General features: G+C 43.2%; 5 protein-coding genes across 6 annotated transcripts; 3 read left to right on the top strand and 2 right to left on the bottom strand.

The window, feature by feature from the left end:
* The first annotated feature begins 27,714 nt into the window (after nt 1–27,714).
* unc5b (unc-5 netrin receptor B) lies at nt 27,715–111,550 on the top strand. Its single transcript, XM_073482330.1, has 18 exons — nt 27,715–27,830; nt 59,012–59,178; nt 94,131–94,361; nt 94,668–94,811; nt 96,081–96,184; nt 98,679–98,859; nt 99,054–99,221; nt 99,651–99,815; nt 103,251–103,283; nt 106,305–106,499; nt 106,868–107,233; nt 107,341–107,428; nt 107,834–108,008; nt 108,094–108,333; nt 109,327–109,476; nt 110,022–110,186; nt 110,283–110,461; nt 111,385–111,550. The coding sequence occupies exons 1-18, from the start codon at nt 27,715–27,717 to the stop codon at nt 111,548–111,550; spliced, it is 3,033 nt and encodes a 1,010-aa protein (XP_073338431.1).
* Nucleotides 111,551–116,250: 4,700 nt separating this feature from the next.
* Nucleotides 116,251–122,770, top strand: slc29a3 (solute carrier family 29 member 3). Its single transcript, XM_073482442.1, has 7 exons — nt 116,251–116,347; nt 117,195–117,308; nt 117,410–117,825; nt 118,510–118,592; nt 118,868–119,094; nt 120,252–120,414; nt 121,335–122,770. The coding sequence occupies exons 3-7, from the start codon at nt 117,502–117,504 to the stop codon at nt 121,963–121,965; spliced, it is 1,428 nt and encodes a 475-aa protein (XP_073338543.1). The 5' UTR covers nt 116,251–116,347; nt 117,195–117,308; nt 117,410–117,501; the 3' UTR covers nt 121,966–122,770.
* An 813-nt stretch (nt 122,771–123,583) lies between these two features.
* Nucleotides 123,584–132,505, bottom strand: psap (prosaposin). The gene is made up of 14 exons (XM_073481635.1): nt 132,397–132,505; nt 128,977–129,110; nt 128,722–128,796; nt 128,487–128,612; nt 127,617–127,826; nt 127,372–127,515; nt 127,102–127,158; nt 125,899–126,066; nt 125,684–125,776; nt 125,408–125,591; nt 124,954–125,117; nt 124,787–124,867; nt 124,508–124,615; nt 123,584–124,354 (listed from the first exon to the last, which is right to left on the bottom strand). Exons 1-14 carry the CDS (start codon nt 132,428–132,430, stop codon nt 124,319–124,321), a joined length of 1,614 nt encoding a protein of 537 aa, XP_073337736.1. The 5' UTR covers nt 132,431–132,505; the 3' UTR covers nt 123,584–124,318.
* Nucleotides 132,506–133,611: 1,106 nt separating this feature from the next.
* Nucleotides 133,612–135,650, bottom strand: mrps6 (mitochondrial ribosomal protein S6). The gene is made up of 2 exons (XM_073482079.1): nt 135,203–135,650; nt 133,612–133,729 (listed from the first exon to the last, which is right to left on the bottom strand). The coding sequence occupies exon 1, from the start codon at nt 135,539–135,541 to the stop codon at nt 135,209–135,211; it is 333 nt and encodes a 110-aa protein (XP_073338180.1). The 5' UTR covers nt 135,542–135,650; the 3' UTR covers nt 133,612–133,729; nt 135,203–135,208.
* Nucleotides 135,651–136,047: 397 nt separating this feature from the next.
* Nucleotides 136,048–143,614, top strand: nolc1 (nucleolar and coiled-body phosphoprotein 1). Of its 2 annotated transcripts, none has more exons than XM_073482296.1 (14): nt 136,048–136,206; nt 136,552–136,607; nt 137,213–137,376; nt 137,497–137,609; nt 137,716–137,824; nt 137,949–138,067; nt 138,223–138,334; nt 139,599–139,736; nt 139,811–139,900; nt 139,999–140,355; nt 140,491–141,897; nt 142,050–142,177; nt 142,343–142,426; nt 142,530–143,614. In XM_073482296.1, exons 1-14 carry the CDS (start codon nt 136,096–136,098, stop codon nt 142,686–142,688), a joined length of 3,147 nt encoding a protein of 1,048 aa, XP_073338397.1. In that variant the 5' UTR covers nt 136,048–136,095; the 3' UTR covers nt 142,689–143,614. The 2 variants fall into 2 exon arrangements, with proteins under 2 accessions (XP_073338397.1, XP_073338396.1); XM_073482295.1 differs by having other exon boundaries at nt 137,494–137,609.
* Nucleotides 143,615–144,179: the final 565 nt, after the last annotated feature.

Genomic DNA, 144,179 nt, shown 5'->3' with positions numbered 1-144,179 from the left:
CCCCTCAGGACTTTTTAAACAAATATAGTATCCACCTTGGAGGACGGATTTATTCATCCTCCAAACATCATTTTTTGTTTGAACAACTATCCTAAGTTGCACTGCCCAGTTTCATATATAAATTTGACAAATCATATTGCCAGGATTCTAATTAATTTTTGAAAAATAATCCTTTAGCCGTTGTTGATGTTGACAATATTTGAGGCATGCATTATCTCGCAACAGCACAACCACACAAACACACACACAAAGTTATCTGTTTCTCTTGAACTTTACTTGAGTATTTCCATTTTATGCTTCTTAATACATTTACTAGTGCAATTCAGAGGGAAATATTCTACTTTTTACTCCACTATCTGTATTTAATAACTTTTTACCTTATTAAACAAAAACTACTGAACAGATTTCCATGAGACTTGGATGGAGGATGGGTCTGGGCTCGGAACAGACCCCATTAACTTTCGGTGTGGATCTGGATAACAGGACCTCTTACTTTCTTTAGCATTCTTGTTTTAATAGTGTGTTTGTAAGTAAATGATAATGTATTACTATGGATAATGACCTACACTTTGTTGATCCCTTGGTGAAATTCACAAGCTACCCAGTAGGATACATTTAAATTCAAATAAAACCTTTACTAGCTGCAACATTAAAGTAATGTACATGTCAATAATTATTTTTAATAGTATAAGATGTTTTATTCTGAGATTAGCTGTTATGATTAGCTGCATAATGACTCATTTTACTTTTCATACTTTAAGGATATTTTTTTTTCTTGGTAAATAAGTAAAATTTTGGATGTAGGACTTTTATCTTTACACTCTGGTTTTACCACTTTTACTTAAGTAATAGATCTGAGTACTTCTTCCATCTCTGACAGTGTATGTGCTGCACATGTAGCAGAATAGATGCATTGTGTTGTGTTAGGTATATACACTGTTAATCAAAAACAGCAACACCTTAAATTGCATTTCTTGTAAAATCTCGAGTCTTGTAGGCAAATATGTGATTATTAGAATTAGAAAACATAAGGAAGGAATAGATTTAAGATCAAATGTGTATTTATTTTACTGGAAGCATCAGGCACCTGTAGCAGACAACAATTGATGTGACCACTGTCCATGTGTTGTTAAAGCAAAGGATTTACTAGGTGACCTCTGCAGTGTAACTACCTTTAATAAAGCACTAATGAAGAGCCCCATTAAGAACTGAAAGCATCCCAATCAATAGACCCACACATTTAGGTCTTTGGTGAAAGACTCAGTAGTCATCACGGGGGGCCAGTGACAGCTCAGCAGTGAAAAGGCGAGCTATTTATACTCCGAGGAAAGAAAGTATTGTCTTACAGAGAAACTGCCAACAAACCTAAACACTGCAGCTTAGGCTATCAAGAGGTACCTGGAAACTGGGGCGGACTCAGATCAGAAAAGGTCTTTCAGATTTACTGTATGTTAACAAGACTGAAGAGGCCATAGTGATCATGGAGAGTGACCTCAGGATGGCTACAAAACAGGTCATCACTTTCAAAAGGTTCTTCCTCTGGGGGTCATGAATGTGCTCAGTGATATTCAAGGAAATTCACCCAGTGAAAGTTGGTATTTCTGATGATGACGGTTGAGAAAATGTCCACAAATGTCCAAGTAAATTGGGTTATGACTTGTTGAGAATTCTTTATCTAATATGTTGGATGGATGGACAGACCAAAACAATTAAGAATACCCGGCATGGACAAACCAACCAACCAGTCAACTGAATATCCAACAACACCTTCCATCTTCCAAAATCATGTGGATAATACTTGGAACAATTGTAAACCAAATACACAGGATGCTGTCTGCTGAGTGGGCCTCATTTAAGTGATCAATATCCAGGCCATTTCCATATGCCATAAAATAGACAGTCTTTCGTTCACTTATTGTGACGGCCTTCTGTCTGCAGACTGACCTGCTCTCTGTCTCTGGCTGCACTCCATTTTTAACTGGAAAGCCACTTAAATGGAGAGCAGGTGTCAGCCACTGTCAGCTGATAATCAGACAGGAGCAGGTGGTAGAAATGCTGTAAACTACTGCAAAGTGTCAGTGACACCACAGAAAATTTCCAGTTTGGATTCAGACACTTAAAGTCATGTGAAATATGTGTTTAGTTTGTACCTGTGGTATTTTGTTCACTTACCAAATAGAGTATGAACTTGAGCATGGTTTCCTGACCCGAACTTGCCGTGACTCATCGAGACCCAAGGCAAGACCGCAACAGGCCAGGCCAGGACAACATTTTGAAATTATGTCTGGGTTTTGGTTGGGTTCAGTCCCATCATAGATATATTTATATTCTTTGTGCATAGACAATGCCTGGACAGGCAAGTTGTAACCATGGTAATAACTGAGTGACAGGGTAAGGGTGCAGGGTGCATCAGGCTGGAGTTGGGTTTGGATGCAAAAAAACAGGGTTCAGACAGAACAGTGCGCTCGGGGTGCGCGTGGACCCCATAATGAGATAGACACCTTCATCAAGTGATGTGACCCCAACTTTCTCAGTCTTAATGTCACCAAACCACAGGAGACGGTCCTTGACTCACGGCAAGTGACAGACCGAAATACTTAGATGTCACCGTAGAAATCTCCTATGATAACCTCTGCTGAAGACCACAGCAGAGACTTTACTTTCGCAGGCAGTTGAGGCTGTACAGAGTGAGCAGCCAGATCATGCAGATGTTCTGCCAGGTGATCATAGAGAGCACGATCAGATACATATAACAGTCTAGTCTGGCAACCTAACAGTGCAACTGAAAAGCAAAAAAGCAAAACAGCTATGGAGGTAATAGGACAGATAGAAAATGAGCTCATACAGAGCCTGTAAGGCAGACAGTCATGCCAACAAGTAACAAAAAACTTGCAGAATACCAACATCCCTTATTCAGTGAACAAAACCTTCCTGAAGGAGACTCTGTGCACCAAAGTACAAATCAAACTTGTGGTTTAGCCCTCAGCTAACTTGAATATTATTTAATCCTCTACACTTTCTAAATGTTACTGGGCTGAATGGATCAAATTCTAAATAATAGTGAAATAGGTCATTTCAATCAGGAGCAACAAGTGAATGATGTCAAGATAATGTATATTACAGCAGACCATATGTGATAATAGAGAACTGTCCTGAGCCGCGGCAAGAAAAATCCCCCCGTGGAGTCCTGACGCTGGTGGTGGCTGATGAAATAATGAAGTGGGTCAATCTGCAAAGACTGAGCGGTGATGGTAAGGTGGAGGAGGCAGCAAAACAGCAGCATGACTGAACTAAAGGCAGAGAAAGATTCTTATATTTGTATATATATTTTTAAGCATTTCATTTCAACACAATGAAGAAAACAAAGAAGAAGAAATAAAAAACATCAAGCAAACAAAAAATGAGCAAGTAGACATAACAGAGTCACACATGTACATGTCAACCCATAAAATGACTAAATTGTACACAAGTGGATTGATGGTCAGAGACAGAGACTATGTGACCAAAACAAAATAAGGTAATGGAAGGTCCAAGACAAAAGCCAGAGAGGTGAAATCCAGACATGTTGAAGCACAGGAAAATAAAATATGGCGCAGTGGAAAGCAGTCTGATACGATTAGCTCCCAGGTCCCCAGATCTTGCAAAACTTTAATCGGGCAGTGGACAAAGTACACTGAATTCTTTGAAGGTACAAACAAGATTAACTATTTTTAAAGCAAAGAGGAGAAACTTGTTTCCACTCTCTCAGAATAACCCTTTTTGCTATAACCATACCAAATACGAGGGCTGGTTGAGAGAGTCATATTTGAAAAGACAGCAGGAAGATGATAGGCTAACAATATATAGCTGTTCTATTGGATAGACGTGACCAGCTGATGTGAACATCTGATAATCCAATCAAAAGCCCCAGGTAATGAGAATTGCCTTCCTGACTGAAATGTCGCTAGAGCTTCATTTTTATCCACAATTTTATAGCCACTTCTACGGAAGCCCTAAAAGGCCATGGGTCAAACAAATGATTTACTTTGTTTTTATTTGCTTTCTTGAGATCAGGAGTTATTGTAAGTCATTGTCACGTGATAACAGCTGTTGTTTTCCCGAGATAATGAGATTTGTCCAGAAATATTGGAAGTAATAATATGTTGGACCCATGGCTGTTTAGGGCCTCTGTACACTTCTTTCACAATGTAGGCTTCTGAGAAAAAAAGTCGTTTTGGGCCCCTGTGCATCTCGTCATGTTGTACTTACATGTTTAAACTGGCTTGGTGCCTCCTGGAGGCTTGTGTTTATGTTGATGTTATATCAAGCGGCACTAACTAGCTAACAAACACTTATAAGCTGAAATGAACCAAAGAAGTAAAAACAATGGCAGCAATCACTCTGCTATTCATGGCGACTACTAAAATAAGTTCAGCTGTACACAAACGTGTAAATTAATGCCTACAGTGTATTGTTTATGACTTTCCGAATCACACAAATAAGTGTCAGTGATGACTGACACCTTCCTGTAACAAATGAACAGCTTCCTCACCTCTGACACTTAAATGCACATGTTAATGGTCTCGACATGAAAAGCGATATGTCACCAGATGTGCAAGTTAGTTATTTATCAGTACACGTCTAGAGCACGGTACTCCTCTTGGAGACAACACACCACTCTGGAGTCACTTATCTGCTTACTTGTTTATCGCAGATTATATTAAGCGACTGGAGGTGCTGTAATGTAAAGGGCTGGATTTAAAAAGTCCTGTAAGTCTGAGAGGGTCGACAACAAAACGAGACCTCTGTGTCCTTATTAGAATAAAGCAAGGACTGCTAATGCATCAGATTAAAGAAACCATTGGAGCCTGCAAATGCTCAGGGATTTAGGGCACACGCTGAACTTTACTCTGCAAAAACACATTATACCCTTTGCAAACAAACAGCGTAACAACATCATTCACATCAGCCTCTCCCACAGGATTTTCTCTGGTAATTCTTTCATCTCTTTATTGGACTTTTACATCCGAGCAACTTCATTCGCTGTGTAAAAAGGGATGTGAAAAGCAATATGGCTCATGCTCATGCAGCTTACCTTGCCGCTACCTTTTTCCACAATAAAACATTACTCAGACTAAGAGCAGCTTAGAGAAATTAAATCACCATGTGTCCTGACAGCTCAATAGATTTGCGTCTCCACTTGGATACACAAGAAGACACGATTAATCCTCTTGTGTTTGGGCGCAGCACAGAACTCTAAATCACAGTAATTACTATCATCTATGCCAATTTGCACGTGACAATAGAAATCAAAAAAAAAAAACGAAACAAGTCAGGCAATTACACAGGAGAATTTCCCATCATGCACACGTCTTTTATAATTTGTTGCATAGGCTTGTGTTTGAGCCAGGCCCGACTGCTGTCTGTGGTATGTTGAGGTTCGTGTTCGTGTGTTTGTTTCTCGTGTGTGTGTGGTCAGTCACCCTCTCAGTGTCAGCGCTGTAGTCATTCTGGCTACAGGCATCCTGTCGCTGCGGTGGATTTACTGGCAACATGCCCCCCTCCCTGCCCGGCCAGCTCTTTAATTACCCTGGCCTATTGATCGTCTCAGAGACACGGCACTCTGGAGCTGAAGCTGGGCCTGCACCAGTTAATGACTGATTATTCCACCCTGGGCCCTTGGGAGCAGGCAGCCAGCGAGGGGACAGAGGGAGCCTGAGAGCACCGGGCCTGTTCTGCTCTGCAGCAGCATTCGCACTTTTCACCGGCTCACCTGATTGCAGAAGTGGCTCAAAATAGCATTACTTCTCGCTCTGCCAGCTTGAGGATTTTTCCAAAAAGGATAAACTTGAGAAAGTTTGGCTGCAACAATTATTTTCATTGTGAATATTTTCTCTATTTATCAATTAGTTGTTTGGTCTTTAAAAAATGTTGATTAATATTTCCCAAAGCTCAAAATTATTACATGCTGTCCACAACCCAAAGACACTCTGTCATAAAGGAGTAAAAAGACAGAGAATATTCACATTTAAGAAGCTGGAATCAGATAATTCTGAATGTTTTCCTTAAAAAACATATTATTTTGTCCAAATAGTTGGCAATTAATTTAAAAATTGGATATCTACAATCGTAACAATTTGGTTAGGAATTGTGTTAACTCTTCATTACTTCCCAAGTGAGGTAGGACACATTAGTTTCTCCAAAGAAGTTTATCAAATTTCACCTCGAGTAGCCTCCAATTTTCAATTTGTTTTTACTTAAAATGGAGACTTTTTGCCCCTTAAGCATTTCCAAGTGGTGCTGCAGTCGCAAAGACAATCAGAACACTTCCTTTCTTCTCAGAGTTGTAACTACCAACAAGAAAAGACAAAATGTGATTTTATTTATTCATTTAGTCTAAAATGAGACATGAAAGCAGATAGAAATGGTGCCCAGCTTCCAGCCTGGCTACATATCAGTCTTACCAGCCTTCATTTTCCTGGGAGATTTTGTTCCCAGTGGCAGACAAAATAAAATAATGAAAGTGAGGTTAAAAGGGAACCAATCTACAGTAAATGCCAGTGGTGTCATTAATGTATAGCCATTACATTGTGCAATTAACATTTACTTCAGGATGACACCTCAAGGCCAAGAACTTGTCTATTGCCAGTTGAAATGCCTCAGTAAAATCATCACAACCTTGTCTTAATAGCATGTATGTTTAATGGTATACGTCATAGTGAGTGGAATAAGAATTATTCTGGTAAATATGTGAGAGATAAGAAAACAAATCAACACTTTCTGTTGCTGCAACCCTACAGGGAAACAAATTAAGCAGGAAAACAAGGAACCGAATGATGACAGGCAAGCATGTGAGAGGAAGAAGAGGGGGTCGTGAGACAGCGAGGTGTTGTTGTAAATGTAAAGAGTCCTTCGAGGCTGTAATGTTAATTTATTTTTTACCGATAATCATCTCACACTGTGTTCACACTCCAACACCTTCATCATACTTGTCTTTCAGCTCAATGTACAGAGTTGAACAGAATGCATTTTAAATCAGAGCGAGTCCTAATCAGTGGCATCTTTAATGCTCAGCACTATTAGAAGCCTTTACTTTATGTTCACTTACTACACTTATTTCCTCGGCTCGACGTGGCCTGTCAGCTCGGTGTCTCCGGAAATGGGATCGAGTTGGAGTGTTGAAATGAAAAGGATTGGAGAATTCCTGGTTCTCTTTAATGAGGATTGATGATGAGTAGTGTATGGGACCCCCTGTCGTTATTTGAATGATGTCTTCACAGGAGACAGCTGAATGACATATGACTGACAGAACGGACCAGATAGTCCCTCCGTTTTGCTCTCTGCCTTGTCCTCTATTTCATATCCAGCTCTTTTTCCCCCTCTGAGGCCAACAGCCATTTTTATTCAACAAAAAAATGGCTCAACTCCTTTTCCCCCTCTGAGAGATCACCTGAGGGGAAATAGGGTATGAGGAGTGATTTTTACCCATCACTCCTCTGGGACTGACACATGAGTCTAAAAGATGAAGGGATGAGTGCTGGATATGTCAAAGAAGAAGAGAGAGAAAGTAACATACTGGAGTTAGAGGGATCAGCCAGTGAGCAGACCTGATCCCGTTCTCTATGACCACAACCACCAATAAAATACCAGACTTGAATTCTTAAAATCTAAAATACTTTTACTTACCTGGTCAAAAAACTACCAAACTTTAAATTCTGTGTATCTTTCCGTATACCGGTAGCACCGTCTACACTGGTGTTCTGCAGGCGGCTGTAATTTCTGCCGTACATTTTGATTTATAGTTGCGAGTCGGATTTCACCCATTGATAGCACTGCTGCAACATTAGACGCATGTATTGTATATGATTGTAAATGCCCTGTTGTGCTTTAATTGTATTCCCTGTAGTAGCTGTTTTCACTCTTTCATTTACTTTGTGATAAGGAGCGTCAGCAGGCTACACACACAGACTATACTGTACATGTCACCTTGTCACATTACTGAATGTCAGACTGCCACCATGCAATCACTGTGTTTACTTTCATTTATTCATAGCTGGCTTTGCTAGAATATGTGTTCCTGAAGAAGACAAGACTTCTGAATCTTTTGTCGACTGATGTTTTCTTCACTCTCAAAAATCGCTACTGTCAACACAAACATGAAGGAGAAAGCACAAGGTTAGCAGATGGACCAGGTAGTCTGGCGGAAGTGCGGATCTCTATAATAAGCTAATGAATTGATCACATGTAGCTTTTTATGTGTTCCTGGATAAGCAGACTTTGCTTATTTTTGTCACAATGAAGTTCAAAGGACCTAAGATTTGTGGGATGATCTGCCCGGAGGAGTTTCAGTGTGTGTGACTGTGTGTGTCTGCTCATCTCTGAGGAACAAACAGGCCTACGTAAAAACACAATCATAAACAGCAGTGACACTATTTCTAATAGATTATCAGTGTGTTTTCTTGCCTGATAAATAGAATATATGTGGAGTCAGCCGTGGAGCTCCACTCTGGAGCGCAATGCGCTGTGTCTGAGCCCAATTTGTTAACATTGACTTTGGTGCGCCTCGCAATGCTTACGCCTCAGTCGCTCGATATGGCGAGGACAGCAAAGAGTATCAGCAGGTTGCCAAAGGGTAAAATGTACAAACCCGGCCAGATGTACGATAATATTTGTACGATAGTTTTGTCCTCCGCATGATCAATAATGTCAAACGTCGTATGATGTAAAATAATTTGACCATTTCGTGATGCTTACATTAGCAGTTGGTGTTAGTTTACGCTATCCTGGTTCAATTAATTTCCTGGCATGATGAGGACAGCAAAATATGGATCCTACGTCTCACGACCTCTTTCAAGCCAATCATGCTTGGCGCAGGTTCTGATGATGAAAGCGAATGGTGAGCATGGCTGCTCAAATTGAGTTGTTTTGCTGCAACTCTGAGCAGTGCAGTCACTGCTCTGGAACATGTGTCTTCAACAACGATGATACGCTAACACGTGCTAAGTGAGACTGGGGCTATAACAGCCAGTTTCAACTACAGCATAAATATACATACCTGGTAACAGACAAACAGTGCTGTCACTGAGCTTTCCTGGACCATTTACCATCAATGATGGTATTAGAGATATAGAAACCACACACACACAGCTTAGTTTTTGGCTAACATAGCTTGCAGCATAGCCTACACCTACGCAGACAAGATATAATGAATATATAATATACAGGTGATTTAGACTGGGAGGAACGTATGGTGGGTCATTCCCTTAAAGGCAACAACATACATATTTAAAGTGACAGAACACACACATCAGGTACAGCAGCAAGTGGAAGCATTAATAACCAAAGATAAGGATAATTCATATTCAGTTCAACTTTAACACCCTTACTGGTCAACCCATCAAAAGGTTAACACAACTTGACGGACTTATAATTTAAATTCTCCAGTCTGCCTGCGTGACTCTCGACTGTGAGACACCGGCGCACAGAAACCAGCAAGACATCATCAAGTTACTGATCATGATCTCTTGCTGAGAGGCAACAGTACAGCCATATGTAAGAGGCCACAATGATGGTCTCCTGGGGTCTGGACACCATGAAGATGTCAAACTTAACCCAGGTCAGCGGGTGCAGGGAGCCAGATCACTGAAATTGTTCCCAGCATGTGTGAAGTCAGGGTGGACAGTCGTGGACGTCCAACCACGCTATCTATCTCGAAAAACAGTTTCAAGCAAAGTCAAGTTAACATTTATCGATGTATCCGACTTAATGTTGTAATGGTCGCCTTTTGGTCGCCTTGAGGCATCGCTGCTTTATTGCGGTGATTGTTCTGTTGATTCCAGGCCGGAAAAATGATGCAAATCGCCCTTTGAGTGCAAGTATGAACATCTGAATGTTCATTTGGCCGGCTAGTCGCTGACTTTGCTGCTCTGGTTTCGTTGCACCTCTGCTTGTCTGTGACTAAGAAGCAAAAGCAAAGCAGGCATAGCAGCCCGGCAGCACAAACAAAAGGAGAGCTTTTTGCAAACACATGCATATGATTAATGTTCCCACACATATCATCCATCCCTGCCTGCTGCCGCTGTATGCTATATTACCAAAAAAACCAAGGCCTCACAAGATGGAGCATTCTGTAGAAGGAAATACATCTTTGTGAGTCGTACCAGGGAGAATATTATTACGGTAAAGAATTAACAAGCTTTAACAATTACCTCAACACTCAAAAGATTCAACAACTTTTTCATTTAGCCAAAATGCGTAAGGCTATGAAGTTCTTTTTCATCAGCCAGCACAGTTTGTTACCAGAGCGTTTGCTTGCGAATTATGTGATAAGCAAACAGTGGTTTGCTGCGCTGTTAATTGTTGATTACAAGATATACACTGCTGTGTTAATACAGTTTGTTTGCTCCCATGTCTATGAATTTGTAATTATTGTGCACTATTCCTAATCATCATTAGCCACAAACAACAATACAGATTAAATAATTGGCTGTCTAATCTCGCTTTTCTCCTCTTTTTCTCCGACTTTCTGTTCCAATTCCTCTCGTTTATCCTCACTCGCTCTCAGCTCTTCGCCTCCTGATTGTATTAAATATTCATCAGAACAATTCATCTACAACCAGTTCAGTCAACTAATTTAGATGTTTATCCCAAACAACCCCTTGAACATGGTGGTAACAGCGTCATTTAGCTGTAAGAGCAGAGGGAATAAAAGAGTCGCTGAATTAAACAAGCTGCAGAACAACTTGTCATGATATATTAGGCTGAGTGACTCGGAAAATAGATTTGCAAGCATAGAAAAAGTGTCATGCTGGGTTATTTCTTTACCAACCTGTAATCCATCTGACAGGTATATGAAGTAAGAACAGAAAACTTAATTGTTGTGTGTGTAGATCTGACATAAATCAGGCGTAAGTGTGACATTCTGCACATACTGGAGAAAATAGATTTAAATTGAATGTAAGAATAAATCCAAGAGCAGACTTAATCATTGTCACTGAATAATTAAAACAGAATAGATAAGGTACACAAAGGCACATACAGAAACTTCAAAACAAAATGACTTAATTTAGAAAATGACAGTGGAATGATGGTTTGACTAACAATGCCAATAAAATAATAAAAGTAACTTGATTAATGTGAAATAGCCACTCAAGATAAAAAACAGTTTAAAGGAGAAGAATGTTTTTTTTCTGAAAGAAATATTAATCAGCTTTTTTATGCTTAAACAAACTAAACGAACAAACTCTTTTCATTTCATGACTCAATAAACAAACTGACCTTAAAGGACAAAACAATTTTTATTCTGTTTTACCTTTCTAGCTTCAAACAGTGTTCTGGGGACCTTATTTTCCTCTGAGAACAGCTTGTTTATTCAGTTATGGAAATAATAAATATTTCTGAGTTTGTATTATTACCTCATTAATATTGTAAACATTAAAATTCTGAGTTTTATTTATTTATTCTCTAAAAATCACGTAGTGCCCCTTTAACCGATGGGGGCTCTATTTTTAGCTCTCACTTGAAAACAATCCACTATGTTACATTTTTGCAGTGTACGTCTCCGTGCCTTCCTCTCCCCCCTCCCTCTGTGATTCACAATGACCCGTGGGGGAACCGACAGAGACAGTCGGTGCAGATGGATGGACTTTTAACAATGGTGTGTGTCTGCGGTCTGAGGAGTGATGTGCAGCTTGACAGTGTGTGCAGACGACCTTACTGTGGCTAACTGGACCGGCCTGGGTCACAATAGGCCTATATGTCAGCGCTCACTGACAGCTGTCAGCGCGGAGCCTTGTTGTGTAACCAGGGATGAAAGGTAGAAATACTGCTTTACTTAAGTACTTTGTTGTTTGTTGTTGCTGATTTTTCCTGGATTTGTGTCAATTGCCACTTTTAGTGTAGAATCAAAAATCTATTTTTCGATATTCACTTTGACAGCCTTCCTTCAGTTATTCCTCCAATTTTTAGAAAGACACTTTCTTTATTTACACAATAAAGAGAACAAGCATAGTACAATATGTGCCACCTGTGCACATTTAGTCCCTGGCTGGTCGGACAAATTCTATTCCTGTACTGCTGGCATCAAAATGGCAACCACTAGTGGATTCAAAACGTGTCTGTACTGACCCTGACTGAGTCAGAGAGCTCATGAACAAAAGTCTTGTTCATGAGAGCATTCAGTCAAACTACTATCAAGACTCATGAAAACGTTCTTATTTTTACACGTATGGAGATACACGTTTTAGTCACAGATTAACTTTGTTTCTTCTTCTACAGTAAACAATTGACAAGAAAAAGATATAAACACTTATCTATTTTAATCAATACAAAGGAAGTAATTTTCTGCAGAGGCGTCCGAAAGGGCTGAGAGATTACACAACAGATGTTACATACCTTTGTCACAATTTAAATCCATTCCACAATTTCCATACACCACGTCACTACAAGCTCAAGAGTGTGGCTTTTACAATACGTGTGGGCTGTGTAATATATGAGCTTGCATTGAAGGATTTAAGTTGATTCATGAAGGACAATCGCATTTTCAGAGCGGCAGGTATGAATATTTAAATCGCCCAGAATTATAGCAACGCCATCGCCATAGAGTAGCTCTTCAATTTCCCTTGTTTTCTATCTCCCTCTTCAATGTCAAGTGTCACATAAAGGCAAAACATGCCTTAAAAAAAAAACACAGTGTAATGTGATATCATCATACCCTCTTTGGACTTAAAGAGAGCAGCTGGGTACTTTCTTTACACCACAATGGTTTATATTGCAGTAGAATATTACACAGAAATGATATAGGGATAATATATAGATTAAAGATGAGGATACATACAGTAGCTTAGATGGAATAATAGAAATACCACACCAACTAAATGATTGTTGGAAGAGGTAGAGTCATATTACAGTAAGCTGGATGCCACTTGGCACTACCTGCTACAAGAAGAAGCTGAATAACCAGTTAATTAAAAAGAGATTTACAGCTGCTCAATAATTACCAGCCACGACAGCGTCGGCTGGTAATGTTTTAAACATGTGAGTCTGTGTGTGTGTGTGTGTGTGTGTGTCATCATGACAAAATGTGCTCCTGGTGACAGTACTGGGAGCTGTTTTGACTTTTCTTTGCAGGTATTTATTTATCTGTCGCGTGTGACCACATTTTGTCAACACGATAGCGTCACAGTTGTACAATATGCAGTAACGAAACTTTACAGGTGTGTAGTTGAGATACAAATGAAGGCTGAATTCAATGGTGGGTGTGGTCTGTCCCAGGAGCAATCATGTAATAATGTTGTAATGACTACTGAGTAGTGATCAGTTGATGGGTGTCGCAGCTGGTGTGATCCCACTGCAATATGCTCTCTAGTTTAATGTCAAGGAAAACTGTCTTGTCAACATAATGCCAAACATGTTCGAACTGTGTCAGAAGAGAAAAGAAATTGTGGGCACAGCATGAAACTCTCCAACAAAGGTAGACAGACATCTAATAAGATAGCTGCGTAACACTGCAGCCTCAAATATCACCACAGTATTGAGTAAACAACACTGTGACGTTGCGAGTCTTACAAAGCTGGTATTGCTGCCGATGCTGCTGTTAGAAAGCACACTGTATCCAAGGTTTGCAAATACAGGTATATAACCCGCGGTAGACTTGGACCCTGAGCAACACTGAGAAACAATAACATCTAATGAGTCATGTTTCATCCTCTTCAGATTCTGAGGAAAGCTAAACGATGCTTTCAACCCACAATGTCTGTTGCCGACTGTTAAACATGGCAGCAGAGCTTTAATGGTAGGGCCGCCATCTACAGGGGATCATTAGGTCTGATGATTGCTTTGCATGATTGCATAACAGCCAAGGAATATGAAGCTATTTTACAGAAGCAAGTGCACCCTGTGGTGCAAAAGCTGCTCCCTTGAGATGTTCCCATCCACCAAGATGGTAACGCCGCGATGCATGCTGCTAAATAAATTAGAAAGTGGTTTCATGAACACCAGGAAGAAGTCACACATCTTTTAATTTAAAAGATCTCAATATCATTGGACCTTTGGGGTTTCATTTTTCAAGAACATAGAGTGAGAAGTAGATTATGATCCTGTCGTTCTTGTAGAATGATTTAATATTGCACTGCACAGAGTTTAGGACGCGGAAAGACAGAACTTCAACAGGGTTTTAAGATGTGCTGAGGGCTAGCTGCTCTCCTTAAATGCACAATATGTAATTTTTGCTGGTAGGTAACTCTCAATCGAGAAAAAAAAAACCCACAATACATTTGCTGAGATTAGCTCAAGAAGAGAGTGGGGTGTAGAGCCAGACCTTCTGGAGGAATAAACACCCGGAGTCATGTCTGATCCAAGGTGTTGACCGAGGGGAGGAGAGCTCAGAGATTACTTTTTAACTTTTTGGATTAAAAATCATCACTCCTGTTTATCAACCTGACTGCAGCAGCCATCTGCAGAGGTGACCTCTATTGTCAGCTGTTTATGTTATGAAATGTTGACTGCTAACTGGAGCTGGAGGGGAAATATACTTTACTTCTTGAACCCTAACATTACAGAGGAGAGAGGGGAAAAGAAGAGAGAGAAACGGAGTCTCTGCTGAGTTGACCTGAATTCAAACACACATCCTAGGTGGTGTTGCTTGCCAGATTACTGCTAATGTTCAGTAAGTAATCTGGCTGTTTGGGGCGAATAAACACGACCAAAATATATTTGATGCGATCCAGGGACACAAATGTCCATGGATGAGATAATGTTTTGTTAAGTTTTATTCAAGTTACATTTAGTCTTGTTCACCAAATTCCTCCCCCACTCTGTCTTTTTTACTGGAAGTTAGAGTAACCAAATGAAACACATTTCTACCAGTGTGATTCGAATAAGAGGTGCAGCAATATGGAAAATCCACATGCGTTTTTCCACATGACAACTATGCACACCGGGTCCAGAACGAATTATCTGCGGCACCGTGTTCCATTTGCATCTCCGTCCTCCCCTCGCTTGTGGAAATGTTAGTAATAAGTACACTTCACGATCAGATTTGGTGATTTAAGTTCGGTGAGTGAGGCCCAATGAGTAAAGCCCCTTTCTGTGATCAACACATTATGTAATCGAGTCAATATCAGCTGCAGTACCATCTTACAATCTTCATTGTGTCCCAGCTGCTGGTTGTTGAGGCAGGCCTGGGGTTTGTCATACAGTATTGGATGCTGTGAGACCAAACTGATGAGATTCTCTCCCATTTTGATCTTGACATCAGCTGAAGCAAAGGATTTCATTAGTCAACATGTATTTCTGCAGGCAGAAATCTGAAGATTCCCCCCCCCCCCCCCCCCCAAATGGATGCTCCGCAGCGGTGTGGATACAGAAATCTGTGTTTGGTGTGAAAAGGCTTTTAACTTTTCTCTGGGTTTGAATCAAGTACACAAATAACCAAAATGTAAATAACTTTTAGACATTTGTAAAGCAGAAATCTTCCATATTATATCTTTCAAAGGTACTGTACTTTTTAATACTGCGTGGTGTTTTCAACCCCATATGTCAGACGCATGTTGCAAGTTTTAGTCTGTTTTTGAGTGATGGCAGCTTATTCCACAAACAGTCTTCCTATGCTCCCACGGTCTGCATCTGCCCCCGGAGTCTAAATATGAGTAGGTACCTGTCTACTATAGGTGCATGATTTATGATAGTGAAGTCTCATTTGTGCTCTCTATGCAGAACAGGTGCGCTTTGTTTGTAGCTCTATACTTCCCTGGACTTGTCACTTGGCAGTTCTATTCTTTCCCTTATTTTCCATTAAGCCGCCACTCTGCGTACAGAAAGCTGTGAGTCACCGAGCCGATTCATATATCTGTCTCTCCGTGGGGAAGGGCTCGGGGTTATTACGAGCAAGGGCTCTCCAGTTTCATCTTCCACCTGTGAGTGTTACTCTAATCTCAAATACCTCTTTGCTTTAATTTTATTTTACCGACACTATTCAGTCAAACAGACAAATGTTTAAAGGCGATTAAAATCATTTAACGAATGTGAAAGCTAAATATATGTCTCACATCAGCAAGAACTTTATTCTCCAGCTGTTTCCATTTGAAAGGGAATTATGTGTAAAAATCCATCCGACCAATGAGGAGTCTGAACCAGAAGGTCTTACTGCTGCTATCAATCACTTCTAGCCAGATGTCCTGGGGGCTGGAGCTATAGGAGGAATAAGAGGTGTCATTGTTTGTATTTTTTTATACCTTTTCTGACCGACAGCTGCTTTAGTAACCATTTAATAATCATAATTATACTAATTATTTCTATTTTGAAGACAGACAATTCACAGTTTCTGTTGTTGTCATCAAAACCCACAAAGAAGGGCCGAAACCAAAATGTTTTGGTCCTTTTCTCAATATTTTCCAGCTTCCCTATGCTGCCTGTGACTCTCAGCCTTGAGTTTGTTCCTACTGAAGACCTAAATCATTTTTTGGGGACTATTTTCAGCCGCAAAATAACACACGGTTGGTGCTCTAGTGAGGTTGGTGTGTGTGGGACTGAGTCCAAATAAACTACAGTGCACAGTTTTATTATATTAAATTATTCAAGGTGCACTATGTAGTTTTGGAAAAGAAATTAAAACAAAGAATTTTAATATTTACAAAATTAATGAGCTCATAATACAAGCTCAGAAATATTTAGCTTTTCCATAACGGAATAAACAAGCTGTTCTCAGAGGAAAATAAGGTCCCCAGAAGACCGTTTGAAGCTAGAAAGATGGCAGGGTCCGCCACAAATATATATAAAGTAAAACAGTATGAAATTGTGTTGTCCTTTAAGATCAGTTTGTTTATTGAGTTTCATGAAAACAAAGAGAGGCATTAAAAAAAATCAGTCAATGAAGCTCTCTCTCTTCTCATTAAACTTTCTTCCCTGAAACTACATAGTGCACCTTTAAATGACCATCATATATATTCTACAGGGTTGTATGCCTATCCAAGGCACCCAGAGGTGAATTTGCACAGTAACAAACTCCTGAATCGAAAAATGTTGAGTCAAAATCCAGCAGGGTTCTTTTTTTCCCGTCAGCGTTGTGGTAATTGTTACTAAACAGAGAATGCCACCACAGCACTGCCGTCCAGGCACCAGAGGCTGCTCTGAAATATGGGGCTGCTTTTTGGAGGTCTAGGCTGCTGTACGTTGCAGGGGGCGTGGGCTCCACCATGGCAGCATTGCCTCTTAACAGGAACTTATCATGTTCAGACAAAGTGCTGCTGACAGGCAGTTCAGGGTTTAGCAGCAGCCTTGCTGTGCCAGGTCTCCCCTGGGGTATTTCATCAATGCCTCCCATAGGGACACCCAGCGCCACACAGCCGATCCCGTACTCTAATGATGCCACACACTGCTCTCTGATTGGTTGCAAAGGAGGCTGAGGTGAGCTTGCCAAGGTCCAGGACTGAGCAGCGTGGGCGCGGTATAGGGTTCGGAGGGGGGTGATGTTGGGAGTGGGCATAATTAGACTGTTGGGAGCCATGGTGATAATGGCCATGCTCAGAGAAAGGGAGCACAGGGAAAGCACTTTAATTGAGATATAAAAGACTTGGTTCCAAGGGCACATCGCAGGAAAAGAGACGCCAGCTACAAACGCTTGCTCAGTGTAAATACTAAACAATGACGCACGGCCCTTTGGTCTGCGTTCGGAACACTAGTGTTTACAAGACAGTATGCAATTAATTCCTAATTGATGTTAACAACAATGCTCGCTTTCTTAATGTTTCAACAGAAGGAGGAAGAAACAAACAAACCAGGATTCATCTGAGACTGTTTGCATAGGCACATTAGCATGACTTCTTAATCAGAGGATTGTTACCAATTGTGCATGACCACATGCTCAAAAGCTGCTCTGGATTTGACTGAGAAAGTCATCAAAGTGTGTGGTGTACAGTACGAGCCAATCACAGCGCAAATCACTACTGTAGGTGTGTTGCGGTGGCAGGTGGGCTGTGCCTGGGACCGTGGGCGGGGTGGGGCACAAAGGACGATGCACGTTCCTCCTCCGTGAGGCATGACATGATGGAGGACACCTCAGGCAGGTACATGTGCAAGTTCAGTCAATCTGTAATTCAAAATACATCCAAATCAAATGATTTTGCAAATACTAATGACAAATATTTGCTTGTTTAGCTTGATATTTTTGCATTTGTCCTCAGGCTGAGTGAAAGAATCATTACTTTGTCCCTGTTTAGCATTTTCAGCCAGAGCGGCTTTGTTTTTCTGCATTTGCATACAAATATTGTCTTGTCCTGCCTGGGCACAACTTTTAGTAATCAAAGCCTAATATTACTTAATTCCTGAACTCTAATGTATTCCAGCTGACTTAATTTGGATATCAAAACAAAGCAGACGAACGCAGCTGTATATAGTTTACACTGACAGAAATTTACATTTTGTTTAGATACAAACATAGAGGTTTGGTACATCTCCAAGCTAATATTACAAGATCAAATCGGGTCTGTATTCTGTGTTTTTTCCTGGGCGCACACACACACGCATAACTCCTCTGAAACACAAGCCCTTTTAAACACGCATTAACACATGCAATCACAAGCTCCCTCTTCCTCTTTCACACTCACATGCACAAACACTTACCCTCACTTTTCTCTGAGTCACTTTGGTTCAAGACTGCTGTTGTTCCATTGATTGAACAAGGCCATCAATAGCTTTCAAATACAGCTACCTGTCTGAAGAGGAGCTATGGAGCATGAACAGCGGCACCTCAAAAGATTTCCTGCTAATACTCTCTTTCCCCAGGTACCTAAGGCGCCCTGCTATTATTTCCAGCCTTTTGCCGCCGGCGATTTCTCTCTGTTCTGAGGTGAGAGGGCTTTGTCGCCGCACGAACCCAGAGCAACCAAGACACCTCACAAAGTCAAGGTAGAAATGTTTCCATGGTACCCCGCTCAAGGTCATCTGGACAACAATATAAATTGAGCCCTCCTGGGACTGAACCTCCTTTGACACCTCCGCTTACGAGTCCCATTTTGCCACCAGTGCTCTCTCACATCTCTGCTCTACCTCCCCACACGCCACACACAACAACAGGAGTCCAGGGTTGACTAGATGGATTTTTCCCTGTGCTCCAGTGGGATCTGGCTGAGTAGAAGAGTTGGCACCTGCAGGGGAAGGGGAATGGGAGGGGGTTGGTGGTGGGCAGAGTAGTCTGAAGCTTGAAGGAGAATGGAGCAGCTTGGCAGCGGTGGCTGCACGGGTCTCCCAGGTTTGGTCTAATGGCCCCACTTGGCCCAACCTACTGCTGGTGGTCAGATGGCCTGCTCGGATACGAGGCGACAAGGCCAGGGGCACGCTTTCACATTCACTTCAGCCTTTCTTTGTCAAAGACTCTCAATGACTTTCCAAAAATAGACAAGTGGGAATTCAACAGAGGGGGAGCAGAGTGTGCAATTGAGGGAAAAGGGGTGAAATAAAAGCCAGCCTTAAGTGCGGAGGTGCAAAGGAGCAGCATATGTTGTTTTAATGCTCTCATTACAAGCCCCCTTTTCTCTCCCCAATGCCCTCAGAAGGGCCCTTCAATTTACAACAGTCTCCAAAATGACAAAGAGGCCTGCTTTTGTGTGAGCATTTACCTACAACACTTTCAACAGCAGCATCGGTGACCGCCGTTGTGGCCCAGGATGCAGAATGAAACAAAAGGAGATAAGCAGCAGGGCATTCTTAAGCCAGTCAGATGAAGCAAAAAAGCTAATGCCACGTCTCAAACTGTGCTTTTTAACATTGCATTCGAGACATCTGATGTTGGTTAATACGTTTGCCTGGCAGGCAGTGTTTATCTCAATGTGGCAGACCGGTGTTCAAGATGAAGACATTACCCTTGCAACAACCACTGCCTGGCTGCCCCCTCCTCTGCCTCCGGACTCCCAGTCCCCCATCGGTCCTGCATCCCTGGAGTACCAGGCTGATAATTGTTAGAATTCCCAGCAGGCAGTGGCGCTGGATTAATCTAGTGTAGATGTAATCCTCATGCCCTATCTGGTACCGAAAGGCCCTCACTGCACCTGCAGCACCCAGGAGCTTTTGCAGGGAGAAAGCTTTCAAGTATGACCGGAATGTGGATCCACTTTGTGCGTACGTGTGTTAAGAGAAAGAGAGGAAAATATGGTGATAAATGTAGTCATAATAGGAAAGAGAGGCGCTGGTGATATGTGGAATTGCTGGAAATGAGGATACATATTTTGCCTAAGGATATGGAAGATGGGATGTGACCTGCGTTAGCTCCATATTCCTGGTGGCCCGGAGCCAAGCCTCCCCAGGCTGTGCCCTAAGGGCTGGATAAATGTTGGCTTTTGTGGGCTCACTGGATAGGATTATTTAGGCTATCACCAGATAATGAATGACTTGTTAGAATGGCTGCACTTTTTCCTAATCTATGTCAAATATTCTGCACTTTTTGTGCGCGTGTTCCAGTGCAGGACCCAAAACTGTGTGGATAAATTGACTGCTGTCATGGAAATCCCAACCGGCTTCACTTGGATACACATGCATACACAGTCACCTCAATCGGCGTGTCTGTTTTCTTCTGCAGTCACATGCAGTTAGCGTTAACAAGCGTGAGGGAACACATCTCCGCTCCCCTTAAGCTCATTGTACAACAGCACAAGAGATTCTATTTAAATGGCCGGGCTTTCACAGGCCGCAATTTGCTATCTGTTACAACCTGTTTTTCTTGTTGACCTTCAAATCTCCTGTGGAGACCCTGCACCGTCATTGTGTCAGTGTGGGCAGGCATTAGTTGGACTCTTTCCTGGATCCTGCTTTTCTAATGAGGGATATCAGCACTTTGGCACAGCTTACTGGCAGCGTGCATAAAAATGGATGGGGATGGGGTGCAGCTCAACAGAACTGTCCCACAGTCTTGGTCCAAGAAAATGTTGCCCAGAAGGATTGGGTTGCATTATCAAATTTTAAAATATGCCCATTATTTTCCCAGTTATATTTAATCCAAAAGCACCTTCGGGATTCTGGTTATTTGTAGATAATAGGGGCCACATTGTTTGCAGAGAGGTATTTTTTCCAATGTCACGGTATGCTGTAGGTATCATTTTCTGTTCATTTTTTTTCTCCCCCTGTGTCAGTCAGTCATTTTCACAAATAGCCTCTCTTGGTTTTGGACATCATCACGCCTAGAATAGAGGTACCTTTACGTGGACATTCGCTGACATTGTTCACGCTGAATCTTAAGAAAGAAAACACTAACGCTTACCTCCTCCACAGAAAAGATACACAAGGATAATGCACCCGTGGGGGGTATTTTCAGGGGTGCTAGAGACTCATTATCTTGTCACGTATCATAAAAACGACAGCAAAGGCAGTCATCAGGGGGCCTCTGTGAGTGCGTGTCCACACTCCCCTGGCTCTTCCTTGGCGGCAGCCTCCCTCCACACGCATAGAGAGAGGGCTGCAGCCGCACACCTTGGTGAGCAGTATCGATTGTCTACAGGCCATCTTCTGCTGAGAGGTCTCATTCTGTCCGTCATACTCCCACACAGACGAGGTGCACACACACACACACAAACAAACCTGCACATATGTACGCACAGTCAAACACACACGCACGCACTTAACTTAGACAACATATGCCACCCTGGAGGGCTCTGCTGTCTGACATCTCGCTCAACGGGTGCTCAATTAAAGTGTGAAAGTGTGGCATTAATGCCTTAAACCATTAACAACACCCGCTTCTGTCAGTGAGGGATCACTCTGCAAACCCCCGCTCTCTGTCCTGCATGACTTTGTGACTTTCTAGCAGGCCTCTCTGGTGCACAATCTTTGTCAACACTGAGCCGGGAGGCTGTAAAACACTGTGGCTTTACTGTTCCCTGCCACTCAGAGCGAGCGCAAAATATCCCCGTTAAATAGGAAAGAATGGAGATGACCAAAAGTTTACCACCCATTTATTCTCACTCTCATTTCACTGGTCATGGGTCTGTGCATATGCGTGGAGGTGCTCTCGACTAATGACAACTGAATCACTGGGAATATTTCTTTTATTAAATCCTCATTTCATCATTGAGCTTCCTTGCAGTCTTCAGTGTAACCTCTCAAATTAAAGGTTTTACTGCTTTTGTGGCCTCATAATTTCAAAGCACGTCGTGCTGAATAAGTATGAAACGCACACACCGCTCCTCTTGTTTGATATACTTATATCCTGCCAGGTGATTTGCATTTCTCTAATGCGTGCTGACTAAAGCAGGCAAAGGAAAGAAATTAACACCTTTTCTGAACTGCCATACAAAGGTACAACATAAACATGTGCATGCAGATCCAATCACATGTGGGGGGAAAAGTGTTAATTGATCAACCTGCCAGGCAATTATTGTCGGTTGACCTCATAACCAAAATGTGTTTCTGATTATCATGCTTCAGAGGCTCTGTTGTCAAGGAAGCCGTGTTTTAAACTGTTTAGACAGCACCTTCCACAGGCCACAGGGGACTGTTCTCAATCAGGCGAGAATGTAATCTAAGCTAGAAACTAATGAAAAATGAATATTTCTTTTTATGCTTTTGAATAGGATTTTGAATATGATAACAGAATTCTAATTACATAAAACTCAGGGAATGAAAAGATAATTTGCGTGTAACCAGATCATTTGCCTCGCGGACCACGGACCTCTCCAGGACTCAAAGATATCATATCCAGATTCTAATGCAGAACATTTCCCCAACTGGGAACTGATTATTGAATTTTTCACAAGTCTGTGTAAATGTCTAAACAACGGCATGATAAAAGTGAATGAGATACGACTCAATCAAGAAATGAAACCGACGGCTCTGTCTTTATACTTTCAGACGTAATTTACTTCCCGTGTAAATGTTTTTTTTTTCTTTTTTTCTGGGGTGGTGGCTCCACAGCATGAGCAGAAATGTCAGCAACCAGACAGGCAGGGGTTGAGCTTTGTGAGATGAAGATAGCTCCGGCATAATGTGTGTGCGGTGTGTGTTGGGGGGGTTACAGTGTGTTTGTCCAGGAGATTATTATCCACACATGCACACCGCCCAGGGATAAACACAGCCATGACAGCTCTCTAATAATGTTTCACCTTTATCAGGACGCACAAATGTGCACTTTGTGTCCGTTTGCTTTCCGGAGCACAAGTCGTACCACAAACGAAGACAAACATCAAGTGGTGCAGTAAATTGGAAATTCTTTTTTTTTTTTTTTTTGCCCCGTATCTAAATCCTTTGAATTCTCCAGGTCCCCAAAGTAATTAGAGTCTCAGGCGAGTGGGGCTCATAGGGGTGCCCAGAGTCCCTCTACTCAAATAGAGGGAATGCCCTACGCCTGGCCATAAGAAAATGATGTCCCAACCCTTCTCCATCAATTACCCCCTCACAACTCAAATTTACATTAGGCGCTGGCAAAAATGTGCAGTCCTGCACTTGCTGCAGGCGTTCGACAAACTCAACAAAACGCATGGTTGTATATTTTAAGATTAACCTCACTTTGCAGATATTTCCTATAAGCAATATGCTGGTGATAAGCCTCATACAGCTGTAGGCTCAGTGACTGGAAGGACGGCAGCCACAACCAGGATGCCCACAGGGCAAGCGTTATCTGCCGGACAGTAGGCGGGTGTTTAACAGGACCCCCGATAGCCTGTCCCCACCTGGCCCGAGGCACAGTATCAAACTCGCTGTCAAAGAAAGATGAAGTCAACACAGGCAGTCTGGCTCAGGTTAATAGCACTAAAAGTGAGGGTCAGGACTTCTATTATGGACTAGTGCCTTATCAAACTCAAACCAGTCACCTGTCAATCACCTGACTTACCTGCGATCCATCCGGCCGAGTCTTCAATTAATAATGACACGTGCGTACAAAGGAACACTGTATCTGTGAAGTGCAGCCGGTCATTTTTCACTCTTATACAGATGCAGCGGTGCAGTGCAAAGCTGACAGATGAAATGGACAAATGTCTGTCAGCGAGAGAAGTCTGAGCAAAAAATACGCAATACAAATAATACAGGTAGAAGTAATGAGTTTTCCCTTTGTTTTTAACCACCATTTCATGTTTCTCAGGAGTCATTGTTCTCCGCTCGGCCCTCAGCCACTTCACCCCTCCCTTCATCCCCTTGTTTCTCCACAGATCCCCCTGTTATTAACTCATTGTCGCTTCTCTTACACCCTCTTATTATCCCCTGCTGCTTTTCTTTCTATAAGCAAAAGCTCAATGTACATTCAAGTGGACCACAAGCATATTTGCTTTCTTCCACCTCTTTCATCCCTCCTCCATTCTCTTCACCCTGCCCTCACTCTTTCCCCTCTTTGTTCTTGTTTTCAATTCTTTTCTGGCCCCATCCCTCTTTTCCCATTTTTCCTGTCAATGGACTGATTTCTTTTTATCCAGGAGCGCGGCAGATTAACAGATATTGTATCATGGCCAAGACAGGCAAAGCCCCTCTCTGTCCCTGACATCTAATTAATGGTAATCCTTTAATCTGCTGCTTGTAGTGCAGACCCCTTGGTCGCTGTCCCATTTGCAGCAACAGACGCGAGTCTGAAGAAGGGACAGAGACAGAGTGAGGAGAGAGTGGGTTTGCTCACTCAGCAGGTCGAACCGCTGGGCCGCTTTGGACAAAGACATATGAAACACAATGAGGAACAATGTCTTCCTCATTTCTAGGGATTACACATATTTCATTTGTACTGTATAGCAACCTGTAGTTGTATAAGAAGAGAGAAATTTTATCAAGTATATCATGCTACACCGAGGCTGGGCAACTCCCGTTAATCATTGCCATCTCCTGGTTTCCTCCCAGGCTCACATTCGCCTGTATTTCTCCCGATTTATGACTATTGTTCACACTTTTTCTCCTTTTAGTAATCAAGACCTGTTCCTGGCACTGTACAATGGGTAGACTACTGACGCACAGAAAAATGGAGAAGAGAAAGAAATACTCAAATTTCTGATGTCCTGAAGAGAAGAATTCCCATTTCTTACGGAAAGTTTTAAAAGAAAGGGGTATGCATTTTATATAATGTGCCGCATCGATCTTTCTGCTAATCACGGGGGTCCCAGCCAGTCAATCATCATCCAGAGGCTGTAGGGCAGTGGCGTGCACAGACTCTCTAAGGGACAGAGACAAAAAAAATGATGAATTAATTAATGCAAAGTGATGAATTTGACTTTAAGCTAGAGATTCGTGCAAGTTCACGCCAGAGGGGCGAATTTTTCTGCATTGTGTTCTGACAGTGAAAAGTAAAATTAAAATGATATAACATTAAATTGCCTTTGTCGTGTACTTTTTCTTTCAAAGTCACCAGAATGCAGGAAACTACATCTTAGCCCCTGCTTTGGTTTCGAAACCCTCTGTATTTTTGAGGTCTCAAGGTATGGATACACAAAATATGTCTTGATATTTTGAAATCTAATCAAAGGCAATAAATATTAACAATGGGTATAAAAATCTAATATCACAATATTTTTGACCAAATTCCTCGACATTTTAGGGATGACTATGTGTACTTTCACAAAATGTTAAAGGTGCAATATGTAAGAATTGGCCACCTGTCGAATTCACACTCCAAACAAACAGGGGGCAGCGTATCACCAGAGAAACTGCTAACTGCTTCTTACAGTGGCTGCCCTTAGCTAGTTAGCTCAGTTAGCTGCGATCCCATCGGCTGACTCTGCCCAGACTGGACGCTCAGAGCACCATGGGAGTGTTGTGTTTACAATGCTAGCTGGTTAGCATGCTAACTTCAGTAGATATCTCTGCAACACAATACAAGAACACAAATTTTGTTGATAATTTTTGTTAATTTTTGAATGTTTTTAACCAAAATTCTTAATATTGCACCTTTAAACAGTGAGAGTTTTTATAAATAATCATCAGAAATGTGGAAATAATAACTAAGTGGGTAAAGGCAAATATTAGAACAAGTAGAACAGTAGGTAAGACAATTAAATCACTTTCCTGTAGTGCAGCCTTTAAAACTATCCAAAATCTAAGATGATATATACACTCATATCACAATAATGATATCAATATGTTGACCAGCCCAATGCATATATGGACACACTCGCTTATACTTAGTATTGGTGACATACATTTTGCGCATACACATGCATACTAACATGCACAAGCAAACTGTGCTGAGCCTAATCCCCATCATTTGCTGTGCCGAGATGACATCTGTATTTACGGCATCAACCTTGCGCTGTAGACACAGATGTAATTAACAACAGGGGCGCGGGAAGCAAATCCTCCCATCTTAATTAACTTAATTAATAGATATAAATAATCACCTTCAGCCTGTCTTCATTTGTTAAGCAATAAAACCGGGTATTAAAACCTCATCTTGGTTCTGTCATAAACAATATGCAGCCTCTCTCTCTGACAGTGACACCACAGATGGTGTTTGGATGTCATCTAACGAATTTGTAGCGTCGCCCTAATGCCGCGGCGCTGTCTTGGACTCCCAAAAAGGATGCTGAATGTCCTAACAGCCAAGTTCATTTGACAAACTTATGTATAACCAGACTGCAATGAGTAATCGGGGCAGCAAAGTCTCTTACCAAAATAAATATATAACACTTGCACCATCTGCATTGTATTATTCATGTGCTGAGCAGACAGGGCAAACCCCTCCAAGATGGAACGCAGTTTTCAGTTTCTGGGGTACGCTCATTAACAGCCAGGTTTGATTAATCAATTAACACCAAAAGTTAATGATCAGTAAGGGAACAGCTTCTTGTATTAATGCCAAGTCTGAGCATAGTGTCTTTTACTGGCAGAGCTACAAAGGTGGTGGACCGCGTCCAAGGGCAAACACAGAAAGGACAGTAGCACCTTCTCCACACATGCCGCAGCTATTTCCCTAACAAATACACACACTCACACACACACACGCACAGATGTAATGACGAGTCAGTTGGTGTGTTATTGCACAAACACACATGCACGACAGGCATGCTTGCACACATACACACACAGCAACAGAGAGGGTTAAGATACCCGCAGACACAGGCTGTGATTAATGCATCAGACTGGGGGCCCTGCTGTAGTAGGTGTCTGTGTCTTAATCACTCTCTCAGTGTGTTTCATTAGCTCCTGATGCTCTCTGATGAATGGACTAACCCTGGGTGTCCCGGCGTCTGGTGGTGCTGTCACCCAACAGAGTTCACTTCAGGAGGCGCCGATCGATGCTTACCCCTCCAAAACACACACCTTGACCCCCCTTCTCCCCCTGCAGAGAGCCCCTGCCACAGATTGGCAGGTGTGTCTGTCAGCCCGTTAAAGATATGATGCTTATGAGCACAGCCTGCTCCTGAATTCATTAACCTACATTTGAAGGATAATTCAGGCACCAGTCGCAGGCCATATGCGCTTTGATTGCTGGATTCATTCCCACCGTTGGGATTTAGTGCGAGGCGATGGGCAGTTTAATAACACATGCAGATGGCCGGTGGTGTTTCTTCATTCTTACTACTACTCTCTTATCCTCATCTCATCAGGGACTGCTGAACTTATGCTGCACTCTTAAGTTGCTCCATCTGTAATATACTGTAAATCCCTACAAAACACCACGTCTTAGATTCCTGCCCATTATGTTGTTATGTAATAGGATTTAAACTTGATGTGCATAATGTGTTAAGGTAGTGGTTTTGAGGGCGGAGATGTGTGTATTTCCACCTGAGAATGCTGCATCCTTGTATAACATCTTCATTCTTTCTCTGCTTGATAGTAAACATGGCACCTGAGGACTGTAGGGGCTGCGTCAGCCGAAACACATACGGACCTGACGGCGATGCTCCAGCAGAAGAGATCTGCTGTATCCTCAGCTGCCAAATGACTTTTCAAATCAGGTAAAAAGACAGAGGGAGATGTCGATCTGTTGCCATTTCATTCAAAACCGCCTTCATTATCTGAATATATGCAGCGTCAGGATATGTTGTGGGCTATTACCTCCTGTTCTAAATGCTGTTGCAGAGATTGTTGCTGAGGCAGGCAGTGCAGTGTCGGGGCTTGGCGTTGGCACATGGGCAGTAGAGTTTGCCAACTCGCTCTCTGTTATCGCTCTCTCAGGGCATCATGGGGATGTGAGCAACCAGAGCAGGGATAGAGAAGAGGGGACGCCGCCAGCTGGGGCTACGGGAGGCTGTTTGGACCCTGTGCGCCATCCAGCTCTGCCCTCGTCCCCTCCAATCAGAATAGAGCATGGCCTTACATCCTGCCATCCTCCATTACTCTGGCTGGAACAAAATTCAGACAAATAGTAAACAATTCTGTCTTTGGCTCATGACATGAATTAGAACTAATACTGTGTGAAAATTGCAGCCCAGTCGGCAGAATAAAATGTTGGCAGGTAATGTTTCTGTAAACCACTGATATGTTCACATTTGTATGTAACATCCTTGACATTTGACATTTTTAAAACTAGTGTCATATCACGTTAAAATTACATGTTTATGACCTGACTGTTGGAGGAGGGGACGGTGGTGAGTAGGGATGCTCCGATCAGGGTTTTTTGCCCCCGATACGAGTCCGAGTCCTTTGATTTTTGAGTATCTGCCGATACCGAGTCCCGATCCGATACTCTTATAATACATTTAAAAAATTAAAAAGATCGAAGAAAACTATCCAAGGTGTCCCTTATTTTTTATTATATTTTACCACCCCTCGATATCCCAAATTTACATATCTGACAGTTTGCAACTGCATCGTTCTCGTCACTCACTTTAAAATACTTCCACACAGCAGACATGGTGCGCCACAACTCGCCACTCCGCTTCAAAACAAACTGGCGTGCTGGTCTTCTGCGCATGCGCATGTCGTAAACGGTGGTAGTAAATACTCATTTTATTTTTTTTATTTTGAATCACCAATAGCCCATATATCAACAATCTAATACAAATAATGACTAAATAAATATATATAAAACCGATCTCTGATCGGGTCGTAACGTCCGAGTCCCGATCGAGTCTTCAGTGGCGTGATCGGCCCCGATTTCCGAGTCACGTGATCGGATCGGTACAACCCTAGTGGTGAGTTAAGCTCAAAGGCTGCCAGGCCAGTGACCACAGTTCAAGGCTGCGTTTCAACATTTGTAAGCGCGACACCACTGGATATTTTCTAGATTTCCAGCTGCGTTTGTGGCAACGAAACCAGGAGTTTTCAACACGACTTTGTGACATCTCCTGCCGTATTTGTGGCGACCAAAACAGGCATTTTTAGCCAAAACATGCTCTTTTCCTAACCCTAAACAATTGGTTTTTGTGCCTAAACCAAACCAGACCATAAGCACTGCATTTTGCAACAGAAAATTAAAAAAATTAACCTAAAGAAAAGTACAGTTGCAACATAAAGAAAAGTAGTTTCAAGATATAGTACATACATGATACATAAACATTTGCTGAAATGTACACCACCAACATTTATTCTGGTGATGGGTTTGGAAAACTGGTGTGATAAGTTAGCTTAAAACTTAAAGGCAAATTATTTGATTGCTGTCATGTCCTCTTGACCTCTGCCGGGACATCCTTTAATAATCCTCATAATCTGATGTATTTGATGTATTTATCAGTATTCTTGTTGAGTCAGTGGTTAAACAAGCTGTTCTGGCATCTGTCATGGTTTGGGTTTTGGTTTGGTTTTCCTGTTTAATTTTGTAGCTTATATCCCCATGTGTTGTGTGTTACTTTCCAATTCTTGTCTTTGTCTGTTTTCCCGCCCTTATTTCCCGCCCACCTGTATCCCGGTAGTTAATCACTCCTGTATATTTTCTGGTTCGTCTGTGTTTCTTGGTCCTGTCTTCCCCTTGTGTTTAACCTGCTTCTATCTGCTGCCTGTGTGTCCTGCGTCTGTTCTCCGGTGCTTGTGTGTTGCCTGTGTTCCTGATTTGTTCCCCATGGCTTTCCAGTTTGTCTTCAGTTTTTTAATTACCTTTCAGTTTTTTTGGACTTTACTTTGCCTGCCTTTTTGGTGCTTGGAATTTGGATTTTGAACTTTGGATTTCAGCTTTATTTTAGTAAAGTACTTTCAGTTTTTCAACCTTCTTGTCTGTGTGTTTTGCAGTTGGGTCCCTTGTGACAAACTCTGACAGCATCAAGACATTTGGTCACATCCTGTATCTCACATTACTGGATCGTACTTACTTGTCTCGATGTTAGCCAGTGTGCTCTTTAAAGGAAAACTTCTATAAATCCCAACCTGAACCCTATTTTTTCCATATTTTTATGTCTCAGTGAGTAATGGGGACAACGATTTTATAAAAAGGCCCCACATTATCCAACATTATTGGTCCATTATTATGGAACGGATCCCTACAGAGAGACCTTTTTGTTGAAGAGTAAGATCCATTTTGTTTTACCAGAAACAGCCGCTATTGCTCTTTCCAAAGCCACCAGACTCCATTTACAGAAACAATAACTTTATCCTTGTCAAACTTTATTCAAACTTGCCTACAATCAACAATTCTTGTTGGGTTGATTAAACCCTTAATTCACTGAGGTGTGAAAATAAGAGAGAGGAGTGAGAGGGAGGTCAGACATCAGAGAAGCACTGGGGAAAGAAAGCGTGTACAGCCAGAATATTTTCACACCTAACGTGGTAAATTAATTGTTACTAATTAATACCAAAGTTCATTGCTAATGAAAGATGTTGTAACTCTTTCTCTACCTCTCTCCCTAGTCTCTTTTCACTCCGGTTTCTCTGTGCTGGACCATCAGCCGTCCTGGGACCTCTGACTCTCCCCCCTGACTTGGTCCCTCATTTCAGATGTTTGGATCGTCCTTCAGGTGATTCAGCCTCTCCTCTCTCTCTTTCTCTCTCCCTTGTGTGCATGTTGACCTTGTTTCTCTCTCCTACTCGGTGTTTGTTTCTTTTCTCCTAGCTGTGTCGTTGGTGTGCTTGAGTTTTTGTTCTTGTATGTCTTTTTCCAGGCCTCCATGGTAGAGAGGTTGTTTCACTCAGCACTGTTTGGCAACATCTGAAGTTACCTGACATCCTCCTAGATCCATATTCTTAGTATATCTATAATTTTGTTATTCTGATTGTTAAGTTTTTCTTATCCAACTCGAGAATCTAGGCAAGGAGGGGATAGAGGGGATCATATGCTGTACAGATTGTGAAACCCCCTAAAGCAAAATTTGTGATTTGTGATCTCGGACTTCACAAAAAGACTGACTTGACTTGAGTTGCCCAGCGCGACACAGAAGATAGACACAGTTGGAGATAGCAGGGGATCATAGAACATTTAGCAAGATATTTTTCTCAGGAGCCGATGGGGAGCAAAACATTAAATGCTAACGTTGTTCCTTTATCTTAATATGTTGCATCTGTCTTTCACTTCATCTGTCTTTTCACAAAAATAAAATGCATGCATGAGCCGGATCAAGCAAGATCTTTGCTACATAAGGTGATGGCGCTCATACTGCCTTTGTCCACAGGGGGCGCCAGAATCAACAACAGAAGGATGGAGTGATGTGGAGTTTTTGACCATTGGTGCTGCAATGGAGCAAAAATGGGTCCAAGTTTGGTTCACCAATAGACCTTTCACATTATTCCACTGATCCAGCAATGGGCAAATGTAGTGAATAAGAGAAAAGTGTTCTCTAGTAAATAATGACGTAAACCTGTTGGTTTCAAAATGTTCAAAATAATCAGCTTTAAAAAAAATTCTAAAATAAGAAAATGCACTTCATTTGTTTCCCAGAGCTACAGGACACACACAGTGACCTTTGAACGACTTTTGTTTGTTTTTCTTAAAACCCAGTTATGATGTTGAACATACTTTAGGTCTTTATGAGATCGACACACACATTCCAATTGTAGAGTCATGGCAACAAACAGGCTTGCAATTTTTTGAACACTGAAAGACTATTATTTGTAATGCGAATGATAATTTTGAAATGTCCAGAGCTTGCATTCATGGCTGGTTTTGGTTCTGTTCTTATTTTACTTTTGTGGGAAACTATCAATTTTGAAACTGACAACAATAATTATGTCAGACAAATGAATGCAATTGATTTAATGAATGAAACAACAAATAAACAGTAATCTAGTTTTTGAGACAGAGCGATCAAGAGATAGAAGTGTTGTATGTTAGAGTTATAATCATGTACTCCACCACCTCCATATGTCTCCATCCTCTCATCTCCCCCCATGCATTTCAAGTTCTCCCCATCCTCTCACCTCATTTACTTCCTCCTTCGCTCCCTCCCCTGCTGTACGCTCTCTCTTCCTCTTGGAGTCTTACCAATCCCTCTTGTTGTTTCACACCAGACTGTGTTGAAAAGACTAAAAATATATGTGTTTGGTCCTGGCCGTCCCAAAAGGCAACTTTATAGAGAACAAAGGAGAGAGCAGGGCAGCTCAAATAACTCATGAAGAGAGAGAGGATGCTGCTCTTGGGGCTCTGTTGCCCCACTGAAGAACATTATTACTGGATTATTGATTTACAGCACAAAATGGATGGAACATAAGTAGCGTTAAGCTCATTAATCCCTCTCCCGCCTCTTTTATGAAAATGGACTTGTTATCAGTGATTATTCTAATGGATTGTTATGATCGAACACTTACTGCGCTGTACGCCTGCTGCCTTAGCAAGAGCACAGAGTGCGGGGACGGCAGAGGTGAGGTATGGGGACGTGCAGATAGAAGCAGAGAGGCATAGAAGGAGAGAGGTATCTGCTGAAATGAATACACAGAAGTAAAAAGCTGGAAACACAGACAGTGGAATTGCTGACATTCCGGTGACATTTGGTGCGTCAGTGGCATTTCGCAAGACATACGAGCAGGTAGCTCAGATCACATCACTCCTAGCATGGGATGGGACCTCACACCCTCACCCATTAACATACCGAAAATGACTTTTTACACCAGGCGTACTGTTTGCACAACAAAATGATCTTCATTATCTCTTGTTTTGATATGACGTTTCCTCTTACGAAGCTCCATGAGTAGTTTAATTTACAGTAATGAAAACTGTAACCTCAATCTTTGTCTTCCTCACCCTCCTTTCCTCCCTCTCTCCCCTCTCTCCCGGCTCCATGTACATCCATCAGGGAGTGCTCCAGTGGAGCGCGGCGGGCCCGACGATTGTCCTCATAAATTGTGTGTGTGTCGGGGTGCAGAGGGGCTAAGTGAGCAGTAAATAACAAAGGGTCCTGCCGACGTCCGCTCGCCATCGCCACGTTTCCGGCCACGCAAGATTACCCAGGATGCCCCTGGAGGGGTGTCTTCTTCCTGCGTGTGATGAATGGACAAGAGGAGGGAGAAACACACCTTCCCCCACCCCGGCGTCTGACAGAGAAAAGGTGAGGTCCAGGAACCCTGCCGATTTAAATTGATGAGTGTCTTTATTTCGGCGTAAAAAAAGAAAGGAGCTGTTTGTCTCCCTCCTTCTGTAATAACAGATCTCTCGGCAGATATCTTTAACTGCCTCCATTCTTCACTGTCACTCCCTTTTCTCTCTATCCCGCTCACTTTCTCTTGCTCTCTTATGCCCTTTTCGATTTTTCCTCTCCTGCCTATTCTCTGTCTCTCTATTGACTGTGCATTCATAACCGCCCCTGGTCACTTATTTCTGCTCCCTGTACTTTTTCTGTGTACCCACACTATTTTCCATTCCAGCTCCCTCCTATGATGCTCCCCTTAACTTCTCCTGCCATAATGGTCCAAAAGGCTATCAACAGCGCCATCAAACCTGAGACTGCCACTCACTTTTTCTTTTCTTATTCGCCATCCATGCTTCTATACATAAAACCCACTTTTTCCACCTTTGATCGAAGCAACAGAATCTCGGGTTGCACTTTGTGTGCTTCTGTTCCCACACATTATCACAAAGCTATATTTTATCTCAAGTAATAACACTTTATTCAGGTACATCTGTAACCGCCAGCTGACTTTTTCTGGCGCCTGATTCTTTTGTGACTTTTTGCCTCGCCTTGCATTTTCCTCTGTGCTCCAGCGTGCTGTACCGTACTCACCTTGATGCTCAACATCACCCCATCCATCTATCTTGGTCGCCCATTCCTCCCGCGCTCCCCTTTTTCTCCCCCATTTGCCAGATTTACACCTGGCAAACTAAGAAATCTTCTTCAACAACACCTGCTTTTGTCTTTTAATTTCCCATTTTCCCTGCTAATACTGATCGTGACAGGTTTATTGTACGTTCTGTGACTTTGGTGCAGCTGCTCCGTTTAGCTGGATGACGTGAAACAAAAAAAGTTAATGTTAGGTTTCGAGATAGTGGGGTTTGATGAGAGCAGTGCAATGAATGTCTCTGCCTCTCAGCCTGAGGACTTTTCTCTCCGAACGTTGACAGCCGTAAGAAAGCAGATGAATAGCTTCAAAATGGGATGTTCAGCCTGTTTTCCAAGATATTCTTAACATAGCTTATATAAGGGATAAGTTAGGTAGACCCGTTAAATAGCGCCTTCCCTCTTTCTGTTTTTGTATGGGGAGAGAACATCATGTCAAACTGAACGCCTGAAACATTAAACTGTCAAATTTTGGCATTGAGTTTGACAGGATGTTCTGAGAAGAGAAAGAATGGCAGTTATCAAGGCATGTGGCCAACTCGATGAGAATTATTTGCCTCTCTCCCACACCTACTTTGCCATGTGATACTGTAAGAAATCAAAATAATGAGAGATATTGCTTACTCCCAAGCCATGAGACGGGGATAACATATCTATAGATTTCTATATAAGCACTACATATTGCATATGGATCGATAAAGTATTTAATAGTTTGACGTGTAACCTTTTTAAGAATATCGATTTGCGCAGTGTTCTGCATGAGGGCTCAATTTGGAGCATATCGACTGTGGTGTTGTTGTGATATGGCGAGGGAGGGCCTCGGGCTCCAGGCAGACGCTCTCAACGCCACAGTTATTGACCCTCTTGACCTTCTCCCTACAAAGACAATATAGGCTTGTCTATACTGGTCGCACTATGTTGTATCAACACCGCAGTCACAGAAACAGAACCAGTCAGTCTACACTTATGAGAACCAAGAATACTTTAAATGTTTCCACTCATAACAACTCATATAGTGTTCCCAGTAGAGCTGTGTATCCAATCTCAGTACTTTTTGAATGTTGAATGAACACGAGTTCAGTTTAAAGGGTCAAATTTAGTGCAATCACAGTGAGTAAATGTGTCAATTAAATCACTTAGTCTGATTAAATTAGAGTAATGCAGACTTACACATAAACCTTATGAGTTTATTCAGTTGTGTATATATAGAGTTAATGGGAACTTCTTCATTAACATAACATTGAGAAAGAAAGAAACAATGGGAAGTGATGAAACAGAGGATGGCTCATGTCGACGGGAGCAGCAGAAGACTGGGTGAGAGGCCAAAGAGGTCGGGGTGTTTGCCAGCAAAACTACCGTTTATAAACCACCAACAACAGGCATTACCAGGGCTAATGTTTGAGACATTAAACAGTGTGAGTTGAGCATAGAGAACCCAACCGACAAAGCCAGCAATCAGACGGAGTAGGGCAGGTCTTGCGAGGACATGAGTGGGATCCATAATAACGCCTCCAGTAGGTCTGTTCACTCCAAGATAAGCTAACTGGTGGCTGTTTTACATGAGCTTGATATTTGCCATCAAGGCATGACACGATGGATCTTCTTACGTAGGTCTAACCATCAGGAAGAAAGCTTGAATGTTTTTTAAAAAAAACAGGTTTAATGTATATATCATGTTCTCCAGTGGAATGAATTGCTGTTTTTTCTTTTTTCATAATTTAAGCTACTTAAGAAGGGATCAGGGTTTAAGAGTTTACAGGGAGGCTGACTGATTAACCCTGCTTCCAGTCTTTATGCCAAGGAAAGCCAGTCATCACTTCTCATGGTTCAGCCTTCACTTTTAATTGACATATGTTAAAGTGGTATCAGTTTTCTTATATAACCCTTTGGCAAGACATATACAACATGTAAAACTATTTAATTCAACAAGCCTTTATTTTTAAGACTAGATTATATGAATATATGTGTGTGTGTGTGTGTGTGTGTGTGTGTGTGTGTGTGTGTGTGTGTGTGTGTGTGTGTGTGTGTTTGTGTGTGTGTGCGTGTATGATTATTATATGAAATGGAAAATTGATGAGATGTCTTGAACAATTTGAAAATAAATCTCTGTGTGGTTGAATAGTGCTTGTCCACACAACATAAGGTTGTAATAATGTTCCCACCAAGAGGTCTTTGTGGTTGAAAGGAAGCATTTCTACTTTCATATCACCAGCGTACCCTGTCTGAACCGTACAGCTGTGAAACCACATAACAATTAGTTTCAAGAGATGACCTGCTGGATAAGAAGGGATCAGTGAGCAATATCACATCTCTCCAACTCTCTCACCCCCTCTCCCCCAGTCTCACTCTCTGCCTGTCAGCCTTCATTTCCCCCCTCCGCCCTCTCTCTGCTGACTTGGGCATCGGCGCAGAGGGTAAGCTCGCCTCCCTCGGCTTGAGGTGACCCCTCACGGACCCTATTGACATCACACACACCCTTAGTGGCCAATATACACTGCCTAAATGAACTCTACCTCTCCCCCTCAGCCACCGTCGTTGCCTGAGCCCACTGCTGGGTGAATTAGATTGCAGGCTTTTTAATACAGCTCTTAATGGTTTATAAATTGCAGGTAATGATTCCTCCTTTCCTCTCTCTTGCGGTGCTTTTTATGGCCCCTCGGCTCTCCAAGGGAGTGGGTGGGATTTAATATATGGTGGAGGAGGCAGAATGAGGAGGTGAAACTAGCCCTGCTCGGCTTTGTGCCTGCCCTTAACGCTTCCCCTGGCTACAGAGAAGGGAGTGTCGGAAATAATGCTGGACACTGATGTTATCTAGCTGTAGCATATAACTGCCGGGACATGACAGAAGCGCATGACGAAATGGTCACCAGAGAAGTGCATCTAATCCGGAGTTATGTTTGTTGGAAGGCAGCGAGCATGATGTTGGGAGAGGCTGCACCATAGGGAAAGACAAAAATATGCACATCCCAACCAGGTGCAGAGCCAAAGTATGAACAAGGAAGGAGGCGCTCATTAGCTCACTAGCACCCAATGTAAAGGTGAATGTATTTTTAAACTTTGCCAGCTGTTTAAAGGGTCAGTTCACCTCAGAATAAAAAAATCATACTTTTCCTCCTGCCTACAGTGCTACTCATTCATCTACATTGTTTTGGTGTGAGTTGCCGAGTTTTGAAGATATCGGTCATAGAGATGTCTGCCTTCTCTCCAGTATAATGGAACTAGATGGCACTGGCACTGACAGACAACAGACCCTGTTATGAATAGTTTCATGTAGGAACTATTTTCTTTCTACCAACCTACACCTGCCACATGTATCACCAGAGGGAAACGTGCATCCACTCATGGTCGAGAGGCTAGCTAACTAAGTGTCAAATGAGTGCCATCTCGTTATATAGTTATATTCAACAGACAGCAGACATCTCTACAGTCAATATCTCCAACACTCTGCAACTCACAGTAAAACGATCTAGATAGAACTAGCACTACACATGAGGAGAAGAATATATATTTTCTTTTCTGGGGGTGAACTGTCCCTTTAAGCCTGAATGAAGTCATCCAATTGCACAAACTCATCTGTCGTTGTGTGCCTTCTCTTCACTGATGCGACCAGCAAACCTGAACTCCCTCTTTTGCTGAGATGGGACAGTGGACACGCTCTTTACTGTCTTTCCCACATTTTTCTTTGCGGTTCAATATCTTTTCTATTGCAGCATTTGAAAGGTCACTGTGTACTGTTGGTATTGCTGTGACTCCAGAGGAATGATGGCATATGCACCTAAAACTTGTGCAGTCGCAGAGACATGAAACATAAAACAGCAATGCAAAACACAGTGATCACAGCGCGCTCAGTTGTGTTACATTTATATTAATAAAATATGTATCACGTTTATTAAAACAGACAGCTTCTTCTAATTGTACATTCATCCCAACAGTTCTTTTCTTTGATAGCCAACACAATGCCTCCCAAACTGTCTAGAGACTGGTAATTAGAGCAGTGTGGGAGGTTTTCACTTCCTAATGCAGCACAATATGAACAGCGGCCAGCATAAACCCAGTGCCTTACATGATGGCTCGTTGGCACTTAGTGAAATTCCAATTAACTGACCCAAATGTCTGCAGGGAGTATTTGTCTCAGACTGTGGTGAGAATGCAATTATTGTTTCCATCTTGTGCTTGTGTAGTGACCAGCCCACTCCACAGAATAAAATGTTGGCATTGTAGGTTTCTGCAATGTGAAATTTGATTGTTCCATATGTATCAACATATTTGGAAGCATGAAAACCACCAGATAGTTTTTATGGGACATCAGGAGATTCTCCAGCCTTGTGTGCGGAAGCCAAAACGTGATATTTGGTAACTCTAAAGACTTGCTCTTGTGAATGCCTGCCAGTGACTCCCATGTCAGACCGGCACAGTTTTGTTGGGTTTAGTTAAGAAAACTACTTGGTTAGGTTTAGGTAAGAAAACTAGATAACTAGGTTACTTAAGTTATTTAAGTTACGAATGTATGTGACTTCAGTTACAATATGTAGGTGATATCATATAGGTGATGTTTACTACATTATTCAGTTAAAATAACTTTTGGTGTCACACTGGACATGAACAGCGGTCTCCTGGGTGAAAGTCCTGTGCTTGTTTAATCCAACTATCCAACTCTGACCACCTCCCTACATGGACTTGATTACTCTTTACACTGCTTTGCCTGACTTCCTCCTTTGCTAACTTAACAACTATAGCCACTAGAGGTCACCGCCTAACAAGAAACATACATATGAGTTGTCATAAGCTGCTTACACAGTCAATCTTTATGGTGGTCTTCTGATGAGGATGGCCTTACCATAAAACAACATAACATTGAAAATTGAACATAACACAATGTAAAGTTTCAACATATCCCTGGTTTGCAGAAACATACATTGCCAACATTTATTCCGTTGATTGCGTTGAGCATCTTGCATTTGTAAAGCTAGTTTCATAAAGCTTTACCTTTCACTTCTCCACTCTGCCACTGTGGAAGTGTGATATTTGGCTCGTTATGTGCTTCCAATGGTTCACTGGACAGCAGAAGGGAGGGAGCACAATAGAGGAACCATTTACATTGTGTGCAGTGAAGTCCTTAAAGTAGCAAGACTCAGCTAGACTCCCAGTTACACTGCATTGTCATAGTCAAGTGCATCATAGGTAATAATGACTTGTACCTACCTAAAAGTGTGTGAGGATCAAGGCCCCATGGTTTGTGGTGGAAAAATACCTGGCACCAAACTCATCCAACTGAGAACAGGTGGAGACGCGAGGCTCTGAAACTGCCCCTCGCTGTGCTTTAGAGAACAGTTCAAACAATTTAGTTTGTCAAAGAGGGACTCCTGGCCTACTTTCCCCAGCTTTCTGTGAATCTGCAGCTATTCTAGCATCCTCCAGACCTTTGCTGAGCTGTGAACATCTCCAGAGACAGAAATTTGTCTACATAAATAAATACCTCCGTGTTTGAATACCCTGCTGGTTGGCTGATCAGGTTTAGAAGAACATGCACTGAATGTGAGTCTCATTCTTCGACTGTTGGTACCACTTGGCAGAAATGTGCAAAAATAAAAGGGGGGTAGAGGAAGAGGAGCGAGATAAAGCAATGGCAAAATGAGTATGTGGTTCATAGAAAAGGTTAAGGAAAATAAGAAACACATACAGGTGCACACAGAGAGGGAAAGAAGCACGAAGAGATGAGGAGTGGCGAAAGAAAATGCTGATCCATGGTCCCTGTCTGGGAAGGCAAAAACAGAGCATTGATTCTGCAAGATCCACAAATGAAAAATCCATGGGGGTAAGGAGCTCTTCGGCCCTGCGGCAGAGACAGGGCACCAGCGGTCAGGCTCTCGTATCGCAACTGACACGGAGCCCGGGCCTCTCGCTTGGTGGTACTGGGCAGTGCTGGATCAGCTGGACGGGGGCCAAAATCAACCCAACCAGCAGGGAGCTCACTGAGAACAAGATATAAAGGAGAACATTGAGGAAAGAAATAAGAAAGAGTCTTTTTGTTGGAATAAAATGATCACATCATAGAAAAAAACACAACTACAGCCACAAAGAGAGTATTCCTGTTTTGGTTGCCTGGCACTTTAATCGCATTAATCCCTTACGGTGCATCTGACTGTTGAGCCTAAAATGGAGAAAAAAAACACGGTCACTCTGTATACCTGTAAAGAGCAGATAAAGAGGCCCTGCGTCTCTATCTGTGGTTCCATTTGAACTCCCTCTGTTTAACCAGGGGATGGGATTCGGTCTGGGGGAGGGAGGTCCTTTTTTTCTCATTACCACCCTCTGTCAGTACATGTACACACCACAGAGCACTAATCTGCACCCCTGATATGCTAATCTATCTGTCTCCCCCCCCCCCCCTCACTCCTTTTAGATGGCAGCCACACCTAAATGCAGAGAGGGGAAGGCGAGAGGAAGTCATTAAAGCGTGCCCTGCAGGAGCCTGCCTGGGCCGTGGCTGGATGAGATGGGACGGCGGCAGCAGCTCTTTGGGTGTGGGTCTCCAGGGAGCAGTAGATCGGTTTAGTCACTGGCTCTACTCTGCTTCCCCCTGGGGTAGTCCCGGTCCCCAGCAGACAGGATAGCAATCAGACATGCAGGGTGTGGAGCAGAAAATATTGTAGTTCCACTGGTGGCGGCGGGAGTATGCATGTATGTGTGTGTGTTTGTGTGTGTGCATGCATGTGCATTTGGGAGATTAAAGGTGACAGTCGTCGCTTTGCTTAGACCTGCTCACCTGCCACAATCTGTCAGTAACCGAGGCTGCTCGATGAAGCGTACCGCACCTGTCATCGGTGAGTGTGCGCGTGCACGTCGCGCGCCTTCTGTCATTTCACCTGCGTTTGTGTATTGACAGATACATATTCTCAAAAGAGGCACTCGTGGTGTTCCTGTGCAGCTTTCAGGGGAGCACAATCCTCCATCCGGTGTGCTCATTTTACTACAGCAAAAGCAATCATTTCAGAATTATCATTTCAATTGATGTTGTGTTTCGTAGCACTTCAGAACCTACAGATTAAGCAGAAAAAACACTTTCTGACTGGCTGTGTGTGCATGTCTTTGCGTTTGTGCACACAAATAGGGACGTTTGTATTCACATTTATGTGGGAGAGAGAACAATTGATGATATTGTTTGCCGCATTCTTTTGTCCCCAACTTCAAAAAACTGCAGATTAACATAATTCAAAAATATATAAATATATCTATCATTTGTGTTTGAGTGAGAGAGAGTGAGAAAAGGAAAAGGAAGGAAAATACAGACGGACGGACGGCATTTCTCTGCCTGAAGCACCTTAACTGATCATATATGTCTCCTATCAAAAGCTATGAGCTGTTTAATAGTTTGAATATAACCTCTTCATTTGTCACAGGCAATAATCACATTGTAACTCAGCTTTAATGGCCATGTGCAAAACCATAATGTGAAATCATACTGATTACTGTGTGTGCATGTGTGCGTGCATGCGTAGGTGGGTGGGATTCTGCGAGACAAGGATCTCTGCACATCCCTTATTAAAGTTGGTTATTATGACAACTCAGTTTTTGACACATATTAAAGACTGTATCTCATCTTTAAAGGCCCTCCGTGTTTCTAGGCACTTTTTTTTTCTGGAACAAAGCTACTGATTCTGACAATCTTAATCTAAGAGAGGATCCTGGGAGGTTAAAAAATTGCAGTCGTGAAGACAAAAAGAAAAAACAAAAACTTTTCAGATGGAAGCTATGCAATACATTCTAATGAGCTAACAGGAGATGAGTGTTGCATTTATATGCCCACTGCATTCACAGCCGTACCTCATAACTGCATTCGTTGTAAATAAATATGAGCAATCAGCTAAGAACGGCAATAAAGGGGCCATAAAGAGCTGCAAACAGTGAGATGGGAGGAAATTGCATTTCTGCACAGACGGACAGACGAAATGGCAGACAGACATAGAGAGACGAAGGCAGATAAAAATACAAAAGAGCTACAATCTTTTTCTTTGCCCTCCATATCTAAATAATGGGTGGAAGGTCGGGGAGAAATAAAAAGTTGATGGTCTTTAGACCATCTGAGCACAACTCCGATAACAAAGAGCCAACAACAGGCAGCAGCAACGGTCCTGGAAACAGAGAAAAAGGGAGTCAGAGAGAGGTTAAAAAGAAGTGTTGTATCCTCAGCTCCCTCAGCCCTGCGGCGTGGGGTCACCTCAGAGACTGGAGACTGAATTACCCAGCAGCCCCGGCTGCTCGCAGGATCAGGCGGACAAGGGGAGAGGACGAGGGGAGTTAATGAAGGGAAGAGACAGTTCAGGTCCCCCAAGGGCCTCCAGGCACCTGCCTGGCAAGCTCCCACCGCCCAACCTGCTCTGATTGGCTAATTATCAACGTGGATTTAGCCTAGAGTCGAATCACTGATTGATTGGAGTGTTTTAAATCTGCTTCTCCTTCCTATCTCACTCTGTCTTTGTGGAAACTCTCGGTCGCTGTGGGGACGGCACAGCAGCAGCAGCAGCAGCAGCAGCAGCAGCAGCAGCAGCAGCAGCGGGCGACCAGTTCCTCTGCACACTGTGGACACACGGCCTCAGCAGCAGTGATTTCGTCTCTCAGTGGACATGTAATTCATTAGTAAAGTGCTCAGAAAGAAATTATTTGAATCTTCAGATAATTACTAATTACAGCCTGTTAAGTGACAGAACATTTTTCAAATGGGAACGAGGGGAGAGAGGCCGCGATCTCCCTCATATTGGGTCAACATAATTCCAGTAATAGATGCTATTTTGCCAAGACCACGGAGGATGTGGAGGTGTGATTAAATAAGTGTTGCCATGTTTGCTTATATTCATTCATCAGCGATTAAGTAGCTCGTGGTCCAGGAGGAATCTGGTTCATTAGACTTTACATTAAAATCCAAAGGGACTGAATGCCGTGCAGCTTATGACTGTTAGTATTAGTCGTTTTTCTGTCCCACAGAACTTGGATTCAGCTTACTCACTCTCGCCGATGTGGCTCACAGCTTTTTTCTCCTCCTTTAGAATTAAAAGTCATTAACTCCTACAACATAAGCTGACATAGTTAATATCAAAGCAGACTGGAAAAGGCGCAAAATAGAAGTTTAAATTGGGTTCCTTGCTGGATATTCATGGCATATTCAATTACGCTGCTATGTGGGAGTGTGCAAGAAAAGCTTCCCTTTTGTTTCCTTATCTGCCTCCAGTTCAAACTGAGTGCATGAGACGTACTCTGCTGAAAAGAGCAAGAGATGAAGAAGAAGCCGAGCGAAAACAGGCTGAGCACATGTTGCACGTAGCACAAGTAGGTACGTCTCCCTATTTTTCCGCCAGTCAGATCAGTCAGAAATCTGTTCTCTCTGCACATAAGGAGTGCAGGCGCTGGGTGTTTCTCACAGTGGGATGGAAACGCTTTGCCTGTACCAAACCCCAACTGAGATCTTCACTGGGAATCCTGAATCCCAACCTACATTCAGGAGGAGGAGGAGAACGGAGCGAGGCCTCCTAAGAGAGCAGATTTAACTCCATGGTTACAGTCCGCACAACTGTTCAGGATGTCTCCCTCTATTTTGCTGCAGTGCATCCTGGGACCGGACATCTATAGCAGTCCCGGGAAGCCCCCAGGGAGGCTGGGGGATTAGCGCTGGCCTATCTCTTCAGAGCTGGGAATTAATTAAGTAATTATGAAAGCCAGGCAGGGGGGGATGAAATATGCATGAGCCCTGATTGGGACGTTTGTGATTGTGTAATCTAATTTCAACCGGCGGACCGTCCCTGCCAGCCAGGTAGAACACTTCCCACACACACACACACACACACATATGCATGCACACACACAACAATAAAACATAACCAAAGATCACCCTCACTGTTTGGCAGAGTGGGTATTTTGAGTATCTCATTATGTTAATTAAAATGAGGTAATCAGTGTGGATTAATCACCATAGTAATGAGGATTGAACAGCAGATTATGTCTTCTTACCTAATCCACATAATTGTATTTGTGGAAGCACGAGTGTAATGTGCTCGCATCGAATTAATGATTAAAATGATTGATTAAGCACGTGTTTCACTTTTTGGAGTGTGGAAAGCGGATTTTTGCTTTTGTCTCAAACATCGTCTCTGTTGTTGGTGTTTGTGGATCTCACCGGGGGTTTTCTGTGTCTCTGCTGTTTCTGCACTACTCACTATTGATGGACTTAAAGGCCTGCTCGCAGCAAAGAGCTCCTGTTCTCCTGAAAAATACTTCCTGTAGAGGACTCGAACAAGAGTCGATACCAGTGTAGCCATGAGATATCCCACAAGAAAAGACTGTCACATTCTCAATACACGAGTGCAGTGCAACCATTGGGTCTTAAGCGTAACCACAAATGTGCACATGATGTAAACACACATGCACACAAGGCACGACCAGGCTCCCATTTCCTCTCAATCACCTGCAAGGCTATCGACCCAGGTGCATCCTCCTTCCTTTCATTTATTTTGCTTTTTTTTCATGTATTGATCAGTACATCGGTGGATGTCACAAAAGTGCTGGAATATCATGTTCTAGGTTTGTGTCCTTCTGCATCCATCTACCTCTCTCCTGGGCTTTAATAGGCTCACATTAAAGCTTAACATTCAGTGTAACAACACAGTCGTTAATATGCTTTAATTAAAAGAAAAGGGGAGGCTATTCATATAAATGTGAAGCTAACAACCTAAAAAAAAGGAGGGGAAATGAGCGAAAGCCGGAGCTTTTTATGTTTCACTATATGCTCTAGTTCACTGGAGCACTGCAGTGGGAACCTCCAGTATTTAAACTGGTCCCCAGTGTTTGAACTCGAACTCTGCTCAGAAAGCAGAACATAAAGCAGAAAGATGAGAGGATAGAGACAGAGAGTGGAGCAGAGATGAAAGGCTGCGGTGTGCCTTCCAAAGGGAATGTGGGAGCCCGGGAGCACGCTTGCTCACAGTGTCTGATTGTTCCTTTGTCTCTTTTAGTCGCAGAAGGAGCTGTTTTAAAAGCCTTCGACACATGAAACGTGACGATGCTGCCCTACACATCGCAGGATTACTTCCTTATAGACATCTTTGAATCTTGCGAGATGGCTCAACAAAGGAGGTCAGAAATCACAGAGATGGAGTTTTTGTCCAACTAACACCCAGCGCCTTGTGATGCTTCAAATAACAATCATGTAGAAAATGAGAGGAGCAGGTGTGTCTCCAGCATCAGATGTCCACCTTTTCAACCCCTGCCTGCTCCTTGTAAGCAGGTGCGATACTTGCTCATTAATTCCATCTCGGGTTGTGACCCACCTTACAGAGCAGTGGTGCCGTATTTGTTCTCCTGTCTGTCGCCTATACTGTGTCATTGGAGTTGATTTTTTTTCCCCATTTGCGCCGAAAAAAGACACCAAAGCGAACTCAAAAGATCAATTTTCTTTCATTTTAGTGAGATAATATATCCAATCATCCTATATATCCTCTTCCTCTCTTTGTGATTCTCCCCACGAGGCATGAGAAGTGGCTCATATGTCACGCTTTTATTTTGGTGCCCATTTGATATATTCTGCACCTACTGGTTTAATCCCTTTTGTGTGAACACCTACTGTACTTTGGTGCTCCTTTGTCATTGACATCAGCTACTGTAAAACAAAAGCTCTAAACATTGTGATATTTCAGTGAAATCACTGGTACAATAGGTTTAAAGGAAAAGTTCACCCAAAAATGAAAATTCAGTCATTATCTTCTCACCCACAAGCTGATGGAAAGTCAGGGGAAGTTTTGTAATCAACAAAACATTTCTCAATCTTCACAGCAAAACAGTGTTGGAGCAAATAATGTTTTTTCAAATCAATTTGGGATCTTGGGGCTATTAAAGACCTGGATTATGATGAAATGAGCTGTATGGCGCCATGTTTTTTGTTTTGTAGTCCCCATCTACTTAATTTGTTTAGAAGAATGCTGCAACGCTGTTTTTCTGTGAAGCTCCAGAAATGTTTTGTTGACTAAGAAACTTCACCCAACTTTCCGGCAGCATGACGGGGGCGTAGATAATGACTGATGTTTTAATTTTTGGGTGAACTTATCCTTTAAGTAAAACTGAAAAACTCTGTATCCATGTTTTTTTTTTCCCCCTCTGGCTTTTTAAAACTTATCATCACAACAATATGACCTTATTCTCAAAGCACAAGCTCTGGTTCCTGGTTTGAGGCTTCTGCGGATTCAACTGACTGCTTTGCATGGATTTGACTGAGGGAACTACAGATGGATTTGCATCCCTCCCAAAGAAAAAGCACCTCAACTGCCTGAGCACAAAGGTCAGAGACAAAAACTCATACACTGAAACAAGATAAACTCATGATTGTTTTCCCAGCCTCTGGTTACTCAAACAACCTGCCAATAATATTGATGATCCCCATTTACAAACATCCAATGCAATTTCTGGAAAGGCCACTGTGTTTCCAGTGGTCTTATGATTACGGAGAACTTCTATTCAAAGCTAAGGAATCTATATTTAATCATTTATTTAATAACAAACACAAGGTGTATTATCATTGTTGAGATGCATTAGTCATTAGAACTGGAAAAACTAATACTATTTCCCATCTAACTAATTTCCGTCCCTTTCCCTCCTCCTCCTCCTCCTCACCCCTCTCCCCGTCTCCCCCTCCATGCCACTGCTGGCTCCCACCTCCAGAAATGAGGTGATATCAGTATGATGGGAGACCGTGTCCGGGCAAACAATGCACGCCCACACCTGAGCTTTTTATAGGCTAATAAGATGACTGCTGCCTGGCTGTACTGCAGGGTCAGCTCCTGTGTTATCCATTATTACCTATTATTATCAACTTGATTGGCCATCTAGTCAGACAGCTAATAATGGTGTCCATTCAGCTCGCGTGAGGAATGTGGAAAAATTGTCACTCTGCTCTATTGGCCTTTCCCTGTCTTTGCAGCTTGACAGGTAAATTGTTATATTAAATCATTTTGACTGGCTGATGTTGTGCTGTTGGCCACGATGTCACCCTGCAGAGTTGTGTTGCATCATGGGATAACACAGAGTCTTTGTCAAGACTTGCCGCACATGTGGTGAATCAAACAATTCTCTAAAAAAAACATATTAACAAACCATCGCTGTGATATTTGAGCAGAGGCACCATTTCCTGTTTTCGCACCAGGTCTTACAGTGTGAGCACTGCTGTTGTTTTGTTTCGCACAGCTGCTGAAACAACATACTGTATGTGTCAGGCAAACTTCAATCGTGTCAGAAATAGCTTTATGAATCTGAATGTTATTGAACCAGAAATGTAGTGAGGCAGTCCTTGTTTCTGCTATACTGAAAATGTTTTAAGTCGTGACAGCTGTGTATGTCAAATCAAATTACAATTAAAAATCTCACACTTCTAAATATTGAGCAGTTAGTATGCAACCCGATCGCCAGAATGAATATTGGCAAAGTACAGATACGTTTCTGCAACCCACAGATATGTTGGAACTTTACATTTTTTTAAGTTTGCAACTTTTTCTGTTTCTCTTTACTTTCAATTTTCAATTTCTTGTTGTGACAATGCTGTGCTCTTGGTCTGTGTAGGTTTAGGCACAAAAAAACACCTGGTCAGAGTTAGGAAAATTAGTTTTGGTTACAGATGTCCCACATCAAAATATATTCAGTTTTGTCGCCACAAACACAACTTGGAATGTCCCTTTAAAAATCTCTTTAAAAATATTTGATTTTGTTGCCACAAATAGAACTGGAAATGTCCTGATATCCCATCAAAACGGGTTTGTTTTTTTGCCAAAAAAACAACTCTGAAAATGTCAGTGTCAGTACTGTTGCCACAAACACGTCTGGATATGTCCTGACAGCCGTCAAAAATAATCGGTTCTGACACAAAAACATGGCTGGAACTGCTCGAGATCTCATCAAAGTATATTCAGTTTTGTGGCCACAAACACAGCTGGAACTGTCCTGCCCTCTAATTAAAAATATCCAGAGGTTTCACACCTAAAGATATTGAAACAGCGTCTCATACAGCAGACACTGGCTTGCTCCCGACAGGAAAGTCAGCTGTTATACATATAATGTGAACGTGATATGACACATAATGTACAGATGTCAATACGGTACATGTGACACAAATTTTAACATATTTGTAGTTTGCAGAAATGTGAACAGCCAACATTTGATCCTGGCGACCCGGCTGCATCTGTACGGTCACTATATTCTGCTCGGTCTCAATAACAATAATCTGTTTGTGCAATTATGTTAATTACAAATAACACACATATCAAGCTGACACAGTTATTTTGTTTTAGGGGAATGTCTTGCCTCGGTCTCCACCCTTTCTCGGTGGCAAGCAGAAGTGCAGTGGTGGCAACTCTTGAGTATTATTTCCATCCAGATCTGTCAGCGTTTCCCACCAGATCAAGGCTGTGATTAATAAAATGGGCCTCCTGCCCCCCTCCAGCCTATTCTCACCTTCTCCCTTTATGCTGCCTTTGCAGCACATGGTTGTCTCCTAGTGTCTGCACCTCTGTCAGTTTCTCCCCCTTATTCTCATTCTCTCCTTCCAGATATCGCTGTGGCTCCCTATTCAGCCTGCCCACCTGCATGAATAGAGAATTTCTTTCTTTCGCTCCCCTCGTCGCTTCTCTCTCTTTTACCGCCTCTCTGGAGCTCGTGGTAAATGATGCATGGTGGACTCACAGCCGCTGAGCAATCATTAGTGAGGTGGCACAGGTGAACAGGAGCGATGGATGATGAAGATAGGAAGGGATGGAGGGAGTAACAGAGGACAGCAAAAGTCATGTTTCCACCCTGAGGCGTTTCCCTACATCGTCACAAAACTAGAAGTTGTTTGTGTAAAACGCTCGTCGGTGGCATTTCTTATGCCAGTGGTCATTAATCTAGACACATAAACACACACACGTACACACGCATGTCCATACAGAAGCCATAATGTTGCTCTCACAGATACAGTGTCCTAAAGCCCTTTGCTACAATAAAAAACAAGTCTGGGCTGGACTAGCATAGCCAATGTGCTGAGCAGCCAATATTATGAAGTGAACATAATGCTCCCCTCATGAAATATCATCACTCAACAATGCCCTGATGGCGCTCATCATAAACAAAATTTGGGTTTATAGTTCATATCAGGACTAATAAACCGAGAGATTACCTGACAAAGGCCCACAGTGGGTAAGAAACTCCCACATGTGAAGCTTACTGGAGGCGAGATTCAGCACACGGGATGTGTTCCCTCCCCCCTTCAATCCATCAACTCTCTGTATAATGTTTGATATAAAATGACATTGTGGTTTCCAATAGCTGACAATTTGATTGTCAGCTTCATAGCTGCAAGTGTCTCTGCTTCCAACAGATGTTATGTTTAATTAGCGCTCACACCCACTCCTCACTGCAGCTCCGAGTCTCACCACCTCACAGCACTTTCATTTACTCGCATCTCTCCCCCTTCCTGCCTCGAACAACCCACAGTGTACAAACACTTACAGTATACCAAACACCTTTTCTTCACTTTGGTGTGTCTCAATAAACGGTAATGATGTGTAACATAAGACACAACAGATCTCATCTGTAGCTGTGAGATCAGGGGAGGAAAATTGCTGAGTACATTTACTCAATTACTGTACTTGAGTACAGTTTTGAGGTACTTGAGTGTTTCCATTATCTGCTCCTTAATAGACCCACCATTTATTTGATTTTACAGCTTAGAATTCTTACAGAAGAAGAAGAAGAATCTGAAGAATGATGTTACTGTTGATGTGCTGTGTTTAACAGATATCCACTGAAGTTAGCATGCTAACCAGCTAGCTGAAGATAGCAGCAGTTAGCAGGTACTCTGATGACATGCTGCCCCTCTTTGTTGGGAGTAGGAATTCAAGGTGGCCCGCTCTTACATATTGCGCTTTTAATAAATGGTTTAAAAAGCCTTTCATTGTTTGTTAACAGTGAAATAACTATCAATCTAGGATTAATTAACTATAAATGTACCATTTATTAACGATGGCTACTATAAGGTGCATGTGCATACCTAAATTCTTCATCAAGCATGATAAGCGTATGAGCTGAATGCAAATAAGACTATTTAGATGCTATTTTAGGAGCATAAATATCCTGGTATCTGACTGGATCTGTCTCCACCCTTAAACCTCCAGATACAGTTTATCACTCCGCCCTAAGATTCATTACTGGTGACAGTTATTCTACTCACCATTGGATCTTATATGAAAAGGTTGGGTGGGTGGTCTATCTATCTATCTATCTATCTATTTATTTATTTATTTATTTATTTATTTATATATTTATAAAGCCCGTCTTTATAAAGTCATAATTTTGGTCCACTGAGGTGATCAGCTAACACAAACATTTTGGAAAATATTACAACACGCATTAAGACATAACACATTTGAACCTATGTCAGTTAAAATTCACAGTATGAAATTTGGTTGAGGGTCTCGCAAACAAAACAAAGCAAAAGGTGTTAATAGCGTGGGATCATGGGAGTGTTGTCTTTGTTGTCATACAACCACCACTGTTGATGAAAACCCACCTACAGTAAGTGACTTAGGCAGAAATGTTCATGGGGACGAGGTCGTTCTGTTTACCGACTTCCTTTGTTAGTACACAACTCAACAAAATAAAACAAAGGTACAGTTGTTTTTACATTTTAATGCAGAAATGTTCCATATTATATCTTTAAAATCATTATTTCAAACTACTCTGCTCTTGAATGTAACTGTTTTTAACTGTCATTTGTTTTCCTGTTAATCTTTTTTTAAGCGCTCTCTTGTCATCATTGAAAATGAGGGGATGCCTTCAAAGGTTTTTGGAGAGTGAAATAAAGGTTGAATGAATGAAATCACAACACCTAGTTCAAAATGACACCTGAATTTCTCAACTTTTTTGGCTAATGAACCTTTATCACACCTTACAGAAGCATACTCGTTTGTTAGCAGCCCATTTCCCCTCTACACTTCTCACATGGTCTCATTAAAATAATTGTTCGGGGCCAAAGAGGCAAAACTCTCTCATCTACTACAAAAAAGGCTAAAACTTGAGAGAAAAGTCTGAAAAGATGAATCCAAACTCTTCTATTCCACATTAATTATGTCACAATCCCCTCAGATCAATCCTGTGATTTTTGGCGGGGGCACGTTTAACTGATAATACTGTACTTTTATCTGTAATGTATTTTTACAATATGGTGATACTTTTGCTTCAGTAAAGGATCTGAGTACTCCTTCTACAACTTGATGAAACACAGCTGAGTCCAGTGATTCATTCTTCTCAACGTGCATCACTCACTTCCTACTGTGCACGTTATAACCCTTATCTTAACAGAGTGGAGATATGGAACAGGTGTAATCTCCTGGGGGGCTGGTCTCTCTCTTTCTACACTCTCACCCAAGTATTCAGCTCAGACGACCAGCGTGTGGCTGTTTACTAATGATGTCTGTGTACGGCTGAGAGGAGCGTTCAATCTGACCGTGGCCATTAGAGAATAAGATGAGCATTAAGCTTCCTATCTTTCCTGAATATCAACAAATACAATTTGGGCTTGGAGGTAAATCCAACAGAGCAATCGTATCGGCTACAGTGTGATGTTTGTGGCTGATGAATATGAGGACGAGGGAACTGGTCTACATTTAAATCAGCTCTCCTAAGTTTAAGTAAACTTGATAAAAAGTTTAAAATTCATTCGGCAGTAACAGCATTGACCTTATGAAAACCTTTCAGTTTGTTTGTAAAGGTGCTGTTTCTCTACAATGTGGTTGAGTTAGATGTATTAAAACCAGCTTGCAGACAGATTCTCTCATTTTGCACATTGTTCTGTGCCCTTTAATTTTATTAACGTTTTTACCCCCAGAAGCAGAGAGAGAGCAGAGTTTCTAGGGCAACAATCACTGTAATTGTCCGAAGTCTGACACATGCAATCTGCTAAAAGCCCTGAAGCCCAGAGGCCCAGGTGTACCGAGGGATTACAACGGTGGAGGACAGGTGAAGTCAACGCTCACTGACAGGCACACACACACACACACACACACATTCTGTTTTACCCTCAAACACACACACACACACGCAATCTCACACCAACGACAGGCGTGCAGACACACCGAAAAAAAACACTCGACATAACCAATCTGCACAAGGTCAAGTCATCATGCACATCTGAATACTGGACGGTTTTTACCTAATTGTTCACAGGCTGAACAAAACTCACAACCGCTTGTCCCTGAAAAATAGATGATACAAAAAGTATTTTCTGAGCAGTCAACAGTGAGTTTTCACAGGGAGAGAAATAAGTTTCAGTGAGAAATGGTCGTGTTTAGGTCTGTAGATAACATAAGCAGGAGTGGAAGAAGTATTTAGAGTCTGTACTTCAGTAAAAACAGAAAATATCTCAGTGTGAAAATACAGCAACCTCAAGTGAAAGTGTGAAAGTATTATCATGCATTAAAATCTACTTAAAGAATGTAAAACAAAAGTACTCATTGTGTAATACTGGATTATTGTTTATTGATTATTGTGACAAATGCATATGATCCTATGTTTTGTATCTAAAATATTACAGTTTTTTTTATAAGTGGTAACTCCCATTTTCAGTATTTTCAGTTCACTTTTCACAACCGTCTTCACACAGTCAGCACAACAGAAGTCACTGTGGATTAAACTGTGCTGCTTTGACACAAAACAAAAAGTTTGAAATTCAAATTTATATTTACCTAAAATGACACAAAATTGCTTTAATTGCATTTTGCCACATTTTGCTGCACCTACACCTAAAAAAAATAGAAAAAGAAAAAGAAATGCATGGATTTCTAATTGGAACCAACTTTATTCTCTCTATTTTTATGCCTCTGTGCCAACGACAGCTGTGACCGGAGGCATTATGTTTTCTGGTTGTCTGTAGTTCGTCCGTGAACACGATGTCTCAGAAATGCGTTGAGGGAACGTCTTCAAAGTCGGCACAAACTGGGGCACCGCAGTAGCTCAGGTGATGGAGCATGTGCCCCATGCGCACAGGCTGTTAACACATTTTTGGCCATTACTCAGCAGTTCCTATGAAAATCAGGCTTGGGGAGTAATAGAATACATGTAACGGGCTTACGCAATTAGGACACAGTAAAAAAGGTACGTGTATTCTGGTAAAGTTACAGAAAAAAGGGGACTACTAACAGGATTACAGTTTTAAAATAAAGATTGAGATACGACCCAAACCCGATTGACACTTGGATCACTCACTACATTTTTTTTTACAGGTCATTAGTTACTTTATCGGAATCCATTTTAAAAGTAACAATCTCAACCCTGATGATCATTATGACAACATTTTACACACACTGTAATCTAATAGGATAAAATGATTAAGGGATGACATTTTATATCCAAAAGGTCAAGGGTAGCCTTCACTGCGACATCATAATAATCTGCCCTGGGACAGCAATATAACTGCTGCGTGGAGGCATGCAACCATGAGGCAGTCCTTCTAGTATTTAAAAAAGTTTATTCTCAAATATTTATGCATTGTTTAGGTTGCATTAGTGCAGTGAGATTAACTGTTGTGCTAACATGCATGTTGGTAGAAACAACTGTGTAGACAGTGTATAGAAATGTGTCGTCAATTGTAAAAACTGCAATCTGGAAAACAACTTTAGGTCGTCGTATAAATTAAGTGGAGTAAAATATGACAAAAATGGAAATAATTAAGTACAAGTAACTCAAAAATGTAACTTAAGTGCAGTGCTTGAGTAAGTGTAGTAACAACAACACAAGGATACTTTTGGAGCAGCAATAAGGAGGTTTCAGGAAGTTGGAGGAAACTTCTCATGCTTGGGCACATTCAACCAAAACTTTCCGTACACCTTCAGAAAAAACTGAGACAGTATGATCTTTTTTGTGTGTGTGCGTGTGAGATTTGGGTGACCTAAAAGACAATATGAGAGGACACCACTCTGAACTACTGCAAGACTCATCTGTGAACATCCCGCAAGCCAAACTCTAACGACGGGTAGTATTCATTTTTCCACAACTGATGTTTTCCTGGTCAGCAGAAACCCTGCAGATTGGCCGCTTTATTTTGCTTTATTCACTGCTACCACAATCTATTAAACAAGTTCTCCTCTGGCCTGCAAGAAATAATTAGTCTACTGGATAGGTCAACTTAATCATTCCTGAAAATAATATTCAATTATCTCCACAGCAACTTCTAGAGCATGTCTCCTATTTTTAGACCCCCTCTGTTTTACAGAGATAGGCAGTTTGATCCTTTTTATGTCAAGCCTGCAACACAAAGCAACGGAGAGTCAGCGGTGCTAAACAGTCCTCGGCGGATAACCTATTATGCCTTAATAATAGCCCAGGCTTTCTCTTTGTCTCTTCGGCTGTATGGTGCTCTGCATATGAGTTCCATCCCACTCGATTATGGCTCTCCTCTCCCCGAGTTTCCCATTGGGTGCCCTTGACTCATATCCTCAATTAGTCTTAGCAAAGGGCAGGACACAATAATAACTTAAGGCAAGTTGAACATCATGTGTAATAATTGTGGATATTTGTTAGAGAGAGAGAAGGAAAAGAGGGCAAATAGTGTCGAGCTTACAAAGTGTTAACATCCTGCATGATCTTATCAAGGTGTCACCAAAGTCAGTCACGCAAACACTGTTGAATGAGATCTTCACTTCAAAGAATCCCCGCTAAGTGACGAGATTTGAAGAAGATTGTGGATAATGTCATAAGTATATGCTCATTATGCCGAGCACAGAGCTATTATATGAAAGAAACCGACCAGTGAAAACTGAAACACAATCAGACACAACGGCATGCACAGACATGTAAACAGAAAACGCATTTGCAGCTCCACGAGGCAAATCTGTCTCAAACACAACCTGCGAACTCCATTTCACGCATAACCTCTCTCGCTCACTCCGTCTCCGCCTGTGTCTCCCTCTCTCCGTCCACGTCCTGTCGCTCTGTCCCTACCTCTCTCGCCCTCGCTCTCTCACCAGTCACAATAAAGACTTAGAGAATAAATAAATAATCCAGAGTGTATTCTCTGCTCCAGGAGACAGCATAATTGTCATCGGAGGAGGGAGGCACTGGGAGTCATCACTTGTCCAGGCGAATTATAACCTTTGAAGTTGGATTTGAGCAAAGTACAGCAATGCTGTTCTGTTGCCAGATACTGTCACATCTTAGAGGAGGGCCTCGCTGTAGGCTGAGTTGCGTGTGTGCTTACATACAGGCTCACTGTCTGCCTCACCCCCCCTGCCTAAAACGCTGGGCTTGGCTCTGTTTTACTATTATTTCATCTTGAGCATTCTGCAACACAGTGTAGTCTCAATGCACAAGTCACGCAAGGATAAACCTTCCCCTCACTGACCGTCAATGTGAGTCAGCAGCAGAAGGAATGAATGTCGGACTATGAGCCAGAGAGTGACACTGCCCATAGAGAGAAATGTTGGACAAAGGCAGCAAGTAGGGCTGGGCGATATGGCATCAAAATAATACATGATATATATCTCCATATTTTGAAATCTTCTCAATAGCACCTCATAAATGCGAGGACCGGGTGACAAAATCAAATAAGCCCTATTTGCATGGGACTAGCATTACCAGTGGATCTCTAGTAATCTATAAAGCAAGGAATCTCTGTCTGTCTGTCTGTCTGTCTGTTATTCGCATATCTCAAGAACTGTCAATCTGATCTACTTCACGCTCGGCAGGTATGTCATTGAGGACCCGAGCAAGTGCAGTGTGGAATTTGGTAAAATTTGGACGCATGACATTGGCTTAAGAGCTCTGGTAACACTTTGCAGCGAGACTAAAGGGTTAAACCAGTCTGGATGAGTGGGGAGATGCGGGCAACACAGGTTTTCTATTCCTCAGTGTGAGCTGGAGTTGAGATTTTAGGTGATTATGCTAGCTTACGTTAGCCTCAAGGGCTAGCGTGTTTAGCACCATCAGCTCCTGCAGGACGCCTCTCTCATTGGTTATTGTGGTCTGTCTTGAAAGGTTACGATGTTATCGTCCAGATATTGAATCATAAATATCATTAATACTGTATATTTAATGGGGCAGCCCCGATGAGTCTTTGAGCTGTTCAGGAGGCATAAGACTGGCTCTGTAAACACTCACATTACCGGATAATCTGTGCAGCATGTTTTGAGCGACACTGCACTAGTTTGTAATAATTGTTGAGGTTGTCTGTGATTTTAACCCCATGCAAATCTGCCATGTCCGTAAAGTTCTGACACAAATTATCTCCCCCATTTCGGCAAACACTGAGGTCGTGTGATAAATTCTAGTCCTTTCAAATGAGCATAGCAATGATTTTGGGTCAATTTTATTTAAACATCTGTTTTCTGTCATCAGACGACTAAACACATAAAATATGTTGAGCAGCATTCAACAGCTGCTATATTGACATGAGAGGGTTAGGAGCAACAAAAGGTTGTCATATTCAAGTACAGCCACAGAACATCTGTTACTGGATCTAAATGAGCTGCAAATGTGTATTTATGCTTATAACACATGCAGAGAGTGGGTCGAACAACTTTAGACTATTTCATTAAAGTGGCTGCTGAAGAACAGATGCGGCTTTTCTGAAATGTTGATGTTACGCGGAGCCTTGAAATCATATCCAAGGTTTATCGTCAGTAAATGAAAGTAAAATACAGACTTTGCTTATCCAATGCGAATGCGCCACAAGATACACAGATGTGGGGAGTAACTTCTAAATCACATCAGGCCCCCTTGGTAATACAAGTCCCGTGTGATAGGGCAAGTACACAAGAACAAGAACAGTCTGGTAAATTCAGGAAATTACTTCACTTTACTGTAATGCAGCCTTTAAAACCAGGAAAAGAACACACATATCACGATATAACAAAATCCAGAGTCTAAGATGATTCACAGTCTCATGTCACGATAAAGGTATAGTATTCATATATATAAATTGTGTTTTTATACTCTTTACCACCTAATCGTGATAAATTAAAGGTGCGATTTGTAATAATTTTAGTTTAAAACATCAAATAAGTTAACTGAAATTATCAACAGAAAATAAAGTAATAACAGTTTTGACGTATCAAAGACGTCTATGTACTGTGTCGGTCTGTAAACTCTGGCTAGCTGCAGGGCTAACTGAGCTAACAAGCTAAGTCATACTATATACTATTGCACCTTTAAAGGAGACTTGTTCCTTGGCCTACATTCCCTGGATCTCTACCGGAGGGATGAACACCATTCTTCCCACTGATTTTCCCTCATTGGGTGTTTGGACGACGGCAGTGGAGAGCGCTGTCTGACACGTTGTTCCCAAATCTCCCATAGGTGTTTCGACTGGGTTGACAGTGTTGTCAGCGAAGGCCGTAATGCATGACTCACACACCATTTTCATCCTCAGTGAGCCATTCCACTGAGCGGAAGCATTTATGTTCCCTTTCATTTATTCAGGTCTCTCCCTTTAATTTGTCGGCCATTTGTGCATCATATGTCGAGATAATGAGTGCATTTTGCCGTTCCAGAAATAAAAAAAATTGTGCAGGCATCCTTCAAAGTGCACATAAGTGACACATGCGCAGCTTCCAGAAGAATCAACAACAGTGACATCTTCGCAGTAAAGTGAGGAGGAAGGGGAGCACCTGAAGAAACTCTGAGAGGATGCCACTGTTGTAAATGACAAGTGCAAAGATTTAGCCAGTATTAAAAAAAAAATAAGAAGCTGGATTCAAATGTTAAAAATAACCAGCTCCTTCATCCTTGCACCCTGGGTTGTCCCTCACGAATCAGACACCATGAGCACCACCCCATTCACTCTGATAATGAAGAGTCCTGCTGGAGATCCAGTCAGGTGTCGTCCTCATTGGCTCGTTTATGAAAGGGTGCTCTCTTGTGGCCACCGGGAGTAAAATGTGACCCGGAGAAGCGGGAGGGCTGGATTGACAGGCAATAATATGCTCTCATAAAGCAAGACCGCTGCTGCTGCTGCTGCTGCTGCTGCTGCTGGACTTCTGTTCCTGGACTCCAGAGATAGCTCTCCACAGATTAGTCATATTGGGGGAGGGAGGGGCGCAGAGATAGGGGATTGTCTAAGTTATTGCATTTAAAAATAGATAGATAGATAGATAGATAGATAGATAGATAGATAGATAGATAGATAGATAGATAGATAGAAGAAAGTCACTAACTCATCCTCACTTGTCTGCAGTGAGACCTTCTGAATCCACAGCGGTGCCGCGCGCCCTCGGTCCGGGTTTTCTTTCTCTCCCCTCCCATCTATTTCCTCCTCGCTTGCCACTAGTTTACCTTCACTTGTTCAGCCTTCACTCTGAGAAGAGGAGGAGGGTGGTATATGATTGGCCAGGCGGGGGACTGGTAGTCCGGAGGCTGCTCCAGCGTTCATCCCCGTGTTCTTGTTTACACCTTGCGGACGCGGACGAGAGAAGACACCCAGGGGCCCCCAGAGCAGACTCCGGAGTCCAGTCTGCAGCGGACGCGGCTATCCTGACAGCATCTCCACCCTGTGGTACTTTTATTTTTTTATTTTTTTTGTTACGGTCACAAACCAAGTTTTCCTTTGCTGGGAATCGGACTCTCGTGTAATTTCTTCAGAGCAGTAATGCGTCCAACTTTTTGGTGACTTTGTGGCGCCTCTGCCAGCCTGTCAGTCAGCGGGGTTCAAGTGCGGCTGGAAATGAAACCCACCAGGAATAGCGCCGACAGATTGTTCCTTCACATTCACAGGGTGTGATACATCCACGGACCTCTTCAAAGTTTGATCACGGACGGAAATTACACCCTTTCGGTCTCTTCTGTGACGCTCACGAGCTGCTCGGTGATGGATGTGTTTTGAGCGTTGCAGTCACTTTGCGTCAACAGTGAAGAAGAAAAAGAAGAAGAGTGAACTGTTTGCCAAAACACCCAGCAGTAGTCACTGGACTCTTCGATCGCGTTTCTCTCATTCTTGAGAGATATTTCAGGGGTGAAGACTTTGTTGGACAAGCGCCAACACGCTGTGTGGACAACAAGGGACGTTTCGCGACGGCGGAGCCGGAAAAGATGCGCTCTGTTCGGATGCAGCGTGACCAAGGTGTCGCTCCTCTGGTTCTTCTCCTCCTGGTCGGGGGATGTGTCGTCTCCGGCACTGGTGAGTAGAAATTTGCGCTCACGAGAAATACACATGCATTTACAGAAACACTCTCACGTTGTTTATTTTGAACACATCAGAAAATATTCCGACTTTTACTAAAAGCGTCCAGCCTCAGAGACACCATCACATCTTAACTTTTGCTCAAATTTAAAATAGATGTCTTGGGTTCCACATTACACCTATAAGGGTGCAGGGGGGGTCTGGGGTCGCCTGCTGACCAGCACATTTCTTTACCCACAGCAAACTCTTCAACCTCTCAGTACACCAGAGCTCAGAGCTCTCTTTTCTTCTTGGAGCGGAAAAATCAAACTCCCCCGGTGCGCAGGGAGTAATTAAGGTTTTGCTCCATGCCTCCTCGGCCTCTCCAAGAAGAAAAAGAAAAAAGAAAAAACCCTGTGAAAAGTAAGACAGAGCACTTGGAGTGCTCCAGGGGATGAGATTCTTTTAATTCTTTTTTCTCAGTCTGAATCCAGTGACACTTGTTTTAAACTTGGATGCTTTTGAAACAGGCTCAGTTGATCACAAACCTTTTCTACCTTTCTAATCATTATTTTATTAGACAAAGTATTCCACAGTGTGAACTCAGCGGGCTTTGATCAGCAGATTGCCTGGAGTTAATGCCGTCAAAGACTGCAGCAGCTCTCATGGAGATGAAACCACTTGGTGCACACACAGATCGGGTCAGTGTAGGTGAGCTGATGGGACAGGACTCGGACACCAAGGCGAGGCTGCCCATCTCCAGTGTTAGATTAATGATTTCTCTCAGTGTGGCCTCGTGTTTTTTTTTTTTCCTCCCCTCCCTGTTGCCAGATCAGATTGAAACACAGGGCAGAAATCTGAGGGTTTAGTGGATTGTGGATTAAGCTCAGTTTACAGTTGGGGAAAAAAAAAAAAGAACAATGCGGACAACAACAAGCACAAGCTCTGCTAGAGGAACACTCCAAGAAACACATCTGGGTCTATCTGGTGAAGAAGTCCATTTTATTTTGTACTTAATGACATGGAGGCCCAATGACTGTCTGTCCAGGTCTGTGGCCATTTCCTTAAGAAGCCCTTCGCCTCTCAAGGTCCTTGTGTGTGTATTATTCCTTGAACAGGCGGAGCAGAAAAGCAGCTTACGTTTATTAAAAATTGTGGCCCATTCTGAAATCCTTGCATGAGAAATGAGAAAGGTTGATATTAAGAGTTGAGGATTGCGGCGAGGTCCTGTTCAGGGGGAGCAGAGTTGTGGGGGGGGGGCACACACCAGGGGACAATGGCTCTGTGTGCCCCAGTAAAGTTTCTGTCTCCTACAGAGCAAGGCAGAGATATATTTAGGGAATGCATGATGGGACGGACAGATTGCATTTATCTTCCCTCCCCATTGTGTGTGTACCTTTCCTCCGCCGCCCGCCTCCTCCTCAGATCCCTCCTGTCTCCCTCTCTGCCTGCATTGTGGATGTGCTGAGCTCACATTTCTGCTACGGTGCTCCTCTTTCTGTGTTGACATACACATTAATTACCCAGACTGCCAGGAACACTTGTCTGGAGTAACTATCCTGCTGTCCACTTTTCTGCGTGTGATTATTAATGACTTCATCGGAATTAGAGAAACGACATACGGGAAATGTGTTTGTCACATCAGGATTAAATGGAGAAGTGCCCAGTAAGCCTTGAGGGAGGAAGGAGGAGGAGGGGAGTCTGGAGACCAGTGTCCAGACTGGGAGGAGAGCGAGGGTGGCGAGGGTAGGGCGAAGGAGCAGTGGAGTGTTCAGAGTTAGAGAGCGTAGCATGTCAGACACTCCCATGGAGGGCCGGATGAATAGTGACACTCTCGGAGGATGTGCCGTCTCGTTTGTGTTTGGTGTGGGAATCCTCGGCTGCAACAAGGAGAGGACTCACATTCTTTAATATTATATGAGCTAGTAAAAAGGTCTCGGTCAGAGGAGCTCTGTAATTTTCCCACCAGCTATATGTATGAATTTTAGATGCACAGAAAGAAAGGAATGTGACAACGAAGCTCACCTCAAACAAACACCAAAGTGAATTTGGCTTCAAAGACGCTCAACAGATTGAGATGTCAGATTAGATTAAAGTGTCTCTGAAACATGTAGTCATAACAAAAGTGCTGCCAGGCTGTTGCATCTGCAGAGATTTGGACAGGTGGTTGGGCATCGTGATAAATAAACAGACCGACAGCTCTCTTTAGGCCAGGCCACGGGCCAGACTAGTTCCTCAGGCGAGTCCTGCTGGCAGACCAGACCAGGCCACATTCTGTCCCGGAGCAGTGCATTAGTTTTTATGGCCGTCATGCGGCAGGGGATGGGATCGCTGGCCAGCCACTGCCCTCTCTGCTGTATTATTCATACGTGCAAAGTGGTCTTTGTTAATATTTAAAATGTGCTTATGATGCTCAAATTCTTGACATCAGAGACAGCAAAGGAGAAAGAAGTGGGAGGGCAACAGCTGCTTGGCTCTCACAGGCGTAACTGACCCGGATGGCTTCAGGGGGTAGTGAAGGATTTTAGGGTACCAATAGGCATTTATAGACTAGATAAAAGAGTGTCAGTTCAAGCAACTGTGCCAATTGCAGCCAGGGGCTGTTGTAAGGGATGCGTGTGAACCAAACATGGCGAGGGGTTAGGCAGGGTAATGCTATCCATCTGAAATAGAGAGAAAGAGGAGATGGAAGAGAAATGAATCCGTGAGAGACACATTGAGATAGATTGATCTCAGGGCATGGCTTTTAAATATCCTTTATGAGAAAAGAGCGAAGAAGAAAACTCTCATAGCAGTGGCATTCAAGCGTCATTAAACCTCTGGCACAGGCCAGAGAATGAGGCGGTGAGTGAGGAGGGAGAAGTATGGGAGGAAGGCGAGCGATGTGCAGCAGAAACAGGTTGAAGCTAGCAAAGCGGCACAAGAAACAGTGGTTAAGAGAGGAGGATACTGTCGAGGAGGGAGGCGGAGGCTGGAAAGTGGAAAAAGAGACACACAAATCCACTAGGGGGATGTTTTTATTAAGGCTCTTATCGATGGAGAGAGCTCACAGTATTAAGAGTAGACATGTTTAATGCTTTGCCAATACTGTGCATGTTAGGCCGGACCATAAATCTGCAGCAAACAGCAAGGGCTCTGTAGGAGGGGGGAACAGCGAGGTAAATGGAAGAGGGAGCTGACTATAAAGAATGGAAAGAGGAATTATCAGCAGAAGAAAGTTTGGAGGAGAGATTGACAGACTTGAGATGAATCTAGTTTTAAGTACGGGGCGTTATTGTCCTCTGCGGAGACACTGTGTCCTCAAAGTATTTAGAATCTGGAGTGATAATGATTTAATCAATATCGCCGAGCCTGCCAACTATTTCCATCTGTGTGTGGTCTAAAAAGTGTGCAAAAAATAAATACTGTAGATAATTATCATCAAGTGAAGTTATTTGAATATTTAATGTAATGCTTGCCTGGATTGTGGTTAAAAATGTCTTGTTTATCGCACACCAGATGGTCTCTCCTACCTGTGTGCCGTCACATTAAACACCAGTGAAATGCAAGAATGTTTCAATTGAATCCAAACATTTAAAGCCACTGATGTTTGAAATTTAAAAATGTTTTTGACCGAGCTGTTTGTTTCCCAAGGTCGGACTAGTTTTTCTTTTTTTTTTGATAGTTATCGCAAACTTCATTATTATTCTGTCGGTTTATCCTTTCTAAATAAAACCCACATATTTTGGCACGGGGTCTTCAGACAACCTGCGAGTGGAGTCAAATAAGTTGAGGGAGGACTGGATGGCTGAGTCAGGGGGCGGAGGAGGGAGAGAGTTTCGATGGCAGATGGGGAGCTGTGAGTTGCTGCTGGGCCGGCAGGACAGGGCACCCCCTGCCCCTCCATCCTGCCCCTGTGGGGGGAGCTGGGTGGGGCAGACAGGGAAACAGGAAGAAAACCTCTGTGGGGTTCCATTGTGCTTCAGATGAATAGGAGACTCCAGAGAGCTTTTTCTGCCCCTTTGTGTGGGGTGGGGGGGGGCGGCAGCAGAACACACACACACACTCAGAACTCATTCACAACTTCGACAGGAGTTATACTTGCGTGTGTGTGTGTGTGTGTGTGTGTGTGCTACTGTTGCATAACCACTCATGCGCAGGTAAAACTCACACCTGCTTGTTTCAGCTTAAAATTCTCTGATTCTCGTGATGATTGATGTGCTCAGACGGGTTCAGTGACATCTGACATCAAAACTACAGCACCCACCCACCCACACCCCCCACACACACACACCCACACACACCCACATATGCAAAACAGAGCCACATCCCCTGATGAAGAGGTAGCATTTCTATGTATAATGGTTGGAAGACCTGCTGGGTCACTTGGGAGGAGTGAGTGAGGGAGTGAGTGCAGGAATTTTCATTTAAGATCTCAGCAGCACTCTGAGCAATCGTGACCAATAGGATCAGGATTCACTACAGGGGGTCACGCCAGATCCTGAGCTCCCCCCTTACCCTAAGATAGACACACACACACACACACACACACACACACACACACACACACACACACACTTGGTAAAAGTGTTTGCACTGAGGTCTATAGATCAGAGGCAGCGTCAGCGCTTGATTGGCTGTGCTGTGGTCCAGCACTCTGCGTGTGTCCTGGTCTGAAAAAGGGAGTTTTTTCAGGCCATGTAGATTCCCCCTCATCTTCTTAGCAGAGGCTTTTTTTTGTCTTCAAAAGGCAGTTGAGCCAAGTCCACTCAGAGCTTAGACCACAGCCAATCTGTTAATGCTTGAGTTTGTCTCTGTTTGTGTTTGAGAGTGCCATGTGGGCTTGGCAAACTGGAAAATTCTGCTTAAAGCTTGTTAATAATACACTTTCCATCAGGAGAGGAAATGTGCTGCATTAGAGGAGGCAGTTGCAGTCGGTGTTATTTCGACTTCCTTTTGTGAGTCTGGCATGTGGGGCTACATTCCCCCACATCCACATTAATAAATTGCCTTCACGTGTCCCCATTTCCCCTTCCTCTTCCTTCAATCTCTTGATAGTCTCATCAGGCGTATTTATAGCTTTATAGTCTCACATATACCAACCTCTGTCATCCATATCTCTCACTCCCCATCATTTTTTTCCCCAGCCAGCTCTCTGGTGGAGTTTGGGAATTGCTCTTTAGAAGGCACTGTGAAGAATCCCATTTCTATGAGTGTAACGCTTATTAGGGTCCCATCTGCCCTCAGGGTACTTATGAATGTGGGGGGGTGTTTGGGTAGTGGTAGAGAACGTAAAGGAGGGGAATGAGGGGAGCTTTGTCATGCCTGTGTGTAAGTAGATGTGGGTGCCACCGGGGGCTTGTGCGAGGTGGGAAGGGGCTCTTAACACTGCGGAGCCCGCACCGAGCAGCTGGTGTGTCTAAAGTGGGGGAATGACACACAGACCTCCCCGGAGAGATGGGCGTATTGAGCGTACGTGTGTGCATATCTCCGGCTGAGACAGAGGGAACGGAAATGATCCCGCGTCCTTCTGTCTGCATGGCAGGCAGCTAGGCAACAGCAGGACTTTCAAACAACTTACAATTTTTTTCGCCTCCCTTGTGTTTTAAATCAAGGCGGATGATGCTCGCTGAGTGTATTTGTGTAGAGGGGGTGGGGGGGTGGAAGGGGTTGTGTGATTGGCTGCATGTCAACAGTGTGATCGGCAGTGTTATTTAATGTAGCGACTGACATGGAGTTTAAGCACCATGTTTGTCTCTTAAGCTCATTGCCCCTGTCAGTAATGGAGCGGTGATTGGCACTTAATCAAAGGTCAATAAGGGCACATCAAGAGCTTTCCTTTCCTAGCCTTGTCTCTCATTTCCTTTTCTCTCCTGTCCTTCTCTTTCCATGTCTTTCCTTTCCTTTCCTTTCTTTTCCTCTCCTCAGCTTGAGCTTTAAAGATCGTGCTAAATCAAAATGTCAGCTATACGCAGTATCTGGCTTCATCCCCCAGACATATGCAGACACATACAAACACGCACAGTAGGGGCAATAATCCCTGTTTCCGCTCAGACACTCTTGGATCACCACCATAGCAAAGAGAAGAGTGAAAGAATGAGATCTGCCCTCATCCACCCTTTAATTCCTCCACCCGTCTTCAGCTTCAGGACTTAATTCGTAGCACTCCTCCAGAAGCTTTGACTGGGAGCCTCCAAACACACAGTAAAGATGCTGTTCTCGCCTTGGATGCAGGTCTTAATCAAGGGGCTGACAGGCTCCTCTTGGCTTGGTCTGTGCGTTTGGAGTGTGTGTACGTGCGATGGGTGCGCTGATGGGAAGCCAGTCGTATTACTTAGGTATTACTCCCTTTTCTGCATGGGTCACAGTGGGGTCACACTCCCAGTCTCAATCAGCACACAGCTCGGGCACACACACCCATCTCTCTCGCTCTGGCAGCCGCTCTGATTGCACAGGAGGAAACCTGGTTTATCCTCCTGGTTCATTCACCATGCCAGGTGTACGTGTGCACGCGCTACAAAACGCCACCAGGCATCCGTCGCAGAGGAGTTTAGGGACCGCTTTAAATGAGCGCCATGTGTGAGGTAGTGGCACGAGGTCTGCTCTAACGTGGCAGATGTACCTGCATGTAATTAAGGTTAGATTTAAGTGTATGAGCTCACACACGCATCAAGTGTGTCAGCGGGTGTGTGTTTCAAGCCTCTTACCTGCTGCTGACCAGATGGACTCAGCAGCCGACCTCATGCTCAGCTCTCCCCGCCACTCCGCTTAGATTAGCTGGTGAGTTGAGCTAAGGCGTGCAGGCATTATAATGGACACATCAGTTCCCCCCACCACTGCAACACCCAATCCAGCATACATAGTATATTTAGGATGACGATACTCTGTGTGTGTGTGTGTGTGTGTGTGTGTGTGTGTGTAGCTGGTTGGGCAGCGCTCGTGGCCTGCTGTTTATGGGGATTATGAAAGCAGATGGACAGCCATGCTGACTGGTGAGGGTTCATTAACTCTGGGTGTCTCTGCTCTGCCGCTGCTGTTGCTCAGCTTCACTTGCCTGCAATCCTCTCAGCAACAAGACTTGGTGTGTGTGTATGTGCAAGTGCCTGTGTGTGTGTGTGTGTGTGTGTGTGTGTGGGTACTGCAGGTAGAGAAAGCACCTCACACAAGCAAAAGAAAGCCATATAGATGTTTATCGATCGGGGATAGATGTGAGCTTGAAGTTTCTGCTAGATTGGTTTATGTGGCTTGATTGGTTCACGTTGCATTGGCTGACACTTTTTTGTTTTATGCGCTCTCTGACGTCATTTTGCCAGACTTTCAGATTAATTTGTTTTCAAGTATTCCTTCAGTCGTTTTGTGTCAAATGAAGAACATGTGCCATGTAGTCATGTAGCTAGTACCGGCTAAAGAGTTGTGATTTAGTACGGTGCAATATCTTCAGCATGAGGACCATTTCCGTGGCATTTCAGTGCTCTGCTGGGGGAGATGAATAGGTATAGTTATAGTGGGTCATTAAACCCTGCGCGGTGTCTCTCTGTCTATAGCTTCAACCTTCACGCTGCAGCCAGCCCCTGCCCTCCTCTTCCATGGCTTAATAAGAGAAACATGGATCACGCAGGGACAGATAGACATACCTGTGGAGAGCCAGACAGACAGACAGACGGACCGGCAGATTCCTGGGCAGATGGGTTGTTTGGAACCCCTCAGAGGCCTCGGCGCCATCAGACAGACAGACAGAGGAGTCGTCAGTCACCTGGTGTCATGCAAACTTGGCGGAGATGTGACCAGGAGTTAGAGAACAGTGAAAAAAAGTTCAAAACAGTGCAAATATACTCACCGGCCACTTTATTAGGTACATTTGTAACATTAATGTAATCCAGTACAAGAGGTCCGCCATAAATTCTGCCTTTACAAAGATAATAATGTTCAGTTTTAATCAGAGTGGTATTAATTTAACTACATGGTTATCATTTAGATTGTAGTTTGCAGTTGTGTTGAACTGGACCGCATTGTGTTGAGAGGGGTTTCTAATGTTAGAATACATGAGGGGGTCTGAATATTAAAAACATCTTTCAGTGTAATGCACTCCAGTACAACAACACTCACAACAGCCTCAATGATAAATATGAAGTAGCGGTATAAGCTTTGGGAAAGTCATGGCAGAGCTGCTGCATTGGATCACATTAGATCGTAAAAGTGCACCTAATGAAGTGGCTGGTGAGCGCAGTAAGTAATGATTATTTTTCATTTGCAATTAACTTCTTGGTTATTATTAGTATTGGTAGTCTATTTAATGTCTGAAGATAATAAAAAATACTCATTACAATGTCTCAGAGAGCAAGGTGTTACAAAAGAAATCCACTCATTCACTCTCTTTCAGAGAGTCAGAAGAGAAGATTGATGCCACTATTGGATCTGTATTGTATGTTGTATAGTTGTATATGTGGACTAAACAAAAGAACATAATTAAGGTGCTGATAAGTATATTTTGTTACCGCAGGTCAGAGGCAGCCTCACTCTTTTCTCCTGTTTCTGGTCTTTGTGATAAGCTAAGCTAACCAGCTAACTGGCTGCAGCTCCATATTTATAGTACAGATAGTGCAGTGGTTTTGATATTCTAATCTCACTCTTGGCACAAAAGTGCAATTCCCAAACTGTTCATTTAAATGATAAATTAATTATTGAAATTGTGGATGCTTCATTTTCTGCCATTACATTTCTTTAGTTAGATTTTTCCCATATCATCCCTTTCCCTCGCATTACTCTCATTTGCATGATGAGTACTTTGCTCTTTCCAAACTACAGATGTTTCCAAACTATTAAAAACCAACACAAAGATCCCTCAGATTATCCAACGACAGAAGCAAAGGGAGATCATTAGCAGGTGCCTTTCCGGCGTTTTGCCCCCTGTGCCCTTCAGAGTAAACAAAGCGGGTAATGGAAAAATATTGGAGTTTTACAGGAACAGCGACAGATTGCTGCTATTAAGCCCGTTGTGATGAGGTGAGGGACTCTTTTTGCTAGACTTGGGCTTGAAGAGTATGAATGGCAGATGGAAATGGAACATTTACGTGTGCATGTCAACGTCCACCCACGCCTCTGTCAGTACCATCAGTACCGGAGTGTGTGTCTGTTTGCGAGCACGCGTGGTCTGGTGAGTGTGTGTGCTGAGATGCTGTCGCTTACGGCAGCCTCCTTTATGCTCTTGTGAGCGTGAGTTTGTGAGTGACAGTTATACAGTGGTGTGGAGTGTGTAAATCTCCTTCCCTCTAAAGCTCTCTGCGCGGGCCTTACATTAGCACAACAATTTACACATCTGTCCTGAGGCGAAGAACAGGCAACTCTGAGAATAATGAAAGCCTCATTCAAAGATAGTCTGTTTGTGTGTGTGTGTGAGAGAGAGAGAGAGAGAGACAGAGAGAGAGAATCAGGAGAGGTAAGGAGAGGCTCTGTAAACAAGAGACAGAGGAGGTTTATTAAAACCCCACCACCACTCACCATCCTTTTGTCCTTCTATTCTCTGCGTCCCTCACCTCCTCTCCCCCTCTTTCAGTCAGAGGAGCGATTACATGCCCCTGTCTCTCTCGTCTTTCATCTCTCTCTGTGAAGAGGAGAGGAATGAAGGTCTTCTGTGGCGTGTAATTACACAGAGAGATCCTGGATGAGGGCGTCTGTCTCCACAAACAAAAAAGCAACCCCCTCCCCCCCAACTCTCCCCCCCTAAATACCTCTTGATAGGTGGGGATCTAGAAAGAGACATTTAACTGCCTTTGATCCGCCACCGTGCCCTTGTCTTTACCTGCCACTTATGGAGGCCTAATAAGTACTATCACAAGTCTATTTATTTCATTAGGAGCTCTGACACTAACATATGCGTGGCTCAGCTCCAGCTCCGTGGGAATGAAATACACAGCTCCTCCATTCATTTTAAGCACGGAGTCATAATCATGACACATTTACAGGCCGGTGTTCCAATCTTACCCATGAGTCATATTGCTGAATGATTATGGAAGGGCGGGTTTTTATGGGCTTACATTGGTATTGGCTCAACCTCTAATTGGCCCAAAGCACATTTGCATTCTGGGAAGGTAATAATGGGGCTCTTCGGAGGCACTTTAGATGAGAAAGTCATTGCACTCTGACTTAATTCTGCCCATAGAAGTGCTGATGCTTCCAGATGGCTTTTTTACTGAGTGTGATATGGCCATTTTGTGTGCACGATCATACACTTACCCCAATACTTTGGGAATAGCTAGCTTGCTAGCAACGCCGCTGGTCTCTTGTCGCCCATTTTTGCCTTATAATGCTTTTATTGCTTCCTATTTCACACTCACAACAAAAGTAAAATGAAAATAAAGCTAGCTAATGTTGATGCAAGCTTCGAGAAATACAAAAGCAGGTGTAGTGTAGGAAGTGTATGAAATTGGAGATCTCTGTTTGGATCTAAATGCATGTGTGAGTGTTGAAGCAACCAGGTCATACAGTGTGGTTTGACATTCTGCAAAGGCCACACGAGGTCAAGTAGCTCTCTGTTTGAGTGCTGGAGCCGGCCTGAATGTGTTTAACGTGTCTTTTTACTTGTGTAAATCCGCCCCCATTCTCTGAGACTTAACTGTTTCTCTGAACTCGCTGGGAGATGAAGTGAGCATTCTGGTGCAGCTCAAACAGACTTGGCGTCAGACAATAGACCGGGGTCTTCTGTTGCACTTAGCTGAAGCTGCTGAATAGACTCTGAATAGACCTGGAGTGGTGCGGCCATGCAGCTGCAGGACAATAGCGTGCTCAGCAGAAAGGCGGCTGGTGACCTCGAGATCTGCCCTGGCCCTGTCCGTTTTGATCCCTGAACCCTCCGCAGCACACAGAGTCAGCACAGGGAAGAGCCACAGTAGAGACCCTGCAGTCATTTGAGCAAATCAACCATATCACAGTTTGGAGCTGTAAACCAGCGGCTGGCATTGGGAAATAATTCAACATTTTGGGAAATTGTTTTCTGGCTCAGAGATGACAAGATCAATATCACTCTTATATCTTTGTGCTTAACGGAGACATATTATGTTCATTTTCACATTCATCATTTTATTATGGGTTACTACTAGAAGAGGTCTACATGCTTTAATGCTCAAAAAACACATCAGGTTTCTCGTACTGTCCAGAGCTGCAGCACTGTATTCCCCCTCTGTTTGAAATGTTCTGTTTTAGCTCCTGTCTCTTTAAGGCCCCCCATCCTGTCTACCCAGTCTGCTCTGATTGGTCAGCTCACACACACCTGAGCCAGCACCGCTAACAACAACAGAGCCGCCGTGCAAAATCAATTCTTGCGTGCCAAACTAGCTGCTAGACATGGTGACGTAGTGTGATGTCACAAAGTCACCTAATTAAAGGCAGGACTACAGACGAGGCGTTTCAGGAGCAGTGTTTTCTGTGGGAGAGAGGAGCTTCTGTTGGTGCAGGATGATCTTTTCTACTTTCAAGATCTTTTACATGCACAGGAACCTATACAACACACTGCAGGAAAGGACAAAACAAAAAAAGAATAATAGGTCTCCTTTAATGTGAAGCAAGAATCAGTGGGTGCAGACACTACAGTAGAAGCAGGGAGAAACAGCTAAATTACCACATTATATCTTGTTTGTTCAGTCCAAACACAAACAGAAGTGGTTTTATGGGGAGTTATGTGCTAAAACTGGAACTTCTTGGCCGGATGTAGTGACTTCCTGGAGTCCTGTCATCACTATGAGGCTGCCAGGCACCAAAATGTCAAACTATTCCTTTAATTTTGACTCAACAATGTTGTGCATCCTCTTCTAGGGGCATAAATCAGTGTGGCACTGCTGCATGAGCTAAACTCTTGCCCTGTACTTTTACTGAAATCAGTGATGTTAAAGTAGTGATTTAGCATTTGGCTGTGCATTCAGAAAATTGTTACTGTCTCCAAGTAATAATAGGTGAAGTGAGATCACAGACAGTCACATCTTTCTTTTTTCAGCGGACTGGTTGAAAGCAATATGTTTGCACCGTTTAAACTTTATTTGCACCCAAACTGGTGAATGGATAATGAGTTTAATGGGTCTCTGTCTAATTGTGTGGTGATATGTCTAATAAATCTGGATCCCACTTGGAAATGAATGTACTCCATTTGGCTCTGTGACTGAAAATGTTCAGGAATCCTTCCTTCACACTGAGGGGAGTCTCTCTTTGTTTGAGCAGGCAATAGGAGGCATTTTAGTCTGCTTTAATAATAGCAACTCTCTGAGCCTGAGACATATTCCCATTTCCCAAAATAAACACCCTCATCACTCTTACACCCAAAATCAAACACAACTTTACACAAATCCCACCGTCAGGAATAAAAACATCCATGCGCATGCGATGCAGCTCCCTCCCTGCATTTGATCACTCCCCTCCTCCCCCGTTTGTGTTTATTCTGGGGATTATTCTGACCTAATCTCTTTAGAGCATAATTCAGATTAGATTTTGTGTTATTATTATTGCTATGTCCATTCCCTACTGTCCTGTTGGGATTTCTTGCCCGCCATAGCGCTCCCGCGTTTGGAAAATTGATTAAAACTGCTGACCACTGCCCTAGATAGCACAGGCTCTTGAAAGTGGATGAAAAAAATAAAGGCAAACACAAACGATACAGTCCTGCATATTCTGAAAACATGTAGTCTCTAATAAAGCTTTGGGACTACACGCTCAGCAGCACAATGGCAGCCAGTGTAGAAATCCTCCTTTTATTGCATTGATCTTACATTAGAACAGCAGGGATCTTCTCATTCATAAATGTTAAACAGTATGCTGAAACACAAGATTCTCCTCTGCCAAGCAGTTAGAGCTCGCTTTTAACTTCCAACAGCCTGAAAAGAGAACAAAAAGCCCTCAATGCTCTGCTAATTACCTGAAGCAAAAGTCTGCGCGCGTGCCGCCAAAGCTGGGGCTCCATCTGTATTCATGCTCCCATATTGGCCCGAAAGTTTCTCAACAATTTGATATTTAGATGTCATGTTTACTCTGCATTTTCAAGACAGTGTTTAAACACCATCTGCCTTTTTACCTCTGTCTCTAAGCTCGGGAATGTGAACCAGAGAACCCTTGAATAAATTACAGCATGTGTGTAAAAATCCCAGCGAGTGCAGAAAATAAAAATACATTCCCTCTCCTTCATTATAGCACAGAGGCTCTAATTTTCAGTGTTTTTCTCTCCATTTTCTTGCCAGAATTCTCATATCGATAACAATCGGTTTACTTAACCATCATGGAATTAGAGCCAATGTCGTCTTCTTTTGTACATGTTGTTCTTTCTCGTATGATTTGTTTGCTTTCTTTTCAACCTCATTAAAGAAAAATGCCCTCTAACAAGCAAAAAAAGAAGAAAGGTGAACACGTTTTCGCAGCGGTAAGCACCTGCGTTCACCTTTCACGGACACAAAACATACACTCAAGTCCCTAAGTCCCAGAAATACAGGACCTGAACTTTACATCTTTTCCAGTGCTCGGCCTTTGCCTGCTTGTTTTTCTCAATTAAGATGAATTATAGAATTGCGTTGGGGAGCAGGGACAAGAAGTGCTTATTGTGACGTTACCCTGAGGCACTCAGTCAATGAGTTGGAGAGGGAAACAGAGTGCTGTGGATATTTTTGGTCTCACACCGCTCAGATTCCTAATGGACCACATGAAGTGCGACTTTAGCCAAACGTATGTGGCAGCGCATGTGTGTAAGAAGGACGGAGGAGGAGGTGGGTTTATTGTTCATATGTGGAGGCGGAGGAGATGAAGGAAGTGAGACAGGGGGGCCGTAGGGGTCCATGTTTGTGCTAGCTGTAGGAAACCTGAAGACAAACCGGACCTGCAGTGTACATTTCATTACTCTGTTGTCCTCCAGAGGCCTAGGTGTGTGTCGCAGCTCCGTCTGTGGGCAGCACAGCGCCGGATGATTAGATGTGCTGCACCTCAGTAAATGGATGCTATTGATCTCCACACCTTGTTATATGGACCACCTCGGAACATGATGGCTCTAAGACAAGACGGCATGATGAATCTCACGCAGCCCAAAATTGCCTCTTCTGCTCAGCTAACTTTCTCTCTTTTTTCATCTTCACACTCATCAAGTACACACACAGGTAGCTTCACTTCACTTCACCCCCTGTCCACTTTTCTTCCCCGCGTCTTTCTGTCCCTCTTTCCTTCTTTTTTTATCTGCTCCACTGATCGTTTTCAGTGTCTCCACAGCCATTAAAAAATGATTGGAGACTGTGTAATGTATATTAATGTGCTTGTGCTTTTAGTTCAGTAGTTTGGCTGTGCTTGCTGTAATATTTCATGGGGAGAAAAACACAGTCTCGAGCCTCTGTGTCGGGTGATTAAATTAGGATCATGATCTCTTGTTTTTGTTCAAATGTTAGCAGCAGTTGTGCTCTCTCGGGATCGGAGTGGGGCCTATCGCAGGTGGAGGTGAGGGGTTGGGGTTGAGGGGTCACAGAAAAGTTAGGCTGTGAGTATAGCGTGAGGTCTTAGTACAGCAAAACCATGAAGGTATTACATTATGTGCAGTGAAGCCTGGGATATGGAGTTAATGGAGGGCGGTGACCTCTGACCTGCCGATTTACACTGAATAATCTGCAATGTTATATGTCACCAATGTGAGCTACAATAACAGACGACTTAACATGAATACCAAATGTTATTAACTAGCCTCAGTGCGCTGTAGAGATGATAAAGCCGCAGCGTGTATTTGTAGGGAAGCTGCGCACACACTCTCTCATTTCATTCACATCAATCATTCGTGTTTGCTTTTAGGTCTGGTGCTTTGCTAGCATGTTAACAATTCAAACAACCCACGGCGCATTGTAGTGCATATTATATATTTAATAATAATACAGATCAGAATAGCGCCGTGTATCTCACATGGTGTCTGTAATCTGGTCTGCCACGCAAACACCCCTGACCTTCAGTATGTGTGCTCCAACACATCCTCCACACACAAACACTAAAAGCTGGTTCTTTGTTGTGGAAAATGGAAGTTGTGAAGTCAGTCATGCTGAATAGATTGTAAATTGTGGGAAAAGATATAAACACCTTTATGTTCGCAGCCTGCCATTGTGCTTCACACATGGCCTCGGTGACCACGGCCATATGAGGTTCAAGCAGCCCTATTCTCGTGGTGTTCAGCCATGGTGGCCATTCAAGGCCCGCACTGTCGTCGCTCTATGAGCCATCAGAATTAAGACAAGACATCCCAGGCGAGAAATGAAAAAGTTTAGGTTTGTTCCTGTTATATCACCTACATAATCTGAACTCTGAAACTCTTTCTATATACAGCTGTTATTGATATTTTTGTATCCACAGTAAACCAAACAACAATGTATAGTGTGAAAGGGGTCACTTGTTAGTATCAAGTGTTAATTGGCCCCTACCTGTACAGTGAACTGAGAAAAAGAAGTAGCAACAAACAGCTGAGAGATTCATGCATGGCAGCACGGCAGCAGTTATTTTTAAATAAAACAGGGTAAGCTAGTGTGAGATTGTGCTGTGGATTTAACGTTGACGTTATTTTCGTCCGTCTGTGTTTCATTGTGCTACCATCAACAATGAGTAATATTAAGTTTCAGGATTTTGACCAACAATCTCAATCTTCCTCTAAATAGAAGGAATATCACTAAATTATACATTCTGTATCTTCTCTGAGGCAACAAAGTTGGCAACAGCTGTTTCCAGGCAAATTAGCATCAAATCAGCATCTTTCTGAATCAATGCTATAATTTCTCCATAGTTGGTCCATATATGCTAAATTGGTAAAAAGCAACTTTTGCTAACACTTTTCGTGACATTAACTTGTGTTTTTGTTTCAGTAAGAATTTTAATTGGAAAATTAGAACATTTTAAATGTAAAGAAATAATAGTTTAGATGATTGAGTATTGTGTTGCAGAGATATCTACTGACCTGTTCCAAAGCTCCTGTGCTAGCACTGTAAACACCAACACTTCCCTGGTCCCCAAGCTCCCCGTCCAGACTGCTGGATGCATGGCTAACTGAGCTAACTAGCTAACAGCAGCTACAGTTAGCAGCAGTTAGCAGTTCAGTTGTTTCATTTGTTTTGAGTATGAATTCAACAGGTGGGCAGTTCTTACATATTGTACTCTTTAAAGCTTCCCACTTTCCCCAAATGACCCAAAACATCAGTTAATGCATGTTTATGTGAGTATCTATTGTTCAGTAAACATGCAGGAACTGCTGTGAGTCATTATGGCGATTTACTGACTACTCACATGAGGAGTGTAGATATGATTTCTCCACAACTTCTGTCCTGAAAAGTTTTTGTAATTTCCCAGGACAACTATTGTCTTTGCAGAGTCTGAAACGGCTAAGAAGCATAAGCGCTGGTTATGTAAGGCTCCGTGCATAAAAGCTTATGTATGTGCAGCTGAGGAGAGCGTTTGGCAGGAGCTTCTGTGCTACCTGTGTTTCATTTTATTGTACGATGAGTCTTTATTGGCCTGTGTTTGGGGTAGCGTCAGCACTTTAAGCCCAGAATTCTCAAAGCGATTATACAAAGTTAATCTACGTGAAGCAGAGTAATCCAGACTACAAATGGGAGAGATGGGCCTCAGTTGTTGTCTGTATACGTGTGTGTGCTTTCAAAACCCCCATACGTCATCTTTACACATTCCATAGATTGCCCCATAAATCCCACGCTGAACAAAATCTAATCAGATCATGTAGTCTCCCATATGCTGCGTGTGTGCCCGCGTTAATGCTGTTTTTGCGTGGATTCAGCCTACACACAAACAGCTCCGGTCCCTAACTGTCATACTTCTTTATCCGTCTGACTGTATTATCCGTCGCAGCGATGGATTAAGCAGCTGACTTGCTTCCACCTTGTTAGATTTAAAGCGAAGCAGCAATAGCTTGACTTGGGGTTTGTGCATTTTGTTTGTTACTTTTACCCTGTTCTGTCTTTCCAGGTCTGTGCGTGCGAGTTCATTTATCTAGTCTCCGAGCAGAGCTCTTTCTTTTGGCTTTTCATCCTCAAGTAATCAATACTTGTCCTATGAATCCAGGTCATCTCGGCTCCTGTGGCTTCTCCGTCTCCCGTCCTCTCTCCCGGTCCGTCTTTATCAATCTCTGTCTCTCTCACTCCCTCTTTTCCTCTCTCGCTTGTACGCTCTCTTCATCTTTGTCTTCTTCCTCTCTATTCCTGTCTCTTTTTTGCTCTTCCGTCCTCACGTTCTGTCTTCTTCTTCCCACTCTCCCCCTCCTGAAAAATGACTTTGCCCATCTGGACGGAGCCCTGCACGGCCGTTAAACTATTAGTCCTCGCGTGGCACTGATTAAAAATAGTACCGAGTCAGAATTAGTCAAGACTTTTCTTCCTCCCCAGCCCCCCTCTTGTCTCCCCCGTGCTCTTACACTGAATTCTATTGGCTAATGTTAGAAATGGATGGAAGATTGAAAGTGAAAAGTTAGCAGCCAAATGTCCCAGTCTTCCCTTTTTTTTTCTCCGCTCAGAGTCTCTGTGTGTGTGTGTGTGTGAGAAGCGGTGAGTGTTTGTCAGTGAGTATGTGTACCGCCTGCGGACCTCTTCGCTGGGTGCTGTCTCATGTCGAGCGGTGTGTTTGAGAGGCTTGTCGAGGTAAAGCTCCTGTCAGCGCCTGGCCGGAGGGAGTGTACTGATGAAAGGCCTCTTCATCATCCTAATGGGATACACAAACCTCTTAACCAGCACTGCTGCCATGGCTTTGGCTGGGTGAAGCCAAAGAGAGAGATACACAGAGAAAGAGAGAGAGGAAGAGAGAGGACTAGCCGGGGCCACACACACCAAGGACCACACTGAAAACATACACAAGTGCACGGGCCAGAAAAATGTACAGTGTAAACAAAGCAATGCTGTTGGGAGGCGGTGCAGAGGAGTCGTGACTCTGGGAGTTTCAGTGGGCCAGGCCCATTAGGATCTGGGACAGAGAGTTAATGCCCTGCTGTCCACCAGAGCCGCAGCCATGTGCCCCTTCTCTGCGCTGGCATGGACCCAAAGTAAGGGGAGGACCAGAAATAGGTCAAATTATACTTTTGATCATGTCAATACATTGGATTTCTTGGCACAGCTGGTTGGTCCATCAGACTGAAGTATTTTAAAACCTACTGGATGGATTGGTATGAAATTTAGTACAGGCGTTCATGTCCTACTGACACTGACAATCCCTTGATCCCTAGATCATTCACATGTGTACATTTTAGTGAAATGTCTCAACAACTATTGGATAGATTTTCATGAAATTTAGCGCACACATACCTTTCCTCTCAGGATGAATTGTAATAACTTTGGTGAATTCCTGACTTTTCACTCGCTCCCATCGTCAGGTCCACAACTCAGTGTATCCAATACTTTAGTTTATGACCCAATGAATTTGAGTAAATATAGGTAGTGACCAAAGCATGAAACCCAGATACAAGTGGCAGAAACGTGTTTCCTTTGTGGGGTGGCTGGGCTCCACTGGTTCCACTTGGCATGTCTGACCTAATATCTTATAGGGAGTGCTCAGAAGTCTTCCTGATATTGTTGATATTGTGTTTACTTCGTCATTTTTCCTTGATTTTTGTGTATGTAGTTAAATGGTTTCTGGTGTCTGTTTTAATTGTGTCTACTGTCATTATTTCCGACTGTCTGGCTTGATCTTCCTTGTGCAGCTTGACCCGGTTTCTGTCCACTATCGTCAAAAATAGACTTGGCACGCGTTCTCCGCAAAGAGCAGAGCGTAGAGCCGCTTCTGAAATGCACCAGTTGAGGTAGTTCAGGCATCTGATAAGGTGTTTAGTTGGCGCTGTCCTTTGGTGGTTTTCCACTACGTCAAACTGGAGGGAGACCCCGGGGTAGACCCTGGACTCGCAGGAGGGATTACATATCTCATGTGGCATGGGAATTCCTCGGCATGCCCCAGGAGCAGATGGGAAACGTTGCTGTGGAGAGGGGCATCTGGGGTCCTCTGCCTAGCCTGCTGCCACTGAGGCCCAACCACGGATAAGTGGAAGAAAATGGATGGATGGACCTTCAAAAGTGCTAATAAGCTAATGTTAGCATTGTCATTGTGAGCATGTTAGCATGCTGATGTTAGCATTTAACTATAAAACACTGCTGTGACTCAGTACAGCCTCGCAGAGTCTGAAATAAATGACCATGAGCTGGAACTTGCTCACTCTTCTGTTCCTGGCAGTCTAAGCAGACACAACATGGATGTATGTCAGTCATTTTGCCTTGGATGGTGAAACTTTTGGGAGTTTTTTCTGACCTCTGTTCCACATGAGTGGTGTTTGGGCGATCTGCAGACTTTGCTTCCTGATGCAATTTGACCCAGGCCGGAGGACGACACACGGTCAGGGTGTGGATCAAAGCACCAGCCTGCTGCAGGGGGTGACGCAAGGAGGAGACGGGGAGAGGAGGAGAAGAAGCCAGAGAGAGATCAGGAGAGAGTCTCTCATCATTATTGTCACAGTGTCACACACTGTGGCCAGTCAGTGTCAACATCCGTCTGTGCTGGCCCTGGGCGTCTGGCGGGTGACACTCTGCCTCTCCTTCCATCCATCCAACGCTCCCCGTCTTAGCTTCAAACCCACATACACGAGCACATTTTAATTCTCATACCGAGTTTTTTATTTGTCTGTGCCACAGGGATTTTCGTCATGCTCGCTCTCTTCATCACTGCTCGCCATTCTTGCCAGTCCAGTCATACTGGTTCCGGCCTGAGGCTCCGGGATGTCCTCTTTTCAGTTCCCCTTCCCGTCCCCAGGTCAAGGACACGTTCCCTCAGCTGCAGTGAAGAACAGCGAAAAACTTTGACATCAGGCAGGGACCAAAGCCTCATGAATGATTGATGCGCGAATGCTGACTCATCACACAGGAGAGGGAAACCAATATTTTGACCTAAAACGTAACAAGATTTACATTTGTTGAGTAGAGCAGAGATGCACACAGGTCGTCGAGGCTGCAGATAACTTTGCAGCGATGCTTCCAGTGTTTTTTTGTGCAATGCGGTGTTATCACGTCTCACTGTTTCACAATCTGTTAGCGGCTGAGATTGCCAGATATAGAAAACGTCGGCCTGGCCTTAAGTGATAGTCTGTGAGATGCTTGTGCTTTTTAGTGACTACTTTTATGTTTTGCTGCTGAACCGAGTTGAGATTACGTGGCAGTCAAACAGCGTGGTGTGTTTTCCGCTTCCTATCTCGAGCCACACATTTCCCTCTGAAGTCTGACTTCCTCTGGGTTTTTCGATTTTTTTTTGCTGTCAGATTGGAAAAACAGAAAGTACCACAATAACTATTAGAAAAATTGCAAAGTGAACCCCTGTGTTTGAAGAATGCAGCGACTTGTAATCAAAATAAGATAACAAGCATGCCGAGTCGATCCAGATTTGGTTCAAAAGAGGTTCGGAGGGATTTGTCCTCTTTCTCCTTTTTGGCCTGATTTTAGCGAGTGTGTCCGAGTCGAGACGGGGAGGGAAATTTATTTTGAGAGAATGATGAAGCGAGGTATAAAGGAGTGAAGGAAAAAGATCAAAGGGATAAAACAGCCATTAGCTTCTGCACAGGACTACTTTTGCTTACAAGACCCCGACATTCTGCGGGGCGAGGAGATTGAATCTCACCTCTATTTTCTCCCTCTCCATTTGTCGTCCTCTGCTATCGCCACATCACCTCTCGTCATCTATCTCCTCCAACATGGATTTTCTGCCTATTAGTGCCCTAATCTTTTTCTGTCCCCTGTCTACCTCTCTGTCTCGCCTTGCTATCTGTCTATTTCCATCTTGGTCTTTCTCATTTTTATTTCAGAATATCTCGTTAAAATCAGGCTTGTTTAAAAAAAGTTCCCGTTTGCCTTGTTTCTTAATTAAACCAACAATTTGATATCATTTTAAATACTTATTTTTCTCCAAATCCTCAAGGATGTTTGTCTTGTAGCCTGTTTATGTAATCGTAAAAGCACTTTCATCATCCAAACATACAATGGACGTTACATCTCACAATTTATTTACCAAATTAACAAAGCTCACAACCTATATCTCCCTCTCACATACAAACACACAGACACACACAGAGGCTGGCCTACAGCGTGTTGCTTGTTGTGTGCTGCACATCTAGGGATTTCTCTGATGCAAGGGGACGCAATGAAGGAACAGAGTGACGCCAACCCCGCTGTGTTTGTGTGGGGTGCGATCATGCATCTGTGCTTGCACATGTGTTTCATTTTTTCTTGTGTATGTGTGTGTTAGTGTCTGTTTGTCCGTGTGTTGTCACCTCTGTCACGCCGACTTAGTAACTACTTATTTGTGAGTTGGGACGTCTGCATCAGCGGGTCATGTGCGGCACACGCTCGTGACAGCGAGGTCTGCTCTCGTCTTCGTATGCGCCGTCCGACCCTCTGTTTTTCCGCGTACGAGCACGCGCGTCGCCCGTCGATCCGCTGTCAATCCGGCTCATCTCCTCATCTGTTCATTAGCATGACAGAGGGGCTCTCCTGCCAAAGCAGTTAGTCACAAGAATCAGCCCCTGTCACAACACATTACAGCAGCAGGCATCTCTAATAGCACTGGCAATCGTGGCAACCATAGCCAATGCCCACACTGCTCACACACACACATACACACACACACACACTCGTACCAATCAAGAGTTGCACTTGATCCGCACCCAGGGACTGTTTCTGTATCTCTCTCCATCTCTTTCTCCACCCTCATCCTCCCTCCCTCCCTCCTTCCTTCCTTCCATCCTCCCCCTCTAGCATGGCACTTACAGCAAGGCTTACAGGCCTTACAGTCATTCATCTCCCTCTTTCCTCCCTCCATCATCACCTTACATTAGCCAGGTTACCTGTGCTCGCCCTCTCCATCCCTCCCATTTTCTTGTCCTTCTCTCCCCGACTAGCTCTATTTCTGTCTCCCTCCTTCCTGCTCTCTGTCTTCATAATGCTCGAAGAGAGATCAAGACATTTCATTTTTAATCCATCCGTCTTCCCCTCGTGATGTTTTAGTTTCTCTTTCTCTCGCTCTCTCCAGCTCTTTGAACCCCCCCCCTCCCCTCTCCAACACTCTCCTCTTTCTTCGTTATCACCTGCTCAGGGTGTCTCATGTGATTTGTACAGCAAGTTTGATCCAGCCGTCTTCCTGTCACTGGGGAGCCGTAGTTGTCATATCAAATAATAAAAAACACATATGTTGTGATGCCTTTTGTCGACTCGTCTCACAATCACAGTTCATGCCTCTCGACTTTGCACATCGTCACGTGACGGTACCATGGGGCTGTTTTCCTGAACAAGAACTTCGAAATGTTTTGAAACAAAGGAGCGTCTTGGAATTCTGAGAGCTTTAATGGACGAACTGTAAATGAGTCCCACGCTGAATATGTGCTTGAACACAAATGACAGGGTAAGCAGGGAGTGAGACTGTCGGTTGGTGCAACAATTGAGGGTGTTTGGGGGGAGGACATGTAATTTGGCTGTCTGTGTGTCTCCAGTGTTACCGGAATCCCCGACTGGGGTGGACTTACTGGTTTTTGTTGAGGTTTTTGTATGTGTGAGGTCATGTCAACCCCACCCTTACTTTGTGTGTGTGTGTGTGTGTGTGTGTGTGTGTGTGTGTGTGTGTGTGTGTGTGTGTGTGTGTGTGTTTGTGTGAGAGACAAAAAGTGGGGTAAGACCGAGCAAGGATTTACCTGTAAGGCAGCAGCTGTCAAGTCTTGTCTCCCAGAGTAGCCATTAGTGTTGAATGGCATTTGACAACAACCCTCCTACCTACAGGCATTTAAGCACACATACATAAAGAAAACAACTGCCGTCATCAAGAACTGACCGAGGAAGGATGGGCGATCTTACATAAATGTACAATTGATTACATCAAGTTGTTCATACTCATCACATTTTTACAATATTTCTTTTGGCTTTATAGTGAAGAAAACAACTAGTTCTTCTGTCACTGTCACAAAATGAAAATGAAGTAAATATGACAGATTTTTTTGAAGTTATAGGCATGAATTTAATTTGAAATGAGTCCACTGCGGTGGACACCGTTCGTCAACAGTATGAAAAGTGATTCAGGAATAAATGTGTAACCTCTCCACTCTTAAAAAACCCAGACAGACAGAAACAGCTCTCCACAACTGAACATGAGATGCTAGAAACACCTCCACTAAGACCACAACAACACTCCTCTCGTATATCACCTCCCTGAGACTGAAAAGGCGTCTGTCAACCCTCAGCGGACGCCGGGCACCAAGGTGTGCTCTCGGCCCATTTGGCCTATGGATGAAAAGGGGCCCCCATCAATATTGTATTAGTTATTCATTTCACTGTTAATTCTGCATAATGCAGAATCCTGTCTCCTCTTTTAGGAATTCAAAGAAAAGAGGCCTGATGTAATTTAATGTCTCTTAAATAAGAGATAAGAGATCTTTATGCTAAACTTAAGGCAGTTTTAACTTTGTGCTGCAGCTCCTTGTAAAAGTATTCAGTGTTGCAACCTGGACATCAGATTTACTGTCTTACCGTCTCATTAACTCATCACACAGTGTTTTTCCAACAAAAACAGACATCTGTTGGATGTTCAGGTATCCCCCCGCCTTGGTAGAACCACCTTTTGCTGCCATCACAGTGGAAAGTCTTTGGCTGTGTGTCTCCACAGACTGCAATTTTTGCCTATTCTTCTCAGCAAAATAGCTCAAGGTCAGTCAGATTGGAGGGAGACCGTCTGTGAACAGCAATTTTCAAGTCTCACCACAGATTGTCAATTGGATTGAGGTCTGGGTTTTTGACTGGGTCATTCTAACACATTATCATTCTTTGCCTCAAACTATCTCAGCGTAGGTCTGGCTGTGTGGTTAGGGTCACTGTCCTGCTGGAAGGTGAACCTCTGCCGTTTCCCTCAAGAATTGTGAAGAAGGAAGTGGAAAGCATCCCCACATCACGATGCTGCCGCCACTTTATTTCACTGAGGGGATAGTGTGCTCAGGGTGATGCTCAGTTGGGTTTCAGCCACACATACAGTTTTGCATCAGAGTTCCTTCTTCCACACGTGTGCTGTGTCTCCGACATGACTTCTGGAAAACTCCAAGTGGCATCGAATTTTCTTCTCACCACTTTTTTATATAAAGGCCAAATTTCTGGACCAACAGTTATCTTAGGGACAGAGTCTACAGATCTTTCCAGCTCCTCCAGAGTTACTCTTGGTCACTTCACTGATTAACGCTCTCTTTGCTGGGTTTTAGGTGGTTTAGGTGGGCGGCCTTCTCTTGGTAGATTTGCTGCCATATTCTGTCCTGCTTTGTACTCCTCCACAGCTTTATCCCTGACCTGTTTGGTAAGCAAATTGGTCTTCATCCTTCTGGTTGTTTTCTAATGTTCCCTAACAAACTCCGAGGCCTTCAGGTGTATTCATACTGATATTAAATTGCACACAGGTAGACTATTTTGTATTTTGTATGTCCATTACATACAACCCCATTTGCATTTGAAACATAACAAAATGTAGAAAAGTGCAAAAGGGGGGGTGAATAATTATGCAAGGCACTGTATTTGTCCTCTGAGTGGTCTCTAAGTGTCCATCTGTGTGTGCGTGTGTGAGTAGCAATCAGTTGGAGGAGCAATGAGAGAGGACAGAAGAGTGACCCGGTGAGGGGAAGGGGAGGTGGAGTGTTGCACAAGTTGGGAGAGAGGTGGATCAGAGGACATGAAGGGGGAGGAGGGCGAGCTTGTCCGTAGCCCGCCGAGGCAGAGCAGAGCCGGTTGCGAGTACAGTGGGATGGAGGGTGAGGCACGGGGTGAGGAGGGGGGAGGGCAGGGTAGAGTGGGTAATTACAGGGGCCCAGAGAGGAGAGGCCTGTAATCAGCCTGCCCTCAGGAAGGAATGCAGCTCATCTTCTCATGTAATTACTGGCATTTAAACGGCCTCGGCTTCCAAACACTCATCCCACTGTACTGCTCACCTATTCACCATATGTATCTGCACACACACACACACACACACACACACACACACACACGGTCAAAGTGAGACAAGAGAAGGACAGATTTTCAGCAAGACTTCCAATTGCAGGAAGTGAGGTGGCAACAGGGAGAGACAGAATACAGACAATATGTGTGTGCTTGTGTGTGTGTGTGTGCACCATAGTTAATGGCTGTGTAGACTGCAGGCCTCTAGAGGAGCCGGCTCCATGTGAATACCCACCATGGCAACCAGCCACTCTGGGTAGGTTTGCGCAACTCTCATCAAGCAGCTGCGCAGTGGTGGAGCAGACAAGCAGTGGCGCCTTACACTCGACACACACACGCGCGCGCGCGCACACACATGCAGACAGGCAGGAAGGGGACGAGTCTCACTCCAGCATATGAGTTTGACCTCCAAGTAATAGTTGTGACATTGGTCTGTAATTTCAAGAGGATAATAGGAAAACAACAATGTCTCACCCACTCCGTCTCCCCTCCCTTCCCTTCCTCTCTCTCCCCGTCTCCTCACCCCTCTCTCGCCCTCTCCCTCTCCACCTCTGATAGTGATTGATAGTGCTGCTTGTGTACGCCCGTGTTCCCATGCAGTAGGTGGTCGTCGGGGCAGGCACAAACAGCACAGGGCCACTTTTTGATGGGCTATGATTAATGAGCTCGGTGGGGGGTGGCGCCCCCTAGCTGTGACAGAGCACACGTTCAGCTCCCCCCCACCCCCCACCCCTCTGTCTATTCAAATGCACCAGTAGCAGCAGTGGGCTCACAGCTACAACACAAGCGCAAATCCTCTTAGCGCTCCCACTCTCGCAGTCACACTCACCCACACATTGAAAAACACAGTCACAGAATCTCTCTTAGAGTAGGCCGTCCCTTGCATACACAGTGGGTAAATATAATCCACAGTCTGTTACAAACACGCCCGCCCCACCTCTCACACACACAGCTTGAATGTAGTGTGGGACCATGTGAAACAGCCGCAAAATACAGCAAAGACATTCAACCAGTTATCAGTAAAAAACACTGCTGACTGTCACTCTGTCATTTGGCCTTATTTGCTGTCTGGAACCACGCAGGAAGATAACATGTTTACATGTGTGTGTTTCCCCTCTGGCATACCCTCCAACAGGGGTGATTAAGTGTCATTATAAGACCAAGGGCTTATGTGGGGGAGACAAAAAGAGACAGAAGGTGAGTGTTTTTAAAAAGGGCAGGTCACACTTCATTTACACTTAGAGTTAGGCTAACACACCTTGCGGCCAAGTGGTAACACTTTATTTTACAAGTATATCTGCCGATGAGGTCTTGCATTTGCTGCGTGTGTGTGTGTGTGTGTGTGTGTGTGTGTGTGTGTGTGTGTGTGACCATGTCCTCAGGCGTGCGCTCTCTCCTCCTGCCACCCGGACATGCTGGATGGACAAGCGAAGCATTTCTGTCATTCTGCATCTCCTTCACCTGCTCGGTCTTCCCCTTCTGCCAATCTGCTTTCCAGCCTCCCGTCGCCTCCCTCTTTCTCTCTCTCCCTCTTTTTGTTGTTTTTTTCCGGCTCACACTGATTCCATCTCTTCTTACTCGCTTGCACACACGCCTTGCACAATCAATTACACGCTCACGCTCGCATCTTGATGAAGAAGGGGAGGCTTCACACGTCACAAAAATAGCCAGACTGCAGGCGTCCTAGTTTGCATGTTGGAATCGATCAAAGGTGTGACATTTCCACTGCTGTGATGAACTAGCCTACCAACATGCCCCAACAAGTTCCTGTAATACACACGATTGTGCCTCTTATGTGATGCTTAGTTGATGAATATTTGGTTAGGAAGTTTTTTGGTTATAAGAGAAAGAATAGAAAAAAGCTACTTCAACATTTACAACATGTGTTTGTGCCCCGTTGTGCCCAAATGTAGCATTGGGAAGTCAACAATCTGGGTACATGTTAGCCTAGCTTAGTAGGCTGCTAACTCAAGAAAAGGATACCAGCTAGCAAAGCTCAGTCATAAATAAATAAAGCTTAAGTAAAAAAAAGAACATTAAGGCCAATAAGCAGATGTTTTGTGTTTTTGTGTTTCTGTACAGTGTAGCAGTGTTTTTTCAAGCTTCGAATGTGAACTAGCTAACTGTTATTAAAACATAAGATACAACGTCTAAGGTGTTTTAAAGCTTACATAGCTAGCTTACATGTAGCTGCTTTCTCTTGTTGCTAGTGTTTGTTATAAGCTAGGCTAACCTGTTGCTCAAACTGAAAATTTTTCTCTGACTCATAATGGCCAGTAAGTTCATTCCTCTACTAGAATGACACTTAGTAGAGTGCATACCTCCATCAAGGCTCAACAGGCCCCTCTAATTCTATCAAGCCTAATCCAATATCAAATAAAACGTATTGAAATTCGCTTGTATTTGGAGCCGCATCAAATTGTACTTACTCATAGATACCAACCACCTAAATATAACTGATTTTTTTCATCAAGATCCATGCATTATTCCCTGAGAAATGATGAAAAATGGCAAAAAAAATGTTCTGTCTTGCAATGTCAAAGAAGGTGAGAAAAAAATGTTGGATCCAAACCAAAAGTCAGTGGGGTCTATTCTGGGCTCAGACCCATCCTCCATCCAAGAGTCATGGAAATCCGTTCAGTAGTTTTTGTGTAATCCTGCTGACAAACCAACAAACCAAAATGGGCACGAGTGAAAACATAACCTCCTTGGCAGAGGTGAATACCAGACTGTTGGATCATTTCATAAAGTAGGGATGCCCTCGTCAGTTTTGCTTGTTATAAGAGACTAAGAATTGTGCCTGCTGCTGCGAGGGATGAAATCTGTTAGTTAGAAAGCCACCATGGTGAGTACAAAGAAACAGGCTGCAGAGTCATGCGGAGCCGCCGCAGGTGCACATCTTGGTGGTACTATCAGAATATCCAAACAAGAACTTTCAAGGCCAGCGTGTTTCTACGAGAGAGCACGAGGATGGATCCGTGTCGCTCTTAGCGGGACGTCAAATTGAGCTTCCTGCCTCCTGTCGCCTCACAGCTACCATGATGAAATGAAAATAATTGCGTGTCTGTTAGTCACTGGTGAATTAACGACATTTCCTATTAAAAGATGACCAATTTTCCCCCCTGTCTGCGCTCAAAAGGGCTGCTTATACTGTAAGTGTTTGCGTGAGCCTGTGTGTGTGTGCGTGTTGAGTCAGATGGGTGAACTGCATGACTCCTCACACCCCGTCTGGCTTTGTTGATGTGAGAAGTGATGCTGTGTCGCTCCAACCTGCACTCATGTCGCCTCATGCCCTAACTGATGCCAACACACACACTGAGTCTGTCCCAGTCACACGTTCAGCGATTTTTCCATCAAATCCGTCACCAAAATTTTGACACTTGCTTTTTTTCAGTCCACACGTCTCTTCACTTCATCCTTTCCCTCCTCTCTGGTCTCGTCTCTCTCCTCCTGTAGCGAGCTGTTTTCAAGCTGATGAGGATGAGGTCAGTCTGAATATCAATCACTCAATGTAATTGTCCTTTAAGGAAGGCAAGGAGAGACTCTCTCCCTCCATCCATCTCTGTCTCTTTCGACCTGCCTCTGTGTGTGTGTGCGTGGCGCGCGCGACTACCTCGGGGCTTCCTTGCGAGAATGATGATAATGAGTTAGATTGGGTGAGGATGATGGATATGGTCAGCCAGTCAATGTTACGTAATGGCTGCTGATCACTCTATTTATTGGCCTTGTTTCCGCAGTCACCGGGAGTGTTCGACTGTCTGTCCGCACAGCTGTTTGTCCTTAGTGGGCTCAGCCAACCGGTTGAGCTTCATAGCTGTGGGCCATCTTTCTTCCTCCATGAGTGTGTTTTAGGATGTCATTTGAAGTCTACTGGAGCTGCGCAAAGTGCTTTGAATCCAGCAGGCAGGAGGGACGAGCAGTGGAGTCAGGGGAGGGCCAGAAGAGGGAAAGCACTCCCATGTCAGACATTAAACTGCAAAGCAGAAGGGAGGAGGTGGGACGCTGTGCTGTTGTTTGTTTGTTTTTGACTTCATAGGACGTTGAAGAAAAGAAAGAGAGATTCCCGATCTTGCCAAAACCCAGCCTGACCCCGGCTTCTTTTATAGTGTCTCTCTGTTGTTTGGCTATTCTCCTTCCTGTGCTTTATTCTCTCTTTTCCCCCACTTCTGAGTGCAGTGTTGGGATAGTGAGGGCACTGGAGGGGACAGTAATGACTAACTCTGTAAAGGTAATGATAAAGTACAGACGCTTTAGACTGCACTCTGGCTAGAGGCGCTGGGGCTAAGAAAATTACAGTTGTCCATGAGTGTGTGTGTGAGAATGAGAGGCGAGAGAAAAGAGAGGGTGGAGAACGACAGAGGGCAGAAAGAATAACAGAGACGGTTTCACAGTCAGGCTGAGACAAAGATAGACAGACTGTGATTCATTTTCATGTGTGTTTGTGTGTGCACTTTGTGTATGCTCCATCATCTCTCCTCTACACTTGTCTTTTAGTGTCTCTTGACCTGTCTTCGGCCAGTCTTCCCATCTTGTCACCTCCGTCCAGATTCCCCCTCTCTCTCTCTCTGTCTCTCTGTGTCTCTCTCCCTCCCGCTCTCCCACGCACTCCTGCCCTCTAGTCGTGGCTTCGCTCCGCTGCTGTCACTCCGACTCTCGGTTACACTGCGTTGAAGCACTCCGCCACACAGTCACCAAAGGAAGGGACTCCTTCACTAAAACTTTAGCATACATGAATAAGAGTGGGTGAGACCCTCCTGTATGAGCACAGGTTGTCTTCTGTGCATGTGTGTTTGTGTGCTCTAGAAAAGAAATACCCAGCAGCCTGTGTTTGCTTTCTAGCTGTCTGCTGTCTGTCATTAGAGTAATAAAAGACTTGCTGTGCTGCACGGCAAGGAGTTATTGTCTTTTAGGTTCCTCCATTCCGCACAAATTGCCGGCTGCTGAGCTCTGATGGATGTTTGTACGTTGGCCCAAAAACACAGGTTCCACTTTAAACCCCCAGCTCCATTATTGCAGCGCAAGACAGGGTGGAGAGAGGGGAGCTGTCTGTCTGTCTCCTACCTCTGTCATCCAAAAGTGTTTTAATTAAACTCTGCAGGCCCCAGAACACACACACACACACACACACACACACATTACAGAGAAAGAGAGAGAGAGAGTTTATCCAAATACGCAGGGCTGTTCCTCCCATTCTGTCTCCATCTGAAGCACCGTCTCTCTCTGTTTGTCTGCCTCTGCCTCCGTGCCCCCTCTCATCGCGCCTGAAGAGTGACAGGCTGTGTTTTTCAGCCTCTGTTTGAACACCGAGCGATCAATGCCGGACAAAGGGAAAGAGCGGGGGTGAGGGGCGGGGAGGGGCAACACAATTGGTTATTGACAGTGAATTCAAAGTCTGAGAGACTGGAGGCGACGGCTTAGTAAGAGGAGAGCAAGAGGATGTGAGGAGAGAAAAACAGAGAGGAGAGGATTGGGAGATGTGATTCATGTTCGTGGTTTAAGGACACTTTCAGACGTGTTAACTTTCATTATTCTCATTGATTTCTGTTTACCTGCATGTGTACCTACTTGCGGTATTGTACGTGCTGAATAGAGTGTGTGTAAGTGACACAAAGTGTGGACCCCTGCCAGAGTGTCACCTGTGGATGTGCCTTGCGTTTCTAATTGTCTGCACTAGTTTGTGTTTGTATGACCCAACTTTTGTAAACTCCCACATGCTACACAAACACAGAACATATATACAGTGATTCATATACATAAATGCATAACTATGTCGTGCATTTTTTTTATTTGCATCTGGGTGAATGTAAACAGCAACAACAAGATTGTGATGGTAATATAGTTTTGGCTATCTTCATATTAAAAGTCTGACATCTGGGGAAACACTGTCCATCAACTCTGAATGTGTGTGTGCATCAAGCATCAATGACGTAAACACAGAGTCCACATCTCCTTGTCCCGCTGTAGTCCTGCGCTATTAAGACTGCACAATTAATTATTCAAAATTGTGATATATAGTTTTGCGTTTCCATACTTTAAAAGTGTAATTTTGTGATTTTTCAGTGGTATATCACGACCAACACACCTGTTAATACGGGGAAGCTAGCAGCTCTGGTGGGATTATGAAGGCTAAGATACACGCTATCTTTGTAAAGCTCTTATTGTCTTTTTTAAGAACAAATAGGTGGAATCCTTTGAGAAAATAAGGCACTAAGCATGAGAGTTGGCACGAAAGATCTTGCAGCTATCATTTATTTGTTCCTGTGTTGCATAATACTCTCTCACCCAGTCTGAAGCCATAAGAAAAAAAAATCAGATTTGATCAATGAATAGTGTAAAGGAGTCATGAAAACAATGTGTTAATCATTTCAGTTCATCGTCTCTCATTCATTTAGTTTTTTCCAGTTTACTACACTGAATAAATCAAAAATAATTTTCTCTCCCAAAAGTTTCAAGTGATCATTCTTTAATATTTGCGAGCACACTTCGCTGACTCATCGCCAGAACAGCCTTTCTGCTTTAACTGAGGAGCACTGGAGTCTAGGTGGGGTAAAGTGTAAAAGCTTGCCGCGTTAGGGTTCACCTTGGGGCCACGGCGTAGTGAGTAAAAGTAGTTGTTGGAACGTCTTTATAGAGGAAGTCACCAGAGAAGAGCGAGGATGCGTTTGCGGTACAGACAGGCTGGAGAGAGGCAGAGACAGATTAAGGATGACGGGTTCATCCTGGATGGCTGTTAGGCCCGGAGCAGCTGTTGGCCTTTCTGCCTGTCCTGTGGCCACAGCACTGCCAGGCTCAGAGCTGTGGGCAACGCCGCTTCAGCCTCTTTTTCGGGTTCAAAGATGGTACCGTCCCTGCACCTGAAGATGGTACGGTCCTGTCGAATCCCTGCTGGCCTCGGTTTGAATCGTGCCACAACTTTCTCTCCCACTTCCTTCATGCTCCGTGTTCCTTCTTTGCTTTCCCCTAATGTCTCAGACAGACTGTCAGGGGAAGCAGTGGGATGAGGGTGGGGGGGTGGCGATGTGCTCACTTTCCTAAAATAGGAGATGGTATCTTTCTAAGTGGATTCTCTTGTTCCCTGGTTGTGGAATAACTGATCAGGTCGGACTCGATACATTTTGAAAACGGAACGCTGCAAATTTGTCTGGTTTTAGTCTCATAGTGGAAGAAAACCAACTGCATTTGCCCTCCCACCTCTTTCTTTATCCACTAAATGTAGAGAATGAGATTTAAAATCTGTAATGCTGTGAGACTGCTGTGGAAGAAAAGCACAATTAACCATGGCTGCATGTGTGTGTGTGTGTGTGTGTGAGTATGTGTGAGTATGTCAAGGGAAGAAGTGAACTGGGTTTGATGCGCCCAAACCTTTTTCTTGCATCTGGCCCGAGCCGACCCTGTCAATCCGCTGCACTCTGCTCCAGTCTTCCATTTAATGCTTATTGAATTTAGATCCTTTTTGTACTCAGAACAAAGTTTTCTATTGGAAGGTCAGATCTATTAACTATTTATAAGAACCTGGATTACCTCAGAGGGAAAGTCAGAAAGTAATGATGAGAGTTTGATAGTAGGTGATGTTAAGGAACGAGAGAGAACATGTCTATTACCTGCTGATTTATAGTGGCTTTTAAAAGATACTATAATAGTGTTGTTGTATTTCTGTGCTACACGTGTCAGGTTTCAGGCAGACCATCATAGCTATACTGCACTCCTGGGGCCTCATTTATAAAATGGTCTTGCAATCAGTTTTGAGTTTTGAGTACTACTACATATGTGTAAGTAGTATAAAGCCTTTTGCGGCTCCAGAGGAAGCTGCGCCTAATCTGATAAATTGCTTCCTGTGATGTCACTCAGTTGGCTAGGCATTGTGGGTAATGTAGGCGCCAGGTTTTGAAAAGGAAGGGGAATGCATGGAATAAAAAAGGCAATCTCTCAGTCTGCTGTTTTGATTTTGATCATTTGTTTTTAAACCGTCCAGAATGAGTCCGACAGTGTTATGGGAGTGTGACACTAGACCAGTGGACTGCTTACAAAACCTGGCAGCCACATTACCCACAATGCAATTTAGCCACTGAATGACATCACTGGAGGCACTTTATCAGATTACATGCAGCTTCCTCTGGAGTCACAAAAGGCTTTATACTACTTTTTCACATATACAGCGTTACTCCCCAAGACCTGCCAACACACTTTAATGTGAATATTTGATGGAGTTACCCTTAAAGTATGACTTAAGCAGAAAACCTTGGATAAGTAGCCTTTTAAGTAGGTTTATATAACCTTACTTTAATGTGGAAATGATCTTATCTCTAAGTAAAATCTAGATTGAAGTGTTTGAAGTGATTTTCTTGTTGAGTATGTGGGGGGAATTGCAGTTCGGGATGCATATGAGCCTGTGCACAACTTTGAATCAGCTTTATGAACAATGTTCAGTGGCGACACACACACACACACACACACTTAGGCTTAGTTTGTCAACCTGCTATTTAGTCCAATTAATAATATGTGTTCCCTGGATCAATCTCCTCTCTCTCCCCATCTTGTCTACCAGGAAGTTTAATTTCTCTATGTCTCGCTATGTCTCAGTTTTGCTGGCATTATATAAGGGGGAAATTGCAAGGCAGCTGCTCAGCATCTTTTATGAGTCGAACATCAGCACACTGTCAGAAATGATCTTAAGACTCTAAGGCTGTGTTCCAGACAACGTCGGATGCTGGAATTTCCTCGTTGGAACTTCTGACCTTAAAGCGTTCTAGGTGCAAGATGCCAAATATGAACAAAATATTTGACTGACCCCAAAAATATGATGTCTCTTTGGCAAGTGTACACAAAATTGCACCACCTGACTTCTCTGGAACGCAGCAGAAGTTCAAGTATGAAACATTTTTCGAAATACATGAGGCCCCTGTTGTCTGCAGCTGTCATTTTACAGGCTCTTCTGCAGTCTGCTTCAGTGTTTTGCTCAAGTACACAAAGATACAGTCCAGTTTATAGACACCCTGCAGCCCTGTAAACAAACAAGTCTGACTGAACCTGAATTTTTTCAGCCCGATCGCAGCACTAACAGCTGGAGGAAAAGGTTAACAAGTGATGTGCTGTGTTTGACAATTTATGCCATTATATCATTATACATCATTATGATACTTGAAACTGTCAAGTCAGTCGACCAAAATCACAAAAAATTGCCTCAACGGGCTTCACAATCTGTATGGTAAATGTGCTGACACTCGAAATGTTAAAAAAAACGGCAGAGCACATAGCAAAGTTATCAGTGCAACCCCGATTTCAGAAAGTTTCTTAAAAATAGGTCACAGTAATTACAATTTTTCTGTTGAAATCTAGCACGCTTTGAAAACCACTGTATATTAGCCAATAACATTGCAGCATTGATATACTGCCTGGGATCCACCCATCATTATAAGACTCTGAGTGAAGAGGTCAGAGCTACCATGTCCTTCCTACGAGGAGAAGCTCTTGGCAGCGTTGCCGAGAGGTATGTGTCACATGGAAAATGTCAAGGGATAATGTGCGATCACCAGGACCTGTCTGTGGAAGGTCAGCGGCGCTCCTCCCCAGCTGAGAGGCATGGACTCTCCCAGCGAGACCAGAGTAGGAGGCCTGCATTGACCAGATTAGTGGCGGTACAAGGAGGCGAAAATGTCACCGTGCCCCTGCATTTACAGTCCAAACTGTCAGCAGCTTAAATGTCCTGTTGAAATATGTGAACAGGTTTGACTTGATGCATACAGCAAAACGCTGCCGACAAACTGTTTCACACTTGCCCTAAAGCTGCGTTGAGACACACATGACAAGCTGTCACACACACACATACTCCCTCCAGGTATGGGATAGCTTATTGATCCCCACGGGACATTTGTCATTTTGTTTTTTTCTGAACAGTGAGGTCGGAGTGCAGGATGAGCCGCACAGCAGCAGAGAGACTCGCTGCCCGATTACGCCTCTTTAATTGTGGTGTTTCCATTGTATTGACAGTCATCCTCATCTCTTCTGTCCGTGTGTTTTCAGACAGCAGCGACTACAGCGAGGCCGAGGTTCTCCCAGACTCCTTCCCGTCAGCGCCGGCAGAACCTCTCCCAGAATTCCTGCTGGAACCGGAGGACGCTTTCATCGTGAAGAACCGGCCGGTCCAGCTGCGGTGCCGGGCGTCCCCTGCCACCCAGATCTACTTCAAATGTAACGGAGAATGGGTCAATCAGAACGATCATGTCACCAGAGAGAGCCTGGACCAGATCACAGGTATTACACACACACACACACACACACACACACACACACACACTGAGAGGTGTGCTGTAATCACAACTACACAGACGTACTGTAGTAATGTCACCTTGTATTTCACAGACATAAACATCATACTCAATTACAAACATCATTTTCAACTACATAATCCATTAGCTCCCATAGGCTTTTATGTGCACGTTAACAGCATTTGGCCTGCAGCCAATGCATTATTTATATGCACTGTGAAAAATATGCCCCTCTAATCTCTCTCTCTCTCCTTCTCTCTTCCTCCCCCTCTCCCTCTGTCGCTCCTCACAGGTCTGGTGGTGCGGGAGGTGGACATCTCAGTATCCAGGACCCAGGTGGAGGAGCTGTTTGGGTTGGAGGACTACTGGTGCCAGTGTGTGGCCTGGAGCTCGGCTGGCACCACCAAGAGCAACCGTGCCTACGTCCGCATTGCATGTCAGTACCAAGGCTGCGTGTGTGTGTATTGGGATGAGAAAAAACACTCCCTTTAAATTGAATTTTCATATTCATAACTGTGAAACTCCTCACATTAATGTCTGACAAACAGTCTTACATTGGTTTCCTGATTTATTTTGAAATCCGTAAACCTGTCACCCTGGCTGAAGGCATGGCTTGCACATTGTATCGCCCCCTAAGAACAAGTTAAATCAGATGTGTGTAAATACTACAAACTAAAGAACAACAGGGAAATGAGGTTACCACCATTTATTTATCCTTTATTTGTGCAAGAGCACCTTATGATTCATTATTGTTTAGCTAAGTTTCTTTGATTGTTTGTTTTTCACTATAAAAAATATGCATGTTAAGTGATTCCAGTATGTTTTAGTGCAATTTTAAAGGAGCAATATGGAAGAATTGGCCACCTTGAATTCAAACTCTCATAAGATAGGGGCAGCGTATCACCAGGTAGATGCTGCTAGCTGTATTCTCCTTATGCATCCACAACTGTAGCTGATGTTAGCTTGTTAGTTCAGTTAGCTGTGGACTTAGCTGGACTACCAGAGAAGTGATGGTGTTTACGCCGCTGGCACAGGAGCTTTGGACCACAGGGAGAAAGAGGTTTTTAGGCCCGAGGCTAGCTGGTTAGCATGCTAACTTCAGTAGATATCTCTTTAATAAATTACATCAACAACAACGTCAAAATTGTTGTTTATTCACTTTCCATTGATCATGTTTAATGTTTATGTAATTATTTTTTTGAATACTTTTTTGAAAATGAAAGATTTTTAAGGGTATTTTAATGACTATCAGGGTAATATCGTTAATCACAATTATGTTTGACAGGATAATCATGACATCAAATTTTCATATCATCCCATGCTGAGTGTGGATACGTGTGTGTGAGAGAGAGATGGAGAAAGGAAGGAAGGGAGACAGCAGAAGGGCAAATGCTTCCGACTTTTAGCTTGTCATATGTGTCAGCTTAAGTATATATGCAAATGAATTTGCCGGAGCACTCCATCATAGTGCCCCGTGGTAATGTGTGGCGTAGTGTGTGATTGACACACTGCATGAGGGTATAAAGTGGAAAAAAACACGACACAGTGACAGCGGCTTTTGGGGCTTATGCCTGGTGTGCGTGAGTGTGTGTGTGTGTTTGTGTGTGTGTGTGTGTGACAGCCAATGTCACCAAGATAAACAGGGTGTCACTGCTGTAACACAGCGAGCTTCACTAACTGACTACATCTGTGTCGCCCCCTGTAGACCTGAGGAAGAACTTTGAGCAGGAGCCGCTGGGGCGGGAGGTGCGACTGGAGCAGGAGGTGCTCCTGCAGTGTCGCCCCCCGGAGGGCATGCCTGCTGCAGAGGTAGATCTCACCCTCCTCATCCTCATTCTCACTGCTTTTCAAGGTTTCCATTTGTGTTTTTGATAAGAGTAATAGTTCAGGATCATTTCAAATTTTTATAGCTTTACATCTCACGCCAAGATAGCAAAGCCAAGAGATAAATAATCAGTTACAGACCAACATAAACGTGATGCACAAGGGAGCATAGTAAAGGGCGAGCCAGTGAAGTTTGAGAGATTTAAGTCCATCCAGCTATGTGGCACCATCACGCCAAAACCCCCATAATGAAAAGAAATAATATGCGCTGTTATTTAAGCGACTAAGCAAAAAAGGACTGCGCTTAAATCCACTTTGTGTCATGTTTTAACACTAAGCTTCTTAGCGCTATTTCAAACAATTTTATTTCTCTCATAAAACAGCAGTACAACAGTATATTAAGAAAGAAAGCAAACTATTCATAAATGCAGATTTTTATGACTCGAGTAAATATTCACGTTCTGTCGGGGTTTATTGTTGTTTTTAGTGGCTAAATAACCTGTTACTATGCAACACGAAAAGCACACAACAGCCAATTTAAGAAGGTGTTTTGTGATAAAAACTAAAAGTATTGCTTGTGGCTACTTGCTTGTTTTATGCATTAGTGAGGACGATGTGTTCAGCACGATGGTGCTGGATGCGCTGCTGCCGACCCGGACTGCCTGTGGACAGGAAGACCACAGGCAGTCCGGGTCGGCAGCAGCGCATCCAGCACCATCGTGCTGAACACAGGGGCTCCCCAAGGATGCGTGCTCAGCCCCTTACTGTTCACCCTGCTGACCCATGACTGCACACCAACACACAACACCAACCTCTTCGTCAAGTTTGCGGATGACACGACTGTGGTGGGGCTCATCAACAACAACAATGAGTCAAACTACAGGGATGAGGTGAGCCAACTGGCCAAGTGGTGCAGAGACAACAATCTCTCTCTGAACGTGGAGAAGACAAAGGAGATTGTTGTCGACTTCCGGAGAGCCCCCACCCAGCACCCTCCACTGACTATCAATGGAGCTGCTGTGGAGAGAGTGAGCAGCACCAGGTTCCTGGGTGTGCACCTCTCTGAGGACCTCTCCTGGAGCAGGAACACCGCATCACTGGCCAGGAAAGCTCAGCAGCGCCTCTACTTCCTCCGCAGACTGAGAAGAGCCAGAGCACCAGTCCACATCATGACAACCTTCTACCGTGGAACCACCGAGAGCATCCTGACCAGCTGCATCACTGTGTGGTACGGCAGCTGCACTGCATCCTGCAAGAAGACCCTGCAGCGCATAGTAAGAGCAGCTGAGAGGATCATCGGTGCCTCCCTCCCCTCCCTCCAGGACACTTACAGCACACGTCTGGCCCGCAAAGCACTCAGCACTGCGGGCGACCCCACCCACCCCAACCACCAACTCTTCAGTCTCCTGCCTTCCGGGAGGAGGATGAGGAGCCTCCGAGCGAGAACCAGCAGACTGAGAGACAGTTTCATTCATCAGGCCATCAGGATGCTGAACTCCCTCCCAGCGCTGCCCCCCCTTCCCTCTCCTTCTCCGCCCGCCGCCCCCACTAACTATGGACATTGTTGACCCCCCCCCCCCCCCCCCCCATGGCACCAGCCACTTTTACAACTCAAAAACACTTTAAAATCTATTTGCACTGTGTAAGAATGTTTACAATTTCATTGTCATAGACCAGTTTACACCATTTTATACTGTCATATTTATATCAAACTGCCATATTTATATCTATATTTATATCCAATCCCAATACTGACATACCTATTCCACACTATTTATATCTCCGGACTTTATATTCCCGAATGTCTCTTAGCTGTACATATTTTATTTTTATTTTTATTTTTAGATCTATATTTCTATTTTATTTTATATTCTTATATTTCTTATTTCTGTCTGGACAGAGGGAAACACAATTTCAATTCTCTGTATGTCTTGTACATATTGCAGTTTTGACAATAAAGTCGACTTTGAACTTTGAACTTTGAAAAGAGTTTGGTCAAAAAAAGCCACAAATTCTATTTTTCTTGAGCTAACTGATCAAATATTGACACCTGAATACCTCATGTAGCATTGAAGTGCATCGTGATGGCTTAATACTCTGCAGGTTTACTGTGTTTGCTGAATGGATCTGTGTGTGTGTGGTGCGCTGACTCATGTTTATGCATACACACCTGTTGATTTGTGCCGACTGATGAAGTGACGTCTGCCAAAAGATTACAATAAAGTTATAACACAGAGGATGTTTTTCAAAATGTTCAACTAAAATCTTGGCTGCTATGGTTACGTTCTCCATTTCGAGTCATTTCCTCACCGTGCCATCAGAATGAGGATTTGTTTTCAGTACAACAAAGTCCTGAGTGGTCTGTATTTATGTGTGTGTGTGTGTGTGTGTGTGTGTGTGTGTGTGTGTGTGTGTGTGTGTGTGTGTGTGTGTGTGTGTTTGTGTGTGTGTGTGTGTGTGTGTGTGTGCCTTTCTACAGGTGGACTGGCTGAAGAATGAGGACGTCATAGATCCATCGCAGGACTCCAACTTCCTGATCACCATCGATCACGACCTGATCATCAAACAGGCCAGACTCTCGGACACGGCGAACTACACCTGCGTGGCTCGTAACGTGGTGGCCAAAAGACGCAGCAGCACAGCCACTCTCATTGTTTATGGTAACACACACACACACACACGTTTCTCTTTCTTTTTTGTGACGATAAACCTGCTTTCTTCAGATTAATGTTAGCTATGTAGGGGTACCAGAGCTCCTGGATGCTTTAGCTGTCTGTGTTTTCGTCACTGTTAAAGTTGACCAGGGTATTATAACTCCCTGAGGTGCTCACTTTGCCCGTCGTGTCTCTGTCAGTGAGTGGAGGCTGGTCTTCTTGGACTGAATGGTCAGAGTGTAACGCTCGGTGCGGGCGGGGCTGGCAGCGACGAACACGCAGCTGCACCAATCCCGCACCTCTGAACGGAGGAGCCTTCTGCGAGGGCCCACCCTTCCAGAGAGTGACCTGCACCACGCTGTGCCCAGGTGAGGGAAATTTCCCGAACGGGACATTCTGCAGGAAATACCAGGATGAAGAAAGTGGTGTTCAGCAGTGGTCCTCCACATAATGTTGAAGTGTAGAACAAAAAAAGGCTGTTAGACGATCTTAAAATGTTTTTCAGCTCCAGAACAACTTCATCCAACCAGGACAGAAAAGCATTTTGTCATGGAGCTGCTCCTCATCCACATCAGGAACATAGTGTTACCTTATTTACTGTCACACACCATTCTGCTGCTCATTGCTTTGGCCCCTGTGTCAGACCACCCTGCCTCCAAAATCATTTAAAACAAATCACAGAATGATTAAGGAAATGATGCCATTAGAAACGTGTCATGCCGCACTATAACATCACGTCCCGTCTTCCTGAAGTGATAAACTGTCCGGTGACTCACTTTTCTGCTGTCTCGTTCCAGTGGACGGCGGCTGGACGGAGTGGGCAAAGTGGTCCGCCTGTGGGACAGAGTGCACCCACTGGCGCAGTCGCGAGTGCCAAGCCCCGCCACCCAGGAACGGAGGGAAGCACTGCAGCGGCAGCATGATGGAGAGCAAAAACTGCACCGAGGGGCTGTGTGCGCGCAGTAAGTCACCTGAGCAAAGTGTTTGAACTGGGGCGGCTGTTAAATGTCAAAGAGAGTCAGTATTTGGCTCGTATATATTTCTTGGTGTAATGTAACTCTTCAGTTGGCCCTTTAATGCAAATCAGTTTAACTGGCGAATATCTGAAAGAATACAGTGTTTTGGTAGGTATCTGCAGGGGTCAAGTCCCTGAAAGCCCTTTCTATGCTGCTTCAGGAGGTTGTTGAATTGATAAGAGGAAGGCTCGCAGGCGGTGATTTGGCTCATAGATCACAGTTTTACAAGGTGTATTGCATTTCAAAGCTGTTCTGTATAGAACTGTATTCCCAAGGTGTTTAGCCGTTGCAGCCTGGTGAGAGCGCGGCTGATGTAGAGAGAGAGAGATGAAAGGAAAAACAGCTAAATCGCAGACAGATGTTTCATGAGGCAAAATTTAGGTTCACAAAGAGAGAAGGCAAGTGATCCACATCTAAAGAGCACAGATGGAGAGGGAGAGAGCAAGTGCAGGCTAAGGGAGCACACGAGTGGGAAGCGAGCATGACACGGCCAAGTTGAGAAATTAGCACAGCGAAGAGCATATGAGAGTGAGTCAGACTCACACTGACACCCAATGTGCAGCCCGTGATGAGCAGGGAGGAATCCAGCTGACAGCGCATTAGAATCTTAGAGACGCACATCCACAGAGGCAGTGAGATGCTCTTAAGCACACACTTAAACAACACATACACACAAGTTCGCCGACCAACGCACGCAGACGAACCTCCGTAAAACACACGTGCGACGAGGGGGTCATAAGCACACTCAGAGCGACGCCTCGCTTCAACTCTATCAGACGGACGCACGAGTCCTGACATAAACAGGCTTCCATGGAGCAGCCAGATTAGACAAATACTCTGTGTGATTTGGCTGTACAGAGCGGAGCATTCTCAGGGGGCTGTCAGGAAAACATGCACTCGAGTGGCTCTGACAGAGGGGGAAGATGGGAGGCAGTGTGCTGCAGAAAATCTGTAAATGTGTCACTTGGCAGACTACAGGTTACGGACTTATTTATTTTCCCAGCACATAATGTGACCAATCTGAGCACAAATTGTCCTGATGACACGACGACTGTTTGTGCTCCTAATTGGGATGCACTGATTTTTATCGGCTGATGTTCGCCTTGTTGTCTGCTATCGGTAAATAAAATGACACTCATCGATGGCAGTGACTGATGTTTATCTGATGAGTCACATCAATGTTGCGTTGGCACATTTATGAGTTATTAGCTTGTGTCATCGCTGCCAACAGATTGTAAGGCGATGAAAGTATTGAAATTTTTTTATCATTGAGTAGGTAGTTGTATAGCTGGATGAGAAGGCTTTGGAAGCAGTTCCTTTTTGAAAAAAGAACAATCTTATTCACGCGAAAGAAGGTTTTATTAAAGCTTCAATATGTAAGAATGTGAAGAAATAATAATAAATGAAAACAAAATAAATATGTCGAGGATGTCTATGTTTTGTGATGAGGAGACATCCACTGAAGTTAGCATGCTAACCAGCTAGCCCCAGCCCTGAACACCTCTTTCTCCAAAGCTCCTGTGCTAGTGATGTAAACGCCATCATTCCCCTGGTAGTCCGGCTAGACAACAATAATAAACGTCGGTATCAGCATCAGTCGAATTTTTCTTTTTCTTTTTTAGACAGCCGGCAGATAAAAATGTCTAGTGTATCCATATGCTGTGCTAAAAACGAATGTACAACAGAGTTTCTCAGCTTTTAAAACATCACACATGTCTCGTTTGGTAGTGTTGAACATGATTACACCGTCACGTCCTGCTGCACTGATTCATCAAGGAAGCCCATGTAGTTTCTCCCTCTGGGCTGATGGGCAATGCTTGTAGCCAAGCTGCTTTTGTGGTTCAAGATCAATGAATAATATATTTCTCTGAAAAAAGACCCTCTTGCTTGACTTGTCCTCTGTTATGATTTAATAACCTTTCTATTTACTCAAAGAACTTCTTTTGGACACATCTACATGGTCAGTAAATGAACGTTACAGTACAGTACACCTGTTTTTCACTGAAAAACACAGAGGATAATACATAGGGGATGATAATTAATGGCTCTACCTTGGCTAAGGAAAGGTCAGATGTAGACAAAAATACATATAGAAGTCTTTTTTCCCTTTCTTACAGGGTGTTATATACTGTAGGTGCTTATGCATGTAAAAGGTCTTGAAAGATAAAAAGGTCAACGTCTGCGACAACAGAAGCTCATCACTGCCACAGTAAACACTGCTCCAGAAGTGACTGAAACGCCTCGTCAGAAGTCTCACCTTTAATTCCATGACTTCTTGACATCACACTACATCACCATGACACACATTTGCATAATTTATGCCTATATTCACGGTAGAAGTGACTCTAACTGAAAGCTGGAAACACGATAGAGCCGACTGGGGACACGGTGAGCGGTGTTGGTTCAGACGTGTGTCAGGAGCTAAAACAGAGAGGGGATACAGTGCTGCAGCTGGACAGGATGAAGAAACTGATGTGTTTTTTGATTATTAAAGCATGTTCTCCTCTGAATCATAATAATCAGTACAAGAGGTCCAGGTCTTTGAGGGTTAAACATCAGTGTTGGCCCAGAGCTCTACAATCAGCGCATCCCTAGTTCAGACAATCATACAACAGAATCAGACTGTATCGCCTCACTCATTGTTAATCCCCTCTGAGGATCGGCTAAATACCCTCAGTCGTAAATGTTAAAATGCTTTGAGACACCGCAAACCATCATCTTCACTGGCTCCTAGTCGCTTCTAAATGCTATTGGATGAGAGGTAAAGTCGGGGAATCCATTTGGCGTTTTGACGATGCTTGGGAGAGAAGGTTATTTGGTTTGAGATTCATGCTGTAGTGAGTGACAGGATCCTGAAAGATGGCTTTGATATTCATCAGACCACTCAGGGATGATTCACGTTGGTGTTATCTTGGAAAAGATTGGCCCCGTCAGGATGTGTTTTTTCTCTTCATAGGATGAAAGTGATAATGCACCCTGTGGGCTGTATAACGGGACTGTTTCAGTCTCCCTCGTGTACCGCACAACACCAGCGTCCTTGTTCATTTTCAGAACTGTCTTTAACTCTCATCCCAATGATCCTAATCTCTTCCGCAGTCATTTCTAATAGACTTTTATTCCTTGGGCATTATGTAAACAATTACGCTGAACCTCATCCCACAGTGCCACGCATTCACACATTTTTAGGTTATTATTTCTTAGATGTGAACTGTTTCCCTGCTCTTTTATGTTTACATTTCTATTTTCATATTGATGAGCTGTTGTTTACTCTCTGCTTTGTATTATGTTGTATCTTTCATTTGCATAACGACTAGTCCATCCATTTTTATTGTGTTGTTTTTTTCTTTTCTTCTTCTCTTGTTTTTTCTCCTGTTCAAACAGATAAAAAGATTTCTATTGAACATGCAAGCCATCGTAAGTTCACCTCCCCCATGACTTCACTCTGCTTCATACTGTGTGTGTGTGTGTGTCTGTCCGTCTTGTGTGCTCATACACATGATGAGTCCTAACATCTGTGTTCGCACGTGGGGCTGAATGCGAGCGGCGGCGTTTTGTGTCGAGCCCATCTATCCGCGCTTTGTTGTCATCCCAGATCGAGTTCATTGAAGACGCGCCTCACCTTCTTGTCCGGCCTGCTTATGAGTGTTGTTATCCTGTCCTGTCTGGCATGTTGACTAAGCCTAACATAGGTTTCTGAGCTGGCTCCGTGTTCGCACGTTGGATCATTTACATAACAGCTTGCTGCAACTGCGGACTGAAGAACAAAGAAGGTACAATTGCAAAAACAAAATGGATTATCAGATTGAATAATTGGACAAACTGCACAAAAAGTTGCACGAACGAGACGCAGTGGAGTAGCAAAATGACGGCCCTCAAAGTTGAGACTGAGCTGGAATCACTTGCTGGAGAAAAACAGTTGATTTCCGCCTGACTAGTTTACATGTGAAGTGATTCTAATTCCTCTAGCTCAATGCGACGTAGGCTGAGGGGAGAGCAGCGGAGGTAATGCACCTAATTCGCTATTGTTCCGTTTGTGGTAATAAGTGCGGACGGCTGTCGGATTCGGTTCCATCGCGGCACGTGAGCACAGGAGCTCTCCTCTGCCAGCCTCCGGCTTTCCTCTCCTCTCCTCCACTCTCTCTTTCTTCTGCTCTCGCTGCAGCTCTGTAGTGTTCAGCGGTTTTCTCCCAACTTCTCGCCTGCTCTTTCAACACGGGCCTTTTCCTCAAGCACAGCCACCCTTATCTCCTCTCTCCTCCTCGCCACACTTATAATCCGTCTGTCCTCTCAACAAATCACAACCTTATCTAACTCCTTCCTATCCCTTTTTGCCAAATTGCCTCTCCTGCAGCTCCCTCCTCCTCTGTTTATCCGGCCTGTCTACTCCGTCTTTGTAGCTCTTCATTGTCTCCCGCCCAACCTCGCTCCTTGTCTTCTCCTCTTTTTTCTTGCTGTGGTGTGACTGGCTCACGTGTCTGGGCTGGGTACGGCTCTGCTAGTGTTGGGGAGTCTGGGCTGAAGCAGGCCGTGGTGGTGTGCCTGCTGACCAGTCACAAACAATCACCCAGCAGCCCGGCCCAGCGGGGAGCAGGTGAAATTCTGGCCAACCACCTCCCCCTTAACCCACCTCACTTCAACCCATGCCAACTTTTGTTGTGGGATGTGCTCCCTGCAGGCCGGGCAGAGCTGATGAATAATGTGTGATCTGTTTTAACTGAACAAGATTTATCTTTAGCTTGAATCAAATCCACCAAACGTTAAACGGCTCACGCTCATCTGCATATTATTTTCAAGATTAATCGGTTAATCGTTTAGTCTTTAAATGTCAAAAATGCTCCTAACAGAGCCCAAAGTGACGTCTTTAAATTGCTTCTTTTGTCCAACCAACAGTCCACAACCCAAAGACTCTTCTTTCACTATCATAAATGGCAAAGAAAAGCAGCAAAGCCTCAAATTTAAGAAGCCGAAACCAATAAATGTTTGACATTTTTGCTTGAAAAAAGACTAAAATGATTATTCGTTTCCAAAAGTAGTTGGCAATTAATTTTCTTTTGATCGACAGAGCTTTCAGTCACCGTAATCATTCCTTTTTTCAGACTGGCAATGAATCGCTCTCCTCCCTAACTCTTAAAATTGTACATCCCACTGAATGGGATAATTAGAATCATGTTTATGCAACAGGGCACATGATGAGTGATGATTTTATGATGACATTAAAGGTGCAGTATGTAAGAATTAATTAAGAAAAAGAAAAAAAACAAGAGGTAACAGTAATAGCAGGTTTAACGTTATATCAGAGACAGTCTATGTATTGTGTTAGTTAGCATGTTAACCAGCTAGCCCTGACCCATCCTGTCTTGTAATAATCTGAACTCCCAGTCAGGACCACTAAGTGCACGGCTAACTGAGCTAACTAGCTAATGGCAGCTAGAGTTAGCAGCAATTTGCGGTTACTCTGCTGATATGCTACGTCCTATTTGTTTGGAATGACCTTAGACACTATGCTAATTCTTACGCATTGCATCTTTAGCAAAGAAACTCCATTTAATGTGGATTGCTCACATCATGGCTGATCCATCTAATAAGATCATTAACTCCCCCAGATCTGTGGATCTCTAGTATTTTCTCAAGTCACAGTCTTTTTTAGTGCTTAATTAACTATTTTTAATTCCCTGACACTGTTGCCTTGCTGAGCTGTGATAGTGTGAAAGTGACACAAAAAGGGAATTAAGCACCAAAAATACCAAATGAGTCAACTTCCTCAGGCTGCTGAAGGCTCACGTCAGCTTCTTCAGCTGAACTTGGATCACGGGAATCATGTTAGGAAGGGGAACTCATCAAGCCCGGTGTGGACAGGAGGAACAATTATAGCGACCAATAACTCATTCAATATATTGTACATATGGTCATGTCAGTATTGTTTTAAGACAGACTTGTGAACCTATACTTGAAGATTTCAATTTCAACTTTGGCTGACCTTGTAAAAAAAAAAAAAAAGGGCTGCAACCACTGATTATTTAAATGTTTGATTAATCTACTGATTAAATTTCTGTTAATCATGTACTCTCCCAGAGCGCAAGGTGACGTCTTAGTATTGGCTTGTTTTGTCCGATCCAAAATCCAAAGATATTAAATTTACAGTGAAAATCAGGACATTTTAAGAAAGCAGGAACCAGCAAGTGTTTGTAATTTAATCTTGAAAAAGTGATTTAAAAGATTAATGGATTATCAAAATTGTTTTACATATTCTGATGATCACTAATCCTTTAATCAACTAATCACTTCTTGAGCTAAAATAACACATTTATGCACCATTCTGCTACAGCTGAACTGTATTTCCTTCCCTCTTGTGTCTCCCTTGCATTTGCATCCGTGTGTTCCCACATGTTGCTCTTTACGACGTCCTGACCGTCTGACCTTCTGTCCCTCTTTCAGCGCTGGCCCCAGGTATGGGTGTAGCGGTCTACGCTGGTCTGGTGGGGGCCCTGCTGCTGTGTGTGATCCTGGTGCTGTGCGTGGGAGTGCTCGCATATCGCCGCAGATGCCGCCATCTCCACGGAGACATCACCGACTCTTCATCTGCTCTCACCGCTGCCTTCCACCCGGGCAATTACAAGCCTCCCAGACAGGGTGGGTTCACACACTCACACACACTCACACACATAATTAATCATCGTGTTTATGTTCACAACTTGTCTTATTGTTACTCATCTTCATAGAAGGACTTCTTCACGATTCATTTCATTATCACACTGCTATTTATATCATCCCATAAATTAATTCTCTTTAACCATTATCTCCTCTCGCCGAGTCAATTCTCCATTCTTTGCCGCGTTACATTTTTTACACTTTAAGCATTTGTCATGGATTTCCTCCTCTTGTTCTCGCCATCAAATATTAATTAGCAACATTAATCCATTTCACTCGCGTCACTTTTAGCACTCTCAGCTCTGCCTGTGTCATTTCTGGTGATAAGAGAACGTCTCCTCTCTCCACAGATAACCCCCACCATCTGCATCCCTCGGCTCCTCCGGATCTCACAGCCACAGCGGGCGCTTTCCGCGGGCCGCTCTTTTCCCTGCAGCAGGGGGTCAACGACAGCCCCCACAAAATCCCCATGACCACCTCTCCACTGCTGGACCCGCTGCCCAGTCTCAAAATCAAGGTGTATAACTCGTCCACTCTCTCCTCCCTGGAGCTCCCTGCGGACATGTGCTCAGACGGGGAGATTCTCAGCCTGAAGTCGGTGGGTACGGTGGGGAGAGAGCGCGACTACCACAGCCACACCCTGTCCAGAGAGCCTGGGCTGAGCACCAGCACCACCCTGGGTAATCTGGGAGGACGCCTCACCATCCCCAATACAGGTACCATATATCACATTTCACATGCAAGTGAAACCAAAATTAAAATTCCCAGATGGCGTGTTCATTTAATCACACACAAGACGACTCACGACACCTTTCTCCAATAGGTGTGAGTCTGCTGGTCCCCCCTGGTACGATCCCCCAGGGGAAGTTCTATGAGATGTACCTCATTATCAACAAGTGGGACAAAACGACGTGAGTGCCCTTCATCTTTATTCCTCCATTTCACTCGTCTTGTTTCGCAAACCACGAGGCAGAATAGACCTCATTCTCACCTCAATCAGAAGTTTTCGCATGCAAGGCTCACCCACTGCGAACCGCTTGAAGTTGATTTGGAAGTTCTATCACTTTCTCTGAGGATAAAAAAAACGGATGATCTTGTCTCAACTTCTCCTCTCAAATTGGCTTGGATTCATTTCCTGCCAATTTTCTGGAAGTTTGTCATTCAGTGTGCCTCAAATACATCAATGCCGGCATGTTCCAAACCGTGTCGCGGCCTTAAATGTTCTTTAATAAGTGAAGTGTGATGTTTTGGCAACTGTTGCAAACGCACGGTGGTCTCCATCTTTATATGTGTGTATGTGTGTGTGACATTTACAGGCTACCCTCTGAAGGCAGTCAGACTGTACTAAGTCCTGTGGTAAGCTGCGGCCCATCCGGTATGCTGCTGAATCGTCCTGTGGTTCTTACTTTGCCCCATTGTGCCCAGCTAGACACACCTACACCTGACTGGACACTCACACTCAAGACACAGACGCACCAAGGGGCATGGGAGGTGAGACAGACTCTGACTGGTACCAAATAATGGTCATTTTATTGAGTGAAGTGGCATCATTGAACTTTGACTTCTTATTTTTCAGGAGGTGCTGACAGTAGGAGAGGAGACTTTGTCGTCTCCGTGCTACTTGCAGCTGGAAGAGGAGTGTTGTCACGTTCTCATGGAGCAGCTGGGAACGTACGGCCTGGTGGGCCAGTCCTGCCCTCCACAGCCCGCCTGCAAACGCCTGCAGCTGGCGCTGTTTGCTCCAAGAGCACCCTGCCTGTCCCTGGACTACAGCCTCCGTATCTACTGCATCCATGACACTCCACATGCACTCAAGGTGCTGCTCATGTGTTTGCCACGCTCTGTCTGTGTCTGTTTACCTCTCTTCTTTACGTGTTCCCCATCTTCTTCTTGCCTATCAATCCAACTGCCTTTCTTTCTTTCACTTTGATGTGTAAATCAATCTGGCTGCACAGAAGTGCTGTGAATATTAATAAGTGCATTACTGGTAATTCACTTTAAGCTGCAAAAGAGAGACTTTTTCTTTTAATTGAACACATCCACCATGTCAGCTGCAGTTGTAAAATACAGCTAACAGCTTGGTTTACAACATAACACACTTGTCCAAAGACAGAAGTACACCATGAAACAGGATGATAGCACTAGAAGTTAAAGAGGTTCTATGTAACAGTTCGTAGTAATCGTATCTTGTATCAAACAGCCACTGAAAAGTTGAAGGATAGTGGAAATCCTGAGGGCCATATTTGATACCTGTTAGCTAACATTAGCATTCAACCACTTCCTATTTAACATTTATGTTGTTTACATCCAGAGCGTTACACATTCAAGCTTAAATAAATGTGTCCAAGATGTGTGATGATCCCAATATCCCTCCAGATTTTCACTATCCATCATGTTTTCAGTTTCTTGTAAACTGGGAAGCTTCCCACCGTGAGCGTGATGTCAGAGGAAGATGGCCACACTCTGAATATGGTTTATAAGCAAGCGCGCACTCCATCCAGACAAAGTTGGACTTGCTGACGTTAAATATTTCGCTTTTGCAGAAAGTGTTCACACACCAGCCGTGGCAGTAAACACGAGCGTGCTCCGTGCACTTCACTGGCATCACATTACATGATTTCTGGCTGCCAAAGTTCAAACAGCTTTCAGACTGTTAGCTCTCACACATTTCCACTTGGAGACAGCAACTTAGAGAATGCAAAAGGCATTTTAATTAAGTGTGTTTGAAAGCACGTTTTGAAATGATAAAACCATAATAAAACGACTATATCCCTAAGCCTGTCTGTCTCTCTCCTCCTCCTCTGTGCAGGAGGTGCTGGATTTGGAGAGGAGTCTAGGGGGAGTTTTGCTGGAGGATCCCAAGCCACTGCTCTTCAAAGACAGCTACCACAACCTGCGCCTGTCCATCCACGACATCCCGCACAATCACTGGAGAAGCAAACTTCTGGCAAAGTATCAGGTGAGACGCTCAAAATGCAGCAAGTACTAGATAGCAGCAAATGTAGTGTTGATATATGTTGATGTCGGAGTGCAATCATCAGAATTTCTGAATTTAATCAAACTATTGATTACTTAAAAACTAAAAACTCTGAGGCAAAAACTGCAGTCTGACAACCTCTTCATTCACTTCAGTATAACGCCTGTTTTCTCGCAAAATACAGCAAGAGGACTTTCAATTCACTGCTGTTGTAAACATCCCAACCCTCTGCTGCATTCTCTCGGCGGATGCAGCGAGATTGCAGTCCGAACCCTCCCTGAATAAATAAACAGGAAATCAGATAGTGGCCCTAATTTATGGACAGTGCACTTTAGAAATAAATTGTCCTCTGACACATGGGTACCCAGTTGGTGGAAACACCCAATATCAAAATAAAGCATGTTGCACTCCCCTTGAATGGAAACCGTGTTCTAGATCCTTCCTGATTGTGCGGCTCAGGACGAAGCCACTTTAATCAAAGTGCAGAGTATTTGTTTTAGCTTCTTAGCGTTTTTCTCTGTGAACAGGAGATCCCGTTCTATCACATCTGGAGTGGCAGTCAGAGACCCCTGCACTGCACCTTCAGCCTGGAGAGAGGCAGCCTGGCGGTGTCGCAGCTCGCCTGCAAAATCTGTGTCCGACAGGTGGAAGGGGAGGGACAGATATTCCAGCTGCACACGGATATTCAGGAGGTAATGGTGACAACTTGAATAACACAGATTTAAAAAAAAGCCACACAGCGATGCCAAGAAATACAAAAGTTCTTCTCACCCTCTCTGTCAATCCAGACTCTACCGCCGCACTCGCCCCTCCCCTCAGGAGGCAGCTGCCTGCCTTCCTCTCAAGTGGGACCCTACGCCTTTCGCTTGCCTGACTCCATCCGCCAGAAGATCTGTGCCAGCTTGGATGCACCCAGTGCTCGAGGATGTGACTGGAGACTACTGGCACGCAGTCTAGGCTTTGACAGGTCAGATCTGCCTCACGTGTTTGTGTGTGACAGGAAGTTTTGGTCACGCTTTAGCTGTAGAGTCCAGTGTTGGTACTTCGTCCTATTGTCGAGTGATAACTCAGAAGATTGTTCACTGGCTGAGGTTTAGCTGTGTTGGGGTTATGATTTGGTGTTAACATGAGCAGAAATTTAAAAAACTGTGAAAAGTAAAGTATATGTTTTTTGTTTGTTCTATAAGTTGAATATTAAATTCAGGAATATGATTCAGCAGCCATGCTTTTATTTTTGAGATATTTCTTCTTGCTAAGTAGCTAATCCTGCCTTGTGAAACATGGCAGTTTGTTTTTGTTTGTAACAAACTGTATGAATGACTCAAAGGGACAATTCACCCCAAAAAAAAAAAAATCCATATTTTTCCTCTTACCTGTAGTGCTATTTATCCACATTGTCTATTTTTGGTGTGAGTTGCTGAGTTTAAGAGATGTCGGCCTTCTCTCAAATATAATGGAACTGGCCTGCATTAGGCTTTTTTATACATTAAAACCCATCAGCAGTGTCTCTTTTCAGAAATCATGACTCAGTTACTTGAAATCCACAGACCTTGATGTGAGCAGTTTCATGTAGGAACTACTTTTTTTCTCCATCACTGCACAGAAGGAAATGTGCCTCTACTAATGGACAAGAGGCAAAGCTAAGTAAAGCTAACTTAGCTGGCTTACGTTACAGTTACAAGTAGATGCACGCTTCTTTCAGCATGGTGATGCAGTTGGCGGGTGTAGTTCCTAGAAAGACAATCAGAAAACCACAAGAGTCTGAAAGGATAAATGGCAGGCAAGAGGAAATATATGAATGTTTGATTTTTAGTTGAACTGTCCCTTTAAAAACGTTTATAATCACCTTGGCTTTTTCTTTACGTCCTGCCTCGTCTTTCTTCTCCACAGGTATTTGAACTACTTTGCAACAAAGCCCAGCCCCACAGGTGTTCTGCTGGACTTATGGGAAGCTTGTCACCAAGCTGACGCAGACCTGGTATCTCTGGCGACCGCGCTGGAAGAGATGGGCAAAAGTGAGGTGCTAGTTGTCATGACAACAGATGGGGATTGCTGATTGGTCAAGGAAACCAGAGAGCAAGCAAGACATTTTTTTTTTTTTTATCTCACCACCGTGATGAAATGAATATGCACACCCTGGCACAAATCACGAGCCCACAGAGCATTTTGGTTCCTTTCACATGTGCTGTATTACCTCTGCCTCATCTCTGTCTTCAGCCACTGTAGCTACACACTCACCCATTCCCACGCGGGCCGTCCCATGATAACTGCTAACCTGATTCAGCTTGAATCCTCCAAAGCAATGTTGCATCTGCAAGACGTGAAACCAATTTGAGGGTACGAAGGCGTAAAACTGGCTGTTAAGTCATCTGTCATACGCGGTGTTGACTGTCTTCTTCAAAAGATTGAGAATGATATTATTCTTGTATATAAATAACAAAGCTTTGGGAGAAACAATAAAAATCCATATATTCAAGCCCAAACAAACACACAAACGCTAACAGGGGATAACATGTGTTTCCCGAGCAGCATGAAAGTGCATGATTTGACACCATCTCACCTCATGGCAGGGGGCTTTTGATTTCTCCATCGTCATTCTGCGTGTGCAGTGAATGACAGGCAGCGCCGACCTGTCTGCAACCTCCTCAGGCTACAGACAAACTGGTCATTAACCACCTCTGAATCAGACGGGCCAGGATTTCTTGTCCGGCTGCTCCGACTCAAAATCAGGACCCAACCCTCGAGGTTTGAGGGTTCGAGCACATCGCTCTGGGCGGAAAAATAAAAAGATGCCTCTTCTTTTGTGGTGGTGGTGGTGGTGGTGGGGGGGTAATTGCGAAGTTTGTTTAAGAATTGGCAGATAACTAGACGGACTGACTCTTTATATTGTACCAACAAATGCCTCAAAGCCTTGGCATATCATTCCGACTCACAGGGGTGTTTCTCTTTCATCTCTCCTCGCATTCCTCTATCGCTCTGCCACACTCCTCCGATCTGCTGAGAATAAACTGCAGGAGAGCTTTTCTGGTCATCCCTTAAAAGTTTCCTTTGGGGAACGCTCTTTAAGTTATTATCCATATTTGTGGATTTTTTTTTTTTTCATTGCTGTTATATGCATATAGAAGCTGTCCTATCATCTGTGCTTGTTCAGGCTACTGAGATGCTGTATTTTTGATTCTAGGCAGAGTTAGGTGCACAGTGGATGTCTCAGTTGTGAATAACAAAACCATGTTAATTTGTTATTTTTAATTCAAAATGTAAAAAATATGATCTGTAAAACATGACTAGCGGTGGTCACATGTCCAGGTGAAAACACTGGAGGCGTTTTGCTTTGCTGGAACTGTTCAGAGATGAAGATTTCAAAATGGTTTGAATCAACTCGGCAGCAAGGGACCATCAGATTTACCTCAACAAAAACTGCATTATGTTTTGATCTATTCAACATGTGTCCATCCAACGCCCTGTAACTCATCATGTCTCCCCTGGTTCATTTTTATAACATATTGTTAACCTTTTTACTAAGCCGCCTGCTTTGTGGTCAGGGTCCTCGAGCTATTTGCATTATCAATATTGTTCTGTCAGCTCTTGTCCGACGGGAATCGAAATGCTGTTTTCATGACTTAAGTTCTGTGTGTTATCAAGTCTGTTTGTCTCCTCAAAGCAAAAAAGAAAAAGTGTTCATATCTTTGAAACCACAAAAACCAAAACACAGGCAGTATCCCTCCTCTTCAGCAGTGAGTCATGTCACTGTTTTGTGTGAATGAACTGAAAACACAAGTTTGTGTGCGTGTGCGTGTGTGTTGAGTGAGTGGGTATGTTTGGGCAGGTGGGTGTGCGTACTCAGTGCGTGCACACGCTTAAGATCTGTCATTTCTCTTTGTAAGTGCTATGCAAGTACAAAAGAAAAGCAAAGCATTTTGACTTCTTTTGTTTCCTGGAAGAGTAATTCTATTTTTTCAGATCAGGGCATCGACAGGGTTTTGATTTTGTATCTTAAAGTGGTTTAAGGGTGGTTTAGCTTTTCTTTTTCATGATGCTGTTCTCCTGGATCAGAAGAATCGGATCACCAACCAAGGAAGCTAATGCAGAAAAAGCACATTAGGGAGAACACAACAAAGTGCTTTGCAATGGCTACAAAACAAGTTGTGACTGACATCATGAACTCGTGCCCTGCAGGTCTTTGCCCGCGAGGAAATATCTGAACACAACCGTTCAGAACTTTGGACCCCCTGAACACTGCAGGACTATTTTCTTTGCTCAAATGTTGTCACAGAGACTGGCTAGCTGTAGGCTACAGTGTTTATTTGTCCAGATTATCTCGAGTACCTGTTGGATCATTTATGCTGGAGCTGGACTGGATTCCACCTCGCTCCCATCAAAGAGAAGATTTTAGCCTTTGTTCAAGAAGACGGACATTTTTACGAAAAAAGCTAAATGGATTCAGTGACATTATTTTATCTCTGTAAAGAACCAATTGTAAATAAACGTCTAGCCTTCTTACCTGTAACTAAATATAATTTTTATGCAATAAATTATATTTCTTAGTTTAACAACAGTGTGTGTTTTGTTGTTATTGGATTAAATGTTGTTATTGCAAAACCAAACAATGTGGGAGTGGCTTGCATTAAATCCATAAACTAAATTGCAGGCTTCTTTCAGCCCCTTGTCGGGACTAAAATCACCTTTAAATGGCATCTGTGATTTTATCAATTACACCCCATTTTCTCAGAAAATGCAGAGCTACTCAACCCGTCCCTCTTTGCCTCACACCTCATTGGAAAATACCCTTTTGGTCCATTTAGCTTTGAAAGCTTTTAACTGGAAGGCTGTCCGGCCTTCAAATTAACAAGGTTTTAGAGACACTAATAGTGGTCTTCAAGGATTGACTCTGGGCATTTAGATCGAGTAGGCTTACCTCAGTTTTTTTTTTTTTTTTTTTTACGAGTGCAGGGTGAGTGGGGATTCGCCAGATTAGACTCTTACATCAAGAACAAATATCCCATGAGTCATCTGTGGTGAGTGTTCACTGCAGTATGGTCTTTATGGCTAGCAATACTTTGCACCTGTTTCATTAGATGCACTCCTAATTGAGGACTGATATCACACCCTTCAGTGCATGAGTTAATTGAACCTGTATACACAAAGTGGCAGTATATAAAAGCAGATTACAGCTTCAACCCAACCCCCTCGCCTCTACACAGGATGTTTTTGTCACCTGTTAACTAAGAAATTAGCAGTGAGAAAATATTTATTTGAAGGCACGTTAAACCTGTTGTGAGAACACACTGCATGTGATGCCAACACATGCACGTCACACAGCATTTGCAATGTGAAAGGACTATAGCGGTTACTCAGTTCACAGAATCAAAAGTGATCACGTGCATTGAAACATACAGTATCTAGGCTTACATTACAATGCATCGCAGTGCATTTTAAAAGTAAATGTGAAAAAGGGAATCGAATCAATGTTGAGAATCATAATTGCAGAATTTGTATGCTACAAGGATTTGATTTTAGGCTTGTGGTGGAATGGAGAAAAAACATTTTTGAGTGTGAAATTGGTGCAGATTGGTCCTGCAAAATTATATCTGTTGTTGCAGGGGTGTAACAGCAGTTCAGCAGCTGTCAGTTGAACAGGCTCCATGTCTGAATAGTGACTCATTTGATAAAGATTAGTTTATGTCCAGTGGTGTCTGCTCACGTGTCGAGGAGAGCAAAGAGTCTCCAGACAAAGACACAAAATCATGTCGTTTCATGTTTGACTGTAAAGAGCATTATTAGTCTTCTTCCTTATTACACGTGTTGTTTTCATGTTCCAGAGAAGAGCAACAACTCACTAATAGATATGCTGTGGTATGGCGCCCTCTCCTGGTACATATAAGCTTTTTGCATTGCCTTTTGCAATGCAAAAAGACGGTTGGAAATCGACATGAGGATGAGTAGATAATGAATGATTTGTCATTTTTGGGTGAACTAATCCTTTAATGTTTACAATTTAAGGTAAGTTCTACATGCCTAGTAGTTTAAATAAACCATTAATGAATAAGCAACCTTTATAATTCAGTGTACTTTTATCTTTTCAAGAAAAAAACAGCAATAAGAGAAAATTGTGGATGTATTTCCAATCAAAAAACATAACAAAAAATAAAAACATATTACACCCAAGTATAAATACTTCTAAGCTACTGCAGTGTATTGGTGGTGTAATGATTTATATCTGTAGTTAAAAGATCAAGGAAATGCAACACAACTACTCAAAATGTGTTAGGGATATTGGGATATTTTAGCGTTTCACTCTGAATTGTGTTTATTTTTGGTCACCACAATGCGACACATGTCATTTGACTTTTAATGCATATCCATGCACATGCAGATATCACCAGTTATGTTTTAATCAATTCAATTCATTTAATTTCTAAGAACGTGCTTTTATTTTAGAAAAATTGTACCGGAAATCAAGTAAGTTCAGTAAGACTTCCGGTCTGGTGGACGGCTATCAGAATAATAGCGTGGATTACTTTTTACTTCGATTAAGTTTTTATTTCAATTTTCCAAAAATACTTTTTGAATTATGCGGGGACTCGTCCTATAAAAAGTATTTCATAAATGAATCACGCTTCTATTGCGCAAAAAGTACGTTTTGAGTCAGTCTGGCGGTTTAGATTCGTGTGGATAACAATCTTATTCTGAAGGACTGTTGCCGGAAGTCGTGTTGCTGCTGCTCACCGGCTGGAGGCTGCGGTCTGTCAGCTGACCAGAAACCGAAGGGAGTTCGCCGTGAAATGGATTTGTGTGTCAGTGAAAGACTTGTAGGAAAGACTGAAGCGACACCCAGTGAAACTCCGACAGTGAGGTATGTTGTTATTTTATTTAATGAGCCCAGCGTTAGGTCGAGCAGGTTAGCTAGGCTGCTGGAAAACCCACTTAGCCGAGTTAGCCTCTCATATTAGTTTACGTGTAAAGCAAACACAACTTGAACTTGTTTGTTTGCGTGAGCACCCTAAAAATAGACCCCACGGCAGAATGAGCAATTAATTAGCAGTGAGAAGTGACAAAAACTTGTGTTAAACCAGCTGTCCGCAGTTACCAGAGGTCTAACGTTACTGTCCTGTTTTTGAAAGCGTGTAATTGTTTTTTCTTCGCTAAGCATCATGTGAATACTGGTTCCTCATTAGTGTTACACATGCACATGATGCTTAAGGATGCAAGGTCAGCTTTGTACTCTCATGCCTGTCTTCTTTTAACCTCCTTAAATAGTTCAAGTAATAAAGTCATTGTGCAAGCAAGTTAGTAAGTCTATTTCTGTCAGTGGCAGACCTCAGCTCTCTGTCCCATGACTGTTCCTCAGTGCTATTATTTGTGACATGTGAGGTTGTAATTTTAAGAAAGATGCAAGTGAGATTAAACTGTAGTGACTACTTAAAGTCAGGAGAATGAGTCAAACGAAAGACTGATTCCTGCTGTGGGAGGGAGAGCAGTGTGTTCACAACCACACACCACTTCCAAATAGTAATGAGTCAAGCACTCACATTCACATTGTTGGTGCACAGTGAGAAATGTCCTCATGTCACATTCCACACCAACTAAATAACACTGGTGAGTCATTGTTTAATTGTTAGCCTTCTGCAAACCACCTGTCAATATTACGCCTGTAATTGGAAGATGATTCTCAGGGTTGAATGTGCCTCTCTGCACTGCAGCTTCACAGGATCTGGACAATTGGACTGATCTCTACCAGCTACAGCTCAGAGATCTCTCCAGACTATGGCTCCACAGAAAACACAGTCTTCCTTCCTGGAAAAGCACAAGTAAACGTAAGCATCATCCAAACACCGCTCATGCAATGCAATGACATGTTTTGCATTGATTTTTTTGATGGTTTTTTAAAAACATGCATTTCTCTTCTCCTTCACAGCTTTCTTTTCAACACTTCCTGTTTTATTCTTCTGCTGCCTCAGCCTTCCCTTTTCCCCATCGTCTTCACTTTTCCCATATTCTGCCTGTAAAATGGACGACACAGAGCCAGTGCAGCCCAGCCTCAACTCCACCTATATTCCCAATGCTCTCGGCAACCACCTAGTATCAGAGGATGAGGAGAGCGAGGACCAGAGTCCGTCTGCGTCGCTCCTGCCCAAACATTCATCAGTGCCTCTGGCCGTGCGCTACAGTCCAAAGGACTCTTACAACTTGGTGTACATCATCTTCTTTCTGATGGGCATCGGCTCACTGCTGCCCTGGAACTTCTTCATAACAGCCAAACACTACTGGCTCTACAAACTGAGTAACAGCACCGATCACAGCGGCAATGAGGAGCAACATTCAGACCTCAGTGTGAGTGTGAGGGATACTACACATACAACAGGCTAGGTTTATTGTGCATGTGTGTGTACAGGAAACTGCACGTTAGGGCCATTCTGCATGCGTTTCACGGTACCATGACGATCCTGTGAGGGATGTGAGTGTCCTTTTACATCTGATAAAGATCACTTGCAACACATTTATACAATTAGAGACGCTAAAAGGCTTGTTGAGGACAGAGAGGTAGAGTCAGTGTGGTCAAGTAGATCTTCTTCCAAACTATGTCGAATTTTTTTTTTTTCAAGAACCAGAATGGACGAGCGTGTCACAGAGGAAAAACACTCCTGTAATCTGTTGTCAACTGAAACAACCTCACAACATCAGAAACTGTTATGTCTGTATCTGTACACACCTCCTTGAAATCTGCAGTTTGTTGTGATGGTTTAGCAACTACCAAAGAAAGTCTTTCTGCGGGAAATTATTCAACATGAGCCTGTTTTTGTAAGAACTATACAACTAACGCCTGGTTGTTACGTAGGACCAGACAAACTCTCTTCTAGTCTGAGATTCATTTATTTGAGTTTCGACAATTAATAGAAAATATAAGGAAGGACAGAATCTGTTATATTTTTATGTCTCCCCTCTTTCTTTCGCTTCCTCTTATTCTGAGCGAGACACTATGCGAGTAACATTTTGTCTTTCTTTAACTATTCACAGGACTACTTTGAAAGTTATCTGTCCATGGCCTCCACAGTGCCCTCTGTGCTGTGTCTGATACTCAACTATCTCCTCGTTAACAGGTCAATACACACACAAACACACACACACACACATATATATATGCATAGTAATGTAGTACAGTCTGCTTGTTGGTTTGTGTCAGGATGTTTCTGTTACTTTCTCCCTGAACTTTTATACTTGTTATTTGTGTTGATAATAAATATCTTATGATGTAATACTTTTATGGATACAATCAGTATTGTACACATATTGTTCCACGGCACAGAACATCCGCTTCATTTTTGCTTACGTCGATGAACTGAGGAACTTCTGTGTGCGTGTGCTGTGTCTGCAGGTTGTCTCCAAACGTGAGGATCCTGTCGTCTCTTTTTGTCATCCTGCTGGTGTTTGTGCTGACCACGGTGCTGGTGAAGGTGGACGTGTCCGACAGCCGGATGGAGTTCTTTATCGGCACGCTGGTGAGCGTGGCCATCGTCAGCGGAGCCTCCAACCTCTTCTCTGGCAGCATGTTTGGCATCAGTGGGCATTTCCCCATGAGGATTTCTCAGGCACTTATATCAGGTAGAGGACTCTTTTTAGGTCAGTAATGTCTCTTTGAGGACAAGATATAACAGGCTATAGGGGTGTTGAATTTACATGACAGCTCCACCTATAGAACAGATGGTGGAGTTAACTATTTTAATGAGTTAACACGGATGTTGCTAAAAATATTTCAGCTCCCTACCGCCTGAAAGATAAGTTCACTGTTTCTATATTTGTATCAAGTGAGAAGATTACAGTGACACATTTGTCAGTTAATTAACAGGTTTACTTATTTACCATATTGACATCACTGTGTAAAAACAGACCTTGTTCAGAGCAGAACTGGAAAAAGCAGGTAGAAAAAACTTACAGTTTGCTGGCTCAGAGTTTTGGACGCTGATATAATCGGAACATTCCCGTGAAACTGTTGCATGTCTTTCCACACCCTCCCTCATATCCTGTCTGTCTACTGTACTCTCTAATAAAGGCAAAAAAAGATGGATGTATAATTATATTTGTCATAATGCTTAACATTATAACTTAACATTATAATCTTGTCATAATGGTAAGTATTTGGGACACATCATCACTGATGATTTGTCTGATGATGAGGACATGTACAGGCAACGGCGTATTTTATATACACAAGCCAATGTGCTAAAACGCAAATTCTTCTGGTGTTCAGATGATGTTAAAATTAATCTCTTCAGAGCTTACTGTACCCCTCTCTATACTGCCCCCTTTTGGGTTAAGTTCAAAAAGGCAAGTATTCGCAAACTTCAGGTTGCCTATAATGATTGCCTACAAATTTTGATGGGAAAACCTAGGTGGTGCAGTGCGAGTGAGTTATTTTGTCAAGTGCGAGTAAATACATTTCATGCTCTGTTGTGGAAATTGATGTATAAATTCATCTGTCGATTGAATGACACACAAAATTCTGTCTTAATGCTGTTGTCCAATCCTGGTCTCAGTGCTGTGAGGTACCAGTCAGCCATGTGGAAACACTGGTATGACTGTCTCCTTTTACATTTTTATGTGTGTGTTTGTTTGTCTTTTTTGAATGGACCTGGAGTCTAATAATAAAAAGTCTATCATATTTAACATATAGAGGTCATTACGATGGGACATTAAGCAGCTTGAGCACCTCCCATAAGCTGACTCCACAGTTGGAACCTGAAGCATGTTTTTTGTCTCAGGCCAGGCCATGGGAGGCACGCTGAGTGCAGTGGCATCAATAGTGGACCTGGCAGCGGCGAAGGATGTGACAGACAGCGCTCTGGCCTACTTCCTGACAGCCGACGTCTTCATCCTGCTCTGCATCGCCGCATATCTGCTGCTGCCCAAGCTGGCGTATTCAAGGTCGGTAGCAGCCAAAGACACACACACACACACACACACACACACACACACACCATCAGACAGATATATTATCGATTATACAGTATATAATCATTCATGAAATCTTTTGGACTTTTTTCCATTAGAAAACCACAGATAAGATCTATGTTTGATGTGAGGAGTTAAAAGGACAGGAAGTAAACACAGTTCCTTCTGTTCTGTCTGTCACTTCTCAAGAACTGTTGCATCAAAATCCAACACATATTAAGGCTACTAAATGTACAGAATGTCTTTTTGTATTTTTTTAATTAAAAATTATTGGTATTTTATTTAAATACATTTTCTCAAACCAGCATTTAGCATTTTATTTTGATAAATTTGAGTAAACAAGTATTTGTAAATTGTAAAAGATACTCTTTGATGGATTTGTACCAGTTAATACATTTTAATCCTTAAAAGTGATGGATCAATGAATAATTAACATCCTCCTGTGTTCTGTAAAATCTACTTTGATCTGAATGTGGATACTTTAGATTATAGTTCATTACTGTGTAGTTATGTGACACAGTGTCATTCTTCATACGACCACCAGATGGTGCCAAAGTTTAATTACTTCTGAATAATTATCAGAAATATCATAACCTTAACTGTTATTTAGTTCAGCAGCAGTGCACATAATAAATAAATAAATCATTATTTTTAGTTTAATTTAACTCGGACTGATGCTATTAGAAAGTTATTTTAACACTTAATTGAAGACGGCATTATGCATTATGATCATCTCATGATAAAACTGCTGTTTAGGGAACAGATTCACATCTTGTCAAAGTAAAGATGTGGTACAAAAATAAGATAATCTACAAAAAGTCTATTTAGATGAGGTTTTAGATATACCCGTCGTTAATCTGAAAAATGCTGCACTCTTCTTCGCTCCTCTGTAGACACTACATGCTGGCAGCAACATGCACAAGTCCAGGGGTGATAAATGAGGGGGGAGCAGCAGAAGGCGCAGAGAGAAGAGTCTCCGTCCCACCGCTGCAGCCTATCCTCAGGAAGACGTGGGTGCTCGGCCTGAGCGTCTTCTACGTCTTCTGCGTCTCTATCATGGTGTTCCCTGCAGTGTCCTCGGGGATCCAGTCTGTCCACAAAGACAGCAGCAGCCCCTGGACAACCACTTACTTTGTGCCCCTCACCAGTTTCCTCCTGTACAACGTAGCAGACTTCTGCGGCAGGCAGGCCACCGCCTGGCTGCAGGTCCCGGGTCCCACCAGCCGAGTCCTGCCTGTGCTGGTGTTGTGTCGCTCTGTCATGTTGCCGCTTTTTATGTTCTGTAACTACCAGCCGAGGGACCACCTCCACACTGTGCTTTTCACCCATGATGTGTTCCCTGTGGTGTTTAACTGCCTGCTTGGCCTCTCTAATGGCTACCTAGGCACTCTGCCAATGATCTACGGGCCTAAGGTGGTACCTCGGGAGCTGGCAGAGCCCACAGGAGTGGTCATGTCCTTCTTCCTCACTCTGGGACTGGCTGTTGGATCAGCTTTCTCCGTGCTTATCGTGCACTGCATCTGACCAGCCTATGATTTACAGTGGTGTAGTTGAGCTACACAGCAGACAGTAGCTGGACAGTGACAAATACCAGAACCTCAAAGCACTGTGATGAAAAGTGCACCGGGAGGGAAAGGTGCTGCTCATTTCCACCCCTAAAGCCTTAATTCCTTCATACCTCACGTTCATGATGTATGTTTACACTAGAGCTGCAACTATTCCACAGTCAACTATTTTGATAATTGATTGATTGTTTCAGTCATTTTCGGGCAAAAATGTCAAAGATTTACTGGTTCCATCTTCAAATGTAAAAGAAGAAAAAGAAGCAATTTGGAGACTTAACTATGGCATTTTTCACAATTTTTTGACATCTTATAGACAGAACGATTAATCGATTCATCCTGAAAACAATCTGCAGCTTAATCAATAATGAAAACAGCCCTAGTTTATACTGATGTAGCACGTGATGTGAAACTCAGGGCAGCGTAAGCTATGACTCTTGGTGTCTACACATCAGAGATCAGGAAGTGGCTCTCAAAGCATTAGCAATCGGTACAGTCCATAAGGGATACTTGAATTAACACCAAAGCTTTTATTTTTTATTACATAAAAAAACGTTTCACACATAACTACTGAGGTAAGGGGTAAACAATTGTGGTATATAAGTTGTTTTTCAAGGGGTGTTAAATGTTATTTCAGTTAAACTTCGATGAATACAGCTGGAAAAATGTGGCTAAAAAATTGTAAATGAACATGTGGCTGACTTGTGTCAGTTGTTTGTAAACCTTGTGAGTTTGATCAGACTTTATAAACTGAACATTGTTATCAACTCTTTGATTTCTGTCCTCATTTTCAAATGTGCACTTGAGTTGCAGTTAACGGGATTAACTATTTGCTCAGGCTGTTTTTAACATGTCATTTGCAGATAGAAACAAACCTTTAACTGTATCAAAAGCAGATATAATTGTAAACCCTTCAGACAGAAATTAAAACATACTTTAAGTTGACATACTTTAAGTCAATTCAAATGCTCAGTTGACCCATAGTATACAGAATACACACGTAAAGATGTGCATAATTTTCTTTTGTCATTTTAATGTTTAAGTTAATTTATGTCCAGAAAAGTACTTTCGATACTTAATATTGGATACTTCAAGACTTTTACTCTTTACTGCTATTTGTATGGGTGACTTTCACTTTTAACAAAATATATCTCGACTTGTACTGTTCACAACACTGCACGGGACCTAGTATTGCTTTGTTATGCACATTTCCTCCCCAAAATAAGTCCACTGTAAAAAAATAAAATAATCCTTTTATGTTGAAATTTCGCAAAATTTCTAAAACTCAAAGATTTACTTCCCTTCGATATTTAATTACAGTTCACAACCCTCATGTCATTTGGAAAGTGGTCAGTGGCAGAAACATGTAATCTACAGATTATAGGCTAAAAACAGTTCTTATAAAAGTATTTAACATCACAAGTTAACGAAGAGTTCTTAAAAAAAAAAATTTTTAAAAATGACCCAGACATTACTATATAAATGATCCCCCCTGTAAAAAACATAAGTAGTTTATACGGCCTAAACTTTATAAAAATGCTGAGCAAAATTCAGTTTACATCAAGAGAAATGACACCTAGTGGATTGGGATCATTTTTATTGTTAAAAATTTACAGATCAGCCGTCAGTCGACTCAGGGTTTGAAGCAGACAACAATCGAATTCGAGATGCTTTCTGAACGTTAGAAATGCAGTGATTTACAAACAGTAGGAAGAGTGCAAACAATGGGAGGCGAGCAGGAGGTTCACCTCCTGATCAGCTCCTTAAAACAACACAAACATTTTCTACAAAATAGAAATTTTGTTTTTTTAGGATCAGACGTACTGCTTAAAGTAATGCCAGTCATTCTTAACACAGCGAATCATTTCTCCTATAGCTGGGGTGGGTGGGTGGGGGTCTGAGGATCAGATCAGAGCAGCCATCTGGTGCTGCACAACATTAAACAACATGTGAAACTTGAATTTGTGTTTAACACACCACACCCAGCGAGCTATATTAGCAAGTAAAACCCAAATGCAGATCTGCAAAGCCTGACAGGGAAGCTTTGTGACTTCTGCTCAGTGAAGCAGTAACAGGCCGAGCTGCAGGCCACCGTACATATAATCACTCCTCCCCTTCCCCCCCACCCTTGGAAAACACAAATGTCCAGTCCCTTTCCACCATGACATCATCCAAGTTAATTTAAACATAAATTGCAGTCATGTAAGTCCGTTAAAAAAAAAGAAAACAGGACAAAAATTAAAAGAGGGAAGCAGCACTACAGTATTTTTCTTTTAATTCCCTACAGGTCAGTGTGTGCTTGTCTTCCTCTTCATCTATACCCACACATGGCGTTTGCAGTGATCCACAGCCTAAAAGACAGAAACAAGTGGTTAGACAGGCCTCCCAAAGGAAACTTGGTTGTGGTATGCAATACAATATAGCCTTAAAGATAAGTTTGTACCCCCAAAACAAGCCCAGGATTTACACTGTTTGGGAGTCAAAATGTGACTTTTACTACTCACATTGCAACGAGTTGCTGTCTCCATGTTCTTGCACCAGAATGCAGGTCCCCAGCTGCACTGCTCTGTTCCCAGCAGCCTGTGTTCAGCCTCAGGGCAGGCTCCCAATTTCTGAATGAATGAATTGTCCAGTACAAACATGTGAGAAAAATACAGAATGAAGCCGTAGCATAAGGAATGACTTCAATTTATCAAAAAGGGACTTGAATAAAGATACGTATGGTAGATTAAAGTGTTCACGTTACTCATTTTGTAATTTAGTTGTGAATTAATCTGGTTTACCATGCACACAAAGTCTGGGTCGAGCATCTGGAGCAGCAGCTGGACAAGCACTGGCTCGTACTGTTCAACCAGCTGGTCACACTGTGGACACGAGACACAAGTGGTAATGCGAGGCTGTCACACGAGGACAAGTAAAAGTTACAAAGTGAGAGGATGCAACTCCTCACCTCGGTCTGGAGAGAGTCGGGCAGGAAGCTGCACGCTTTCCTCACAGCCTCCTCGATCTGGGCCTCTGTAGCGTTCTTCTCCAGAAGCTCGTCGACATAGGTAACGGCCATTTTGCACACCTGGCAGTAGCCACCGACCTTGAAGTGGGCCTGGTCGAGTGCAGCTGGAAAGAGAACAGAAATCACTGTTAATACCATATGTGGAAATACACCTTTGACGTTACAGAAGCAGATTAAACTGAAGCCTCACACCTGATGGAGCATTTCTGATTTCTAGTAATGTTTGAAGAAACTGCCAATTTTCTCTATTATGACTTTTGAACAACAGTGTCACGATACTGGAATTTCCAATTTTGATACAACACCTTGAAAAATACTGATATTCAATACCAAAGGGAAGAATTGAAACAAATTTAAGATTAAGATTTTTCTTAAAAAACTAAACTGAACTTACAGACATATGTACGTTTGGCTTCATTGCACAGTGCCAACACTGTGCAGACAGTCTTGGGGTCAGCCTGCTGCACCAGCAGCTCAATGATTGCCTCGCCGTAGGTCTCAATCAGGTCCTTACACTCCGCAGACAGAGACTTTGGCAGATATGTGCACACCTTCTCCACGGCCTGAATCACTTCCGCCTGAAACAGACACGAGGATCAGCTTGGCACCAACAGAGCACTGTAGATTTGTATGGCTGTATTGGATACTTCTAGTATAGCACACATCCCACCTCTGTTTTCTGATCCTCCAGCATAGTCTCCAACTGCTTCATCACAAACTCACAGATGGCACACGTTGGGGACTCACGGACACGCACCAAGGGCTGGAAAACAAAGACACGAATCTGATGTGCATGTACAATATTGTGCTATAAAACAGATTTTTATGTTATATAAATGTTGAGGACTGATTAGAGTCCGCAGTTGGGGGCCCACAATGACTCACCTTAGCAGACTTGTCTGTTGCAGACTCCACCTTGGTGGCGGGGAAAAGGCTGAGAGCAGGTACAGACTTGGCAGCAGGTACGGTCTTGGCAGGCTGCAGCTTCAGCATGGGGATGGAATTCTTCATAGCAGTACAGAAGCCAGCAAGGATACAGATCTGCTTGGGTTGCTAAGGACAGAAACAGACGATTATTTCAGGATACACAGATGAACAAAGCTTACCACATTGCATGCTGTTAGCATAAACCACGTGTTTCCAATCTGAATACCATTCCACAGCATTACCACCCATGCAATATGCATACATTTCAATTACACAATAAAGATTTTTTTTTAATACCAGATCCAAACACAAACACACACCCATACTGAAACAAAAGCTCTGCAGCCCTGCGTCTGAGGCATCAGACAAAATCTGATGAAAAAACAGCCATATAAAGCACAATAATAAAGATGGTGCTTTTTTTTCATGGCAACAGCTACTTTAATGTTAGTAAAGACATCTCTTATCTGACTTGTTTGTACAAACTAAGTCACTAGATCCAAGCATACTTTAAATACGACAGCACTGTATGCTCATCCGATGTCAAGAAACAGGTGAGAATCTTAACGTGCCCTTTGCTGTAGTCATACTACAGGCAATCCAGTGTCATTAGCCAAACAAGCAAGAGTGCTCCCTTTAAATAAAAAGTGGTCTCACTCATATTCAGATTATCACATACATGAGGCTCTACAGTGCCAGGTGAGTAGCGCTAGGAGTGGACAGCACAAGAAGCAAGAGCTAAGGGTTAAGAGGCTACAGGCTGGACACAGAAAGACCTACCTGTTCCTGGAGAGCGGCACACAACACCCAGAGCAGGAGAAAACAGAGCGAGACAACATGAATGGAGGGGAGTGGAAAGTAACACGGGCGAAAAGACAACAGGAAGTAAGAAAAAATAAATTAAAAAGACAGAAAGCGATTTAAAGATGTGAATAAATTGAAAAGTCAGCAGGCCAGTTGGTGCTGCGAGACTGGATATGGGCTTAGCAACACCGAAGCATACCAATTATCACAGACGCATTAGTTTTGATGGCCAGTTCATTAAGCTCATTCTTGAATATTAGAGTAATATGACCAGTCATGTGACTTAAATATGCAAACACAGGTTTTCCTTCTTTTAAACATCAGTGAAGCACATGAAGTGAGGGTGAGAACACTCACCATGGACATGAGCTGCTGAACAACAGCGGTACCATACCGGCTGATATACTGCTTGCACTGCAATGAAAAAAAACAAACATATTACATTGTGATTATTTCTACAGATATTGCAGATATATGATTCACGATTAGTGGATATGATCATGTTGGCGTCTGTACAAAACATAAATGAGGTGGTAAAAAATGAATTTTACCACCTTAAAAAAATTGACGCTTCTGCAATTAGTGAAAAAAAGTATCAAAACCCCTCCACTCATGTAGAGTTCTCACCATGTCAGCGATGCCTGGCCCCAGCAGGTCACACTGGTTCTCAAGATTCTCAATGAGACCGTCGATAAATGAGGTGTTGGACTTCGCTTCCTCTTGAGCATCAGTCAGGAACTTGACGCAGTCGTCGCACACAACATTGTTTTCCTGAAGGAAGAGTCAAGGCCGAATGAAGACGACTATCATCAATAGCAGGTGGAGAAGATATTGCTGTTCATGTGGGTGGAGATGGAAGTTAAACAGTCTACCTGCTCTGGAGTCTCCTCTTTGTGGGCCTCCTGTTTAGGGCTCTCCTGAGGAAAGAGGAGCTGGGGCACATTGATGATGAAGGGAGCCATGGGCTGGGACAGGTCGACCTTAGGGATTTCATTGGACTCGAGCTGCTCCTGAGCCTTAGCCAGGGCTGCCTGCTGAGACTGACACAGCCCGATGGCTGCGCACACCACACCAGGATTCTCCTAAAATGAAAAAAAAAAAAAAAAAAACGTAAATTACACCTAGTTTTAAAGTCTTGATGACCCACGCAGCCAAATTAGTTTAAAAAAAGAAACTCAACTTGAACAAGAGATCTAAAAAAAGGTCACATTTTTGTTTTATAGGATCTGTAAAGAACTGTGTCTTTTGTTCCCAAAGTTGACATAGCAGGTGAGAGTTGAAACAAAGACAACTACGCTAAATGGTCACAGTCATGAGGTTCGGTATTACACAAGGACTACTCTGTTCCTATCAGACTAGGACTCACTTCCCCATCAATAGCCCTTATTCAGCTTGCTGCACTTTGCTCACAGCCACTTGTTTTCCTTTTTTTGACCCAGAGGAGGGGACGGACCAGTTACTAAAGAGTCTGAATGAAGCTGAATGATAAACTGAGAGACAAACCAAGGTCCATAGATTTAATAACATCTTTGACTTAAGTTGTTTATAGCTTAATTAAAAGCATTCAATACAATTCTACATGTGATGGTAATGGTACTGTTAATTAAACAGCTTTCTTTTGGGTGTGCCAAAACTGTTATTTTAGTTAATTGTTACAGCCTGGACCTTCCATCACAAGTTTGTAATCTATATTTAAACTGAAACTGGGTTATGACTTGGACAAAAGGTTCAAAGGTGCTCACCAATTCTCCTTTAATGATACCTATAAGGATGGGGTAGTAGCTGTCCACCATCTCTTTGCACTCTGCACTCAAACCTTTATCAGGGATGAGCTCGCAGGCCTTCTCCAAGTACCCAAGAACCTCAGTCTGCAAACACAGAAACAACCACATATCAGACTTCCAAAGTTTAATAGCAGGCAATACATTTTGCTTATCAAAGGATATCTCAAAACACAGGGATTTTTATTTCACTTACCTCAGTGGCATTGTCCTTCAGTACCTGGTCCACCACCATCAACACCTCTTTACACAAGTCACATGGCACCGCTTTCTGAAACCACACAATTGGGCGTGTAAAGAAAGATACATTCACCACGTTTCAAAATGAACAGAATATCTAGAACAACAACGAGGAGCATGTGTTGGGGAAACATTTCATTACCACATTCAGAACAACCAAACGGATATGAATGGCACTTTGGTAGGAGAAAAAAAACGCAGTGTGTCTCACCATCTGGGGCTTGTTCCACACGTTCTGCTGGCAGTGAGTCACAGCTCCACACCGAGATGCCGTCTTTACATTCTGACACCAGTAGGGGGGGCCACGAGCACACTGCTCAGTGCCGAGCAGGGGGGTCGCTACAGCTGCAAAGGAGACAAATAACCAAATTTGATACCGTGTAGAGAGCTTTAATGCAGAGATCAGAAAGCAGACATATGACAAAACCACATCATTTCTGGGTATGTTACGACTGCTCAAAGAGTAGAATAAGAAACAGGAGAAGCTGTCTTTCATTCTCAAGCTTAAATAATCTGTTTTTTCGTTTAAAAAAAAGGCACTGTACGCATTGATCTGAGGTATCAAGAACAGACATTATGACAGGTCATCTAGATTACAGATGAGATATAAGCACACATTTTCTCAGAATGATATTCCAGAAAGTCTAGTTTAACCGAGAGAGTGGTTTTACCACAACGGATGCCACTCTCCCTATCTGAAGACCAGAGGGGAATTTTAGGCTGACACACTTCCTTAAAACATGGAAATTTACTTTCAATTTTGAGAAGAAGACAAAGGATCGAGCTAAACCTCGTGAGCCGAGTTTTATGTTTTGTCCACGACAGTATTTTTTTTTAATTATAGTTAATTTTTAACTCTGAGTGACCAAGTCTGATTCACATGAACTCAGCACAGTTGGGGTGAAAGGGGATTTTTACAGAACAGCAGCCATGTCTTTCCAGTAGGAAAGGTTCATTTTGTCATTCAATAAAGAAAAGCATCGGTCAGTGACCTGTCATTTAGTTAGTTTAGACGGAGTCAATCATCTGCAATGTCAGTTTGGTATATCCTGCAGTCTCCTTAAACCAACTAGAGCTGCAATAATTAGTACATGAATCAATTAGTCAATGTAAGGATTTGCTGCTTTTGTTTGCCATTTATGATGTTTTGTAGTCTTTGGATTTTGGACTGCTGGCTGGACATAAGAAGCACTTGAAAATTGGATTAATGGATAAAATAATCAGATTAATTGATGATGAAAAATATTTTTAAGTTGCCGACCTAAAAAACAACCAAATGCAACAGAGTCCTGTCATTGAGGGGGCCAAGAAAAATTGGTGGGCCCTCTCTGTAAAACTGGAACTAGTTTAAACACTGAGCATTGTGGGTAAATACACTTAACTATTAAATAACTACTATGAAGGAAAAACACTCTAAATCCTATTAGTGCAAATTGCCAAGTTGCATTAGCATGTGCCTCTAAATCTGGCATGATTTACCACCCAAATGCAGACCGCCTAAACCAGTCTGAAAGCACCAAACCATAATAAGGAGACACCTCGGGTGAATTTATGATTTTATTATCTTTAAGGCAAATGCAAATAAAAAAAGAGGGCGTTCACAGTTCTCCTTTTTACTCTAGTAGAAAAAATGATGTGGGAAAGAACCTAATATTTCACAGCACTATTTCCTGCTTTCACACGTTGTTTTTTCTTTCACAATTGATCTCCACAATGCTGTTAAGATGAACATGGTCTTCAAGAGGAAATAAAAGCAACGTAAACACAGCAGTGTACTCTGAATATAAACTTATCAGTATGCAAGAGCTACCCGTGTCCTACGAGTAGTCTCTGGTGATAAAGTACCAACAAACTTCACTATCACCCAGTTACACCGCGGTGACACCCCTCCTGCTCATCATTCATACAGTGCAGACAGGCAGGCAGGGGGCAGGCAGGCATGCAGGGTACTCCCACCCCCCTCCACTTGAATCACATGAGCAGTCAGACAAAATAACAAGCTGTTCCCAAGTAAACAGACTGTACTAATGAGGGGGACATCTCGGCACAAGACTTAAACACTGCAGTAAACTGTTTAAAGCTAATAAGGCAATACACAGCAGCAGGACATATGTTGTATATATCTAGTGGCTTCATAGCAGAAAAAAAGCAAGTCTCCTGTTAGACAAAGAAGTGTGGGCTTTTTTTTTGAGAAGTCAGCAAAAAAGCTGCAACATATACAAGCCTATACTTGACTCGCTTTCTGTGGACGTGATTTCTGTGACTCATTATAGTGTCAGTGAATCAACATCACATGTCACAGCGAAGCTCAAAAGGCTTCAAGTAGGATTCAGATTACATTGTTCAACAGCAGCAAGTGACCCGTGAGATGGTTTCAGTGCAGCAGGCCACACATCAGTACAACACAACCACCATAGATCAGCAGAAAGAAGGTATACATAACACTTGTCGAACAACACGTTGAACCGTTTGGGAATGACTGCAGCAAACACGTGCAAGAATGTCCAAAGATGATATTGTATAAAATCATTTTTAGCCAGAAGTCAGACTGAAGATATGGACTAAATACACAAAGCACAAATACCATGATTTGAAGAAACCAATAGTCAATAGTCTGAAAGAAACCACAGCTTGTGTTCTGATAAGATGTAAAAAAGGACATTAAGTTCACACATATTTCAAATGCCACAGGGCCAAGCTAACACCATGCAACTCCATAAATACATAACCTAGTTGTGTGTTCTGTTAGCTTCACTGCAGCAATGACTTGTGTTGACTTCATTGACCCAGTTTGGTCTGAACATAAAGATAAGCTAACTAGGCTATCAAAGGCAGAAGTGCACATGACAACAGATACAGGTACCATTACAGAACAGTAAGGAGGAACAGAAAGTGAGAAGTAACGCTGCTGACATTTTACTTAAAAGCTGAAATGAGAGTTAATGGTTGAAAGGTTCTCATTTGGACTTCCTTATAAAACCAAACCAAGGGTCAACATAGCACCGTGTACAGTACAGTAGCTGGTCAAAACAGGTTGGGCGGATCTGGAAGAAACCTGTTTTAAAGTGAAAACATTCACCTACGCCGACATAAAACACCATAAGAATGAAACTGAAGGTGTTGGTTAGCTAGCTGCTCGGTTAACTTGTGTTATGTACAAGGACAAATACTGACGTAATGCTTATTCAACAGTCTAACTGTACGATAACGTTGTTGTGGAATTTAGCTCGTGAGCCAGCTAGCCTTAGCTGAAATGCTAATGTTAGCCGAGCTAACATTAGTGCGGGCCAACAATAACGCATTCAAACCTCAAAGGCAAAGGGCCAACATTCATTCGTGCACCGTGAGCAAATTTGCAGAAAATTAATCTACAAAACAGACATCATGTCTCTGTCCCCTTGAGAATAACATCTAATATACGGCAGCGTTAGCTATTAAAGTTAAAGTTAGCCGATGTGTTAATGTTTACTAAAAGCTAACGCTACTTCAGACGCTTCCGCGTTTCCATGTTGAAACGCACTCAGTTACACAACCAAACAGCCTTAACCGACAACTGCCTCAATCGTTTCACCGACAATCTGCACAAACTACAAAACACAACTCGTTCATTCCGTGAGTGTTGGTATATTACCTGATGTTATGAACAGTAGAGTAAGGAGCAGCATGACTCCGCTGTTTCCGGCTCGTCTGTGTGTTTGTTTCTCTGTGGGTGAAGCAGACTGGAGACTGGTGAGCACTGCAATGCAGGAGGGGAGGCTTGTTGATGCCTTTATGATGTCTCACTGTCAGCTGACTGCCCACTGAGACATGTGACTGCCCCGGCGTGTGATCGGCAGTCTTTTGAAAGACATTTTAATTCAAACACACATACATCTAATTACCAGTCTTGTGAAAGTAAGTTTTTGTATTAGTTGTGCAGTGGTTTGTGATTTTTGAAGGATACATGTGGGTTATTCTACACTAAACATCATGGTTTTGACTTTGCACAGCAGTAGTTTCAGTGCTGTATGTAAAGCTTAATATGTCTCATATCATTTACTTCTCTGTATTTTAATAGAAAATCATTTGAAAGACAAAATGTAATGCTGATTGCTTCCCACTGAATTAAACTGTTAGTTTAAATGGTCCCTAATCCATAAATTAATGGTGTGATTGCTGTGTGTGTGGATTAAGCACAGCCAGGCAAAGGTGGATTAACACAACATACTGTAAATGCCGTTCAAACCCACTAAAAAAGATCAGCAAGTCTGTGAAAGTTCCTGGAAAACAGCAATAACCTTAATCTCTTTATATCACAGCACAGGGTTTTTGATTTTAATCCATTCAGGACAACTCACCCAAGTTTAAAGCAAAGGGGCAGTGTCACGGCAAATTGATCACGAGTCCCTCTTGTTAACCTGTTCTCCTGATAGCAGAGTACAGGGGGAGGTGGTGTTTTTATCAGTGTAGTCTGCCTGACTCATTGATCCTTTGTGTGACTGGAGTTTGTGCAAGTTAGAATTTATGGCCTTAACATATCTGACAAATACAAGGATGTTTGGTGCAACCAGGAAGTGGAGCAGATAATGTGACTGAAGAAATCAAACTGCTACAGTTACGTAATTCCAGTTGAGGTAAAGCTTTGTTTTTATCACCTTTCACGAATCAACCGCTGCTTACAGTGTTTTTTCAGAGGACAATGACTGAGACTGGATGGCTGCTCAACTACTTCAAAAAATCCAGACTGCATAAACCCAATCTAGGTCAGGAATGAAAATAACAACTGAAATTGGTATCATAATAATAAACATCGTGTGGAGCACAAAGTCTAAAATGTTTCACCAGGAAGTCAAGAAAAACTCGCAACTCAGGTAGAAAAAAGTAGTTTATTTATGACATAACATCCAAATGTAGGCCGACAACTGTAGAAAAGGTGAAAGAAGAAGCCCCACACTGTACATCTTCTGGTTATCAGCGGTTGAAACCTGTAAAACAAAAGGGAACAGCCGTTAAATAGGGTTAAGTTACAGTACAGTCAGCAAAGCATGATCCATAAACAGAAAGTGAAGGACACTGACTGCATGAACACATCTAATCAAGTCTTTATACGGCTGCGTTGAGCATATTTTAGAGCCTGTCTCATTTGGGGGGATATTAACATTATTATAATTAAAACAAATTATCACGAAACACCTAACATGATCATTTTTTTGGTAACAATCCACTACGGCTGTTTCTTAAACAACTGTGACGAAGATATATATGAGCTTGAAATTTCACTGCTCGGAAATAAACAGTGCTTTCTGGTGGACAACCTGTGTAATAGCGACATAGTTAATACATTAAAAAACAGAACTATCTGCCATGCAAACGTCTGTCTGGCTCTGTTAATCTTGCCACATGATCAGACACATTTGCATTGACCCAAAAATAATATCTTTACGGTCGGTGGGTGCCGTTAGGATGTAATATTTTTGAAATGTCAGCTTTTGCACTTCCATTTCTGGGGCTTCTCTTATCAGTAGACCTATAACAAGTCCACCTCTGTGACCTTGTGCCGGAATGTGCCTCTGTCCTGACTTGTGTTGTTTGCTCTCTCGGCCTCTCCACCACGAGACATGTTCATTTTACAGCAAAAGAGTTACTGCAAAAAACATGTTCTTAATCATTTGTTAAACTCGACTGACCTTCACATAAAAGGAGACCACAGTATGAGGCAGTATTTTCAAATCATTAAAACAATACATGTATCCAGTAGTTGCCCACCTAAGTCAAATTAATAACAATGTTGTTGCACATTTGTGTGGTAGTCTTTGTACAGCTGTTCACAGCCATCCTCGCATTTTAAAACCTGAGAAATGCTTTTAAGGATTTGCTCCCAACTCCTAGTAGTATTATCACTTGAACAGCTTAATAAATATCACTATTTGAAAACAATTTTGATGATATTTCGTTGATACATTTCTTTGACTGTCTATAAATCTCCCTGCTGCCTAAAATCATCCATAATGGATCCATAAAGCTGACATGAAAAAAATGTATGCAGGATTTAAGGCCCTTGCTGTGCATTGGCTCCGACTGACCCAGGTTGTACTGAAACAACTAGATAATTTATTGGTTAATCCACCGACAGAGAATGCATTAACTCAGATTAACTGTTTTTGTTGGATAAATTAATTTACGCAAATAACACATTTGATGCAGCAGCTTCACAAATGACATGAGCTGTTGTATCTTCTTGGTTTTACATCATAGATGGATTGAACACTAATCACTTTGAATGTGTTTGTCATTCTACTAAAGAAATGATTGATTAGGCAGAATAATAAATGATGTAAAAACAAACATGGAACAGCTACATGTACAGACACAGGAATCCAAACTTTCTGACTGGCAGATGAGGATGAAAACACTTTATAAGCACTGACGCACTTGACTTTAATCCACCCTCTCCTTACATTCAGTCACTCCTGGGGGCCACAGCAGTTACTGCTGGACACCTGGTCTTCCTTCTTCAGCACAGTGGGCCTCACCACGTCCACATCTCGGTGCAGGTGATTCAGTAGGCCTGTGAGGATGTTTGGGGCTGCGTAGAAATCGACCAGAAAGTAAGACCCTCGGTTGTGATTCTGGTTGTGTTTTGTCATGGTGTAGGGCAGCATCCTCTGTCCCAGGTTCTCCAGGTCCCTCACCACCGCGCCCCGCTCCATCAAAGACTCCACCGTCCGCCGGAGAGCAGCAGCTGTCTCCGGCCGCTGCATCGTCTTCAGGATCAGCGCCAGCTCGTAGCGAGGCATGGCTGCGGCGAACAAGTCCTCGATACACGCTTTAAATCCTAATACTGCGTTAGTGTCATTGCCGGACTGCTCAGAAGACGACCATGTTATGACACGAGGGACAAGGAAGGTCTTTGGCGATGACGTATAAAGCATGCGCCTATATTGACTACGACATATGGCTATTTAAACATTAAAAATGAGAAGAACGGTATGTAAAAGGTGGTTCTAAACCAATAATAACGTCTAATTTAATCAGTAAAATACATACAATATTGACTTGATAAGCTAATAAATTACATTTTTTTTGGGAAACGAGTAAAATTCCGAGAGGAAAAATAGCGAATGCTGCGGTGACACCAGACCGAAATATTTTCTAAATTCGGAAATCTTAGTGTTATTTATTTATAGACAATAGTGAGTGTAATTACGTGCTGTTTAAGAATTTATTTAGAAATTACTGCACGTCAAAACGAGCTGAAAGGTAAGCTGACGTCATCATTATGCGCCCGCGCACATGCCCACAAGTGACGGTTCCGCTCGCTCCCTTTCCTTCTAGAAGGAGCGTGGTGAAGATGGCGGCGCAAAACTCGACACCGAGTGATCTTTACAAATGCGTATATTCGTTTCTGCTGGAGAACAAGTTCACCAAGGCGGCTCAGCAGTTCCTGAAGCAGACCAAAGTGGTAAGCGGCTCTCCTCTGTGTGGTTGACAACGCCAACGTCGCGCTGTCCGTGTCGTGAAGTTGTGAAGACTTGACTGCACGTTAGCTAGGTGCAGGGACTGTACAGTCACCGGTGCTAGCACGTGTGTAACTTCAGGAGCCCGAGCACAAGTTGTTCTACAGTTGTAGGCTGCTGTTTATCCTGACTTCTTTTGATGTTCTGATTTATTAAACTGTGCACATTGAATCCTATCAGTGGTTTGCTTGAATATAATTGCAACTGATTGTTAAATTCAGTCATATTTTAAGTTATTAGTGTTGGACGTGTTTGACTAGTCAGTTTTTCATGTGTCTCTAACGTTACAGACTCCACAAGATCCAAATGAAGAAAGTCTTCAAAACATCTTCAACTTCTGGGTGAAGTGAGTAGCTTTTATTCTCTTTCATCATTTTACTAAAATCAATAATCTCAAGTAATCTTTTCCTGATCAAATGCTGTCACTACTATTTTATATAGGCATTTTGTCAAAACCTCTCAACGCTATAATCTACTCTAAAGCAGACTTGAGATTTTGTAAAACCATTGGGCACAGTCCTCCTTAGATGCATACCAGTGCTTGGGCTGGAGAAATGATCAGCTACTTGTTTCAGAAACCCTTGAGTTTCTGAAACTCCGTGGGTTCAGCTTGCAGTTTTGAAACACAAAATATCCCTATATCGAATAAAAAGTATTTATATAGTTAACATCTGGCTCGCTAGTCATTTGGCTAACATTAGTACACTTGCAGTAATGCCAATCAGTTGGCATTTTTCCTGTAAAAACAAATTAATTTATAGAATAGCAACTGCTGCGGTCCAAGTAACCCAAAATGTATCTAGTTGATATCAATCCAAACTGTCCCTTCTGTTCAGGAGGAGAAAACTGGGCATATTTAATAAGATCCAAGTGGGTTTATTCTATAAATGGCAAGTGAATTCTATCTTAGCTTAGATTCTCCCATTTTAACATCTTAGTGGTTCTCCCTAGGTCTCCTGAAGCTAGGAAACGAAAAGTGCCTTCTGGCAAGGCTGAAGCAACAAATGGTCCATCGGCCAAGAAAGCAAAGACCAGTGCTGAGAGCTCCAGCAGCGAAGAGTCGAGCAGCGAGGATGAGGAAGCTGCTGCAAAACCAACTAAGGCAGCCCCTGCAGGTAGCATCAATATGTTTGACTCAAAACTGATACATCCAGTTGTTTTCTGTCAGTAATGTCTCACCCTGAAATCGTCCAAACATGATCGGATTGCATTCTTCCTATGTTTGTGTTTAGCAGCCAAGGTAGTGCCTGCTAAAGCAGCAGCAGCTGCTGCTAAAGCTGCATCCAGCAGCAGTGAAGACTCCAGTGACTCAGAGGAAGAGAAGGCCCCTGCAAAGGCCCCTGCAAAGGTAGGAGAAAACATCCAAATTAAAGATTCATCCTAGATCTAGTTATTGGTGTAAGGCTATGTTTGTGATGTTCATGCTATTATTAAAGGGACATTTCTGCTTCTAGGCTCCTGCGAAGTCACCTGCTGCTCCTGCTGCAAGGAAGAAAGACAGCAGCTCAAGCAGTGAAGAATCTGACTCTGAGGATGAGGCGCCCGCCAAAGCCCCTGCACAAAGTGAGTTTACAGACTGAGGTCATTAATACATTATAATGGAACTGTTTTTAACTATGAACCAAAATTAAGGTGATAAGGAAAACGTGTTTTTAACAAATTAACCTGACTGACTTCTGAATAATAGAACCCAAGGCAGCTGCAGCACCCAAAGCAGCTGTTCCTGCTAAAGCTGCAGCTCAGAAGAAGCAGGAGAGCAGCAGTGAAGATAGTTCCTCAGATTCTGAAGATGAAAAACCAGCCAAGGTGTGCAAAATAATCTGACCGTATTTTTAAATAATTGATATTGACATGTTTTTGAAAATCTTTTTTCTGTAGGTTATAATAATGTAGAACAAGCTCAATCAAGTGTAAGTTAATGTAAACAGCTGAGTAACTGCTTCCTTCACATGTCCTGATAGGCTCCAGTCAAACCCGCCCCAGTAAAGCCTGCAGCTGCTCCTGCTGCTGAATCAAGCAGTGAAGACTCTTCGTCAGAAGACGAGGCTCCGCCCAGCAAAAAACCCAAACCAGGTGTGTTTTTTACACTATATAACCAATATAATATTTTTTATTTATTTTATTGTCTGCTCAATGGCTTTTACACAATAACAGCCCGACAGTGTCTGGTTACAAAACAAGTGTGACAATGAACGTCAGAGGAGGTTTAATAGCACTTGCAATGAGTTCAGTGACAGCCACCAAATCAGATCATGGGCCACGATCAATTTAATGTTTAATCAGACCAAAAACTGAGCCATTTTCTAACTGTATGTTTACTGGTTGTCTGGCATTATTTTCTATTTGTATTATACTATTTTTAATCCCACAATGAGGAAATTCTCTTTTCCACTCGCATTACACACACACACACACACACACACACACAGTGTATAGAGGAGATGAGTGAAGGGGCTGCCACATGCACGGCGCCCAACGAGCACTGTTAGGGGTCGGTGCCTTGCTCAAGGGCACCTCGGCAATGCCCAGGATGTGAACTAGCATTCTCCATTACTAGTCCACATCACACTTTTGTCGTGTCTGTTTTACAAACCAACCACAAGAAAAAACCTAAACAGTTAGCTGCAGAGCTGGTACAGTGGGTTGTGAGCTGCAGGTTTCACAGTAAAATACACCAACATTTTAGCCTGTCGCAGCTGCAGTATCTCTGAGCTAGTAAGGCAGACCAGACAGGCAGGCGGACCAGTAGCAGAGCAGCCCGGCAGCAGCCCACCTTACAGATACCTGGCCTGTCCCTTCTGTCCAGCCAATAGATACTCTGGCAGTGGAGGATCAGTTTCTCTGAGAGGAGCAGCAGCAGACCGAGAAGGAGGCAGAGGAGGTGGATGTGTTTACCATGGAAACAGCAGCTCATAAACCGCTGTGTACAAACTGCAACCATAACCACGCTACACTCTGAGTTAACAGTTTGAGTCAAGATCTTTGAGTCAAGAGTAGATAGAACAACCAACAAAGGCATATAATCAGAGGCAGAGTAGGGCTGGTCTTTCTCTTCAAGAAAAGCAGTAGGCTCCTTCATAACAATTTTATTAGCGCCATCTTGGAGGACATGATTATGATGTTTACAGATTGTAGTCCCTCCCAACACTCTTGCTCATTCCTCACCTTTTACATCCTTCCACTCCATCACCCTGACTGTCCACTACATGTGTCCTATCTGAAGACAAGACGATGTCAGGAACTGATCACCTGTTCCTAAGTGCTCAAAATATGATATTATTGTACTGAGAGCCTGTGTAGCATGTCAGATGCTAATCATTTTCCATTTTCTGGGTAGGAGCGTACAGTGCAGTCCCACCTCCTGCTTCAGTCCAGAAGGCTCCAGCTGCACCAGCAGCCAGCAAGGCCAAGGAAAGTGACTCCTCAGACAGCAGTGATGATAGCAGTGATGAGGAAAAAGACAAGAAAGCAGCTGGTAGGTGGCAGTCTATTTCAACTTGAAGGGTCAGTGATTTTAATGGCATGTCTAACAGCATTGTAACCCTGCAGCCAAACCTGCACCAGTAAAGACCACTGCTGCCAAACCTGCTGCACCCAAACCGGCTGCAAAGAAGCAGGAGTCCAGCTCTGATAGCTCAGGTAACGATCAGAATCCCAGTCAGTCATTTTCTACTTGGTTTGCTACAACAGCTGCGAACATCAGACAAATATTTTCCTTCATGTGCGCATCTTTCCAGATTCAAGCTCAGATGAAGAGGAGGCAAAGAAGCCTGCCGCTAAAGTCACCCCAGCTAAAGCAGCCCCAGTTAAACCCGCCCCAGCCAAGGCTACACCTGCTAAAGAGGAAGACTCGGACTCATCAAGTTCAGAGGAAGAAGAGGAGGTGAAAAAACCTGCAGCTAAGGTGACTCCTGCTAAGGTGACTCCTGCTAAACCTGTTGCAGCTAAAGCCACACCTGCTAAAGAAGACTCCTCAGAAGAGGATTCCAGTTCAGATGAGGAGGAGACTGTGAAGAAGCCCGCAGCTAAACCCGCAGCTAAACCTGCACCTGCCAAGACTACCCCAGCTAAAAAAGACGAGTCCTCAAGCTCAGGTAAGAGATACCAGATTTTACATGTGTAAGCTCGGCACACATACACTGTTAGACTGCTTAATTTTACTTGTGATATACATTCATGTGCCTACCTGCAACTTTTTCTAAGAAGATACTGTTTTTTGTTCATCACAGATAGCAGTTCTGAAGATGAGGCTCCAGCAAAATCTGCCACCAAAACTGCAGCCACACCGACACCTTCTAAACCCCCAGCCAAGAAAGCAGAGAGCAGCTCCTCAGAGGACTCCTCTGAGGAGGAAGAGCCAGTGAAAGCCAAGCCAGCAGCTAAACCGGCTACCCCTGCTTCCAAGCCTGCTACCCCAGCTGCAAAGACTCCTGCAGCAGCAGAGAGCAGCTCAGACTCTGACTCTTCCTCTGAAGAGGAAGAACCAGCTAAGGCTAAACCAAAAGCAGCTAAGCCAGCTTCAAAGCCTGCTACCCCTGTTGCAAAGCCTGCTGCTGCAGCAGAGAGCAGCTCAGACTCTGACTCTTCCTCTGAAGAGGAAGAACCAGCTAAGGCTAAACCAAAAGCAGCTAAGCCAGCTTCAAAGCCTGCTACCCCTGTTGCAAAGCCTGCTGCTGCAGCAGAGAGCAGCTCAGACTCTGACTCCTCTTCTGAAGATGAAGGACCAGCTAAGCCTAAACCAGCGACGCCAGCCTCAAAGCCCGCCACTCCTGCAGCAAAGCCTGCTGCTGCAGCAGAGAGCAGTTCTGACTCTGACTCCTCCTCAGATGAGGAAGAATCAGTGAAAGCCAAGCCAGCAGCTGCACCTAAACCAGCTACCCCAGCTGCAAAGCCTGCTGCTGCAAAGCCTGCTGCAAAGCCTGCTGCTGCAGCGGAGAGCAGTTCTGACTCTGATTCCTCTGAAGATGAGGAAGAAGCAGCTAAGCCTAAACCAACAGCTAAACCAGCTACACCAGCCTCAAAGCCAGCCACTCCTGCTGGAAAGCCTGCTGCTGCAGCTGAGAGCAGCTCTGACGACAGCTCAGACTCTGAGGATGAGGCAGCAAAACCTGCAGTTAAGAAACAAGCTCCAGCAGCAGCGGCTAAGAAACCTGCTCCTGCTGTGACCAAGGCTGCTGCAGAATCAAGTGACGACAGCTCCAGTGAAGAAGAGGAGGAGGAACCCAAGAAGGCGGCGCCGGCACCCAAGCCAGCAGCCACAAAGGCAGCTGCAGCTCCAACAAAGAAGGCTGAGGAAAGCAGCTCAGACTCCTCCGACAGCTCTGATTCAGAGACTGAGACCAAGTCCACCCCTGCTAAGCCTGCAGTCACCAACGGCAAGGCAGCAACACCTAAGGCCACCACCCCAGCAGCCAAGGCCCCTGCAAAGCCAGCAGAGTCCTCATCCAGTGACAGCAGCTCTGAGGAGGAAGAAGAGGCCAGTAAAAGTACTGTAAAACCTGCGACACCTGCTGCATCAGCCAAGACGACCCCAGCAGCTAAAGCTAAAGAGAGCAGCAGCTCCTCAGACAGTTCATCAGATGAGGAGGATGCACCACCTAAAGCAGCCACAGCACCCACTACCCCCTTAACAAATGGTAAGTCTCAAACGGATAATGAACATGATTTAGCAAATTAACCGGAAGGTTAAATGTATGAGTGGGTACGAGGCGCACAGGACCTCTGAAACAGCCATTAAAGGTTGTACCTTTTTTTTTTTTTTTTCCCCTCCCCTATCCCATTCATGCAGGTAATAATGGAAAGAGAAAAAAAGATGAGGAATCCTCAGAAAGTGAAGATGAGGAGACAGAAGTAACAACACCAAAAAATAAGAAAGCAACAACCACACCACAGACATTTCCTAAAGCCAACAAGAAGGTAAGACCTGCTAGAGACTGGAACTTGGTCCTAAACTGGAGTTGACATTGCGGGGTTTTCTTAAAAAAAACAGTCAGAACACATACTGATGGCTGCTGGGTAAAAGAGGATTGTTTTCCTGAATAGTAGAGAGAAATAATCTGATAATAACCTTTTGTCTTTCAGTCTTCCAACATCCCGTTCCGTAGAATAAGAGAGGAAGAAGTAGCTGTGGATCCCCGTCTTGCAGATAACTCTTTCGACGCAAAGGTGAGTTTGGTCACCACTGCAAGCATTCTTACAGTTGCATTGCATTCAGATTGCTAAGGGTGACCCAATAATTGACATTTATTTGTCTTGTCTGCTATTTCAGTATGGAGCCACAGGGGACTGGGGCGAGAAAGCTAATGATGTGCTCAGGTTCACAAAAGGCAAGTCATTCCGCCATGAAAAGACGAAGAAGAAGAGGGGAAGCTATCGCGGTGGAGCTATCTCCACCTCAGTCAACTCCATTAAGTTTGACAGTGATTGAGGACCTTCTCACGCCCACGTGAACTGTCATTTACCTGTTTGATCAGGACTATCAGCTTTCTCCCCCTGTAAACAGTCACACTATCACCACCACCCAGCAGCAGCAGCACACTGACAGAGGAATGTGATCCGTAGAGCTGAGCTGGCACTTACATTTAGTTAGCTGCCCTGAGACCATTCGTTTGATCTCTGATCTGAAGCCTCAGTTAGTGGAGCTGTGGCAGCAGGAGAGAGATGCTCCTAGCTGTGACTTCAGACTGCTAAAGATTGACATCCATTATTACCACTTATAGCCACTAGGTGGCTGCAGGCCACCTGCGAATGGTACAAAGCCAGTGTGTATGTGTTGGGCCCCTTTTTCTGCTCATTTTGACCTTAACCTGTTCTTTATTCTGATGACAAATGTCTTGTCATTTTTTTGAAACACATTTTTTCATTTCTCTCTGTGAATTATAGCCATCCCTCCCAACAGGTTCTTGATTATGTGTTAAGAAAAGACTGATTTTTAATGGATCACATGGGTTCTTGAAGTTTGTTTGGTTGTTTGTCAATTTTTATTTGGCCACATTTGAATGTGGAGAGGGTGTGTGCTGGGGTTTTTTGTCTTTACATTACATGAACATTTGGAGAGTAGAACTGAGTTTTATACTGAGTATTTATTAAGTTTTATTCCATTTCAGCCGTTGGGACCTTTTTTGAAGCCATCTCAAGATATGTCTGTTTTTGCGTTAAACCATTTTTCCCTCTGTTTGGATGCCCCTGTCATACCCTCTAATACATTAATCATTGGTATGAAATGTACTGTTCACCAACAGGACTGAGAGCTGTGTTTCTTTCAATTAGTTGAATTTACTGTATGACCTTTTGTGTACCTGTTATTTTTATTGTCGGTTCTTGTAGCGGTAATTAAAAACCTAACAGATCAAATGTTGGTGTGACTGGAACAATGATTTGAGGATTTTTTCATAACCCCCTCACCAGCCCGGCAACAGCTGTGGTCGGCAGCATTATGTTCTCAGGTTGTCAGTTTAACAGTTATGAGGTGATGATATTTCATATCCAAAGGCCAAGGGTCAGCTTCACTGTGACATAATGTTCTACAAAAACATTTGGCTACTAATCGGCACCTTCACTCAGGAACAGAAGGGGAGATTGTGACCATATTTCACATTTGGTCTAATATACTGTATTGATGAAACTGATCTCGGTTGCCCTCCTTGAAACTGTGGCGATTGTATAGATCAGGGCTTAATTTTGGATCCCAAGGTTGGGACGCTTCCTCTCCCTTGATGATCCATTGTAATTGTTTTTCCCCCCTCAAATTATAAAGTATAATATGGAAGCCCATTCCCGCCAATGTGATTAAAAATAATTAGATCCTGTAAGTCATTATGAGAAACTTTATAATTATCTTGTATCACAAAGTAATGGCTTAGTGACCCATAATGACTTAATATCTCAAAAAGTAATGATTTGGAATAGAAAAAAAAGA

Source organism: Pagrus major, chromosome 15, assembly GCF_040436345.1.
Source record: "Pagrus major chromosome 15, Pma_NU_1.0".
NCBI lineage: Eukaryota > Metazoa > Chordata > Actinopteri > Spariformes > Sparidae > Pagrus > Pagrus major.
The sequence above is the reverse complement of the archived record's forward strand: the minus strand, read 5'-3'. Positions and strand labels throughout refer to the sequence as shown.

What these genes read in the sequence shown, in the direction of transcription:
- nolc1 (XM_073482295.1), top strand. Translation starts at nt 136,096, where the DNA reads ATGGCGGCGCAAAACTCGACACCGAGTGATCTTTACAAATGCGTATAT. An exon ending in AAGATGAAAAACCAGCCAAG is followed by an intron (nt 138,068 to 138,222) that starts GTGTGCAAAATA and finishes ATGTCCTGATAG; the next exon opens with GCTCCAGTCAAACCCGCCCC. An exon ending in AGACGAGTCCTCAAGCTCAG is followed by an intron (nt 140,356 to 140,490) that starts GTAAGAGATACC and finishes TGTTCATCACAG; the next exon opens with ATAGCAGTTCTGAAGATGAG.
- mrps6 (XM_073482079.1), bottom strand. Translation starts at nt 135,541, where the DNA reads ATGCCTCGCTACGAGCTGGCGCTGATCCTGAAGACGATGCAGCGGCCG.
- slc29a3 (XM_073482442.1), top strand. Translation starts at nt 117,502, where the DNA reads ATGGACGACACAGAGCCAGTGCAGCCCAGCCTCAACTCCACCTATATT. An exon ending in AGCAACATTCAGACCTCAGT is followed by an intron (nt 117,826 to 118,509) that starts GTGAGTGTGAGG and finishes AACTATTCACAG; the next exon opens with GACTACTTTGAAAGTTATCT. An exon ending in TTCTCAGGCACTTATATCAG is followed by an intron (nt 119,095 to 120,251) that starts GTAGAGGACTCT and finishes TTTTTGTCTCAG; the next exon opens with GCCAGGCCATGGGAGGCACG.
- unc5b (XM_073482330.1), top strand. Translation starts at nt 27,715, where the DNA reads ATGGCACCTGAGGACTGTAGGGGCTGCGTCAGCCGAAACACATACGGA. An exon ending in ATGTGTCGTCTCCGGCACTG is followed by an intron (nt 59,179 to 94,130) that starts GTGAGTAGAAAT and finishes GTGTGTTTTCAG; the next exon opens with ACAGCAGCGACTACAGCGAG. An exon ending in TTACAAGCCTCCCAGACAGG is followed by an intron (nt 106,500 to 106,867) that starts GTGGGTTCACAC and finishes CTCTCTCCACAG; the next exon opens with ATAACCCCCACCATCTGCAT.
- psap (XM_073481635.1), bottom strand. Translation starts at nt 132,430, where the DNA reads ATGCTGCTCCTTACTCTACTGTTCATAACATCAG. An exon ending in TCTACTGTTCATAACATCAG is followed by an intron (nt 129,111 to 132,396) that starts GTAATATACCAA and finishes TCTCCTTTGCAG; the next exon opens with CTGTAGCGACCCCCCTGCTC. An exon ending in CCGACTCTCTCCAGACCGAG is followed by an intron (nt 124,868 to 124,953) that starts GTGAGGAGTTGC and finishes TCGTGTCCACAG; the next exon opens with TGTGACCAGCTGGTTGAACA.